The sequence below is a fragment of the Mycetomoellerius zeteki genome, unplaced genomic scaffold, assembly GCF_001594055.1.
Source record: "Mycetomoellerius zeteki isolate Tzet28-1 unplaced genomic scaffold, Tzet1.0 scaffold135, whole genome shotgun sequence".
Taxonomy (NCBI): Eukaryota; Metazoa; Arthropoda; class Insecta; order Hymenoptera; family Formicidae; genus Mycetomoellerius; species Mycetomoellerius zeteki.
Window position 1 is genome coordinate 3106164 of NW_017256287.1, and position 144179 is coordinate 3250342.

Sequence of the window (144179 nt, forward strand, 5' to 3'; positions counted from 1 at the left end):
GTTAAATAGTACTATGATTATTATGAACAGTTCAAGGTATTCGTATAAATATGAATATTATATTCAAGATTTAATAACTATTATTATTATACACGATATTTATATATTTTTTATTTTTATGTAACAACAAAATAGTAGAAATTATGACATTAAAAAATCGTTATACAAGAAGTATAAAGTTTAACTTTTGAACTGAAACTAATCGAACATATTTTTCAAAATACATTTTTTATAACAGATAAAATTAAATATTAAAAATACAAGGAAGAATTCTGGATATAAAAAGGTGCAAATATATGTATTAGGCACGTTTTAACGTATTCGAAACAGTTATATTGGTTTAGTACCTGTATTTTTTCAATATTAATAATAATAAAAATAATAATAAAGTACAATAAAACGCATAATTAATTATCTACAATACTTGTTCGCGCGTATAGAGAATCACAAAATATACATAAAACAGACACAATGAAACGTCGGAGCGTACATACGGCCCCGTTACTTCATTTTGACATAATCGCCGAGCAATTCCCTTGTTTTCGCCGTTAACAAACCGGAAGCAATCAAGAGCGGGGGGGCAGGATGCGCGTGTGCGTATGTATGCATTGAGTGAACTGATCATATTTATTTGTGTACTTGCGTACGACTATATGTGAAGCTACGTCTTTTTTTCCTGATCGAATATATAATATCTATATATATATCTATACATATATAATATATACATATACATTCAATACACGAGGAAGTTACACGATTCCCGGATTCTGCTCGGAAAAGAACGATGAACACACCAGGTTCTCGTGATCGAGAGGACTTCCTTCCAAGACATGTGGATCAAGGATCGGATCTTTCAGACAAATACTTCTCTGTACTGCTTTAACAATATTCATCGAAATTCTCGCTATCGCAAAATATTGCACGAAATAACAATAGTGGCAAGCCTACGACGCTATATCTTCTACAGTTACAACTTACCGCCTATGATTATCGCGGACACTATTTTTCGACCATTTAAATATACCGATGTGTATCAACACAGCACAGTTTACCGCAATACCCGGATATTTAAGGACTAAGCTCTTGTCCGTAATAGAAGCGAATCCTTTTCATCTTAATATCGATTCTGGCACTCTCATACTGGATAGCCTCGCTCTCGCTTCCCTGGCAATATTTACATAAATCTATTATAACTAGTCACATTCAGGCAATTCCTTAAACGCGGTACGCCGACTGGTCCATCGGAACAACCTGTTTTTCATCACAAACTGAAGTTACACGTAATCGGATTTCAGGATCCTTCGTATCTACAGACATCTCCTTTTGCTTAATCTCGATTACACGCGATTTAAATAAAACAATCTTAAGTCTGTAGAATGTTAAAGAGCCACAAGAGTTTTAAGATTTTAAAAACTCTTGTATTGCAAAAAAATTTCAATTTCGTAAATCTCGGCACATCTGATATATATTCATCCAATTTTATAAAGCCTTTTCGCTTTGGAAAATTAAAAATTAGACTTTGCACACAAATTTCAGATGCTACAAATATAGTATACGGTTCCTTGGAACCGAAGAAGCATAACTTTAGGAAAATCTCGATTTCATAAAATTGAATATATTTGAATATTCAAAATTATAAAATCTTAATTATATGCATATAAATCCTTTGCCGAATTTTATCCTGTATTATGTACATTTTGTGTTTTCATAATTTCTGTAACTCTTGTCTCGATGCCAATGTATTTCAGAATCTTGTCGAGATTTTTGCAATCTCGATTACGAGTAAACGTCAAGATTTTGTTCGACTCGCGCGAGTACGACGAAACTCTAGTAGCGATCAGTCTCGTGTTCTCTTAGCGTGATAGTAAGCCGTGTCCGTGTAACAGTCGGCCGCCTTTTACGACGTCGAGTCAAGTATACAAAAGAACGATAAAACTTCGGTGCGGCGACGATTACAACAGTTATGATTAATTTGCAAGTGACGAGTAGGCGGAGCGCAATTATTATTACTAAGATAGTTACTTCTTTTTTTCTCAACGAGGTCGTTAAATGTTTCTTTCGTGCACATCCACACGGAAAAAGCATACGTCTCGAAAAGTCACGTGAGTGCATTAAGGACCATTTCACTATCGACTCTTCACGAAAAGACGTCGCACTTTAATCCTTAAGCAGCTACATTAGTGTAATTCTGCAGCGAGCTTAAGAACTTATATATAAATTTTTATAGAGACAGAAAATTCGTCTGAAGATTTTTAATCAGAATATTGCACTATTTTCGTCAACCATTGTGTCAATAGCTGACTAAAATCTGGCATTTCCCAATTACGAGTTTAAATAATTATTTTTTCAACAATTATCCAATAAAATTTTTCTGTTTCGATTCTTGCTCCTGCTAAAAAATTAAAAGTGACAAATGCGTATAATCGAGTATGTATATGATCAGACCATAACGCCATCATACAGATGCCTAAATTCAAGTAATTCAACCCTTACTTCTGGATTCATGAGTTTCCTGCCGTAGATAGACTTAGGGGCCACAGTGACCCTTCGTATAAGACTAATTTAAAATAATAAAAAAGAGAATTATTTATTTACACAATAAAACAGTGTACAGTTTGCAAGGTACAGTATTTTTAAATAAAAACTTTGGAGATTAATAATGTAATAATTATTGTTATCAATAGTAATTTCGACGAGAATTAAACGCAAAAGGATGCAGGTCCCGATATGGTCTTCGGCATGTAGAATTTCTTCTCGCGGTAACAATAGAGCCGTGGTTAAAAATTTATCATTAATAATTATCAACAGCCATTAATATCAACTTATAATTTCAAAATATAATAATACGAGTAAGACTGTACGACCGCCGCGAGCCTTCATAAAAAAAAAATGGTATGACTTTTTAGATCACGAAAATAATTATTTAAATGTAAATGTAAATAATACATTCGCTATTAATAATACGCTATTAAAATCTGTTAAATACCTTTTTAACAGATAATTACAAGACTAATTATTACATAACAAAGTATTAAATAAATCCGAATAAGGGCAAAATATATCTCTTAGGGATCTATAATAAGCCCAAAAATGAGCTCAATCTTATTCCTATTACGCTTATATTACTGATTGATCACAAAGCTGGGGCATTTGTTCGTATTGTATCGTTCCTTTGTTTCTTCCTGATCGATCGATCGATCAATCGAACAGAAATCCTTGAGATGTGTTTGGAGGTGTGATCACGATTTCGTTGAATATGAGAGTATTAGCACGCGATAATTCGATTCCGCGGATGCTTCTACTTCTATAGATTATGATTGCGGATCATTAGATTGATGAAAGATTTTTTTTTTCCTGAATAAGGAGTCCTATCTATTCTATATGAATAAGGAATTCTATCTTTTATCTTTCATCAATCTTATAAATTTTAAGAGAAATTTTGTAATATACTTTATTTGTGAATATTCACAATCCTGTCCACGTCCACAAGTTCCTGATTGCATCTCCAAATTTAAGAATATTTCGACTTTCCATCGTTCGAGAGTATTGATTAGGCCTGCGATCCGCTCTTGTCATCCCGATATCCTGTGTCAATTCGTCCAACACATGACCCTCAAGTTTTCGACGGCACCAAATTTTCTTTGTTTATAATCTCCTTTGAATGATTTCGCATCACGAAGATTCTCTTTAACAACCTAGGAGAAGCGGCTAAGTGTTGTAGAGATGACACTCTATGTACGAGGTCGGCACAAAACCTTCGATCGGTTGCGAAATGCGTCTCACTCTAGTCCAACCGTCTCCCTGGTCCAGCTCGATCATATATAGCTCTTCGCCATCGTACATCGGTATGGAACCTTCGCTAGTTGCTGCAAATAAAATAATAACAAAATTAAACATTACAATAACAAAAATATAAAATAAATAATCATAGTTCTTTCTCTCTGTTAGACTTTAAACTTACATTCGTGTCTTCATCTCTAAAATTGAGAATATAGAAAAATAAATCACGTTGTCCGAGTATAAATTGGAAGGGACTTACCATCGAAAGGATAAAGCGCCCGGCATGTTCCCAGTGGCGGCTGAGCGTCCACTTCGTCATGATAATAATCCTCGCAGCCGCTGCCGGGTAGCGACGTTCTCGACTCACCAAGGCCAGATTCCGGGCTGTTCGTGGAACTGTGCATCAGTACCATAAAGCGAAAACCGTGGCTATTTGTCTAGTGTAAAGTGTCTAATCTACTCAACATCGTAAACCAAACGCTTTCGCGGACACATAACTAAATCGTAATCTAATCTGAACCTATAAGCGATTATGAACATAGCAAAATTTCATTCGCCTCAGACTAATTTGTTGAACCGAGTAAAATGACAATGACTCATGTAGTAGTGTACTTCAAATTATCTCTATTACTTATGTCTTTTAGTTCTGATAAGAACGGTTGCATAAAAGTCGAAAGCATTGCAATATTTCTAAGTATGAATTTATGGATGTTATCAAATAAAGAGAATCTATACAATAATTGCAATATAATAATAGAATACAAAAATACAATATTAATGATGGTAAACAACGGTAAAATATTCAATAATGATAAAACGCGGTACAAATAATAACAAATTTATGACAGCAAGATGTACGGATTTTAAAAGTTCCGAAATTTTCGGAGTATGATGTGATCTGTGCGTTACCCTATTATTTTGGTATTACCAAGAATAATTGGTATTACCAAGATGACTTACCCATGAATTGGCTGTGGTGTGCTCGGTGCGCTCTTCTTGTGAACCGGTTGATTCGCGTTCGCATTACAGACGCTCGAATCTGAAGCGGATCTCGAAAGGCTCTCCTCGCCACCCGAATGACTACCTCTTCGTGAACTTAGTGGCCTCGTTGCCGAACCGTTAGTAGTAGGTTTTCGCTGTGCTTGACTTGGGCTGAAACCACATCAAGTTACTTCTTCATTTCTTTGATGAATTAAATACATTATGCAGAAAAACTAATCTATTCAACTATGTAGACAATTCTATAGAAAATTATATTTTAACTTATTATTTTAAGCACAATAAAGTTGTATAAAAGCACGTATTATATTATTTATAACTGTGTTACTCTATATAAATATCGTTTATGTTTCACGTTTCACAGTTACATTATGAGCATTGCCTGCTTTTAGAGCGGTTGTTCTGTATAACTAACAAATATCAATAACTTCCTTGCACAATTCTAACAAAGCTGCACTTACCTAGACAAACTGGCACCAGCACGCATCGCTTCTTCGAGGAATCCTTGAAACTTTGCCAATTCAACTCCGAGCTTGTCCAGTTTGTTACTGGACTGGTTTAGTTGGCCCTCTATACTCATCGGATCTCCGAGAGCGGGATTCTGTTCGTACACGCCTTTCATCTTCATTAAACCATCTCTCGCTGCAGTCTCCTGTTGGATTTTCGCCTGGATCTCGTCCAGTCGCTGCTGCAATCGTTTCTTCCGCTGATTCGGTGGCAAATCGCTGCAGTCCTCCTTGGCACCGTCACCGTAGCCAGGCACATTGTTCTAGAATTTGTTACAATAAATATCGATCCTTGAGAAATTATCTGTGCATATTCCTGAGACCCAGAAACTTTATTTGCAATGGACTTAACGATATTATCAAAAATCAAATAATTAATACCAATGTATAAAAAATTATAAATTATGTAAACAAGAATGATTTAAGAAAATTTTATGATTGAAAAACACGAGTATCTTTCTCTCTCCCCTCCTTCCTTTTCACTTAGTATATTACAGTCTAGGTCTCAGGAAAATAACAGAAAGAAAGATGAGAAAGTTTGGGAACACATTTTGTTGCAGGAGGAATTCGTTCTGTTAATGATCTGCGAATGGTTAGTGAAAACTAGCATAAATTGATATTGATGGACAACTTCAATATTCAATATCGCTCATTGTTCTAAACGATAATGGATAATATCAATAAAATGTATTCTTTGCAGTATATAATAAAAAAAAATCATAACAAATTATTTTAGAAATACGAATAATTTAACCCGTTTGGTGCTAGAAGGTGGAAAATATGGTGTGTTAGAAGAATTAAAATTTAATTTCTTTAATTTCAGAAATTAGATTTTAAGAAATTCGCGAACTGATATTAAATATCAAGATTTTACAGTTTTTTTTTGCATTTTGTAGACCCGCAAAAGCTTTTGTTTTCGCAAAAATTAGATTTGTTTAATTGATTCATACGATTCATATATTTCGCAGATATAAGAACTCCCTTAATTTAATTTTAAATAATCGAAATGATCGAATTAATTATCAAGACAATTTTGTTTTCAAAGAAACGATTGTCTGTCCCATCTATTTACTACTGTATGTAAAGAAGACTAGCAAGTTTCGAGCACTTGTAAGCATTCAGCTAAGCACCAAAAGGGTCAATCGGATTACTTGGCGATTATATAAAGGACAGACCTTTAAAGCTATGCACACCTCGATCAACTTCTGTCGTTAGCATGAAACAAATTCGAAAAGCGTATCATTCAGCGAATGAACAGGCTAGACTTCCAGCAATAGCATAAGCGAGAACTCAGATTATTTCGGAAATTATTAATCCTAAATAATATAAGATATTTATAATGTATGTATGTCATAATACAACAAAAAGTTGATTCACTTTGTACATAATAATTTCACATTAATTAAGTTCAAGTTTTACAACGTTATTCAACAATGCAAAGATATTTTACAATACATTAATTTCAATACAATTTCATATATATAAAATTTAATTTTTTAACTTTACAAATACTATTCCATAAATCTCTTACAAGAGTTATAAATTTTTTAAAATATAATTATCTCAATTCTCAAAATGGTAAATTATTTTCACATTAAACTTCAGTTTAATTCTATAGTATTTCTTGTTGTATTTTACGAGAAGTTAATTAATAATAGTTTGGTTACAAAATATAAAATTTTAATTAAATTTCATTATATATTCATTATACATTCAGTAAATATAATTGATCAATCTTATTCTGATTAAGATTAATATATCCGTTGGGTTCACGCTCTTCTAATAAGATATTTTAATATGTATTTTATTTTTATGAAGCAGATAAATAGTTATTATATACATTATACATAATTGCGAGCGGAAAAGCGAGCTACGAAGTACTTACTAAGTGTGATAACATCCCAATTCATAGCCCGTGATGATTGGAAACAAGAGACCACAGAGGCAGATTGAACCATCCACCAAATTAATAGAAAGTACAGAAGAAAAATAAGTTATGTTTTTCGTTATGCGAGATCAAACGAAAGAGTGAATTAAAGTCCGAACGCATAAAAATAAGATACACTATTGAACTGTATTGTAATTTTTATCAGAGTTTATCAAACATAATTATTATTCTTTTTACACTTTAAGAGTGGAGTGTATAAAAGCATTCGAAAAATTAATCTCGAAAATTTATCTAACATAAAAATTTTTAATAAAAATTAAATATTTATAATACATATTATACCGTCATAATATAAAAATGTTAAATAAGTGTGCTACTATTTAAGTAAATTAACAAAATCTTACATTTTAGCAGGGAACGAACACAAAACATTTTTACTACTTTATAATTAACCTTAATTATGATTAAAATTTTGAATCTTCAAATTGAATTTATCAGTCCATATTATATAAGTTCATATTATCATATATAAATAGAGTTTGCTGTATCGCAAAAGCGATTATGAATTATAAAAGGTCGAAATCACTTCAAATAATAATAATTTGAAGATACAAAAAGCGCTTCGAATAATCATAAATAACAGTGTATAAAACATAATTGAGAAGTCGCTCATAAATAACGTTATTGTAGATCAGAAGAATAGGGAATCTATTAATGTACATGCGCAATAGATATTTGTGTGCACATAATAAGAGCAGGCCTATATGTTGGCGAATAAGGAGATGCAAAATATACATACATAAATGATAAAAGAATAAAATAATACTTCACAAAGAATTGTCATGCATGTTATAAAAATAATCTGCAATCTTTTGTAATTATCTTTTCCTTCTCACAACTTCGCAAAAGGTAATAAATAAATAATACAGTAAGTTACGTTAGCTCTTCTTTGGGTCATTCGAGTCTTCGGCTTATAACATTGCGAATTAAAAACAATCAGGAATCATTTTTTCAACGGACTAAAAAATTTTGCAACTATGTAATTGTGATATACGCAAAAGGATTGTTGCAAAATTTTATGAAATCGCCCAAACTCGACGACTTCACGAGAAATATAATGCATAATATAGGGTGTCTGAAAAGATACTATTGTAATAAAAATTTATAAAATTAAAATAATCAAAGAGTAATAATGAATAATCGTATAAAGCTTATCTTATATTAAATTAAAAATGTCAAACAAAGAATTAAAAAAAATCCGCGAAAAAAATACTAAATTCTCAATTATTTTTCAATACTTATCAGCAGGTTTCATTAAATTCAAGGACTTCCACTTATCTTTTCAATACATCCTATGCATTGAGAACGTGCACCAATGATCTCAAAAGAATCGCAATAATCTTTCAGAGCAATGGACGAGTATCTACCTTATTACTGCCGAAGATCCCGAAGAGGCCGACCCTCTTCTTGATCTTGCCACCGGAGACGGTACCCTTAACCGTGAGGTGATTATGGATTGGCTGCATGACGGGCTGAGCCAATTGACTGTTGCTCTCATAGTTCTTAGCAACCGATAAATCTTCAAAGGGAAAATCTCCGGGTGGCTGGAAACCGCTCTACAACATTGTGTCCTCCTTTTCGTTAATCTCGTTCGCCGCCTTCTCAATGCCGTCTAGGCATTGGGCAATTATCGGTGCCACTGCTCGCTCAATCTCTACAGATTTCATCATATAATTCCGCATGTTTTTTATCCTCTTCTCGTCCAACTCCTGCGGCAAAAGCATGACATATAAGAGAGAATTACCCATGAGAAAAGGATTAATAAGTAAAAGATTAATAAGATAATTGGAACATTAAATTGAGAGACAACATTGCAATAATTTCCAATTAGGAAGTTAATAATATTAATTTATTAAATTGATATTGGTAAATTTGTAATTAAGGGCACAGACAAATTAACGTTATTTTGAGTAAAATTAATTCAAATTTAATTAAAATTTAACTTTGTATTTGATTAGCGTATATATAATTTAATCCACGATTGTTTAAACATGTCAAATATGTCGACAAATATCATTATTTCATATTTTTTTATTACATTAAACATATACATCCATGCACAGTTCTTTGAACCCTTGTACAATGACAAAAGGCAGAATATTTTTCATAAGAATAATATTACAAACAAATATAATAAAACGTGGACGCAACCACGCACAGTTATGATAAAGTAGTACCTGAAGATGTTGAAACACTTCCGGCATCGCTGTGTGGTAGTGCAACGTCTGCATGTCATTCGTTTTTTGTAGCTGATTCGCGTACTCCGTTTTGGCTTCCTCGCTCTGCTGGGTCTTCATAGTCATATTCATCCTCTGTTTCTCGACCTGCTCGTTGCAGAAAAAAAATTGGTCATCATAGAGCGTCAATATATACAATTTTCATCAATCGTTCATAATTTAAAGGCATAATTTTTTCACGCGTTCTATCTATCCATGGAAAAACTTGAGATTCTGTCTATATACCGTCGAAATGATACTACTGATTCTTCTTTCCACTTATTGTATACATGTTAAGCCACTTTCAAAAAGACCAAGGTATCGATCATGTAACTTTTTCCTTAGGAAACGTGAAAAGTGAAAATTTTTTGTATGTATGTGTGTATATGTTCATATGTACATACATAAAAATTTTCACTTTTCACGTTTCCGTTCTAAAAAATTACATGATCGGTACCCAGCACACAAGAGCTGGCGGGATTTATTACAAAATGATAGGAAATTTTTTATCACGCACCTCTGCTCTCGAAAGATTAAGATCCGCGTCCGCTCGCTGGTAGTTCTCCACAGCGCGCTCCGCTTCGCGGAAAGCCTTCTCGTAGGCCTTCCTGGCACGCTCCAGATTGCCGATCTGACCGGCTAGGGTGGCCATTAATTGCGCGCCCTCCTGCAGATGCTTCTTGCGATCCTCCTTGAAGTCCTTAACCAGGATGTTAAGTTCCCGCAGGACGTTGGCCTGGAGGTTTTCCGCGATTACCTCCCGCTGACCGGCCTGATCGTTCACTTCGTTCAATTCCATTTTAAACGCCCGACAAGGACTATACCTGAAAGAACACAAGCGCGTTCTTCTCTCTTTGTTCTACATTTATTTTATCCCTTATCTATTTTCTTTTTTCGTAGATGTTTATTTTCGTTTGATTAAAATTCGCAATTCTTTCTTTTTATACTACTTTCTTAATATTTTTAAGACGTCTGCTTTCTCTCTTCTACTTTACTTTACTTTACTTTCTCTCCTCTTCGACTTTTTGTCTAATACTTTAGTTTGCTATTTTTTAATTAGTAAATTTTAATGTCTCTTGTCAAGAAACATTAATGATTTTAAACAATTTGCATTTCATATAAGTTAACTCTCTTGTCCCTTAATTATAAATATAAAATGCATGAATAACGTCAGCTAATTTAACTAGTTGTTTTTTAAATAGTTTAATATAAATTTAAAATAATAATTGTTGCATATACAACAAGAATAATTTCGGATCTACACAACGCTGACGCAAGCTGATTTCGTAGAACGAGAAGAGCCTAAATCTCGGCCCACGCCGATTAAGCATAACACCGAGCATGACATATTCTTTATACTGCTTAATAACGAAATAACTGTGAGTGCTATAGGATCTCTGTTGCGGAGTTATTGAACTTATAAGCATCTCGCCTATGCTGCAGAGTATAATTTCTGCATCAAATTAGAGTCTTATTAAAAAAATCGTTTTTAGTTTTTATATAATTTATTTTGATAACAGGCCTACAAAAAAAAAATCCTGTGCTGGGGTGGAGACCCAGCTATTCTTATGTATTTTGAGTCGCTGAATACGAATCTGACATAAAAATAGGACCATCAAGGGCAAATTTTCAATCTAGAGCAAAAAAATGGGTCAAAAACCTCGAAATCTCCTTTTATTAATAATATAAAAACAGATTTCGAGGTTTTTGACCCAGGTAGGCCTGTGTTATCAAAATACCCACCCCAGTACAAGATATTTTTTTTTGTGGGCCTGTGTAATTTATAAAATTCTGATTCTTTCCTAAGTTTTAGAGTCTCTGATAGAAAAGAGATCGCATTTAAGCGCAAAAAATAAAAATCTAAAACTATAAGATGTTAATATCACGTTTCTATTGAACAAAAATTGATGATAACTTTCTAATTTCGATCAGGATTGGATTCTAGGTCTCAAGATAAACAGGTTGCTCCTGTTTCTATTTCATTAGAGTTTACAAAACGTATTTACATTGACGTTTACTTGGTTTGCAAGTGACGAAATGAAAAAATTTTGCGCGAGAGTGAAAAGCAGGAGTGAAAAGTTGGAGAATATCTGTTGAGATAAAATTCGCTTTACTTTTACCTTGATTCTGCTTTAACTGCCATTTATTTTAACTCTGACCTAACCACGCTCTTATGCGCGCTTAATTACTCGCGCAGTACACATTCTGTGCGTCGAGTCAGAAAATTAATTATAGCTCCACAGAACTCGGTACCTATGAAATTAAAGATCAGTAGAGGTTCTCGAAGGAAATAATCTCGCCGTACATTTTTTTGCCTTAATAAATCTTGGTTATATTCAAGAATGCGATGAATTCCAACGCGTTGTATGTGTGTGCATATAATTGCAGAATATATTTTTATATCGTAAGAGATAAAATTGAAAAATAAGTATCCATGCTAATTTATACAACTTTTGTTTTGAAAATAATCACCTCAGAAAATTACTATTTCATTCGTCAAATGGTACAATTATCTACTTCCCTCGATTAACTAGTGATATAATTCATTTCGACCACAGACAATTTAAACATATGTTTGTTACTTTTTCCGATAGATTCAATAATCTGTATGAGATCGTCAGTAATTCGAGGAGAGAGAGAGAGAGAGAGAGAGAGAGAGAGAGAGAGAGAGAGAGAGAGTACGTGAACATATATACTATATATATATAACTTTTATACTTACTGATAATCCTCCTCCTTCTTCTTCGGTTGATAACTCTTCACGAGACGCCTGTAACAGAGAAGAGAGAAATAAGATTATTGATGCACGTTTCTCACGAAGGTGAAATGACATCGCCGGTAAATGTTAGGCGAATAGCAGGAACTATCAGATTACCCGGAAGTAAACTAATCGGAGAAATGATCTCTGTATTACCTCCGAGTTTATCGTTTGCGATTATTCATTCAAATAATTGAGAATAATTTTTAGTATAATTTTGAGTAATAATTTCAGTTATTAATTTTGGTAATAATTTTTAATAATTGACGAATTATGCCTAGTGCAGACTGAACGCACTAAGTGTTAAGCAGCGGAGCAGCGACCAACTAGCAAGGCGATATTGTTTATGCCACTGTAAATATCGTCTCACTGATTGGTTGCTGCTCCGCTGCTTGACGTTTGCTGCGTCCAGTCTGAATTAGGCATTAATCTATTTTACAAATTTTACTGAAAATTATGTTTTTATTGTACAGAGTAATTTAATAAATATAAAGAGATAGCACAATTAAATCAACATATTTTTAAAGTCATATATGCGAATATATAGTATTCTAAGGAATATATCGTAACTCCATTCATCAAACAACAATAATAACTTCTTTAATTCGTGATATTCGCGCTACGATTAGATTTGAAAAATTTTCGCTATTATGCTACATTTTTCATAATTTTATTCCATATAATGCATGTTATTCTATGAATGCATTAAGCCTATTAAATGACTTCATATCTGTATTAGAAATTCTATGTTTTTCTTAATCCTATATTCTAAATAATCTTTCTACAAATCGCATCAGTTTTTGAGAGTACATCACACATATGTGGAATAGTAAACAGTTACTATAATGCAATTATAATAATGTTTCAATAGCGATACAACAATATGCTCAAAGAATTGCCACATCTCGCAATTTCCACACGCTCGCTTCCTGTCACGGAAAAAGCCGTTGGTTGGGAATTCGGTCTTCAAGTTGTATTAAAAAAACACTTCCATTGTATAGAATACATATATTTGTTAACAAGTTTCTTTTCTTTTCACAAAATGCTTAATATTTATCAAATAATATTGATTCAAAAATGCAATCCACTAACTTGTGATTCAAACGTTCCGGAATCACCCGAGTTTACCCGAACTCGCGCGTGATGCCACGAGGTTGTTGCCGAAAGCTCATCGTATTCTTTCCTTATACTCACTTTATTTTTAACAATGTAATTAATAAAACAAATGAGTAAACCGAAAGGTTATCGGTAATGGTTTGTGCCTATGTGCAAAAACACAATAAAAAGTGCTCGCATAAAGCATTTGCGACAGTGCCACATAACAAAAGCCAGCGTAAGTTATAGTTCCGTCAAACTCGACGACCTGATGAACCGCAACACACTCAAATTATTTTTGTTAGGATCATTTTGACATAAGTAATAAAAACATTTAACTATATACAGGGTGGCCCACGTAAAGTGTTACAAACTAATAACTCTAAAAATACTTGTCCTATCAAAAAGTTGTTACATTGCAGCCTTTGTATTCCTGACCTGTATAGCAGCCTTAAAATTATGACTCTATAAACACATCAATTTTCGGTAGATTTGTTGAGTCAGCTTTCACAAAACCTGGTTCTAAAATATTTGTCATCTTTATACACTTTCTTCGAAAATTTCGTTAAAAGAAACTACGGAACTATCAATGCAGTGTAATAGCAGACAAATCGCGCGAAAACGAAACAATCCTGTGACGTCATACAAACGAATCGCCAATAGCGAGGAGGTATTCACCTACGAAATCAACGAGGAATTCAGTAAATGAGACAGTCAAGCATTCGTCATTGAAATCAAGAAATCATTTGAAATCGAACAAAAAAACATACGTCATACGCTCGGTCGCGCGTCTCGAACTTTCTGTCGGAAAACAAATCAAATCACTTTGCAATCACGTTGAAATAACCATGAATACAAGAAATCGGAAATCACTTTCGATTGAGGTGAGAGTATCTCCTCGACCAATAGTGTAGCGTTTTCTTCCGTTTGAATTTCCACGAAATTTTAAACTTGATTAATAAATAAATATAAATGAATTAAACAATTTTATTATTACGGATGCAGTTCATAACGCTTATATTTGGATAAATCAATCGAATTCAGCCATTTCGAAATTTACTTGAAGAACCGAATTTACTGCAATGTACGTGGTCATTTCGTCGAGGTGCATCAAGGGGTCAAATCGCGTATTTGTGCCGCCGCGGTGTAATCGAAGAAATATCAGATCGCGGAATTATTTTTGATCGCGGCGCAGATTAAAACGAATCTGGGCGTGTCGTTTTAATTTTTATGGCGCGCCACGTCCATCTATAAATACACTATCACATTAAATCTCACACGGTCTTGATATAGCAAAGTAACACGAAGAGGAAAAAGAAAATGAACGAAAAAGGAGAAGGAAATAGCGGAAGTTTATACCTAGATAATTCTCCTGCACAATAAAATATTTTAAGACTTTTCAAGTATCATCAGATACACGCTCGATCCCTTTTTGAGCAATTTGCCGAATTCCCAGATGCTGTTGTACTACGTTGGACATCCGGGTGAGCCTCCAGTTACTCGACGATCGCGTAATTTTTCGGATATTGTATGGAGTCGTGGCAATTTTCCCAGAATCGTCCCAGAATACGCGTACACTGACCGCCACGCTTTTATACGAAAGTGAATCGAGGGTCTAGCTAGACGCTGGAAATTGCAGCGCATTAAGACGAAGGACGCGTGAGTGCGATGATTTGTATGCAGCGGCAAGAGCGAACGTGCGCAGCGAAGCGCGTGAAATCACTGCTCGCAGTAGCACGTCTACCTCTAATTAATTCCTTCATTTCGTCAAAATCGATTTAGACGGTAAGAATAGTTTGTACATTTTTTCATTAATTTTCTCGTCAGACATGTCAATTTAATTGCGAATTCATATAATTTACGATTTGTATAACAATTCAATTGTATCACACAGTATAATGTATACATTAAGCTTTCATAAGGACATTAATCATGATAATTGTAATTATACAATTACCATGATTAATTTTCTTATGAAAGTTCACGCCTCAAGTTACGTGGCATAACAATTTCAAATATTTTTAATTACGACAGAGCGTATAATTGTGAGTTCGGTATAAGGTGTATTTAAAAATGAAGAACAATAAACATTTGCGCCCCATTGTATCTCTAAAATTTCACTCCGACTATATATTTTCATTGATTATGTCAAACGATAGACTGTACAATTAATTACTATTAATGTTGCATACAGCGCTCGACATTTCAGAATATGCGACGAAGTAATTAAGCGCAATGCAAAACGGAGTAATTAAGCGACCGGAGTGAATGGATTTCGAAACACCCGATAGAACAAAAGTACGCCACAGTGGACGGCATTCACGGAACGGACAAGGGATTCCTTTAACATAATATTAGTCGCTACAGATCTCGCCTCGTCTCTAAACCCGCGAGGTGCGTGAGACACGCTCGTTATACAAAATGTTGAAATTATTTCGCTTCGGATGCCTCACCCTTTGTCGAGGCACTCGGAAAAAAAAAGTAACATCGTGTACAAGCACATCGACTCGCACGACAGGGTACACAAGATATGCCAGGTATACGAAAACATTCCGAGAGAGTCTCTACGCACCTGCTATTGATCCTTTGTTTTTTCTCTGTCTCGCTCTAAATTATTTTCAAAACTAGGGGAGATATTTCATCGCTCTATTTTTCCTTTTAATTTTTTACGCACCTCTCTTTCATCGTCTTTAATATAATGTAAATTTTAATACAAAAAAGCAAACCTAAAATTAAAAAAATAAAAATAACTACATGTAATAAAACTATATGTAAACAGATCAAAAGTGTAACGTAAACAGAAATAAATTCAAAATTTTTCTAATTTTTTACGGTTTTTTTGTATGAAACTTCTGATACAGAATGCCCCGAATTAATCACGCAATAAATTGAAATGCAGATTATATATTTGAAGAAAACCTTGAGAAAGATAATAAATATATCTAATAATTTAAAATTAAGTAAAACGGCTCAATAAATTAAATAAATTCATTAACATAATAAATAATTATGAATTTTATTTATCTAATTGGATTTAGCTCAGATTGCATTTATGTTGAACATCTTATGATTGGATTTATTTATTATGTTAACGAATTTTATAATTTATAATTTTATATTACAATACTAATTTTCCGTCAACATTGATAATAACCTGATATTATATCGAAACGTTTATTTTATATGATTATTTTCATCTTTATTTTAGGTAAGTCAAATTTATATTAAACGATTTGTTTTAGGCTCGTAGCCCTTCTTTGTTACATTATTTATATTTAATAATCTAATTATAAAAGTTTATAACAATTATTAAAATATCTATAATAGCGCAAATCGAAGTAGCATTTAGCACATAGAGTATAAATGCTTCGAAAGTGTCAAGTATCTCCTCTAATCTTCCGTACTTCTTTATTTACATTCTTAGGAAGTTGTTATGTCTCTCACCTGAGTTTCGCTGCGTATTCGAATTCGATCGCGCAACGATCGCGTATGAAGTGGCCATACCTCTCGAGAAACTCTATCCCTTTTTGTGTGTGCAGGGACAGATTCTCGAATTGGTCCTAAAAGCACAAACAAAGAAAATGATTTTAAAAATTTGACTACTCGCAATACTTATTAAAATATACGCGACTTATTTAGAAAAGAATATTGAATAGTACATATGAATGCAACTTTATATTAATAAAGTATTTTTTAAGTTTTACAATGTTTTAAATACATTTTAATATTCCATGTATATTCATTAATTGACTTGTATAAATATGATAAACATTGAATATGATAAAAATTTGAAATACGATAGGTAAGTCAATAAGTAAGTTTAATTTTGTTCTCAAAAATGGATGTATAGTAACGTTACTTATTGACTTAGTCACTCTTTTAAGACATAAAGATGTATAAAAAAAGAGATCGCAGATTTAAAGACCGTTAACAAAATGAGATTTAGTAGGTATATTCTGTATCACGCTTTTATAGAGAACGATTAAAAAAAAAGACGTAGTCGTTTGAATAAATACGCATACAAAAAAATTCTAATAAGACTTATTCTTAAAAAAAAACTTATCCTTTTTTTTTCTTTTGAATTTCTTGAAACATATCTAAATTGTCGATTTCGCCGCCAAGAGAGTGAAGACTTTTCGCCGTCGAACGAACAATCCGACCGTATCTATCGCGGTCGACGACTGAGAAAAACCTCTTGGCACACATACGCCCCTCGTTTCCTCCTCCTCCTCCACCTCCACCTCTTCCACGGGACAATGAGGAATTTCGCAAGCAACATGCACCGAAAGATTTCTGAACGTCGTTTAGCGGCTCGGCACGAAAAGTGAAACTGGACGTATTAACATTCAGTTATCCGAAGAAAAGTATACAAACAAAAGTTAGTATCCGTAGTCGCAACTTTGACGACATATTAAAATTAGCATCGTACACACTGATCCTCTGTATATTCAAAGGGTAATGACCTTTCACCCTTATGCTTGTAAATCAGACCTGTGTTGCAATTTTCCCACCATCAACTCTTCATCTTTCCACGTCTTATTAATGATTAGATTATAAATTTCATAAATGAAATAAGAAATCACACTAATAACAAACATATTAACTTAAATAAATAGCTCTTTACGTAAAATAATTCTGCAATCGTTTTTTTGTCGTTTTCCTTGATCTCATTGTTGCAGTCTCCAATTACGGGACAGAATTGCATCATGACATTGTGGTTCAATAACACTACAGAATTTTTCTCTTCATTATAAAAAAAAAACACGTTTTGCTTCACGTCTATTAAGCTGGACCCCCCCACCCCCCCAACCCCCCCCCCATCATTGAAAATTAGGTTCAGAATAGGTAAAAAATTTGGTGCTTTTTAGGTGCTAATTTAATACTCTATTCCGAACTTGATTTTTGATGGTGGAGGTCCAGCTTAATAGACGTTTTTGCTTCCACATTCTATGAGAATTTAGAAAGTTGGATAATCGATGAAACATGATACTGGTCGAGATCTCTTCGGTCTCTCACCTACTACTTCGGGAGGAATGCGAGCTTTTATCGTTCAAGGACGATCCTATTTGTCGACATTTATGCCACGGCGCTGACTTAAGGATAAATCAGGTCGCCGTTGCAGTGACAGAGAGAGAGGGGGAGGGGAGAGGGAGAGGGAGAGAGAGAGAGAGAAATGAAAGATCCACGGTCCACACTGCTAGCTGGCATTCGATACGTGTTACTTTCATTTCCATCGAGTAACCATTCAAGGGCCACGCGACTTCTTAAGGCCATACGTGATGCCCGCGTCCTTCTTAGTCTTCTTTTGCGACGTCTCACCTTGCCACGCTACAGTGCAAACAAAAAAAAAGATACAAGATCTCGACTGGAACATTGGAGTCACGTGTGCACGATTTGCGGTCCGGTTAGCCGAACGACGCGGAATGAAAGAAGGAAGTCGCGCAAGATTTTTCTTCAGTCAATCATGAATAACTTAATAAATAAATAAAATTAACTCTCTATATATAAGTGAGACAATAATCTTCAATCTATCCTAACTGCGACCCATAAACACATTAAACATCAGCTCGAGCAATTAAAATCAATCGGAAGAAATTTTAAAGCCTTTTACCATTTTCTTTACTTCTTAAATTTAAAACTCATGAAGAAGCATCAAATTCCTGAGAGTATCTTTGATTCTGTACATTTCGTAGGCTTTAAATCGATGAAGACTTGTTAGATCATGTACGGTGTTAAGGAAGGTAGAGAATTTTGTTTAGACCGCGCAAAATCTGTAATTCCGGTAATATTGACGCTTCTGTGTTATACAAGTTATTATTCGTAGTTATACAAGTTCTGTTCTGTTCATGACGGATACATGTCATGTTTTTTTCTTTACGCAAAATCGTCGCTGTAATACTCGTGGGTGAATAAATCCCTTTGAACCTTTAAGTTCATGTTATCGTTAACATACAGCATTAGCTTATCAAATTTTTACACTCGTATATGGAAAGGAACGATTTTACTGAAATACCTACCTAAACATTTAATTAGATAAACTTAAAGACATAGATGAAAATTTTTGTTTGGATCATCAAAATGATTACACGGAAAGAATGGTTTTGCTGAAGTATTAGAAATTTATATTTTGTTGAAAATAATTTTGTTGAACCATCAAAATAATCATGTAGAACGCTGATTGCTAGAATATCAAAATTTTTTTTGCGACATTGTTCATCGTGCTTGAGATTCTTACATAATTACTTTAATGGTACTACAACAAAATTCGTATAGTGATTATTTAGTTCAAGTATTTACACATTTAGGTTAAATATATGTGAGTCATGTCAACAAAATCTAATTTCAAACATGTTATTTGAATTAATAAATATTTGCTTTACAGCCTGTGACCGCATTTAGTTAAATCAACTAAATATTTTTTTTTAATCAGTAACTTCTTTTTCTCAGTGTAGTCTGAAAATAAAACGAGCGCGCATTGAAGAATAAAAATGGAGCAAGCAAGATTTAGACGATTCCACGGTCGCTATCGCGGACCAAGTGTTAAACTGTAAATTTAATTTGCGATTTTCACAGCGATTTTCTTCCATTCGTTCAAGGTTTACGACTTGCGCGCGGTGAACTCCGAGTCGCAATCGCGCACGGACGAAGTCATTCGTGCGTCTCTACGTCTCGGATCGGAACAACTTTCTCATTGTGATAACTGTATAACGCAGCTCGTAGCTCGGCAAGTAATTTGCAATGAAATAACGGAGAACTGGTAGCGCAGGTGATAGTTGCGTATATATACCGCGGCTTTCGAACACACGTGGAACGGCGTGCGTGGAACGACAGCGGCGACGGGCAATCACCGATCCGGTCGTTCTTTTCTATTCTCGAGATACGCGTCAGGTATCTCAACGTTTGATTATTAGATTCCGTTTTTCCTTCATACCGGATATCGCGAATGCCGATAACGTTGATTGCGAGGCACGATCGCGTATCGCATATTTGAGGTAATGCAAACTTGGGTCTATTCAGCTTACTTGTACACAGCCTGAATCACACTAGAAACAGAACGTTTTCCTATAATGTTCACAGATATGGAAAAAAACCGAAAAACACAATTTTTCTCGATGGTTCTAAACGTTATTTAATAAAACGCTTTAACATTTATATAAATTAAATAAAAATAATTTTCATTTCTCAAAGATTTCTCTCTGTTTTAGATTATTGAATTCAAGATTCAAGTTTCGAAACGATATTATGATATATTGAATTTATCTTGATGTTTATGCAATATACAAAACACGAACGACGTATTCATATATTAAGTATGTATATAATATTTTATTTCAAAAAACATTAATGAACTCAATAATTCAGAGAAAATTAATTTCGAAAAAATTGTTGATTACGGTTGTCTTTAGAAGTTCTTAAGATAAAAATATCGATTAGGGGACCAAGCTCCAATGACCTTGACCTTGACATATATTATCAAGGTCATGACACTGAGTGATCTACAACAAGTTTTAGCCATCGCTCGTCCTTTGTTAAAAAGTTATTAACAAAAAAGTTTGAAAAAATAATGTCTTATTTCGGCTTTGTAAATTTGGCACCCGACTTGCAGCAATATTTTTTTGTTTTTTTTTTCTAAAATTAGTAATCTAGAATAGTTTCTGATATTATATATAGCCGAAATAAGATGTTATTTTTTTCAAAATTTTTTTATTAATAATTTTTGAACGAAAGACGAGCGACGGCTAAAACTTGTTGGAGGTCACTCAGGGTCATGAACTTGATAATATATGTTAAGATTGGTCATTGAAGCTTGGTCTCTTAATCGATATTTTCACCGATCCCTTAAATATTTGTACGATTAAAAAGTAAAAAGATTATTTTGAACCGCCTTCAGCATTGAAATTTGAGATCATCGGTATTATAACAATTTCAACCCTTGGTATAAAAAGAATCCATGTTTAGATAGTATCAACCAAGTGTATCAACAACGCTTGTAATTCATTGGATGACGTCACCGTTTCTGTACTGAATCGAACATGCGGTTTAATGGCGAAATTAAATTATATTCCATTATGCCGAATCGATTCCTCCCCCGCAGGGGTGAGTGCTAACCAATCCTGCGTTTCGTCCATGTAGCAGGTCGATACACGGGAAACGCATTGACAAGCTATGACTCATCGCGGTGTAAGCTTGTCCAAAAAAGTGCGCTGGCAGAAAACCAAATGATCGACTGGACAATGACAGAATCAAGTTATCGCAATGACGATAAAAAACTTTTTAACATTTTTTCGATTTTAGTACAAGGACCACTGCACTACCTCCTAATTTTGCATCTACTTTAATCCTATAAAAGGATTTTTTATTTCGTTCAGTCAATTCGAAGATTTTTATACGACTGTAATGTGATAATTTGGTACTCCAGCATCCTCTTAAGTCAAGATGGCTTGACTGAAATTGTAGGAATTGTAGAGGCAGGTATGATGGAACAGAGAACATTTTTTTATGAAAACGATCAATAAGAAAAGCGTGCTCTCCGGAGCAAATAAAAAAGTATATTACAAAAATAGTTTAAAAACTAAGAGTCACGGGGCAAACCTACCATAGCATGGGTTCGAGCAAGTGTGTATTATGAGTCACGGAATAACGCTGGGGGTAGCTCCCACACTCTCCACCCTATTGATCCCACATTTCTGTATACTCACGCGACTCAAGAGAGTCGAATGAGAAAATAAAACGAACAAGATAGACAAGAGTTAGAACAAGTGAAAAAGAAAAAAGATGAAGCAAGAAAGAAAGGAAAGAGGAAATACAGAAGCAAAGAAAGTGCAGTAAAGTATTGTAAAAAAAATGTTTAACGCTTATTTGCGGATATTGAAATAAATGTTTCTCTTTAACAAAAAAATTCTAGATTTTAATTTGTTCAATTATTTAATTCTTAAATATAAAAAAATCAGATACTTGAAGTGTAATTAATTGTTTTTTTTTCCAGAAATGTGATCAATAACTAAAACATTTTTCTCTAAATTGATATCTAGTTATAAAATTAAATTTTTATATGATTATTTTTATTTTTATTTTGTTTGTCTATCTCATGTTTGATCTTTATATGTCACAATATAAACCACCTCAAATTATTGGCTTTCGAAAGTTTTATTAAAAAATGCTTTTATACAAAGTTCTTTTTCAATAAAGTGTTATTAGATATTCGATGTGTTAAAAAAATTTAGTAAATATTGTGACCCAATTTTTGTTGCGATTTCATAGTATAAAAAAGTTGAGGCCATAAAATCGATTTCAAAGAATATTATAAAACACCTTTAAAGGCAAAATATAAAATATCAGAGTTTAATAAAAAGATTTTCTACATATAAAAATATACATTTTTTTAAATTATTTTTACACATCTCTCTCAGCATATTAATCAATATTTTACTTTTACAGAACATTATAGTTTCACAAAAGGATAAAAAATATATATATACAGGGTGTCTCACAACTAGCGCATTTCCTCTTAAAGACATATTCTTAAGGTAATTTTGAGACGAAAATCCTAATACGAAAATGTCGAGCTACAATAATTTTTTTTAATTATAAGCTAACTTTAAATGCTTATAAGTCAAAAACCATTTTACTTTCATAGCCTCTATTATTATTTCTAGATTCTTTTGAATATTCTAAGACGAAAATCCTAATATGAAAATATCGAGGCTATAATAGTTTTTAAATTACAAACTATCTTTAACCAATTATAATTCAAAAACTATTGTAGCTTCGATATTTTTGTATTAGAATTTTTGTCTCAAAATTACTTCAAGAATACGTTCTTAAGAGAAAATGCGGTAGTTGTGAGACACTCTGTATACTATGATTCATATGCAACTAGAGAGAACGAAAAATATGGCAATAAAGAAAATGTCCGAAAACGTGACGCTGAAGAGGGTCAAATGTCATTATTGCGCTTTGCTATACATTCTAAAACTCATGGAATGCATTCACGGACTTCACCTCGTAAACGGGCACAATGCATCCAATGTTCGCGATAAAATGCGCAATGCAATATAGGCACAATCGTAGATCATGCACTTCGAACTCCCGCGATGGTCGACACGTGACGGGATTACTATTGAGGACACATGAAATTGAAATAGGTAATCGGAGTTTTCTTCGATACGATCAGAAATGATAACTCGAACAATACTGAATATAAGACAAGTTGATGCTTTTCAAAATTTCTTTTACACTACGCTAATTTCTCTATTCATAATCTTTACAAATTTTTTAGTGATTCTCTGAGAAATCTACATTACGAGAAATCTATAATAAGAAATCTGTAGTATATTAGGATATATGATACGATCCTAAAAATTGAATTACAAAAAATTGAATACAAGAGAATTCGTTTTGTTTTAATAGATAATTAAGGAATAAACATACAATGTATACTCGACGACAACTTAATTCAGACTACTCATTCATTGCTTGCTTCGAAAACAAAATAAAGTTATCAGGAGGGTAAGAGAAACCATTATGTATATATATACACTCTTTACTGACTCTCATATTATAAAGTTATCTACCACAAATCTATGTATACATAGAAATCTATACACAGAAATCTATAGATTTCCCTTTTGTCACCTCTAGTCAGAGCCTTTGTCCCTTTAGCCCACAATACCGGCTCTATAATATTTCGCTTCACACCAGAGAAGAGATAAGTTTACCCATTATTCTGTTAGCACATAAGCTTAAATGGTACGACAGGTCGTCTTGACCTGCGACAACATTCCTGGAAATTTGCAGACATCCCCGAACTACTTCGTCTCTTTTTTTCGACAGCGAACGTCTTCGTGACACGTTAACGCACTGAATTTTATATATACATATATATATACATAAAACATAGTATATACATATATATAATTCACTGAAGGATATAATTATATCTTTCGGTAAGTAAAAGAGTGACGTTACTCTATACCACCAACGTTCTCTTTCGATCTTTTCTTTTATTTTAAAAAATAACATTCAAATAGATTTAGGAATAAAGTTTCAACCAAATTCTAATTAGAGTCGCATCAACATTAATAACTTTGATCATGTTGTGAATTATCAATATTTTTCTGGCCTTTCATCTCATAAAATCAAAAGAATATTACACTTGGTTACACGTTTACTCACGCACTTGTCTTTCTGAATTATTCCTACACTATTACTGTCATATTTTGCGACATCACGCATAATTGTACGGACACATAAGAACTCTTATCTAAAAAATATTCAAAGGTCGAAGAGGCAGCCGGCATGCGCCGTGTTTTTCGCACATTCATGAGCACGAACAGATCCTTGCTCTTGAGCTTTTAATAGACACCGTAAAGCCTGCAACATATGCGCACGGCGAGCTTGATCACAAACGTTAATCTCACTCTTGACGTTAATTAATTTGTTGTGGCTACTTGACTATCACGAGCGATATTACAAATTTAGAACTTACACGAACTGCTAATTAATCGGTGCGTCGTTACAATTATTTATCAAATGATATAACACAATGATTTGTACAATTTGCATAATCTAATTTTGCAGCCGGCTATATTTTTACGGACTGTATAAAATAAATACTTATAAATAGCGTAAAAAACAAAATAATTTTAAGTTAAGATGCAGCAAAATCACGTAATATATTATAAATAAATTACTCAATTATTAATAATAAAAGAAACAATTTGTTCATTTACTTTACTAAATTAATATCAATGTTGAAACGTCTTAACAAGCCTCAATTATGCATGGACGTCTTGAGATATAGGATAAGATTCTTTTAAGAGATATTCTTAAATTTTTAAAACCTATCGATACGCGAGAAGAATGAATCTCAGCGGGATCTCATCGATGCATTCATCTGCGCACAAGATGTAATATCGACATGCATAATGAATGACACGTAAAACGTAGTATATTTATAGGCATTGAATATGCTGAAGTAACAATACAACATAAATGATTGTGATAAGTTGTATTGTCATCATCGATTTCGCAATTGCCTCGCGTTATACTTATCTAATCTGCGATTTATCTCGAGATTCTTATCTCTCTCTTCTAATTGGCCATTGTTTTTTCTTAGAACAAATATAATTATTGGATTTCATTGAACATCGCATTGGAAAATATTTACAGAACGTCATGATGTAAAAAGCTATGATTATATTAATACAGTAAATGATTAAATTATTTGATAATTTATAATAATGTATAATTATTAAATTATTATTTTAATTATTCTATATTCATTTTCTTTCTTTCTCTTTTTCTCTCTCTATCTCTGCCGTAGCACACAGAAAAATGTAAGGCAATAAGACGTAAAGCAATTAGCAAATCAACATTTTGGATTTACTACTCCTTACTGTAATTTACCGATTCGTTTACTGCGCTTACCTGTTACTGTCTCACATTTTATATGCCGTGCCTTTTATTCTGAATGAAATAGTTGAAGAAACTGTGCACTGGAGAAAGAGTCTGATTGTACAAATTGGAATTTTGGTAAAATGGACAAATCATAATTTTCTGATTGAATCTATTATAGTTGAGATAACCCGAATTCTTGATGTGATCAAAATCTTCTGATTCGTTTATTTTCAAGAAATTGTTCTCAGTGTAATAGCTCATTTATTCATCGCTCATGTTAAGGCTGTAGCATACAAAAAAAGCTTAAACAATAAGACATAAGCAGCAAGCAAATCGACATCTTGGATTTGCTACTACTTAAGTTATTGCTTTACGTTCTCTATTGCGATTGGCCGATTCGTTTACTGTTTATACCTTATTGTCTTTCGTTTTTTTATGTGCCATAGTCTTTAAACGCAAAAGTCATGACATTTCGAAAAAAAAATGATAGACGTTTATGCGTTGGCATTTCAATTATTTGCTATGTGTCACGAGATACGACCGTTCTAGTTCGATAAAGACACTACGAATGCGAACAATCGCACCTCGTATCTCGGTTGCTGAAAAAAAAAAATAAAAATGATAAAGAGAAACAGCGAAGGCTCGCACAGTCGTTGACCACGACACGCCGGAATGATGAACGCCTCGCCGATTCTACCTTAATTAATTCGTACCGCATGTTTATGCGTGCGAGACGAGACGGAGGCGCGTACGTGCGTCTCGCTCGCGACGTGTACGACACGTGCACGTGTCGTCGACGATCTCATTACCGTACTTTCGTAAAACTTATGAAGAAACCTCGACAATTTTCATTCTAAACTGTCTCATGTCCGCTAAGCTCTAATGAGACTCGTTGACAGCAATGATAATTTCTTGGTGAGGTCGCAACTAAAGGCAAGTGACCTTTTGTGGAACTGAGCTTTGAAGAAACGAAATCTTATTTCGCGTTTAATAATTTCAGTACACTCTTAAGATTTTTTCATCGGAACTGTAATTCGGTTACAAAGAAAATATTTGTTCTACTGAATTTTTTAGAATTTCTCTCTCTCTCTCTTTCTTTCCGTTTTTAGCTGACGACAATCTCGTCGGGAAATAATAGTAAGTGATTCTTAATTTTTAATTGAACTTCAAGAAGTCGCTATCGCCGTCGCCGCCGGCTCGACGATATTACTTTCAGCTTATCACGACTCAATACGATCGCACGCGTGACTCATTCATATTTTTCGTGAATGCATTTTTAATCTCCAGCCAGTATGAATCACAATGTGAACATTCGGCTCGTTCATTGCCGCTCGGAAAATGATGAGATTGAATGAGACTGTCTGGAAAGGGGACACGTCGAGGAGAAACAATCTAGACCTCGATATCAGCGGAGGATGCAGTGGTGATAAGAAATGCGCGTGGGTCTCCCTCGGCGTCGCGCACAGCGCTTTATTCCTGCCGGAAAATAATGATTCAATATTCATCTTTGAACATAAATCAAACTCGTAAGCTTTTATGTATGGGATAATCCTAGATAATATTAGCTCTACTAGTGGTTGTTTTTAACGTAATTGTTCGCGTAGGGTGTTTCTGACACTTCGACATTATGTCTCAATTTTCATTGTTCTCTTTGATAATTTACAATTAAACAAAAATTGATAATATTTTATGTATCCTTTAGATAAAGATAAATGTAAAATTTCTTTTTAAATTGTGAAACAATTTGTGCTAAATATAACATGTATAAATAGCATTCATACATTTTATAAGGTTGAAATATTCTGGACACTCCTACGCGAGTAATGAAAGGTTAAAAACTCGCAAGAGCGTAAAATGTATAGAAAAATATCTTTATAAGGTAAAAAAATTGTTCTTATACGATACTGATGTAGTACAAGTAATTTACGTACTGAACAATGACAACATCGTTGCATACATGATTACTCGGTAGATCGTGCACACAAGGCAAGAAAATTAGCATACTCTACCCCTTACGTAAGATTGTCTAGGTATATAAACAGTGAAAAAAAAAAGACCGAATGGCCGCCGCGAAAGGAATTGAATCTTTCAAAGCCTCTCATATAATTACAGTACGAAGGCTACGCGAAGAACTTATTTCTCATATTTTTATACTAGTTCCATTCATATATTTCATATACAACTTTCTTTCTCGAGGGGCGCATTTTTATAAATACAAATGTACGCAGTCGTGAGTAAAGATTCACGTTTGTTAAATTAATTTTATTCGTGAGCACACAGTAAAAAAACATTTTGTTACGTTAAAACCAATCTTTGTGAAAATTTTTATGTTGAATTTTTAACGCACACGAGTCAAAGTATTAATTTAACATAATGTGTTATTTGAACATTTTGTGTTAAGCTGATATTCAATATTTCTTAGTGTTAAAATAACACAATTTATGAGTAAGTGAATAATTAACATACAAATAACCTTTTAAAATCTTGTAAATTCTCTAAAGTAAATAAGTAAAATGTATTAATTTAACATATAAATGTTAATTTTACTGTAGAAATATGCTTCACAACTTGCACATCGTCATAAATTGTTATATTTTTTATATTAATTCTTTACACATTAATAAAACAAATACGTCATACTTTTATTTTAACAAAATATGTATTATTTGTTTCATTAATACTGTTATTGAACTAATTAGCAAGATTATTTTCAATTAGACTACTACTGGCTAATGCTGTTGCGACATCATTCTTTTACGTGTAGTTTTGAGACAATCGAGCAATCCGTCTTGTTAAGCAAGAGAAGCAAAAATTTAAACTTATTAAGTTATAAAATCTCAAATTCATATCCGTATCTCTTGATTTTTACAGCACGCCGGCATCCATGCGTGTGCGTGCGCGAGTGTGTGGAACAATCTTTTCAATCCGCGAGATCTGCCGCGACCTTAATCAACGCGAACACGTTCTGTCTCGCTCTCATTGTACGTTTCACTCTCGTACGCGAGTAAGTACGCAGCCGTGAGTAAGTACGCGCTCTCGAGAGTTCGGGTATTTATAGAGATTCGTCGCGACGCGTGGGTGGGGCAGGTTCTTTCCCTTTGCAGTTCGCGGCCACGCGGCCACGCACGCTGCTGCCCGAAGAAAAGGCGAGACAGACGTCTACAGGGTGTCACGCACAAACGTGGAATTCGTTACATTCACAGCGAGGGGTAACCGACGTTACCCGCTGATCAAAATTGTGTACACCAATGCCCATTAATTCCCTGATAATGCACAATAATGCCCTAATAGTGCATAATCTCATACCACTTTTCATAACATATAATATGCAATTCTTTTAAATAATGTTCAGTAACGCCCCAAATCTGTACCCCGCAAATGCCCTCACCGGTTTACCCTCTCAGTGTGTTCAAAGTGTTCAGTAGCGTACATTGGGCAATCACTAGTTTCCTCTTTTAGCGTATGCTCATTATAATATCAAGATCGTTATACATTATCTGCTGACCGAAATTGTCACACCGTGTTGCGATTAAACTTGCTCGTACGATATATTTGCCAAGAAAAATAAATTCATGATAAATACATATTTGACTACACATACTTTATAAGTGCTACTAAAAAAGACAAATATCACGCGTTGCAAGGCGTTATGAGAGCCTTGTCACGAGAATAAATGATCGCTGCATGTCTCGTTTCAAGATCTGAAGACACGGTGGTGTCTCGGTGCTAAGCCAAGCGCAGCGACACTACCGTGCTTCCTTTATACGCGAGCCGGCGAGTTGCGGGGGATTGAGATTATCGGATCTCAATAACGACTGATCAAGTTCTATGTACGCTCAATCGATACCCTGGTAGAAATTTAATGCAGTTTACGATTAATTATTGGGCAGTTGTACTGACTTTTAGTCTAGTAATTGAACAGCAAAACTGTTCAGAATACCAATCACGATGTAACGCTTTTTTCGCAGTTACTACACAATAAAGAAGTGCAAAATCCGAATACAGTTACTAAATAGTAAGAGAACAATAAATAGATAAAAAACTATAATATAAATTATAAACCATCACATTTATCATCCCTTTTTTTTATTCCCATAACAAACTCATTTCTCTCAGTAATGGAATTGAACAATTTAACTCAAGAAAATGTATTAAATTTGACTCAAATTTAGTTTATTATTTACTAAATATGTTAATATGAATGAATTTTAAACCACAGAAATGGATTTATTTACATATTTTGATACAGATGGAAGTTAAAAATAACAAAACAATAATTAACTCAAACGATTGAATTGCCATTTCTTCTTTGATATCTAACAGTGTAGATACCTCAGCATTTACACAATCGTGGAAACCATTCTCACAATTTTCGTACTCTGTAAAATTCCGCGAACAACCGAGATGTGGAGCGTGTAATCATGCAAACATCTTCGGTCAACCGTACAAGATAATAGTCACCAGTTGTCCATGAAACGTGGGAACTGTGAACTGTTTTAATTTTGGACTGAAATAATCCGTGACGCGTATAGAAACTGGGAGCTACCAACAGATTTTTCATACATCAGTGGATTATTCTCTCAATTCAATAAATTTATAAAATAAAATTTACAAAATAAAATCTTCCCTTCGATCGTTTGAACATTCATAAAAAAAAGTAGAAGTTGTCCTACACGCTTTAATTAAATTTGATCTAAATTATTTATTTGAGTTAAATAAAATTTTCGTTTTTATTTGATATAAATATTTCAGTTAAATTGATTTAAAACTAAAGAGGAATTAAACTAAATTAATGTATATATTTTATTAAAATAAATAAATGGAATTTATTTTAGCAAATAAAGAGAAATTAAATATGTCAAAATTACAGTAATAAAATTAATAAAATGTCTTCATTCGACAAAAATCATAAAATATCGATATTGTGATGTACACGATGTTTCAGACTTAACGAACCATTTGCTAAGACAGATTTCTGAAGGCTTTTTGAGACGAAAGTTCTAATACCAAAATGTCGAGACTATAACAAGTTTTCGAATTATATAAGTTAGCGAATCATGTCGCTTAAAGTATAAATATAAATATCATATATAGAAAAATATAAGATATAAAAGTATATAAAAATATAAGATATAAACATCATATATATTAAAATATAAGATATAAAAGATAAAATTATTGCAAATCTCTCTCTCTCACATTATCAGGATGATTTCCTCGGATTTCGAGCGAAAGTAATGCAATGCCGGGAAAAGCAAATAATAACGGTGTTGACTGGAATTCGCCAAACCGGACGAACCCGTTTAGATGGTAGTGTCACGCTAGGACCTGATCACCCCGGTTAACCCTTTTGCCACGACGCGATTCAATCGAAAAACGCTTGAATCGTACATAATAAATTACTACAAATGCACATAGACGTTGCCCGTTAATTAAATGTCGAAATATACGCTGCTTTTCAAAAATCAAAAGTCTTGTTGTAATTTATTCTCCTAAACTCAACGTTATAATCGATAATTAAAAGGCGGAATATATTATATTTCAAAATTAATTGAAGAAACGTAATTGATTATTTTACAAGTCGGTATGTCGATAATTAATTCTTGATTGAGATAATTCAATTTCTCTATCAAATATTATCTAATGTATATTTCTCTTGAATGATCTATCTCATTTTGTCATATTAAAACATACATTAGACATTTTCTGTGTGTATAAGGGAAATTGATTTAAAAAATACGTCGGAAATACAGCACTTTTAATTAAGAGCTACTTAATAATACTTAATAATAAGAGCAATAACCGGTCAAATAAATCCTAGAGCTGAAAACAGTTTTCGCTGCGCGATCATAATTATGCTATAAATAAGTCGTTACTGTTCGCCACTTCCTCATGCCTTTTCTTTACGGTAAATTTAAATCACGTCACGCGTTTCTATAAGAGTTTCCACTTGGTGCACTTTGTCATTAAAAAGAATTTATGACGGTACAGTTAGGAGCAATCAGCGGTTTCCTCTACAAGCTATGAGGGAAGATATAAAACGTATCGAAACTTCTTCGACGATATTTCCTCAAGAACGTTGTAAGTGTTATCGAAATTCTTTTTATACGCGCGTGCGGATAGAAATTAGTACAAAATTTCTATATTTATTAAAATTCTATTAAAAACCGTTACTTTTTCTTTCATAGACTAAACAGCTAGATTAATAAAATCGCATTAACAAAATGAAATCCCTTTTGTGGTAACTCATGTCCGACGTACGGTTACAAAACGGACCGCTTACTTGATTAATCTCCATTAGGAAATTTCGCGGAGCGCGTTTCCTTAGTTAGTCGATCATATGTTTCAGCGAAAAATGATGAACAACCATCTTTAGCTCATAGAAGTCTCGCGTCGTAGTGTATCGCGGTAATTTCACGATTTGACACATTCCTGAAACGTTTCATTTCCGGATAGCCTTCTTTTTATCTCGGAAAACGGGAAAAACGTCGGAAAGGCCGAATAATTAGCGGCGAACATAAAACGTCGAAGAATACGTAGTGTGGTAAATCGAGAAGAACTTATTCACAATAACGAACAATTTATATTTGCAATTATTCTAAAAAAAATTTTTTATGTAAAAAACATAAATATATATAATTTATATAAAATGTATTTATATATTTTTTCTTTCTTTTATATAAACTCTATACGTATGTAAACAAAAAATAAACAATAAATGAAAAATATTTATAAAAATAACTTTTGCCTTTTGCATTATTTTTCCTTACAAAAAGTACGATTGTTATTACACATTATATAATGTTCCATTTATACTCATATACTATAATAACTTTCCTCTATACAATTATTACTTTTATAATATAACTTTTATATAATATATGGACATTTTCTCTCATTTCTTTAAACTTTACTTTTTATACACGAAACAAAGAAAAGTGGAAATTATCTTGTTAGTTTTTATTTCTTATTATTTTTCTATATATACGAACATGAATTATACAACAAAACAAAAATATATATGAAGATATTTTATATAGAATTATATATTTTTATATATATTCTTATATAAAAAATGTTTTAGACACTTAATTCAAGTCTAATATCTTGATCAAAAAGTTCCCGGAATTCATTCAGAAAATTCAAAATACAAGTTTATTCATCAAAAGTGATATTGTCCCCTTCAAATACTTCCCATCGACTGCAACGCACTTATGCCAGCACTTGATCCAACTCTCGAAACATTTCTGGAACTCTATTGTCGATATAGCCATCAGAGCCGTCTTCGATTTTTCCATTACCTCTTAGTAGTGGTTTTTTTGACTTGATCGAACAGAAAAAAATCGCAGGGAACCATATCGGGTGAATTCGGTGGCTGTTGGATGGTATTCGTTTCGTTCTTGGTCAAAAAATTTAATACAAACTCATTGTTGCAAATTCAACTCCATTTTTAAAACTATAAAAAATCGAAAACACGTGCAGAGGTAGATGTACTCATGACGGCGTAACTTTTACAAATGTCAAGCTATAGCGATAAAATTTGGTGGAAATGTCAATGATAGATGTGGCAACCTAATCAAAAAAACAGAACTCAAATCAGCTGACTCGGAGCATCACCTGGTGGTAATTCCGGTAGTATAGAGCATCAGCACTCTTGTAGAGAAAGTACATCTTTATAAGAATAACATATTGTAATAGTAACAACTTCCTTGGAAATAAATAGCGGAAAGATCAAGTTCAAATAATAATCAAGAAAAGCTTCTATCGAAGTTCATTTGCACACAAAAGAAAAACATGAATTAGCTCCCGCTTGTTATATTGTCGCGCTCTCTTCCGGTTCACCTACGCGGATCATTAAGTTTGTTCGTGTCGTAAAACGGTAAGCTCCAACATGCTCCAACGATAGCTCTTACTCACCCTATTAAGCGTGTTGGAGTGAGTAAGAGCTACGGTAGGAGCATGTTGGAACATGTTGGAGCATGCGACGCGAACAAACCTATTATTGCGGACGAAATGGAAGGAAAACGAAATGTGCAGTAAGAGGGAAAATCCGTGAAGGTTACGAGGAAACAGCGCTGCACGTTACTTTCTCCAGCGCGAAATCGGAAATCGCTGGTGTTATTTCCGAAATCGCGATACCATATGTATACGGCGGATGGATGACGTAAGTGCTCGTGATTGTATCTCCGTTTCTGTCCCACCTCTGTGCCACCTGCTTCCCTCCCCCCCACAACGACTGTCTTCGTACTGTATCGATTCCACGGTGCTGGGTGCGTTGGGGGATCAAATTAATTCGTCAGGGTCAGTACTGGCCGCCTGGTTAGGAGGTAAATCGGACAATTGATAGTTCGGAGGAGCATTTGTCTTCGTGATTCAGCTAAAAATCGTTCTCCCGACGGATTCTTTCAGGAAGAAAGTATTACGTGAAAAGTAAAAGAGAAAAACTTTATATTCGCCTGAATGCTGTAATTTTACATTGTATTTTACAGTTAGATATCTTTTTTCGATTATTTTGAAACGTCAAGCTTAGTATATTCTCGATATCAATTTGTTCGACATCTCGTCGATCGCGATTCAATAGAAACCTAGGATACCATTTAAATTTATCAGCAGATGAAAAGAATTTTATATTAAAATTTTATATCAAAAAAATGATGGAGGAAACTTAAACAATGCTGCAAAAAATTTTAACTAATCATATTTTAATCTAATCATTCATAGAAATGGGCATGAGAGAGTATTCATTTCTATCAATAATTAGATAGATTAATCTCAGTTTAATTTACTCCTTATCTTTTTCTAATTCTTACAAATAACAAAAAGATAAAAAATTAATTAAACCAAGATTAAAGTTAATCTACTTGGAACACTGATGCCCGTTTCTAGCAATGTAGATTAACTTTAATCTCAGTTTAATTTACTCTTCATTTTTTTCTAATTCTTAGAACTAGAAAAAGATGATTAGTAGAACCGAGATTAAAGTTAACTTACATTGGTAAAAACGGGCACGAAAAAAATTTCTTGACTGAAAATGAACAAACCAGAAGAGTCTATAATATCATATTAATTAGAATTCTGGTTCTCTCAACTAGAATTATAACATAGATTCAACCAGAAAATTCTAATTTGTTCATTTTGAACCAGAATTCCAATTAATTTTCCGCTAACCAGGTGGAAAAAATCAATGGCAAACCATACGAGATACCTCGTTCCATACTATATTTTACCATAAGTATACTAATTTAATATGACTGGCAACGTCGCAACTATTACAGCTACACGAAACGGCAACTTGTGCGCAGTATTTTTTAAAAAATTATAGAGGTTTACTTGCTGTAATTGTCACACTCCCACCTAGTTCACTGAAGGTTAAAGCAATCAGACTCTTTCCAATTATGTAGAAACGAACATTAGTACATAGAAAAATTTTACTGAAGTATTTAAGAATTTAGCTGAATGCAGATTTAAAAATAATTTGGTTAGACTATCAAAATAATTATATAGGACACTTAAGCTGTTTGCTAAATTGTCAAAACTTTTTGCAAGATTGCTTTTCATGCTTGAGTTTCCTACATAATTATTTTGATACGATTAAAATTATTTTCAGATCGGTATCAATCAAAAATTTTAGATACCTACTCGAGTAAAATCGTTCCGTGTAACACAATGTCCGCTAATAGATTTAAGTGATATCCCAAATATCTATCAAGTTACAATCGATAGAGTTCGATTAGCGGCGTAATTTCCGTTATCAATTGGTAAAATTGACACGCGGTTCAAGGTATGCACGTATCGCGTATCAATCATCAATGTGTCGTACACCTTCTCGTGAATCACGATACAAGACGCGTACGTGTTTAACCGCTAGTTAGTTGCTGCTACTCTTGAGCATTATGTACAAGACGGGCGGTGCCTCGTGGTATCTTTAAGGAGCAAAAGAGAAAGAGAGAATCTTCTTTAGAGAACAAAGAAAGAAGGAAAAATTTATACTAAACACCGAAAACATAATTACTGAATTTTATTAAATAATTAAATTTATTTGTTTAAATAATACTAACGACATATTTACTAAATGTAAACAAATATTTATTTAATTTAAGTATAATTTTTGTATTTTGAATAAATATTTACTTACTGTAAGTAAATATTTTTTTATTAGTATTATTCAAACAAATATTTAATAAAACTCGGTAATTTTTTTTCAGTGTACGCACATTATAACACATACTGAATAAATATAAATATACATTATTACAATTTTTGCATAAATTTATTGTTAAAAAATCATTAAACTTGATGTAAAGAAACGAAATAAGGCATAGCTAAAATTTTTATGTTAAACAAAAAAAATAATTCTGTGTGCTAAACTAAAAAAAAAAAAACAAGCATTTATCAAATAAAAATTGCAACGATTAATTAAAATTAATTGAAAAGATTCGTTCCAAATTCTCAATCGTTCACGGTTGTAGTCCAGAAATTTTCGGATACTTTTGTTAGAACGATCGTATCTACGATAATTGAAGAATCGAAAGAACGAAATGAAAGACCCAACTGAATATTATTCGAACCATACGAATTTCGGCAGAGAATCGAGCATATCAAGTCAGTAACGGGGATGAGTAGCGAAAATTATGGCGCGCGGAATGCGCGAATGAATTATTAATAGAGAGACCGAAGGCGCAGGAACGTCATTGGCAAGCAAAGAGCGAATCGATTTTATGCGCACAGAACGCGAACATGCGTAAGAATGTATTTTTCTGAGAAAATGAACGCGCGTGCGACTCTTAATCCATTTATAGGGCTTTTAAACGTTCGCAATTCCTCGATTCTTCACCCAGAGAAAGATTTCTTCGATTCAAAGAAATATTTTTTTGCTATACGGTTAAAGAAAAAATTTCTTTGATTTGAACATAATTTTTTAAAATATCAAATAAATTTTTTTATTGAAGAAATTTATTAAAGAAATAATTTATTAAAGAAATGACATTTTTCTTTAACCGTATAGCAAAGAAACATTTCTTTGAATGAAAGAAACCTTTCTCTGGGTGTTATTACCTGTGTTGTCGTTTACAGAAATCCATGACATCGAGAAGTCATCACAGTTTCGCTCTTTTTATAATTTCAAATGAAAATAAATATTCCATAATCACATCGCTTTTCTATAACGTTCTTGTAACTATTAAGTCCAATGCATAATAGAAAAGCACAGGCAATAGAAACGATGAATAAGACGATGAACAGATTTCAACGTATCAGAAAAACCATCATGTATACTAGAAAATGATTTTCTGTTTCTGATAGGTTAAAATCTATTATTCCCTGTTCCTATTACCTGTGGCTTTTCAATTATGTCTCGGACTTTAAGCTACTGGTTTTATATTGTCACGAGAGCAATGTTTTTTCTCAAAAAAAAAATTAAAAAAAATAAAAAAAGCAAGGCTAAAACTTTTTGTAGCGACATAAATCGCGGCAGTTTATATCCTATATCCAGCGTCGGTTATAGACTGCCTTTTTTGAAATACAGAATGTACGTATCTCTTTCTCTCTCTGTTTCTCTCGAGACATGAGTCTGCCGCAAAGCCGACGTTGTCGCCGTCGAGGATTTCACGGGAAAGGAAGCAAAAGAACGTACCCTCCTTCACAAGCAAGGTGCGAGGGGGCGGGGAAGGGAGCGCGACGTTGTGCGAGGGGGGGCAAAAAAGGTACGCGCAGAAAGAACATCGGAGCAGGTATAGGAAGGCGAGCAGGAAACCGCGGGGGGACAACGAGGAACGTCGCCCGCGGCTAGCAACCGAAAAGGCAAAACTCTTCGCGGCGAGCGCGAACTGGTTTTCGGGGATATCGCGGTTACATGTCGTTGTCGGCAAAAACAACAACAACGACGGAGACGAAGAAGACGACGTTGACGACGACGACGATGTGGCAGGTAATTCGGCGCGGGAGGAGAAAAGAAATATTTTTCCCACAAATGTATCCTCTGTAAAAGTGACGTGAAGAAGAACGGCATTTTGAGACAAAAATTTCAATTGTACGCTCACGAACGAAATCCACAATAAAGAGACGAGTTTCTTTAGTCCTCAGCAGGATACCAAGGGATCTTTCATGTGTCACAAACATAGACCACTGGAGTACATATTATTATTATTATAAAAAATATAGAAAGTTTGTGTGAAACCCTAAACAATGAGAATATAAAAATGTGCGTAAAGAAAAAAATTTTTCCTTGTATGTGCTTTAATCTTAACAAGCTCCTTTTTAGCTTAGGTTTCGTAGGATAAAATATCTATCTGCCGAGGTAAGATAAAATGAACAGCTCGACAAGAGCAACTGAAAGAAAAAAGTAGAAGAATTTGAGAAAATGTTAACTGTTAATCGAAGAAGGTACTCGATAAAAAAAATATTAATTATCTTTAAAAAAAAGAGATATTTAATTGTAGAATCATAAAAATATCCAATGTTATAAGAATGAGCTCGCCTAAGGCGAATTGGAAGGCTCGATAAATGGACAGATACGTAGCTGATGCATCTAATAAGCAGTTCTGTGCAGGAAGGTGGTAAGCACGATAAAGGGCTAAGGATTAATCGAAAAAAATTTATATTGTGAAGTCATGAAGTTACGAGCTCTCGCTCAAGGCGAAATGAAGATCTCTACGGATAGGGAGCCAGATAAATCGACAGGCAAGTGATACTAGAGGGTGAAAACTAGTACACTTCAATAAGTATTAGTTCATCGGTAGTACTATCAATTTAAATGTATATATGTATATATAATAAATATATTAAATATAATGTCACATTATTAAATTATTATATATTGATAATCAATATGTATTATATATCGCCCCTTTATTTAAAAAAATATAATCTTCGAATTATCATGAATGAGTTAAGTAAATATTACTCTATCAATCATCAAAACTTATAAAGTCTAACTTAGCTTCATAAAAAAATTGTTAAATAATAATAACATTTAAAATAATAATAGTCGAAATTATCACAATTAAAAAAGGTGGTTTTTTTAAGGGTTGTAAAACGACATTAATAAAAGAGACATTTAATTATGTTAAGAATATATATTCTTTTTGTCGATATTATTTGATTAGTCAATAATTTTCTGTTAAGTTGAAAAATAGTTTTTTTTCCTTTTCTGAAAAATTTAATTGTTTGAATTTCAATTGTGTTATTCATTACTTTTAAAGTAAGGGAGTAATATTCATTTGCTACAAAACGACACAACTCAAGTTTTTTAAAAAATGAGTTTGAATGTTTTGAATCATTGAAATATTGTAATATTAACTTTAAAATGCAATTTTGGTGTAATAAGTTGTTGATTGCAGAACAATAAAAGTATGTTTTTTCTTTTTTCTGTACACGTGTGTCTCCGAACTTATAGTCTATTTCTGTAAACAAAAATGATAATTTTTTAGTTATGTTATTGTTGCAGCACTTGCAGCAAATGATTATAAACTGATCATCAATTTAATCATATTTCCAACATAAATTGAATTTCAAAACTGAATAAATAATCGGATAATTCAGGAGCAAAAAAGGCAGGATGATAAAATTTACAAAAATTATTGTCAGATACAAGATTCCGCCTAATAACAGAAAATGTTAATATCCATTCCATTTAACTTCATTAGACATGATGAGGACACGCTTAATGAATCTGTTAGTCAAGTGAAACGTGTAAGAGATTTCCGTGATTCCAAATAATCTCGAGATAATCGCGCGACGTTCACGTGAACATATCGAAGATAACGATAAGGTGCCGTTTAACAAATACAAATAACAGATGATATAATACCGCGGCGTAGAACCGCGGATCTGCGACGGCCGAAGCTGTTAGACTGATTCTCGATTTTACGTCTAATGGCAAACTAATAGGAAGTCATTCCGATTGATGAGGGATAAGAGAAAAAGTCTGGAGATCCGATAAGTTTAATTTGGCGTACGGAGAAACGCACGCGTGCACCATATGCAACTTCAAGGATGAGCTACAGATGAATCACGTTTCTCCACTGAATGTTTAAAGAGTTGCATTTATTCTGTAGATGAGATAAGAGTGACGCATCCCCGACAATGCGAGAAAATATTGAAAGTCCCGTATGAAAGAAAAAATGACATTTGACATGTTAAGAATATATTCTATTTGCTGATATTATTATTCAATAATTTTCTGTCAAATTAAAAAACAGTTTTTTTTTCCTTTTTCTAAAGAGAAACTTCACAGTTTTTTTGAAGCATTTAAAAGTTTTGGTAGATAGAGATTTAAAAATTATTTTGTTGGATCATCAAAATATTTTAAAATTGGCTGCATTCAGCAGAAAAAATAGCTCTGCAATTGCTGTAAAATTTTTCATTATGATTGATTTATCCTTTACTCTTCATTGGATCTAAATATATATCGTTAACCTGATAGAAAAATGTTAGCAATTTGCGCGCAAATTGGCAGCAAACTCGATCAAATTTTGATTACAAAACCATAGCCATCTGTGTTCGCATTTGGCTATGGATTTGTCAACAAAGTCTGTTGACATGTTTTGTCAGCAGATTGCTGACAAAAACCGAGCAGTTTGCTGACATAATCTGACAGCAAATTGCGAGCAAAAACCGAACAGAACCTACTGACATAACCTGATGATAGATTGGCAGCAAAACCCAAGCAAGATCTGTCATTTTCATTTAAATCGACCTGGTTTCTCATAAGAAATTTTACGTACATATATATAAACAGTAATATATAATTATATATAATTATACATAATTATATATTTATATATATATACTGATGTGAAAACTGGAAACAATCAATATAGTTTTGTTGCTAAAATATTGATTAGCTTCACATTTCAAAAATACACATGAAAAAGTTATAAAATAATAAAAAAAATATTTGGAGATTCAGAAAATACTTCGAAAGAACTTTGGAATCTCTAGATTTGCCTATTCGATTTACATACGCCAATTCTTATAGGACTCCTGGGCGATTTCTTCTTACGAGAAGCAAATCCATCTCGTGGCGATGCCGTATATAAAAATGACAGATCTTGCTCGGTTTTTGCTGCCAATCTGCCGTCAAGTTATGTCAGCAGACTCTGTTCGGTTTTTGTCACCAATGTGTTGGCATAACATGTAGGCTCTGCTCAAAATCTGTCTCCACAGGCCTTGCTATCAGGATATAATTAAGAATTTTATATTAAAAAAAAATCCGGTTACATTAATTAGAATTCTGGTTAAAAATGGATAAATCAAAATTTTCTATCTGATTAATTCGTTCATTTTCTACAGAAATTTTTACAAAAGTTGTAAAGCTGCTTTGTAGGATGCTTAAAATGGTTGTTAAAAATGTCAAAATTTTTGTAATATTGCTTATCATGCTTGAACGTCCTACATAATTATCTTAATAGTTCAACAAAATCATTTTCAAGTCTGTGTTTGCAGGTACTCCAACAAAATTGTTTTTTCCGTGAATATCTTATCGACTAGGGAATATCTTAGCGTTCTAAATCACAAATATGTATACGCTATTCAGTTCATAGATAAAATGAGACACCTCCTAGATTATCGAAAGTAAATAAGAATCTAGTTTTTAAGCATATTATATAGCGGGCACATCTCGGGTCGATAAGACACGCGTCGACGTGGAAATCTGTCACGAACGTTGACGTGTAATTTTCTTTAAGAAAAAAAGAAACTTCACTATGAAATTATCGAAACGCACGTCGTCCGAATTCAATGTTCCGATTCGCACCATTCGTTCGTGGAGAAAAAGACAAATCAGAAAATTGTACGATGTATACATCTCGAACCCGAATTTTTCACTTTTTAATTAATTTGTGCATAGACTTAACTTAATAATATAAAAATTGTTTTTCTAACTACGATTAATCACTGGGCTAATGATTTTGTAATGTGTGACTTTAAAAGTTACTATAAAATTATCAGTTTAAAAGAGTGACGTCAGTTTAGTAATTAACCATGGCTGCGTTCAACAGAAAAGGCAGTTTTGCAACTGTTGTAAGATTCTTTTGTACGATTGATCCCTTAGTTCCTCACTAGATTTAAACGTATAAACCAATCATTCCAAAAAATCTTACGATAGTTGCAATTGTTTTTTCTGCTGAACGCAACTAATAGCTAGAAAAATACAATTTTTACATTATCGTCATATTAAGCCTAAGTTAAGCAGAAAATGAAGAATCGAGCCTTGGCTGAAAAGGAGCAGAAAGAGGAAAAAACACGCATGCGAGCAAACAACGGCATTGTTTACGCACGGACGAGCGCCAGGAGGGAATTTTGCGAGAGGATGAATAGAACGGGCGGCCATCGGTGTGAACAGGTCTGGCCTTTCGGGTCGTGTCGGGAAGTAGGTATGCGACTAACGTCGGAGAAAACGTCGACTACCTGAGACCAGATGCCCGAGTATTATAGTCCGCATACGGGAGTTTACGGGACACGCGCGACTGCCGTCCGGAAGATTGACCGTTGCTCGCTACGCGAATTTACGTTTCTCGCCGCGACGAAGATGTGCTCGCCGTAAACACGGGGAATGGCAGCTGGACGAATGGGACGGATGTGCTGACATTCCGCGTCAAATACGCGCCGCGGGCGCTGAAGATCGTCGGTCGAGAAGAATCACACGCGCGCGAGGAAAACGGCAGATTCATTTTCGAAACGATCTCGAAAATCTCGCAAGGTGGAAGCGAATCGCAGGCGAGACGAACGGAGCGCCCGCGGCGCGGTGCGGGAGAGGAGCGACAAGGACGAACGTACACGACGGTCGCGACAGCGAAAGAGAGAGAAAGAGAGACGAGAAAAAGAGAGAGAGAGAGAGAGAGAGAGAGAGGAGAATAGAAAGAATAAGAAAAAAGGGTGGGAGCGATACGATACTCACCCAGAGCTCCGTGCCCCAGCTCATGTTTGCTGGGCCGGGTAAACCAGCGGGCGCGATGGCGAGTAATTATCCTTCGCGACACTTCACATGTAGCGACGACGTGCGTGTCGTTCGTTTCGCTTCACTGTCGTGCACCTCGCGGACCACCGTATCACACTCGCGCGCACCGCGCTCGACGATCGAGGGCGCGGGAGAAAGAGAGAGGAAGAAACAAAAAAAAGAGGAGATCCGAGAAACGCACGGGGAACACGCGTCAGAGATCACCTACTACGCGCACGGCCACACGAAACATGTCCAACATGTCGTTCTCATAACCACTGACTGTCCTGTCCGTCCAGTGTCCATTTACCTCCGTCGCTACCGCGGCGCCGCCGGGACTGACCGTCGCGGAAAACCGTCCGGAATTCCGATGTGGCGTACTCTAGCGGCGACGCGTCGAACGACGCGCCGCTCGGGTGAACGCGCATGCGCCGAACGGCAGTGGCGCGAGATTTGAATCGCAAAGCGGAACATTTTCGATTCAACGGCGACGCGATATGTGCAGGCACGAATGACGCGTTATTGCGATTAATCAAAAACGTCATTAGCGACTACCGTTATCCGCGTGCGATAAGTCACGCTTTCTGCGTATTTGCACATCCTCCGATTGTTTTAAGCGCGCAAGTTGCTAATTAACTTGGACTGATTTGGACTAATTGAAGCACAATTACGTGCGAATATCGAATTCACGTATCTTAATTCTTGCAAAATCGATCCTACCAGTTCAGTTAAAGTAAAAAAAAGCAAACATCTTTTTTTTAAATAAGAAACGTGGAATTAAATAATAAATTTATAATAAAGTAATAATATACATATGTGAATAAGGACTCGTAATTGTTGGAAAATTTAATGAATAAAAGATTGAAATTGTAGGCTTATAGTTAGTTACGATCGTTTATGCAATCGATTTGCGTCAACTTATGACGTTCACTCGCGTTGTCGAGGTGTATTCGTTGTATCTGGTATGTATATAAATTATTTTAAATCATCGATCTCATAGCCGCGCGAACAAAATGGCGCTGGATGACTCGAGCGAAGTATCAAAGGTCGTTTACTCGCGAAATAAATAATTAATTTTTGTCTCCACTCGATTAGTTCGTTTACGTTTTCGCGTAGTTTCGTGCTCGCCAACGTATGCGATCCTGGTCGAGACACATCTTGTTTTTGAGCGGCTTTCTCTTCGGGGGAGACATGAGTACCCACTATGGAGGTTGTGCATGTTTACTGCCTTGAATTATTCTCCATTCTATCTTTTTCTTAATCGATACGATTTTCGAGATGGCATGCATGTGTAGTCGTGTATATTGAATATGTAATTAATCTCTGAGGTCATTGACATTCGCAACCGAATTTTTACAAATATACAGAGATATAATCTGAGTTAAGTGTCATTTTAGTTTTATAAACTTTGAGATTTAGAATTTTTTCTTTTGTATGAGAGAATAGTTATATTATTACGTCATTACATAAGTCATATATTACATAAATTTTTAAGTACTGATATATCGGTAATGGAATAGTAATTATTTTATGAATAAACAAAATTAATAAAAATGTCATCCTTCAAAAATGTTATCTTTCAGATCTATCTCGTGAACAAAATTTTTTTATTTTTAAAGATAAATTAAAATTTGCACAATTTAGTTTAATAAAAGTCAGAATTCTCCTTTTAGGAAAAATGTAACTAGTAAGATAAGAAGTTGACAATGATTTTAGATGACACTTTCTGTTTATTCAAGAAATGATTATAGCACGTGGAAAAAATGTCTTCATTCTTACTTAAAAAAATAATTATATATATTTGAGATATACTAATGTTAGAATGTGTTAAACGCAGGTGATAGAATTATTTAATAAATTCAACGAGAGCCTGGGATCATACATATTTTCAAGATGGATTGGGAGGTTCATAGAGGAATATCAAACGTCAAGAACGCTCTTTGTTATTGCCACGATTATACTCCTTATTTTCTTAATTGCGTCGATCTTTGTGGTACGCAAATGGAAGAACAAAGAATTTTTGCCAGAGGTGAAGGAGTTTGTTGGAGTGGGCACTGGAAAGCCAAGGTTCAGGAAGAGAGACAAGGTTCTCTTTTATGGCCGAAAGATGTTGCGCAAAGTAAAGTCCATTGGTGGCCAAGTGCATGCTACTGGACAAGGGAAGAAGAGAAGGGCAGTCATGAGATTTGCTCGTCGATTATTGCAACTCAAAAAGGATACTGTTCCACAACAACTCAAAGTATGTATCGTAATAATTAACTAATAATTATTGATTTCATCTGATATTTAAGCAAATTATTTAATTTCAAGGTGTTAGAACCACCGGCTGAATATTTGGAAGAAGATTTAGGTCCTGGTGAGAGAGTACCACCAGATGCCCTATATATGTTACAAAGTATTAGAGTCTTTGGCCACTTTGAAAAACCTGTTTTCTTGAAGTTATGCAAATACACAGAGATTATGAATTTACCTGCTGGCAACACATTATTCAAGATTGGAGACCCCGATGAGAACTTATTTATAGTACAGCAGGGTTTAGTTAATGTATATATCACTGGACCTGACGGCTCTCAAATATCATTGAAAGTGGTAAAAACGGGCGAATCAGTTACCAGTCTTCTTAGCTTTACAGATGTACTTACCGGTCATACAAGTACATACAAAACTGTATCAGCAAGAGCTGTAGAAGATTCTGTTGTAGTAAAGTTACCAATGAGCGCGTTCCAAGAAGTAAGTGATGCACTTACAGTTTATTTTATTCTTCTTTCAATATTTCTACTATATTATATAAAGTGAAATAGTGAAAGATATTTTATATACAATATGATATTTCATATACAGATATTTTATATACAATGATATTATTTCAGGTATTTCAAGATTATCCTGATGCTTTTGTTCGAGTTATCCAGGTCATTATGGTACGCCTGCAAAGAGTTACCTTTACGGCTTTACATCAATATCTCGGTCTTTCCGCAGAATTAGTCAATCAGGGATCACATAAGAAGAAGCAGAGTCCATTTTCTGGTTCACCGGTACGATCAAGAACCAGAGAGAACTTTGCTTCGCAAAACATGGAGAGTGTACCTGGTATGTTTCCAGTCGGTACAGAAATGCACGATACCAGTGATGTTTTTCATCGTGATTCAAGCACTTCTCAACCTGTGCCAATAATTATGAATCGACGGTAAGAAATTTTTTAATCAAAATGTTATAAATTAACAATATTAATATATTAATTTATACTGTTTATAATATGAAGTACATATCTCTTTAATTCAATATATTAAATAGATTAAACAAATTTCGTTAAAATAACTGACTAGATTAATTCTTTGGGTTCATTTCACAGAAAGAGCAATGTCGACTGGAAGAATCAGGGCTTTAACGTACAAACTAGTCAAAATTCACCAGAGATGGTACCAGAATGTGACTCTCATTGGGCAACATCACCTCTTATAGCGATGCCTCAGTCGACATATGGATCACATCCAGAATCCTCTCATTCTTATTCAAGTAAAAAGCGCCAGGTTAATGAAGCAACGCAGCAGCAACAACAACAGCTAGACGAGGCACAGCTTGTACACATAGCCACAGACGCATTTGTTCGTGAACTTGGTATAGAGGACGAGGATATGCTTAAAGACAAAGTGCAGATCAGGGAAGTGCCGGCTGGTACTCATCTGATGAAAGAAGAATCTCATAAGGTTTTTTGCCATTTTACATTTATCAAATACAAGCTATATATTGCATATATATAAAAGGAAACGATTTTTTAAATAAATATATTGTAAAAATATTATCAAAATTTAATTGTGTTACAGGATGTTGCACTTGTATATGTGCTTTCGGGCTCGCTAATAGTAAGCCAACGCGTATCGGAGGGCCGAGACGCGGGCCAGGAAGTGCACATGTTTAGTGCTCATCAGGGCGAAATTGTTGGTGGTTTAGCGGTGTTAACTGGCGAACCGTCTTTTTATACAATCAGAGCAAAGCACGCCAGCCGTATCGCGTTACTCAGCAAATCGACATTCTTCGCTATCATGCGAGATCAACCCACAGTCGTGTTGCACGTGGCACATACCGTTGTTCGCAGATTAAGTCCTTTTGTAAGACAGGTAAGAATCTTTAATAAAGAAACGCCTATTAAAGGAAAAAATTTTAAATGATTTATATTATTGTTTCTTGAATAGGTGGATTTTGCTCTCGACTGGTTGTTCCTTGAAAGTGGACGAGCCGTTTATAGACAAGGGGATGAATCAGACTCGACATTCATTGTGTTAAGCGGACGATTGCGATCAGTAATCACTTACAAAAACGGCAAAAAAGAACCGGTAGCAGAATATGGAAAGGGTGACTTGGTGGGAATCGTAGAAATGGTCACGCAAACTCCGAGGTCGACGACGGTCATGGCGGTCCGGGATTCTGAGTTGGCGAAGCTACCAGAAGGTTTATTCAATGTGATCAAACTTAGATATCCAATTGTTGTCACGAGATTAATAAATCTTCTCGGCCATCGCATACTCGGCACTTGGCAGCAAGCACACACAAAAAACAGCAGCAATGATACTCAGTAAGTATAATATATTATTGTATGTAATATAATAAACACACAATTGTATCATTATTACATATAATTCAATATTTTATGTTTATGTTAATAGTGTAAATCAATTTTAAATTAAAAAAAATATTTATAGACAAGCCGCAGCAACGGTTGATGCTAGACCCGCACAAGTAAATTTTTCAACCGTTGCCATAGTGCCGGTGTCGGATGATGTACCATTAACTGCTTTTACTTACGAATTATATCATTCTTTATGTGCCATTGGACCTTGTCTTCGTCTAACGTCGGATGTTGTAAGAAAGGTATTACATATATTGCAATCTCGCATTTTGATTATGTTAATATTATTTATCTTGTTACAATCTAATACCAGTTGTGTATTTAAGTATAGCATATAATTTAATTTTTTTTAAATATATATTATTTACATATTTTTTATTTGTATACTCGTTTCTCAATAAAAAGAAATAATTAAATATTAAATCAATTGATTTTTCGGAAACAATTAGTAACTTATTAATCGTCAGTTTCTTTTTTGTGTGTAGACTTTAGGAACGACCATCATGGAGCCTGCAAACGAATATCGATTAACTTCTTGGCTTGCACAGCAGGAAGATCAACACAGAATATCTTTATATCAATGTGATTCAAGTTATACTCTATGGACTCAGCGATGCGTGAGACAGGCTGATTGCATTCTTATCGTGGGTCTGGGTGATCGAGCGCCATCGATCGGTCGGACGGAACGTGAAATAGAACGGCTGGTAATGCGAACGCAGAAGGAACTAGTACTATTACACAAGGAACAGAACGGTCAACGACCCACGAACACTGTTCAGTGGTTGAACATGAGATCGTGGGTATCCAGCCACCATCACATCCAGTGTCCAAAACGGATGTTCACCAGAAGATCGCAGTATAGAATTGTAAGTAATGGTCATCGACTAGGAAATCTAGTCTGAATCGCCTACGATCTGTTTTATTTTATTTACGCTATCAGTAAAAAAATTAATTTATTGCGAGTATTAACGAAAGAAAAGAATAACTGTTCTAATCTGAAATATATTACATTCCAGAACGAATTATACTCCAAAGTGCTCATGTCTGAGCCGAACGTACACAGCGACTTCAGTAGATTAGCGCGATGGCTGACCGGCACCTCGGTCGGTCTCGTTCTAGGTGGAGGTGGTGCAAGAGGCGCTGCTCACGTGGGCATGTTGAAAGCCATCATCGAAGCGGGTATACCCATAGATATGGTTGGTGGCGTCAGCATAGGCGCCTTCATGGGCGCTCTGTGGTGTATGGAAAAGAACATCACTACTACCACACAAAAGGCTAGAGAGTGGTCTAAGGTGAGACAAAATAGATTTCGCGATTTCCATTGTTGTACTCTGGATTCTTTTATTATTAGATTTCTACAGTATAATATATAAATCTACCAATTTGTTTTTTTTTTTCAAATGCCTGTATGTTGAAATATATAGATTTATTTCTTTTTTATCTTAATAACTGCTTAGAGAACCTTACTATCAAATCGAAAAATGTTTGTATACAAAAATATTGTATTTATTTACCGATAGAAAATGACTCAATGGTGGCGGCAAATTATGGACTTGACTTATCCGATGACTTCGATGTTCTCTGGTAAAGATTTTAACAAGACGATACAGCAGACTTTCGGTGACACATATATAGAGGATTTGTGGCTCCCATATTTCACTATAACCACAGACATCACGGACTCCTGTATGCGCACGCATAGACACGGTCTGTACAAATATAGTGCCTTCAATTTTTTTCTAAATATTGACAAAGTTTCTAGTTTGATAATTTTCGTACATTCGTCCATTAGTGTTTTATTCATTTATGATTTTTAAATATAAAATTGTATAATAAATAAAATTTGTTATTTATCGGTGGTAAATTTTTTTGATGTTTCAAAGATTCTGTAAGTGGATAATGCAGCCAAATATAACTAGAAGCTTTGATGTCATTAAAAAATAATAGCAATATGTCTAGAGTGAATCAAAAAACAAATACGTAAGAGATGTGTTTTATTCTATAGATAATATTTAAAATTATTTGTCTCGGTAATCGACTTTGGATGTCTGTATGAAAAATAGAAACATGCGAGGCATCATTCTTTCTTGATTCACACCAATAGCTTTGTCATGGCATGTAGACTTGTTTTTGTTTTAGATGTGCACATTAGCATGATAGTAGAAGCTTTAACGAGCGGGAGTGAGCTTTCCGGATAACTATTGTTGACGTACTCTCCGTTTAATGTAATTTTTAAAGAAAAAATTTTTAAAGAAAAACCCGAATAAGACTTATTTTTATTTTCACTCGAATATATAAAAATCGTAAATTAATGTGCATATACTTCCTATATGCTTTTACTACTAAATATGGGAGAAATATTGCTCTCAGTTATACTTCAAAAATTACTATTTAAAAATTCGTATACAAAGCACAATATGCCATTAATTTTTCTTAAATACAAAAGGATTAAATATTTGATATGAATAGACTGAACGCGAGGACATCTAAAAATCTAAAGATTCACCGTAATATTATTAAAAATTTTTTATATCAATATTGTTGCAGTTTCAATCAATTTTGATTAATGATGTTTCTTATTACATACACATAAATTCACACATACAGAAAGAAAATTTAATTAATTACAGTTAGTATTAAGAATACAGGAAGTACTTAAGAACACAGAAAGTATTTTGGCTAATGTATACCGGTAAATGCAGGATATTAAAGAGAATGATTCTTTAGGATCGCTGTGGCGGTACATTCGGGCCTCGATGTCATTGTCTGGTTATATGCCACCCATGTGTGACCCTGTTGATGGCCATCTCCTGCTCGACGGCGGGTACGTCAATAACCTTCCAGGTAATTCAAATCGCACTGATGAACGGCTGTAATCTTTGCATGGTCAGTGTAGAACAAAAGGAAAACACCATTAATATTGATGTCAAGATAATATGAAATTTATTTAGGAGACCACTAGAAATTTACACTTTTTATCTTAATTTTATGTAACAAAATCTGTGTTAATAATTTTAAATGCATATAAATTATATAATTTGGCAATTTATCTCGTGAAAATGATATTGATCGTATATTTATTTTATGACAAAATATTAACTCTTCTTTGAAATTTAATCAATTGATTATCTAATTTTAGTTGGATTCTGTATTATTTCATATTTACCTTGGCACGATGTTGAAGATTTATTTATGAGTATTACTGAAATACAATAAAAATATGAAATCACGAGAAACATCAAGCTCACTCCCGTTGATAAAAGATGCAGTTATCAAATTCTGAATAGTTTAAGTCCGCTCAGGTTTACTATGGAGATATATTCGCGGCAGTATGACTATCGCGGGAGTCTTTCCTCCAATTTGCGATCCCCTTGATGGGCATCTTTTGGTCGACGGGTGTTATGTTAATAACGTGCCAGGTACTCGTCTTTTCTATCATTTTTATGTTTAATCCTGATTATAAGCTCTCAATGTGCTCCTTGATACTTTCAATCATGTACAGTCAGTATATTTCTTTTCTTAGAAAAATATAGCATAAATCTATAGGAAAAAAAATATAAAAATTTTATATATCTAAAAAAATACATGTAGATACAATTCTGCGCGTGAACAAATATATCATATTATATATAAAATTTCATAATTTCGTTTCATAAGTTAGACCTTTTATAAAATAGAAATAAATTGATATTAACGTTCTCGATTCATACATTCTCCACATTTTCGTTTAAGCCGACGAAATGTTGCGGCAAGGAGCACATCATATTCTGGCCATTGACGTCGGGTCACAAGACGACACAGACTTGACGAATTATGGGGACTCGTTGTCTGGTTGGTGGTTACTGTGGAAGCGATGGAATCCATTTGCCACACCTGTGAAGGTGCCAAATTTACCGGATATCCAGTCTAGATTGGCGTACGTGAGCTGTGTTCGCCAGCTAGAGGAGGTGAAAAGTTCGGATTATTGCGAGTACATTAGACCGCCGATTGATAAATACAAGACCCTCCAATTTGCCAATTTTGACGAGATCAAGGATGTAGGATACCAGCACGGTAAGGAATTGTATCACTATTTATGTTAAATCTAAATCCATTGTAAAGAACTGTAAATCAACTTTAATAGACGTTATAAAGAATATATTATAATGTAAATTTCATATTAATAAGAAATGAAACGTTTGTACGCACTTAAATACATCTATAAGATTGAAATGAATCACGTTCTTCAGGGAAAACGTATTTCGTGGGTCAATCAAAAGCCGGAGTTCTGCCTCAATTCAACGCGGATCGAGAGAATGCAAGAGCTATGCGAGCTAAATACCAAGCGGCTAATCAACAGTCACCCTCTTCGTACACTTTCACCGATCTTGCGCAGATGGTGTGTAAAGTTTCGCGTGGTAGCCGATACATCGATCTCGATATAGATTCAGATTCGGACGAACTAGAGGAATATGAGGCGGACTTGGAAGAAGATGCGCAGGAAGTAGGATACGCGTCTGAACCCACTGCCGGTATTTTAGATCAGGCAAGTATTATTTTTTATTATTCATGTTAAATACAAATCTCTGTATTTGTTACAAGAATATTAAAAATCAATTAGGAAGACACATACCTCATTTTTTTCCCATTTTCAGTTAGAAAAGATTATGTAATGCTATCAATTTCAATTTCTAAAATATCTTATATATATGAATATCAATTCTGTGAAAGATCTCTGAAATTCTGATTGAGCATGTATATTATAAATATTATATAAAATAAGAGATTAAAATATTTACATTTCATATTATGTATTACAAAATAGTAAATATTTTATTAAATTTCTTCATATGATGATACAATTATAATTTTAACTTATTTTAGAGTCCTGAGGATAATCGTCTGAGACGAAGAACTGGCGTTTCACTTAGTCTATCCGACACCGAGGCAGAGTCGGAATTAGAGTATCATCCAAAGATTTTTTGAATACTTGTTTACGATTATCCACGATATCGTATTTGTATAATTCGCTCAACGAGATAAATTCAACAGAATTTTCTCAAACATATAACTTTACTACTCCGATGCACTATAAGTGATTGACCTATATCGAAGTACAAAAACAATTATTGCAATTGTATAATCACGAAAACGCTCTGAAATTACATTACAATGCAATATGTATCGTTTTAACATAATAAGTAATTGATTATTGTTACTATTAAACATTATGTTAAATATAATTTTACGATTTCTAAAAAAAAGTTATTTATTATTCCAACATTATATCATACACCTTTTTATATATACGTATTGATATTTTATGTCAGATCTTATATTTCTCACAAAAATTACTTTGTTATGGTTGTAAACATCTTAACATCTCAAATTTCAATATTATTTCACATTACATTAAAAATCACTAGTCATTGACAAATTAGGATCCAAAATAGTTAATACCGCGCCATTCAAATGTAAGGATCCCGTTACAAGTACCTCTACTTTATCGTGACTATTCACTTGCGACGACACATGTTTCTTAATGTCGTAGAGCACTTCGGCAACGGTATTCTTCGACACAGAATTATCGCCCCACAATTCGCAATGTTTCTTACATTTCTTTCTCTGTTCGTCGAGTAGTATATAATTTGATAAATCCTCCACGCTAATCACTCCAGCGTAATTTGGGGCAAAATAAACTCTATCAAAATCCAAAGATTTCAGCAGTTTTAATAATTCCAGAGAATTTCTATCACCGCTGATATTAAATATTAGGAACTTACTAGAGGTTCCCCGACTGACTCTCTTGAACCATGATACACAGTTAACGATACTCTCGATCGTGTGAGCACCATCCAGAAAGAAATCTGCTACACTAGTCCTTAGGATCTGCATGCGAGCTGGCCACTTGCAGTTCATCAATGCAGTCGCAACTTTATTTGGAGAAATAATTTGTGATAAATCATTCTTTTCACTTTGGAGATTGTAATAACCATTGGTGTATTTATCGTTTATAATAGATTGATCGTAACGTGATTTCATCCACTCATGCGCTATGCTGATCGACAGTAAGGCATTCTGTTGCTGCACGCTTTTAATGTCAATGCCTGCCAACAAAAAAACATCGTTCCACTTACAACCTTCGGTCGTGGAAACTATTTGCAAATCATGGCATCTTCTCTCTACAGCTCGTTTCTGTAGAACGCGCATCACTGATTCTGATTGTGGCACCGTGAAAGCTGTGGTGTGCGGTTTGAAGATTCCCGACTTCTGATGAGCGATCTCTTCCAGAGTGTTGCCCAACAGTGAGACGTGTTCTAGACCGAGGCTCGTTATACCCACGCAAACCGGATTCCGCAGGATGTTGGTACAATCCAATTCACCACCGATTCCAACTTCAACGATCGCTACGTCAATATTTGCCTCCAGGAACACGTGGAATGAGAGAATCGTTAGGAACTTGAAGTACGTTGGCATATCATACTCGTATTCTCGTTTTTGTTCTAAGCGTTGATAAACATTCCAAAAGAAACGAGTGAAATGTGCTTGACTAATAGGTTCACCATTTAACCGAATGCGTTCCCGCACAGATACCAAGTGCGGCGAGCTGAAAAAGCCTGTACTGTAGCCATGTTGTCGCAGAATCGCCTCTGTAAACGCACATGTCGAACCTTTACCCTTAGTGCCAGCCACATGGATGATAGACAGACTATCCAGTTGCTCTAAAGTAATACCAGATCTGTAATAATGGATTTGAAATTAATAGATATGAAATTATATCAAAACTCAAAATTTAATTCAAAATTTACATTTAATATTATATATATTTTTTAAGCAGTTCTTAATGGAGAAGAACAGGGATTGAAGATTTAACTTCATTATCGGAGTAAATATTCATTGAATTATAAACAAAATAATCTACTTAAATTTTAATTCTAATTATTAATGTTAAAGTACCAGTAACTTCATTACCTGAGTAAATATTTTTCTACTTCCTTCAATTTCGAAGAATCATTTGCATTCTTAACAGATTGCAAATAAGCAGCGTTACTTTGTAAAGTAAGGCTTAATACTTTTATGGCTTCCTAAAAAAATAACAAATATATACTTATTCTATTTATAAACTTTTCATTTATATATATGTATTAACTTGTTCTTTCTTTGAAGAAAAACAGTCATTAAACAACAGTCATTAAATAATCATAATACTTCTCTACAACTATATAGAATACAAATAAGCTTGAGTTATATTAATCTAAAAAAAAATGACGTAAATCAAACAGTAGATAAAAAATAAAAAATAACAATAAAATTAAATTAAATGTTGGAAAAGTAATTGTAATGAAATTATATAACATAACTATATATATATAATACATATATATATTAAGTGATATAACTAGATGTAGAATATTTTCTAAATCAAACTTCCAGATTTTATGCACGTCTCACTACTAAAATAAATTCTCTCTTAATTATAACAAAAATTCTCAATTTTTTAATAAATGCAATAAATTAAAGACAATAGAAAATTATGTGACAAGAAAAAAGGCAATTGCCAAATGTATCTACCTCGTAGGACCCATTATTATGGGCGGAACAGCCCAGAAATGTATTATGCATCATTCTTCTCAGCAAAGTAAACATAGAGATCCACTCTTGTGCAATCGTACAAGAAACGATAAGATGTGGTTTTTTTTATCGTTTTATCAAAGTTCAAGTTACGCACAATCGCGTGAAATAATTAAAGGCGTATTGCTGAGAAAGAAGTAGAACTACAAATATTTCTGTGTCCAATAGAACGTTTTAAGTTTTTTCTCAAGTTATTGATGCGAAAATCAAGCGTCTATCGATTGAAAAAGTCAGAATTCAGTAAAGAGATTCTTTACGTAATTCCCTGCGCAAATTTCTCGCAGATAATTCTGCGAAAGGTTCCCATTATTATGTAAAAATTTGTGGATAACCTTGCGTTACCATACGTTACTCGTTCAGTTACTTCTTCGAGAAGTTTAGCCCTTCGTATTTTGATTCAAACATAATATTGCGAGGTTCATCGAAAGTTAAAATGCAGAATTTTGGATTATACTAAAATGCGATTTAAAACAATACAATTTTTTTCAAATAAATCGTCAATTTTAATCATTCGATCACGTTCGACAGAAATGCGTGATATGCGCAGTAACGTGCATTTTCCCGCCACAAGCAGTGCCATGACCAATGACGACACATGAGGCTAGGGACGGATTTCATAGACGTTACTCAAGATTCAAGTGGTCATAAACTGGTGCATGAGCCAATCAGAGAACCGTATTAAGGTACCTTTTCATGCTGACGCTCGACGCTCATTTTCGGCGTCAATATAAGTCACGATAGAAATTGACGAATATCAAGCGTCAATTTTGATCATGTGACCTATTTTGACGCTGAAAATGAGCTTCGAGCGTCGGCATGAAAAGGCACCTTTATCATCTTAAGACCTTGCTTGAGATTAAGGCCGGAATTCTAATGCTGGATTCACACTGCATCCGATTTTCGTCGTACAACGCTATGCATCCAATCAGAAAACAGGATTCCGATAATTCGAAGCAAAATTCATCGGAATCCTGTTTTCTGATTGGTTGCAGAGCGTCAAGGAGCTAAAATTCCTTTGCCCTCATTGGTCAAATTTCTATCTTCAATCTTCGATCTCAATCTTCAATGGCCACGTTTACACCGTGTATTTAGGCCGCGGCCTATACAATAGATGTCCTTGTTTATCCTGTATATTAAACAAAGACACCTATCGTATAGGTCGCGGACTAAGGGTGAAATCACACGGTGCGGAAAAAGACTGCGGAATAGAGAATGCGTCATTGAAGCAACCAATCAGCACTATTCCGAATAGCGCTGAATAGCGCTGATTGGTTGCTTCAATAACGCATTCTCCATTCCGTAGTTTTTTTCCGCATCGTGTGATTTCACTGTAAGCGCACGGTGTAACGTAGCCATTGGCTGCGTTCAGCAGAACGTTTGTTTTGCAACTGTTGGAAGTTTCCTTCGCGCTAATTGGATCATACTTTTAGATCTAGAAGAATGGTCCTATCTCAGCAGATAATCATAAAACGGTTGCAAAACTGTTAAGTCTGCTGAACGCAGCCATTGATCGCAGCGTCGCAAACGTGTCGCAAGCGTTGCAGTCCAATTAGAGTCGAGTTAGCTCGACGTTGATTGGACCGCAACGCTTGCGACGCGACTAATGTAGAACCAGCTACACATGCGCACGAGTTTTTCTACTGTGCAAACGATTCTTGCTGAAAAAGGATTCGATTTCCACGCTATCTCATTCGCACTGTCTCAGATCAACAATCATCAGTGTATCTCAGAAAATTCTGGGAAATTCAGAATGCTAGTACTGGATTTTCGCTGAGTGATCACGCTTCTTTCTTCGGTGAGTTTGAATTAACATTTGTTCCTGTCCACTTCTGTTAATGTAGATTAACTTTAATCTTGATTTAATTTACTCTTTATCTTTTTCCAGTTCTTAGAATTACCTATGTTCATTTCTACCAACGTAGATTAGCTTTAATTTCAGTTTAACTTACTTTTTATTTTTTTTTTAGTTCGAAAATTTAGAAAAAGATGAAGAATAATTTAAATCAAGATTAAAGTTAATTTATATAAAAATCGATACTAATGATGTATTGTGTAAATATACAAGTGAACATTGCCATCGGCATGATGCTCGAAAAGTGGAGTATACAAAAGTAAGGTAAACGTTCCAGTAATCAAACATGTACTTATGTCCGGAAATTTACGCAAAACTTTATTTGTTTATATATTATTAATTTCAAATAATTTTTTAAAAATATACCTAATATAATCAAATATTTAAATATAATATTTAATTGTAATCTTTAAATATAATTAAATTATAATGTTGTAATAAAAGAAGCATTAATAATAATAGATTAATCGAGATTAATAATAATAAATTTTGTGTATATGCGTTCGAACGTAGATATACTTATGTCCGGTCACTGGGACTTTTAGAATAGCTGCTTTCCTTTTAAGAGACACAGTCGACACAAGTATCGTTCTATCTTTGTCACTCTCTGAATGTCCAAGAAGGATAGAACGACGCTTGTGTCGATTTGTGTCATTAAATGGAAAGCAGTGCTTATTGTTTTACCTTAGTGCATTCCGTTTCACACATGATGCGTGCGCATCCGAAAGAACACGCTACACAGAAAAAAATGATTTTGTTATGAACGTAAAGGGATTGCAAAATTTAATTGTCAAATTTGTTTGTTATTTACAGCAAACAAATTTGCATATTTGACAAATATTTCGCATTTGTTGAAAATAATTTTTGTAATGAATACATATTACAAACAAAAAAGAATACATATTTGTTACACCTGCAAGTAATTTGCGATCCCTGTATTTGCAAATGGAATTTACCGTTACATGGCTATGAACGCTAATAAGATTAGCGTTCATAGCAAATTTTTTCTCTCAAGTCAAGAGAAAGTCATGGGATGATGCAACATTTGATTCTTTTTTAATGTTTGACAAACAAGGCACTAAAGGTACATCACGCGCGTCATACGTGAAACGGAACACATTTTAGTTAACTGCGCATTATCTTCTTTAGCACGTGATCGGTTTGATTTACAAAATAAAAAGATTGCGCGATATTACTATACATATATATAATTAATTGTAACAAACGTTGAGTTAAATATATTAACGTTAAATATAAAGAAGATTGTAATTAATGTTAAATTAACGTTATTATTATAAATGTATTTGTATTAAGGTCTAATTTCATGCTGATGCTCGACGCTCATTTTTAGCATCAAAATAGACCACGTAATCAAAACTGACAAATATCATTTGTGACTTGTGGTGCTGAAAATAATAAGCATCAACCGTCAGCTTGAAAAGATACCTTTACATGTTGTTAAAATGATTCTCCACAGATTTTCTAAAAATTTCCTTCATATTTAACCTTTCGTTTGATCCACGATTTCCATACAGTTTTTGTTGTCAAATTTTAAAGAGAAAAAATAACAGGCCTAACTATGAGTTATGCCTTGTTGTTTCTTCTCATTTCAATGTTTATATATTGCGCTATAAAAGTTTAACTGTATTCCCTCTCTTGCTTAAAAATAGCTTCTTTATATATGTTTCTTTAAATAATATTTACGTCAATGCGTTGTTGTTTAAATAGTGTTCTTGAACAAATTACATTTCCTCCAAATTATTTCATATATATTTCTTTATATTAAAGTCCCCATGTTGAAGATATACGATATGACCGGATTTGAATCTATTAATTGCGTTCTTGAGTATATTCCGCTTCACGCATGATACGCATGATGTATTAATTATTTTATTCTTTAATATTTGGTGAACAAAAATAAAATGTGCATCATGGTGAAACAGGACGCACCCCTTGTTTCGTCTGACAAAACGATAAAGACACTTAGAACGATGTTGATAGCGCATTGGTCGAACGCAGTTCGTATTACACTATGCATTGGAGATTGCAAATTAGGGATTAGAATTCGACCACTCAGATCATTTTAATTTTAATCGATTTCACTCTAATTAGCTGAATTTTAATCTTCAATTCACAATCTTCAATCTCCAAATGCACAGTGTGACACAGACGTATACAAAGCCTTATAAGGCTTTGTATTCACGAGGCTAGAAATCGCTCCAAAATCTCGAACAAAAAAAAAATTCACCAAATCGTATTGGTCAATTAGTCGAATTGTATAAATATGATTTGGTATTTTTTTCTCCGTTCTGATTTTGAACACGAGGTTCGATACAAGTGATGCTGACAATGCTATTTTCAACACTATCTTATCTTTCGGGAACGTTGGTTATAAAATTGCTCCGATTAATTTAAAGGGTAGACTCCGGTTAATTTTATCGGCCGATTAAATTTAAGAATTGCCAACTGCGAAATTTAAGACTGATCGTACTATTTTATTTTTGTCGTGTATTTTCTGCAAATTATCTTTTATTTATAAAAATATGCTTTTAAAATATATTTTTAATTAATAACTAAGTATACGTTTAATTATAAAAAACAACAATGAATACTCTAGACAATTAGATTTGCAAAATAGAAAAAACGTATAAAAATCAAGCGCGAAAATTAGTGTGCAGAAATAAAATGTTAAATATAGAGATAATTTAATAAAACGAAGAATATACTATATGTGTCGGCTCAATTTTGAATCAGAACATTGTAAATGCATCGCTCACAGACAGTTGAGAAACCATCTGAAGAACTTGGAGAACACATGATGAATACTTGGATATGCATTAAGATCGCAAATTGTGTCGCAGAAATAAATAAAAGTACAATAGAAGTTACAAACGGAATTATTCATTTCATTCCTTTTATATGTTGTGACGTTTTAATTATTCCTATTTATTCTGCGATACAACTTGTGGTCTCCGTGCGTATCTATAAGAATCTTCCCTATGCGATTTCTTATAATTAGAGATTTTAAAGGAAAAGAGGCATTAACATACACACACACACACACATTTTATGTATATATATACAGGGTGTTAGTTAAGTATGTTGCCATACTCAACAGAGCGATTCTTTAGTTTATTTAAAGTAAAAAAGTCCATATAAACATGTGTCCTAAACGGCTTAGTTTCCGAAATAAAAAAATTTAAACGTGTAATAATAATCCGTTTATTTGAAAGAAATACAGCTTGAACTAGTAAAAAACTAGTCAAAAACAGAAAAACAAAAACAGGCTTCAGTTCTTCTGATGAAACAATTAGATGAATTGTTGAAAATGTTCATCTTGCGCCATGATACATCCATCGAGCTTTCTTCTCAAAGATTGACGTACACGCTCAAAGATCAGAACTAAAGTCTATTTTTAATTTTGTGACTTTGACTTTGACTTTGTCAACTGCTCACTTTAGGATAACCCAAACGTTAAAATTATTATAGTTTTATTTTAGTATTTTCATTTATAATAATAATTTCAGGAGTCCTCTATTGTTATGCAAAATTAGTGATATTACGCCATTTGTAAATGTATATACTTATACATGTATTATATTTTTTATTAGAACATAATTTTTATTATATAGTTTTTTATTTAGTTAATTTCTCATTTATAAATTTTACACTTGTATTTGTAATTATAGATATATTTGGCCCACATTATTTTACATCTATCTTTTTATATTGTAGATTTAGTGGAAACAAAATATACCCACAATTTCTATAATCAGTCTTTAAACAGGTTTGTTATACTTTTTTGTGTATACATAAATGTTTTTTGAAAATAAATTAATCATTATTAATAATATAATTAGTTATAATAATAATTCGAATTTTAGTAATCCGACATTTATCAAGATGTCTTGTACTATCGATCTTCAACGACAAGAGGATGAAGTGGCTGTAATTTCTAGTATTTATGACGAAACAGAATTCTTTCACGTGAAAATCAAACAGGGTACAAGATGCTCAGTCACCATACATCCAATGTTCCTTAGAAAACTAGAAGTAAAGTTTAGTAGTGGTTGTCCTTCCGATGTGGTTCCCAACGATAGTATCTCTGTAGAACATCTACCGCCAATCAAAATGTATATTTATCTCCCTAACACATATCCATCTAAAACATCTCCAGAATTTTGCCTTTCTATTATTTGGTTGTCACCTTGGGAAATATCTTTAATTTGTCAGAAATTAGATGAAATATGGGAAGAAAACCAGGGCAACGAGATCATCTTCCTGTGGCTAAATTTCCTACAAAACGATCTTTTCAATTTTCTAAATATATCGGAATCCTTAGATGTTTCCTTCTTACATTTAATTCACACGTCAAGAGATAATGTCACACTACGCCTAGTCCAGTTATCCGATCCCAGGGCTCAGAATGGTGCATTGTTATTAGATATCAAAAGGTTATTAATATCTTATAACGAGAAGCAACATAAAGCACAATTCGTCAAAAACTTTTATACTTGCTACATATGCTTCGAGGAATATGCAGGACTAAATTGTATAGAATTGGAAAACTGTGGGCATATCTATTGCAAAAATTGCACGGAGAAGCACGTACGTACAAGAATTGTCGAGTATATTAATAAGATATTGTGTCCGACGATAGACTGCAAGCGGCAAATAAGCGATAACGACGTTAAGACTCTCTGTCCGGACTTGTTTTTCCAATACGAAGAAATCATGTTACGAGTAACGTTAGACACCATGGACGATGTAGTGTATTGTCCACAAATTTCTTGTCAATATCCGGTTATCAGAAACCTGGACGATATCGCACCGATCTGTCCTATCTGCAAATACTGTTTTTGCATCTATTGCCGTAAGGTAAGATATGTCTCAACATTTAAGCGGATGTATACGTATCTATGACTTAGTTTACACCGTGCACTTGATATGGGTACTAACTAGCAACTTTCTATTCTATTAAATTAATTTAATTTCGGCCATGTATGTAAACATATATGTATATGATATGTGTACTTAATTAATCATCTTGATGCGTATTGTATCATTTTAGTACACTATTTTTTAAATGCATCGCTGAAATTAAGACGATTTAATAGAAAGTTACTAGTTGGTACGAGTATTAAACAATCGATGTAAACTAGGGCTACATATCGACATATTCTATATTAGTTATTCAAACAGATGTACCATGGACAAGCACCCTGTGAAATGACATCGACCGATACTATAAAGCTCATTGACGAGTACAGAAATAGTAGTAATAAGAAGAAACAGATGTTAGAGAAGAAATATGGCAAACGTCAAATGCAATCAATAGAAAAATATCTTACGGCTGAATATCTACAAGTATGTATAACAAAGTATAAAAGATTCAATTATATGGAAATTAATGAATAGACGTAGTAAGACTACAATAGAATATTACTCCTAATAATAATTATGCGCGTTTATACTTTGTTTAGGATAATGCGAAAAGTTGCCCGAAATGCCATTCTTTCATTAGCAAAACCGAGGGTTGCAATAAAATGACGTGTAGACATTGTCAATCTTTATTTTGCTGGCTATGCAACGAACAGATATATGGATATGAGCATTTCAACAGCATCGACAGTCAGTGTTACGGACTTTTATTTGAAGGCATAGATACGGACGTCTTGAATTATGTTATTGATGATGTAATGGATGATATAAATCCATTCTTTGGAGATTTTCACATTTAAATGTATATATTATAACAGAATAACTAACACACAAAAAGACTCTTGACGAAATTAAAATCTTGAACTAAAATTATCGTTGATTGTTGCTATTTATATTTTTTAAAATAACATGAAGAAGGAATCACTATTGACAAATATCAGTTATATAATTTTTGATAAACGTAATTATTTTTTCATATTTTGTATTAGCAAGTATTTTCATAATTATGTACATCATTTAAAACATTTTTTATAAGAAAATATTAATTTTTTAATTATAAAAAATGTTAATAACTAATATTAATAACATATACTTGTATATCTGTAATAAATGTGTATAACTTATGTAACAAACATGTTCTGGTGTACAGAAATCTAACAAGGATGTTAATTTAGTTGTAAATAGTATTATATTAAATTTGTTCATATCATATATTTTTTACTTTGATTTGTAATAAAACATCTGTATAAAAATATGCTATGTATACATATATGACAATAATCACAATATCCTAAATAATATTAGACTTTTCTAGATAATATCATTGCAATGTTCGATGTCAACACTCACGTACTTCTCTGTACGTGAATTTCGATATTTGCTTCTGTAACTAATTGTTCTGCAACGATAGAGACAGCAGATTCGCGTCTCTGTAGATTCGCGACAATATCTAAGAGCGATTATAAAAATAAGGTAAAATAATCACTTTCTTGCAGTCTTACGTTAACATGAAGTTGCATTACCTTCGCAATTTTTATCACATTCCATAACTGCTTGTTTACGATGAAAATATTGCATGTTTAATTGTATAAGTGTAGGACCGAATATGCCGTATCCAATGCACGCTCCGATTACGAGGGCGATGGTGATATATGCGTTGTATGTCATAACAGCCAACATTAGGATATAACCGAGCATAGTGTGAAGAGACCAATGCAACATTTGCAGTATCCATCTTGAGCAGCTTCCACTAAGAAAACATATTTAACACGGCTTAAAATAAAAATGCTTAGTTATTAAGGAAAACAAATTTAGGACAATAACTGCTGTGGACAATAATAAAGTTGTGCGTTCGCGCGTCCGTCCGTGCAATTCATATTGAATTATTTAAGCATTAAAGATCCAGCTTCAACCGTTATAGGCTTTAATATTCTTACATATTGTGTGTTCACATATACGGTCTTAATAAATCATTTATTATGATTAATTTTGTAATAAAAAATGTTGTATTATAGATGTATTATCTTTTGCTTGTAGAAGATATAATGTGTTCTAAAGCAATAATGAAATCAAGTTTTATTTGCTACATTAGATTATACTTTCAAAATGAAATAGTTGAGTAGATATATTGATATATTGAAGAAAAGAATAAATATAGTGAGTGTCCCGAATTAAAATGGCCAAACTTCTTGGGAGCGTGCAGGAAATCGATTAACTAAGAAAAAAAAGTTCTTTTTAGATGTGTTCATTTTTGACAAAATTTGTTTAGGAAAAAATAATAAAGAAAGACGAAATAATTTTCGAAATATTAGATATTGTCAGAGTTGGGCAAAACTTAATTCAGTTAACAATTACAATTTACAATGTAATTCTTAATTCAATTAGTAATTAATAATTACGAAATATAATTACTAATTGAATTAAGAATTAGAATTAGTTTTGCCCAATTTTGGATATTGTTTTCAAAGCAGAATATTATTGTTTTCGTTGTTTTCTGCGATAATGCTTCAGATGCAAAAGGATGCGCGCCGATTTCCAGACAAAAGAGTGCTGGATCAGCGTGTCATTACATTGACCATATCAGTGTTTGCAACACGAGCTATCTGTACATACAAGATGCATTGCTGCAAGAGGCCAACATTTTGAACAATATCTGCATTAAGCGAGTGACATGAATAAATAAATGTGAATAAATAAGTAATAAATAATACAAAAACGAAAACTACGTTTTGTCCTTTTTTTGCAATTTTCTCCAAAACGAAGCAAAAACGAGCATATCTCTAAAGGATCTTTCTTTTTAGTTTATTGATCCCTTACACACTCTCGAAGTTTGATCATTTTAAATTCGAGACACCATGTATAGATATATTAAAGAAAAAAGGCAAAAAAGAAAAAATACATAAAGTACAGCTATTCAAAGCAATTCTGATCAAACTCTGATTAATCAATAGTTAATTCAATCAGGTTAAAGCAACATCTGTAATTATAAATTTGTCCCTAATCTTTTTTTACATGACTTTTTTCACTAAATAACAAAAAAAATTGTAATTTTATTCATATTAATAAAATTGTACAAACATCATTTGATGTGTTAAATACCAATTAAGTTAATTGATTAAAGTGATCGTCAGAATGCTTGGATAATATACATTTGTCTTATTGCTCCGAGCAGATAAGAAAATGACAATGTACCATCTTGTGTATGATCTAAAGTTCTTTGGCGTCACTCTGGATAGGAGGGACGAGTTCTCCGAGGAGGCTGAGGTCGTTCGAGATATGGGTCTAATCACAGTCTGTTGCAGGTGGATCTGGGAAACCTTCATGGCTTCGTACAATACGGCAAGGGCAGCCAAGCCAAAACATGTTGCTACTAAACCCCATGTCGTATTAACATCGTATCCCGGAAACAAAAAGCTGTTCAGATCCACGCCAAACCAGTACCACATATGCATCTGCAACGTTTTACAAGTAGAGATACAAGTGTTTTTATGCAGCATGTAAGGTATATAAAAGAAATATAAAAAGAAATGAAGTATCAAAGCTGTACTGACCTTAATTACCTCAATTCCTTCTCGTACACCCTCGACTGGTAAGAGTCACTCATGACGACTGATAAGCCATATGTACGTCGCATATCGTCGCGTATACAAACGTCTACGCGTTCTCTATCGATCACCTAGCCTAACCCAAAGCTTTCTTAGCTTGTTTACAAACTGTGTCCGTTTACTCCGCGCTTAGGCGTAACATTTCAACCACCGCGGTGTGCAAACCCTTGCCACAATTGCTAGTTCAACGTTAAACTTTAACTCACAGATATCGAAAGAGTTCGAAAAAATTATTCTTCCGACCTTTATTCATCCTTTTTCAATTTGCGCCAAGAAACTGCAAGAAACGCAAGATTGAGAAAACATGTGTTTAGCGGGCGAATCTGATTGGCGCCCATCCGCGAGTTCGACGAATCCCGGGGCGACGACGCGATCTGTTTTTTCTTCACGTGGGTCTCATTTGTGCAACAATCGAGGTCGATGTCGGCGAAGCCGGTTCTTTTTACGCACAGCGCACAGTTAAACAGCGAACAGCTGAATAGGGATCAGATACGACTGACAATGGATGGAACGAATTGTTGAGTAACAATTGAATAGGCGTGTGGTCGTTAATTCAAATTGAAAAACGTCAAAGCTTTGCCCTTCACTTGAAGATCTCTATCCCTGCAAAGCAATAGAAAAGAGGCTGACAAAAACGCATTTAAACTTTTTGTTTTTTATTGGACTTCGAACGCCGTTCGATAAAAATGGAACTATTAACGTATCTCGCACTTCTCACTTGCGTTTCGTTCATCGCGGGTATAGATGCAAGTACATTAGGTATTTACTCCAGAAACTTCTTCATTTACCTGAGAGATTAGGCCTGTTCTTTGTTACTTTATTGAACTGTACTAAAATTTCAAATATATCTTTATTTTTTAATTAATTAATTTCAAATATATTTTTATTTTAAGTACGAGCCCCACACAATGCTATTCTCCCAAGGATGTTTCAGGATGTTCTAAGGATATCCTCTGGACAATCTTAGGACTCTTGGAGAATTGTGTTGTATGGAGTATAAGTATACTATAAACCACAAAAAAACAGACCTATTTTCTACTATCTAATATTATAAAGAGAATATTAGATGTTATAAAAATAATATAAAAATGATATTTGCTTTCTTTTTTATTTAAGCTAAATATATAGCTGAAAAAAATCTTAATCAGAATACTTTCAGAGCCCGACAAGGTAACGATAGTAATACTGAGTCAAAAGGAAGGCTACAATGCGGCCCATGCTGATTATTTGAGAGAAAACATCTATGAACAAGCTGATGCTCTTGAAAGAGTATGTTTGATCACAAGAGAATTTTTTCTTTATATGTAGTTTTCATTAAATTTTTACTAGTGGATGTGATAACTATGTCTATGTTGTACTTATTGTTAAATATATATATAAGTTATCTTTATACTTTTATAGGAATTGCCGCATGTCGTACTATCTCATAAAATTAATATCAAAGGTTCCTGGACAATAGTTCCACTATTAACTTATTTGTCAGGTGAATTTCCAGATGTGGAATGGTTCTTCTTTTGTTTAGAAAATACTGTGATTCGATTAGAAAAGCTATTGGATGTTCTTGGAAAATTTAACTCTTCTCAGGTGAATTGCGCTCTTGTTTTAAGAATATATTTCTATTCTAGATTTATATTCTAGATAATTTGTTTGTATGCAGGATGTGTGGATGGGATACGCGCTTTATGACCGTGAACCTACTATTATTCATCACTTTGCGCAGCACACTAAAAAATTTAAGTATCCACACGTTGCGTCTGGATTTGCCATAAGTGTTACGCTATTAAAGAGGTATATTCTATTTTTATATTAAACAATTATTATATACATTATTTAAAGAGGTATATTCCGTTTTTATGTTAAACAGTTATTATAAGAGTCATAACATAAATAGCTTCTGAGGAGTAATTAACTGAAGACATAAAATAAGCTGTAGATCAATAAATAAAAGCTACTCTTTTCTAAATATTTCCTTCATTTTATAAAACTGGCTCTATTGGAGTATAATTTTACAAAAATATGATTACACTCTGTTTCCATAATATATTTTTATATTTTTTATCCAAAAGTTAAGAATATAATTTAATATTTTAGTTTGTCTAAACAAATATCTAAGGGCAAGGAACCAAAGGCAGATTTTTCTATCGACGTATCATATGAATTCGCAACCTTTGTCTTAAATAGTACTGGTGTGAAGTTGACTCATGTGTCTAAACTATGCATTGTGTCTGCCTCCGATTGTGCCACATATCCCCGATTTTTCCATTCTTGTGTATGTTACACAATCTAAATTCTTAATTAATAATAATAAGAATAAGTTTAGTAAATTAGATAAAAAAAAGAACAATATTCTCGCTCTATTGTTGACATAAATATTTCCAATTTTTGTAGAGTTCTTCTGTAACTCCAGAAAATATTTATTTTGCTGTTAAGACTTGCGCCAAATTTCATTTAGACAGAATCCCAGTGATTAAAAAGTCGTGGGCCAAATACGATTTGAACATTGGATATTTCAGTGATGCAGCTGGTATGCCTGATCAATGTACGCATATTTTTTGATATATTTGTAGCCCTTGTAAGTTGCTGAATTGTTTTGCTACAGACAAAAATTTACGGGAAGCGTACATCGTCCCGAACACTACTAAAGGACATTGCGCTAAAACTTATGCTATCTTGCAAGAAGCCAGCAAAATACTAAAAAAACGCAATTTCGATTGGCTTGCTATTGTCGATGATGACACTATATTCAGGTGAGATAACTACATATATTTTAAAAATAAAAATAAAAAATTTTTTTTAAATAGCCAAAATTATGCAAAATGTCACAAACACGCGCTGTAAAGCTTATAATTTTTATTTTTTTTAAAAATATTGAAAAATTAAAGTATACTTCAAGATTGTCCAAAATTTAACTCAAGAGCTAAACGTTTTCCACTCTACATTGTCTCGTTAAGCAAAACAGAAAGAAAATAAAAAGAATAGACATTAGAACTTTGTCCAGTGACTGGCTACTTTAGCGTGTATCTTTTTTGTTGTCTATTTGTCTCGTTCAATCGTCTCATTGTCGTGAGACAATGAGACGATGGAGAAGGGAAAGCATTGAGCTCGCGAGCTAAAGTTTTAGACAAGTTTTAATATATTACAGTGTGGTACGTTTATTAAACTTGCTCACGTGCTACAATCCTAAGCACTCAGTCGCAATCGGCGAACGTTACGGCTTTCGTATGTGGGACAGACATCACGGCTATCAGTACTTAACTGGCGGTGCGGGGGTTGTGTTATCGGCTCCCTTAGTTCATCTGATAGTAGAACCAGGCGTATGTACTTGCCCATCTGCAACTACTCCCGATGACATGCATCTCTTTGGACTTTGTTTATTGCGACTTAGAATAGAAGGCGTACATTCTCCAATGTTCCATCAGGTTTGTGCAATAACAAATATAAACTTAAGTAAAGGTTCCAGTTCACAAGAAATAAATTATATATAATATGCTAATGAGAATCGACAGTAATTATATAACTTATATAACTTATATAATTAGTGTCGGCTCTCATTGGCATTATGTATCATTTAGTTTAGTCGTAATTTATATTAAATATTAAACGAATAGTTTAAGTTTACCCAGAACACATTAGATTTTACTTGATCGTTTTATATCTTTCGAAGGCAATGGCAAATCACGAAGAGTATTTTTTTAAATACACACGCGCATATGAGATATATAATGGCATAATTGTAGTAGTGTTTATTTTAATATACTCTAGTGACTATTACTTTTTAATAGTACAATATTAAACCGTTTTATATTTGATAACTGTTGTAGGCACAACCTGTAGACTATCCTAATGCTTATTTGGCATCTCAAGAACCTATATCATTTCATAGATTCTGGTCAGTTGATCCTAAAGCTGTGTACAATGACTGGTTTGCAGAAGTAGATAAAGTCTTACCGCTTGCAGACACATCAAAACATACGGAATTATAAATATAAATTTAAAAAAAACTTTATACAAATTTGCAATAAAAATTTTTATTTTTGTATTTGTAATCAGATTTTTTTCAAAACATTTATTTTTCATATTTAATATTTCTTTTAAAATATTCTAGAAATGTTTAATATATATATATTTATCAAAAATATTTTATATTTAATATTGTACAATAACAATATATTAATATAAATGACATTATGTACATTCATAAAATATAAAATTGTAAAAATTTATAACAGTGTATACATATATAAAAACTGTACTTAAATTATTTATTGAAAATTTAACGTGAAATATTAATTATTACATTAGAAATCTAATAACATCGAAGCACTAATTATTATAGCATATAACAAATTATTTCATAATTTAAATATCAATAGATCAATATCAAAAAACAAACACAATTTTTAACGAACGGCATGAATTTGTGCGTTTGTTTCCAATTGTGGATTTTAAAAATATAAAATAATAGGAATAATTCTAAGATATCTCATACTCGTAATATTACAATTTAGATCGGATGTCATTCCACCACGATGGTCGTTCCAAGTTCTCTTTGTCTTTAAATATCCACTCTTTTATGTGCTCATATACCTAGATAAAATATTTTTAATTTACATATATTGAAAATGGATAATTATTATACATGTAAATAATTCACTATAAAATATTTAGTAATAACACAGAGAGAAAGTATCATACCTCGCCATCGGACATTCCTAGAGCAGAATTAAGAATAAAGTCGGGCGGTGCCAATACGTCGACTAGTGCAACAGCATTATCGACTAAGTCTCTGCACAACATTATAATTCCTTCCCGCAAAAAATTATCTATATTACTATTAGGAGATGCATAACCACTACCGTATAAGTCTCCTAATCTTTTCTCCAGTGTTACAGCTCCGAATAAGGAACACAATTTTATTAGTATCTCTCTTTCGTTTATTTTCCATTTCGGATCTTGTAAACATTTGATAAAGTATAGCATTACAGCATGCTGTAACGAAGGAAGAATGTAATTAAATTTCTATGCAAATTAATGTAAAGCATACTTATTGGATAAAAGATGCATATTTTTTATTAATAATCTAGAATTTTTATACATCATAGTTCGATATATTCGAATTGTTTAAAATATAATGTATGTCGTTTTTTTCTGTTCCATTTGAAATATTATATGATTATATACATGTGTCTTACCTCTGCATATACGAGAGATAAGGTTCGTGCTAGAAACGATTGGATATTGTTTTTTACATCAAAATCAGACATTCCGTTTGATTGAAGCTCCTTCATACGTTGATACGTCTTTTTCAAATAATAACAAACCAGCCATTTAAAAATTAGGAGCAAATCTAAAATTAAGAAAGAAATATTATAATTACAGGAAACCTAAGTCTTTCATTCAGTTAATAACTTGTAGCAATATATTTTAATATATATACAAGAAAAAATTATTTTTATCATACTTTCAGGTTTCAGTACACCTTCCACTGTAGTTTGATTAAATTTGGTGTTAAGTATTTGTTCTGCATTCACGAGAAAATCCGCGGTATTAAGTGGAGACGGCACGGCCTGTCCTTTAATCACATTAGCCCACTGAGTTAATAACCAATTACTTGTTTGCTGAATAAGTACATTGTTTTCGCCCTCATATGTACAGTTTGCATCGTTGTCATCTCTTATATCACCCAAACGAGACACTAATAATAAAGTAGTATAATTCATTATAAGCGATAAACAATAAGATAACAATTCATTATAAAGATTTAGATGTAATACATATATTGAGAGTTTGCACTTACTTTTTAAGTATCCATGTCCACCGCAAGATTCTCTGCAATCCTGAATCATGTCACGAGAAATCCAAGAACATAACGGTTTCGCTGAACAAGATAATGCATGTATCTCCATTCCTAGATCGGCGGTCGAGTCTTCATTCTCACTCATACGGTTAATTTGAAGTTTAAACAAATCTTTTGCGAACATTAATGAAAATATTTTTACTGCGTACGTTGCAGCTAAATGAGGAATGATTCGCCATTGCTAGAACATACATATGTGACAACTTTTTGTTTCAACTCAAAATAAAAACTCTGCTATTATACGTACTTGCGTTTGATATTCTATAACTGGCAATTCATTATCCTCAGTAGGACCAAATTGTTTCCTAACTGCACAATAACGTATAGCAATAGTTAGTGCAATGACCATATATTGGCTACATATTCCAGTAATCATGACACGGCCACCTGATAGTGCACCCAACGAAGAACCTGTGTCAGCACAAATAAAACGTCAATGAATGCAATTACAAGATATAACATATAACAGTATGTGGTTTTATCATAATGCTAATTCTCACCATATCTTTTTCGTTCATCCTTCAGAGCAAGGACATACTTTCCATCTTCGCTGACATCTGCGTTGCGATTTAACAGACAATTACGCGGTATAGAATAATTGTTAAACATTACGAATCCATTGTCTATTCCATTAAGACCTATCTTTTCACCCATATCACCAACGGTAACGCCAGGAAAAGGTAAATGAGTTTGCAGATCGCGAATTGGCACAATAAAAACGTGCAAACCACGGTTTACTTCGTCCGGTGTAATTAGCTGCGCAAATATAAGAGCATGCGTTGCGCTTTTTCCTAAAAATTAAAGTGTATTAGAAAATATAGAAAGCATTTAATGCATTAAGTATGGCATATATATTAAAGCATTAAGTCTCCAAGCAGACAATTTACATTCAGCTAAAATGTTTTAATGTTTTTTAAGTGCTATATAATAACGTTAAATGGACGTTATCATTAAATATACGTTTTTAGGCTATTGAATAGATAAAATATATGTTATTTATGCTGTATAAAAACGGTATTTCTAATTTAAAAAATGTTTAATAAATATTACAAATATTTTATAAACGTTTTTATAACGTTTATTAAATAATTAGAAAACTTCAAACTATCAAATTTTGAACGTTTATTTTTCAATTTGTACACTGTTACATGATTTCTAACGTTTATTAAACGTATTTTGAATGTAACTATGTATGTTGCTTGGAGTCATTACCTTAAAGTCATCAATTCTATGTCAACTAAAATTAACTTACCTAAATTACCTGCCCAACATTTTGCAGCTTCAAAGTCGGGAGTATGAAGAATAAAATTTTTCGTTGCTACATCATATGTTGCTTTGGTTCGCATACCTTTTGCATTGGTTCCATGAGCAATCTCAGTCAATGCAAAACAGCCAATATACTACAAGCAATAAGAATATTAATAAGCATTATATATTTTATAATAAGATTCATAACTATTATATTCATACATACATTTCCAGTGCTAAATTCTGGTATAAGATGATGATGTTGGTTGGTACCCAGTGCAAATATAGCTCCTGGTACCATACCTCGTGAGATACTTAGTCTTATTGGTATTGACCCATCGTATTGAAAAAGATAAATCATACTGTTAATGTTCTCTATTGGCTAAAAATACGAAAATTATTAAGTACAAAAGTTCCAATATACTGTTTCAAGCTTCTTCATTTTTATACCAAAATTGAAAATTTGTTTATTATCAATACTGTACACACGACTGTTGATTATTATAATTATAATTTGTTTAGTAATAATGTGATTAATCATATATATATATAATTGTTATATAAATAAATTATTATAATTACATCTACGTCATTCTTCCAAAGAACGTGCATCTGACTGTTGACGCGTTTTCGAATTTCATCCAAATTCTTCGGCTGCGTCGACTTTTGAAACACTGGATGAGTTTTGATAACTTGCCATAATTTTGTCTAGACATTTAATTGGTAATTTAATACACATTTATGTCAATGGCTGTGTTCGGCAGAGAAAGCAGCTTTGCAACTGTTGCAAAATTCTTCAATATGATTGATTATATGTTTAGATCTATAAGGAACCAGAAAGAACCAGTCGTATTGAAGAATTTTACAATAATTGCAATGCTGCTTTCTTTGCTAAACGCAGCCAATATGTATATTAATATATAAGTTTAGATATAATGCAGTCCACTGATTTCGATAAATACCTGCATTCGTACAAAATTTTCTCCTTCTAAAGATAATTTGAATGACTTCCAGTTGAATGTCGCTCGTTTCCTATAAGCATCCAATGGTCCATTTGGCAAATCCTTTATCAAGTTATCAGTAGTGGACATCGTGCGTTTTCCTCTCACGAAACTAGAATTTTCGCAATGTGTGGTAGATAAGTAACGATTATGACTCTTACCACTTGACACGAAGAATGATAGCACACGGTTATTCAGCAGTTTTTTCATGATTAAAAAATCATCGGTTTAATCGTCACCAATACACAATTATCAGTCACGTTAATCGCAATGTGAACTATCATCCGTGACTAACCATCGCTGAATTAGAATTTTTGAAATATCATCTAATATAAAAGTTTCAGTGGTATAAACAACTAGATAACGATGTAAAGTAAACAATGGATTATCAACACACTTACTTACGAAAATACAATCTTATTCAATCATATTACGATATTTTTATTGTTACGTACGTTTACAACAATAAAAATTTTATTACGTTGATACGACAAAACATATAAAACTTGGTAGACAATATGTTAAATGACAATCAATGGCTGCATTCAACAGTTTGCAACCGTTTTATGATTGTCTGCTGAGATAGGACCATTCTTCTAGATCTAAAAGTATGATCCAATTAGCGCGAAGGAAACTTCCAACAGTTGCAAAACAAACGCAAACAAACGTTCTGCTGAACGCAGCCAATGTGTTACGTAGTATTAGCAGCATATGAACTTTAATTATTCGACTCCGCTTCCACTCTCTACCGAATAATTGCCTTCTTATAAATCATACTCTCATGTGGACTATGGACTGTAAAGAGACCATCACGTAAACAAATTATAATCGTAATTCGTAAGGCCGTAAATATCACGTAGCACTACAGCATCTTGCAAAGCGCTTAGAAAACACTTGTGTCATTTAATTATATAAGTGTTTTCTGAATGCTTTATTAATGACAGTCCAGTGTTCTAAACAAATCTAATAGCGAATTTAATTGGACGCACTCAGTGCGCAGTAGTGTAATTAAAGCCGTTGTACACAAAATAACGTAAAGAAATGTTTATAAATAAACATAGAAATCGTGAAATTCTTAAATCATGAAATTCTCAATACATTTTATTGTACTATTAAGTAAAATATGTATTTCATAATTCTAAATATTTGTATTTCATTTTTATACTCAAATTAAATCAACGGCTTTAATATGCACTGGTGCTTCCAATCGAACTCGCCATAAGATTATATAATTTTGATTATGCTTGGTCGATTAATTTACGACTAAAATTTTATTCCGTGTGATGGCTCTTAATTACCTAGAGCGTGCTCAGATACGTAAAAGAGAAAAGCAGATACGGGACTAGAGTGTGGCGAATGAGGTTAAGTTAAGAATGAGCTCAAGTAAAAAATTTGAAAGTGCGCAAAAATGGCAATATAAATTTCGACATATTTTAATTTTACTCGCGGTGACTATATTTATCTACCATTGAGCGCTCATTATATATAATATGTAAGGATATAAATTCTAATAAATAATTTGCGGCTATCAACATACAGAAAATATTACTTTAAATAAAAAATAAATTTTTTATAAATTTTTAGAGAATTAATATTAATTATTTATATAAATATATACTATACAGTATGCATATACACTCTGATTTTACTGTAACTTTAGTAATTATATTTCGTTCGTAATATACACGTAATTCGTATACCTGTACATGTGATTATGATCTCTCTTATTAAATTAATATTTATATTAAATTAATATTAAACACCACTAATTGTTCTTTATTGTATTTTACATACCAAAAAGAGGTATTTTGTTATTGAAAAAACGCTCTTTTCTTTTTTTGCCTCGGGCGCCGAAATGTCTAATCCCGGCTCTGGAGAAAAGTGAGAACGCACGTGTAGAAAGTGTAGCTAAAGAGCCTGCGCACAATAAAACAGATATTAGGAACAGGAATAAATATTAAGATTTCAACCTGTAATAAGATACCCAATTACCCTGGATCTACAATAGGGTTTTGAGTCTTAAGCCATAAGAAATGGGCGAATCACAGTCGATTATTCTCCTCGGATTCGACTGTAATTCTTATTATAATAATTTCTTATGGCTTACGGCTTAAAACCCTATTGTAGATCCGGGGTAAAGCAAGATTGTGAACCCAACCTTAAGGTCTCTAGTGTGATTGGCCAATTCGCTTACTCCTTACGTTTTTTTATATGCCATGGGCTTAAGAAAAATAAAAATTCACAAAGATGATCAGCAGTTTATCTCAAATGTATTCTCCCTCCCTCTCCCCCTTTCTCTCTCACATTTTTTCTATTTGATACACTGAAAAAAAAGATTGGCTGCTACAGTAAATTAGATGGTAAAATATGGCATAGCATTTTTAATTGGTTGCAGCAGTCAATTTTTGGTTGTATTATGCGAGGTCTATAATGGCAGTATCAGTAATGGATGAGTAGAAATGTAAGAGTAAGAAATTGATTAATCACAGTCGATTATTCTTCTTACATTCAACTGTAATTGGTCAATTTGTTACTCTTACAGTCTCATCCACTACTGCTACTGCCATTGTAGACCATGCATTAGTCTATCGAAATCCTATGTTGACATTGCAGATAGGCTAACGCAACCAAAAATTGGCTGCTGCAGTCAATTAAAAATGCTATGCCATATTTTACCATCTAATTTGCTGCAGCAGCCAATCTTTTTTTCAGTGTATGCTACGCACTAATGTAAATTAAATAAATAATCCAATGAAATAAGTATAACGTAATTTGATGCTGAAGAGAAAAAAATAAAAGAAACGAACGATATAAAAAGTTTTCAGCTAAAAAGTAAGGAACATTATCTGCAGATCCATTTGAATTTTGGAGGAAAAAAAAAGAAAAATAGCGCGAGTAAAACATAAAATAAGGGTGAGTTTTTTAATTCATCGATTGATCAATCGCATTGTGCGCAAATTTTGTTCCGTAAAAGCTGCATTTGCGCATAACGCGATTAATCAATCGATGAATTAAAAGACTCGCCCTAAATGCAGAAATAAAAACAAATTATTATAAATATTCGAACACAGAGAGTCGTACTTTGCACTCGTTCCCGATGAAGCGTTATCGTATATTGAGATCCTTAATTCGAAAAAACGGACAACTTCTTCGCACGTCCGCGAATACATGCACCACGTTCGTAGTACTTCTTGCAACTAGTTGTACAAGACGCGAATGGATAGAAATTAGAACTATCGGCAATGAAGTGGGAGAGTACGAAGAACTCACATAGCGATTGCAACAGACTATGCGCCCGAAATCAACGCTCCCGCGATATGATATGAATATTAATTAAATCACACGTGATGTCGCTCCACATTTTGGTTGCGTTCGGAAAACACGCTATCAGTGCTATATAATGTGTTATTCTATTTATTTTTATCGTTTTAGACGTAAAACAAAAATAGAATGGTTACAATAATAGCAAGTTTTTGCAATACCGTTTGTCCAGATACGGTGAACGCTAAAGTCAGGTTATTTCCTTCTTAACAATTAATTAAGAAAAGAATAAGGTGACTTTAACGTTCACCACATCTGGAGTCACGTTATTGCAAAAACTCTCTAATGTCAATAGCGCACTTCCCAAGCAGCCTTTAATTGCAATCCATTATATTCGCTGCACCTATACTTTGTAGCTGAACTTCTTGAACTTCTTAAATTTTTTCATTTTTCTTCCTTTTTTTCTCTAGCATGAATAGTAATGGAAGAACCATGCAAGAAGTTTAGATAAAAAGAACAAGACCTGCTAGTGTACTGAAAATCTATACAGTATGTGTAACGCGAACCAGAGATTTTCAATACTCGCAGTTAATAACGGAATGCAGCCTTCGTACTAATTGCAAAACGCAGCGACCTATATAATTACACTAAGGATAGGAAGTAGCGCGTTACTTGCAGTCGTGTTAACGTTAAAATTATTTTCTTTTATTTTGTAATTGTAACGATAACATAGTTACATTTTTCCAGCAATGGTAACAAATTTAAGTTATTTTCATCGTCATTTTTTACATTTTGAATCTATTTATGATATAATTTCTATGTATTCAATCTATAATAGTCTTCGAAAGCTTAAATATTTATAGTTTGTTATTATATTTAAAATCATCTTTTAATTCCAGAAGATTTCTATGTACGTTTCTATTTTAAATCTTTGCAATTCTTTGCAATAAATGACTAACAAACACAACGATATTGGATGTTTTGTATGTAATCAATATACGACAGAGACAAAATTTATATTTGAATCATTTATCAAATTTATCACAAGACAATCTCTCTGTAACGTTCAATCAGATAATAGGGAGTTTTTGCAATAACGTGAATCCAAATACGGTGAACGCTAAAGTCACATTACCTTTTTCTTAATTAGTTTAAGAAGAAGATAACCTGATCTTAGCGTTCATCGTATCTGGATAAACGGTATTGCAAAAACTCTAATAAAATATGGAAGTGACTGTAATTCATATTTTGCAGTAATATTTGATTATAAGATTTAAATTTTCTTGCATATATTATTATATGCAAAAATATTGTGTTACAAATTCTAATTTTGTAATAATATATAATTTTTTACCAGATACAAAAAACAATGATGATTCTACTACTGAAACAGAAAAATGTTTTTTTTTCTTACATAAGCAAAGAATGTAAAACATGATAACCTTTGTTCTTTTTTTATAGACGATATTATTAGAATTGCAGAAAAAATGAGTAATAAATATTAATGTTGAAGGAACTTTGAATTAAGAATCACATGTTATCAAACTTCGACATATACACTTATTGATAAAATGACGATATCATTGTTTTCCCTTCCCTTTTCCCGAGATTAGATCATGCGCAATGCCTCAGATAAGAGAAAAAAACAGTGATTCAAATTTCTTTCCGCTTGTGGAGTAAAATATAAACAAAATTTGATTTGTGTGATGTCGAGCGAAATTTTTCATTCAATCCGGATGTTGGAATTAGCGAGACTTTTTTTGACATTTGAGACTTCAAAATCTCTGTTTACTTAAAAGATGGAGTACCGTTCTAACGAAAGATTTTCGATTATATAAAAAAATAAAGACGATATAGCCAACTTCGCACACATTCGCTAAATATTGATCCACGTTCAATATGTATAATTAGGTATGCCGTATGTCATGTATTTCACAGTGTATCTGAAACTTATAAAATGCGTTTATAAAGTTTTATTAAGGAATAAAAATGACAAATATGTATATGAAGTAATAAATAATAATTACAATCTTTTCCTACATATATTAGAAGTGTTATTAAATGAAATGACAAATGCGATTGATTAATTTCAGTGGACTAATTGGCCAATTAATTTAATCGGAGTTTAGTTAAGTGATCCTAAGAGTCGTTTAACAAAAGTCGCTTTCATCAAAAATCTTGCGAAACACAATAATTTTTTTGTTACAATCTTTTTTACGATGTCGCAATTTCGAGTGATTTTTGTGAGTGAAATAAAATTTTTGTATAAATTTCATTATAAAATAATAGTCAAGACGTAATCACATAATGATTTGCTATTCCTTATGCAATAGAATTTTAATGAATTGATAAGCGTGTATAATGTATTTATTTTAACAAAATAGCTAAATTATGAAAAATAATACAGCCCTTATTGATATGCTCGCTTCATTTTATCTGCGTTTTTTAAATTCTTCACTCTTTCTTTCTCCAATAGCGGCATTCATATATATATTTATACTTGGAATTACGTTAATTTAATCGATGATTATATGTAATATTTTATTAATAGAACTATTAATTCTTTGTCATTTGTCCGCGTATAAAATTTCTTTATATCATATAGATTCTGTACAAACGTTTCAACCTTCGCTTTGGGTCTTCTTCAGTGTATCACTGAGATAATATAATAATTTAATGATCTCGCATGCCAATAATTTAAAGTTGTGTCGCAAAATAATAATTAGAATATGAAGTCCAAAGTTAAAATTAGTGAAGCATCTTAGTATTTGTAGAATACTTAAACAATTAGTCAAATTAAAAAAAGAAAATTGCCATGATAAGATGTCCTGGTATAACGATGTGCATATTATGAGTTATTGCAAGCTTGTGACACTCTTTTTAAGTTGTAACGATATTTTGACGATTTAAAAGAAAACAATCCTTTTCGAGCTGTGATAATTTTGACGCTTTTATGTGAAGTTGATTTTTAATGATTGATATGGTAATGTTTATTTAATTCATTCATGGTAATAACTCGAAAATCATATTTTTTTTAGTTGTCACTGTTGAAGAAAGGAAGCGATATGAACGTACATGTTTGCAAAAATTAATAGGAAGAATATTAAGAGCAGAATTATTATATGAATTCTCGTTTCTATTATATTTAAAATAAAATTATCTAATTTTTTTGTATAAAAAGAATACAAATAATGGCAATGTTAAAGCTTGCTTAACAAATCGTAAAATTCAATAGTTACACAATCAAATGCGTCATGTATAGGAAAAAAAACTTTATTATTTATGTGCAACAGTTACTGTTTTAAAAAGAAGAGCTAGTAATGTTATTTCAGAATTGTGTCTCTGTTAATTAGGCGAGTGCTCATTTAAATATATTTAAGATCTTTAAATAATAAAATACGTCAACAATAAAAAGCTTTACATACATAAATTCGCTTTGATCAAAATCACATAAATCCGACATTGCCAATGTAGCGTGAAAACTTTTGTAAAATTAAAATATTAACGTGACAATTATACGAGAATATTATATACTTCGGTAATTAACGGACACGTACGTAAGTTGAATTTACGTACGGCGATGCCATTATTTTCGCATAACCATCAAGAAAACATCCGTACATCTTGAAGGTACAATAGAAAATGCATTCGAATGCAGTAATTGTATACTCGCAGTTGAATTCTTAACAATGCTGTAATGGGTGAAATAACTTATTTAAAACAAGTTCGTTTGCTTCAACGCTAACTGCACCAGTGTCTACCCAACACTCGTGACTTTTGCAGGAATTATGCAGAATCATCGACGATTCGGGTTGCAAACACAATTGCCTGCAAACGAGATCATTAAGAATTGATGTCGCAAAAGAGTAAAAGGGGCCGAAGGCTCCAAGAGATCGATAGTTTTATACGAACGAAAGATCTTCAACAACCCGCGGACAATATTTGCGGACATATTCCTCGAAATATGCGTATCGCGATAATAACGGTGACTGTTGTCATCTTTTCACGATTCTGCATCAATGTCGGAAGGTATATAGAACTGTGGATTTCAATTAAGATCGTAATTTTTCAGAATAAAAAGTTAAAAAGAAGAATATTAGAGAAACCATAAGAGATGTGCTTTTATTTCAAAATTATAAACGTCCTGCGTATCATTACATTAAGAGAAACATATACTAAATCTTAATAAATATTTATTTGAATAGTGCCAGTTGAACATTTACTAAATGTAAACATATATTTATTTGGTACAAGAACTATTAATTTTATTTAAAAAGCGGAGTATCGATCCCATTATTAGTATACAGTCGCTCACCGATTGCAACGTAATCATTTTCTTTAAGTACACTCAGTTCATATGCTGGATAGATCTTAATGATTACACATAGAATGAGTAGTTAGTTTAATTGTTACATTGTTTTTATTTTCACTTCTATCTTTGTAGGCATCCGAAACACTCGCATATTTTTGTGTCGCATTAATTCTTTCTCTCTCTCTCTCTCTCTCTCTCTCTCTCTCTCTCTCATTGTGTTAGATAATCAAGATAAATAGGAGTTAAATTTGAATATTGTTTCTTTTTCTATTACCTACTATTTAATTATAGTCATCTCGATTCATGTTGCATGTACTTAAAGGGATTCTAAAGCAGTCTGTATTACCGACTAAATCATATAATTTTTGTATAACAAATACTTTTTTCTCTTTCACAGATTCGAAAATTCTTTTCCAGAATTAAAGTGTACATAGATTATTAGAACACAGATTAAAAAAATATTACTATTTATTAAAATAACTTAAAATCCAGATAGTAAACCGTCACCAAATTTGTAGTATTATTTTTAAACGTGATTTAGAATGATCCGTAATTTTTTCATAATTTTGTCATCATTTTGAAAATATGTATAAAACATCCTTAAGATTTGCGAATAAATCAACCGCTCCTGTAATATTGCAGAAGTTTCGATCGTTGGTGCGAAGGAAAAACGAAGGAAGATCTAAAATTAGTAATCGAACGAATAGTAGAGGAAATCGCCACACACAGCAGCTGTATAGTTTTAATTACTGATCCTACTTATCGTGGACTAATCGATATGCATGCTATTAAAATAGCTTCTTTTTTATCGCGATATGATGTAAGTATATGTATTACGTTCACGCGCGATTAAAATATTCCGAATGGAAGTTTTTGTCCTCAGAAAATTGTATAATTTTAATAAAGTTAAAGTATAATAATAAATAAAATTAAATTATAAATGGCTAAATATTTATTAATTGAAATTATATGTTTAAAGCTCTTTTGAATTAATTCTGCATACGTCAACTTTTAATTATACATCCTTTTTGTTTTTATTTGTCTAATTAAATTGGAAATGATAATAAGTATTTTATCACACAGAAATATTTATCGCATGTTTATTTTTCAGATCGGTATACGTGATAACGACGATTTTTCACGGCCGAGAAAAAAAATAGTAAATACACTCCAATATGTTAAAGCAACAGGTTGCGATGCGTATATTATACTAATTAACAATGGATTACTAACATCACGATTCCTGCAATATGTCGAAGGGTAAACGATCAAGCATTGCAAAATGATACAGATTTACAATCGATTATAAATTCTACAGTTGTCTAAGAAGTTGTGTTAATTCAATATTTTTATATCGGAAAGAGTTTAATTACAACCAATAATTCAATGTACGTTATTTAAAAAATATACAAATTAAAAATTAATAAGCAACATTATAAATTGAAGACAAAGATTCAGTTGACTTTTTGATTCATCAAATTATTATTTTAGAATTGTAGAATATTTTCCAAGTTATTAAATTTGCTTTTTCCACATTCGTTCTATAATTTGGAGGTAAATATGGAGTTGGGGGAGCCAGGGTTATGACACTGACAACATATGTTAAGGTTAAAGTCACGGGGGGATTCCCTAATTTATATTTTTACTAAAATTATATGAGAAAATAACGTTTTCAAAGAAAATTTTTATTTTTAAAGCAGGAAATCTATTTGAGAGCAGAGAATTTTTGTTCTATATAGTAGATACAGTAGATAGTAAAAAAGAGACGTTATTTTTTTAAAGTTTTCTTCTTAATAACTTTTTGACGAATAACGAGCAACGGCTAAAACCTGTTGGAGGTCACTCAGGATCATGACCTCGACAACATACGTCAAGATCAAGGTCACACATCAAGGCTGGCTCCCCCATCTTCATATCCATATCATATATGTATATTACCATTTCTTCCATACTCGGAATCAGTTTTTAAATTTATATCTTTTATAGAGAACGTCTACTCAATATGCGTGGCTACTTCTTACTTTTGCACGATAATCGACTGTTCAGGCCCGAATTGCATTACATTTGGAATCGAATTGTCAACGTGGTATTCATACGGCAATACAGTACGTACAAGTACCGTTCGGGTGAACGGATTCCTGTGGAACGAATCGATCTCAATACCGTCTATTATCCGTCGCGTTCAAGAGATTTCACGGCGATGAAGTACATTGATACGTGGCAAGACGGCAAACTGCGTTACGGCAACAATCATTATGTGCCGAAAACAACGAATCTTCATGGAAACAGTTTGCGGTTAGTACGTCACATGTTCGTTAATTCGAACACGTAAGAATGAATCTCATAATTCTTGATTTTCATTCGTAAGGTTTTACGGATTACGCTTTCGCATTTAAAAAAAGTTACAAATTAAGAAAACGATATAAATTATAATTTATTTCAATCAAAATATCTTTTTTTATATTTTTATGAAGAAAAAATAGAATAGCAAAAACCCCAAGAATAAAACAAAATAAAATGAAGGAAAATATTAGTCAATAAAAATGGACACGGATGTCGGTGCATAATAATAATAATATATTTAATTTATTACTTGCAGTGAATTGCATACATGGCACGTAAACATTTTGATCACAATTTTGGGTCTTCTTCATACATATATATAAAATTAGCATATTTAAATGGCAGAAAACAAGATTAAGATAAAATTAAAATACATAACATAAAATAAATCAAAGTGTAAAATAATAAATAGAAACAGATCAAATAAAGCCTACATTACATGCTAAATTAAAAATTCATTAAAAAATAAAGCAGCTGTCCTAGCTATACGAAATAATGAATCAATCAACGTCGAAACTGATTCAATGTCGGTTAAGCAAATAATTTTTGATTGAAGTGTAACCGAAGTCCAAAGTAAGAAAAGATCAAATGTTAATGTTATGTAAAATTTAAGGTGCATTGACAGAAAAATGTTTGGTAGTTACGACGATATAATGGCAAAATAATTAGTGCTATAGTTTAGGTTATTAACAATAACCATATTTGATAATTGTCTCAAATGAAAACGTTATACTATAGATAGAATTTATACAGGTTTAGAGTGAGACCGGATTATAAAAGAAAAATGTCAAAAATGAAATCGTAAAAGGTCACATGTTTCTCGATACGTATTTTTATTGTTTTCTTTCAACTCTAAACTTTTGTCTTCTACAATTGAATCTAAATTCTGAATGTGCCTGCATGCATATGTCACAGTCAAAATGTTAAGTTTATTAGTAAATGTATACACTTACTAGTTAAAAATATATATATATTATTTACATAAATGTATACATTGGCTGCATTCAGCAGAGAAAATTAATCAGTTAGCGCTTAGTGATTATTTAATATAATTGGTTCTTGCCTTTAATTCTTTGCAAAATCTAAGTGTAGGAACCAATCGTATTAAAGAATCATTAAGCGCTGATTAGTTTTCTCTGCTGAACGCAGCCATTGATTACAGCAGATTATGAATATACTACAGCGTAGTAGATTCATATTCATATATATATTCATACTTTATTGCAATGCAAAATTTACACATAACAAATGGCAAGATCTCAGCAGAACTGCTATTACAAGTCAGCCAATAAGACGATTAAAACAAGATATTACATTAGATATAAAAGAAACATGAGCTCATAAGAATATACAAAATAAACAAAAAATAAACATATTCAAGAATTATTAACCATAACAAGAATATTTGTATTACATTGCATTTACATTTTCAATGTAAAGTCGTGAGAGATGCAATGAAATCCGCGGTGGAAGAACGAAAAGATGTTTAAGAAGGAGAGTCTTTAACGAAAGGTGGGAGCATATTTAACAGAAATATAGGAAAAAAGGCTGCATGGAATTTAGCAGAGCGATGAGAGAGAAGATTGTGGAAGTCAGGTTAAAGGAGGAATGAATATATATATTTACTAACACTTTAATTGTAATATAATAATACATGTGCGTGCGTGCGTGTGTATATATATGTGTGATATATATATTATATATATAGGATGGGGCATTTCACGGTTATATTAATTTGTCTTTCTATTATCTTTGAAAGTATATATACATCGAATCAAAAATATGTTCAGACAAAAGTATTATAATTTTAAAGAGAACAAATCATGATAATATCAATTGCTTTAAAAATCATTTTTCAAGGTCGCATGGAAATCGTCTCCACGTTTTTACATGGAAAATGATATGATTTTTTTATAATATTGTTACCTCAATTATTATTCTGCATACAAATTAAGGTAGAAATGTTGAAAAATTAATAGTTTATGAAAGAGAGCGAAAAAGATTCTATATTATAACACATTTTGACGTAAAATATAAAATATCTCGTAAACTATAAAATTTTTAATAAACATAGGGTAAAAGCAGGAAATATCGATTTTTAAATTAACTTCGATATAATGCACATAAAAACGTTAAATTTATGTAAAACTCTTAAGGAATATGTTAACTAAAATATTTAATAAATAAAAATTGCCAAAATTTAAGTCCAACGTCAGTATTAACAAAAAAACGTAAAAAGTATGAAAATGAGAGGATTTAAAAATGAGATGTAATATGGAATACAAGTCAAATGAAAAATAGTAATGAATAACATAATAAATGATGTGAAAATTTATTTATATTTATGTAAATTAATCACAAAATAAGAGTCAAAAATAGCTCATATTTTTTATTATACAACAGCATGTAAAAAATAAAATATCATCATTGGACATCAACAATAAAGAATAAAATTAAATTTAGAATTATTAAATTATTATGTAAAATAAATATTAACAAATAACCATAACGAATAACATTATTCTAAGATAAACAGTATTGTTTTTTTTTTACAACAAGAACCAATTTTCTATTTTTGACGTATTCCATATTACCTGCATATCTTTATATGATAAATCTTCCCGTAGCAATAAACAAATTAGAAATTTCAATTAATCAAAATAATATTCTTTATGCAACATTATTAACACTTTACGAGCTGAATACGAGTTATTTGTGTTTTGATGTAAGAACATTACGGACCGCTCACGAATTAATTCGTGTTTATTTATATCTCAATGATGTTGGCTGAAATAGTTTTGGTTTAAAACAACCGGACCGTAAAGGTGTTAAAACCGTCTATGAAATATAAGCATTAAAAACTTACCTTAAGTTTTCGAGAACACTTTAAATAAAAATCTCAAATCTCCATACACAACAAAAAAGAATAAATGCCTATGCTAACAATACGCCTTGTCGCATCGAGTTCATTACTTGTTATAATACATTTGCCAGCAATTGCACCAACTTCCAATGATTGCCGCTAGATTGCAATGCTTTATTTTAAAAAAATCCTTATTTCTCGCGCGATAGACATGTACTACCTGGGGCTTTTCTTTTATTTTCAATTTAAAAAATTCCTTTTTCATTTTAGTAGCATATTCCATATTCCCTGCTTTTATTCTACCTTAATATTTTCTTTATATATAGGATAATGAGATGAATCAATTTGTGTAAAGAAAAACACATAGCTGATATTTATTATTGTCTCATTAAAAATGATATTTATATATAATAGTTACGTAGCTTGTGATATTTTAAATGTCCCATTGTATATATACATAATACATATGTATATATAGGGCGTGTATTAATTAAGTACACTAAATATTTTAAAAGATAATTCCTCACACAAATTCTTAATATGACCATATGTCCGAAACGGCTTAATTTGAAAGATACATCCATCATGTATCTTTGAAACCAAGCCGTTTCGGTTAAAAGTTTTCATCTCGAATTTATGTGAGGAATCATTTAAAATCTTTAGTGTACTTAATTGGGACACACTATGCATACGTATAAATTAGCTTAATTATATAAATATAATTAGCATAAATTAGCTTTTTCAACTTATATCCAAGATAGAAAAATCGCTCTAACAGAATTTTATATCTTTAAGTTCCCAAATTTTATCATAGAATGAAAAACGTCATTAATATATTTTATTAACTGTTGCAATGTTTAATGTTCTAATGAAAATTGTGTAGAATTGCGGTTTTCGAGCATATACCGGCTGTAACGGAAGCATCGCGAGATTACTATCGGCAAAGTACAAATGCTGCAAGTCCTAAAGCACTGGGTATTGAATTCGAAGTATGTATTAAAGTGTGTAGTAAAAGAATAATAAAATAATACATAAAAATATAAAAGTTAAAATTAAAAACAATAACTATAAAAAAATTAAAGCATGGTATTCGTAAAATGAGGTTTATAAAATAAATTAAAAATTACTTATATTATAACGCAACCTAAATTAATCAAGTACTTTATAAAATATTAATTTCTTATAAACGTTATCGCAAACTGATCTGAAGAGCCAATTGTTTAAATTTCTAAAAATATTTAAAAATAACGTGCCTCCTAATTTTTTAATTGTATAGGAATAAATATATAAACTGTTCTCCTTTTTTATATCCCCTACTTTTATATTAATTTAGTAGAAAATTTTTGAGATCTTGATTAATGGAAGATTTGTTGTTTCAGTTAATCCGAGTTATAGCAAAGGCAATGAATTTCAAAGCAGATTATTATATGCCTTCTAATATCGCCAATGAAAGATGGGGTAAAGCGGGAGATAACAATAGTTATACAGGCCTTCTTGGTGAAGCAATTGCCGAAAATGCCGATTTCTTTCTCGGAGATTTGTATTACACGTTGTATTACTTGAATTATTTTGATCTATCGACGCCGTACAACACAGAATGCCTTACATTCTTAACACCAGAAGCATTAACCGATAATTCATGGAAATTACTGATACTACCTTTCAGGTATACATTATTAATGTAACAAATATATACTTATCGTATGAATAATTTATGAATTATTCGTTGAAAATTATTTTAAAAGGCTTAGCACTTCGGAGACTGTAATTATTACAATTAATAAAAATAAATAATTCTATAATGAATTGTTTATTTACATTTTTGCTGAATAAGAAAAAAGTAACCGATTCCCTTCCGTCTACCTATATGGTCTACTTAAGCTTTATGATTTTAAGAAAATAATAAATATTCTGTGCTGTCTGGAGTTTCGTAACATTTAAAACTATATCTTTCTGCATTTTCAGACTAAACACGTGGATAGTAGTCCTTTGCACCCTATTAATGGGCGGCGGAGCTTTCCATGTGTTTGCGTTGCTTTACCAGAAATACATAGGCTCGCGTGCGTTTCTGAAACACGACAAAGCGAACGAGTACGATAGCATGAAGGGTTTGTATTTGTTCACTGAGTTCCAGAACAGCATGTTGTACACATACAGCATGTTGCTTCAAGTCTCTTTGCCGCGTTTGCCGAATGCCTGGACTGTGAGAATCTTCATCGGCTGGTGGTGGATCTACAGTATCCTAGCAGCCGTCACTTATCGTGCCAGCATGACAGCGACCTTATCACATCCTGTTGCTAAGTACAGTATACGATGATATCAAAGACATAGAGCATGTATTGCATTATCCGCATCTAAATGGATATCAATCATAGATCTCGTAACATAGATCTTTAAGGGACGTTCTGAAGAACATCCCGTGAACGTCTTAACGTCCTGAGATCTCCTCTCTGGGCTAAAGTGCGCTGTATGGGAAATATATTTCTACAAAAAATATTTTTGAGAATAGAAATATATTTCTGTTCTTTCTCTCAATTAACGTTATTTTATTCATTTATTACCGCAGAGTAACTATTGACACATTAGCACAGCTGACTAAATCATCGCTAGCGGTAGGAGGATGGAATGAGGAGAGCAAAGAGTTCTTCCTCGCCTCTTCGGATCCACACAGTCAGGAGATTGGTAATAAGTTCGAGTTGACGGAAAACGAGGAGGATGCAATCGATCGAGTAGCCAATGGGACATTCTGTTACTACGAAAACTCATATTTATTACAACACGCTCGCGGAAGACGGATATTTGAAAAGCAAAATGGCCGACAGAATACGATTAAAAAAAGCACTGAATCATCAGTCAAGTACAATCTACATATTATGGAGGAATGCGTCGTCTATATGCCAATCGCGTTAGGGTTGGAAAAGAATTCTCCGCTTAAACCCCACGTGGATTTATTGGTACTTTGTGTGACGCATCCCAAACAGCAAGTCATTATGATGTCAAAATAACTCTAAAATGATCATTAAAAGTCATTTTTCAATCATTTCCGATTCATTTTAATGTCACTTTGACGTTATCGTAACTTGTTGTTCTGCTTAGGATTATCCATGATTCATAAAGGACCCCAGAGTAGCAAGCTGATATCATTTATTGTCATTTGTTGTTATGATTTTAATATCAAAATAACGTTAGCTTGTTATACTTTGGCTAATTATATAGCTGATTGTAAGATGATTAGCGTAATTTAATCATTACGGACATAGCGTGAAACACGAGAAGAAAAAGTATCTTCATATCTCATATAAAAATAATTTTATTTATTAGAATGCATGTATATAAACTTTCTGGTTTCTGGCATAAAATCTGACGAAATGAAATTAATTTTTTATTACTTGAATTAAGTTAAATATCAAATAAATTATATTTATAGAACGTTCCTTACATTTTGGGAAATACTGTATAATATATTTGAGGGATAGATTAACTCATTAAAGTAAAATTAATATATATCTATTAATGATTCGCACACAATTATTAAAAGAATGAAAGAAAAATTTTATTTTCATAATTCTTTTATCTTCTTGATACTGTACAACTTTTAGGAAATCAGATTTATTTAGATTCTCTTATATAAATCGCGTTTTAGGTGAGACGAATGACGGAAATTGGTTTGGTGTACAAGTGGCTGAGCGACGTAATGGAATGGTCGAAGATCAATGAATCACGGCAAAAATCTCAATCCGAAACAGCATTAGTAAATCTACAAAAATTATATGGCGCCCTTATTGCTCTCGGTATTGGTTATCTTCTTAGTTTTATAGCTTTACTCGGAGAAATTCTACACTGGAGATACATTATCTTAAGAGATCCGAGATATGACAAGTATCATCTCGATATATTTTATAGAAACAATGATAAAGCAAAAACTTAAAACAACATTTTTATGTTTACTCTACAGTGCAGCAAGTAAATAAAAAAATATGAATTACTATAATGCATGTAGGCTTTTTATATCAGACCAAAATAATATCAAAATAAAATATTAAAAACAAAATTAAACGTTAAGAAGATAAGTATATATCCCCGCACAGCATTTTAGATTTCAAATACGTAGCAGATACATGAAATTTGAAATGTTGCTATATAACAGATTCATAGTAATATTTATGAATCATATATCAGATACATGTTTAATACTGATAAATGTTCGCCTATAGATACATAATAATTTACTTACATATCAGATACATAAAATTTGCAATGTTATAGATATTCGTAGCAATACATATAAATCATCAGATACATATTTAATACCAATGAATTTCCGTAGATACGTAATTTACATTACATACCAAATACATATGACAATATATATTTTTTCGTATTAAATACGTAAATTATGTATTTAATACATATTCCTAATATTGCAAATACAGGTTCAAAATGTATTATGTACATGTATTATATAAGCCATTTACAGGCCAAAGTGGATAATTCTATTTTTGAATTAAAAAAAATTTTAATGCCAACTTGATTGATACTTTGGCTCTAAAATTTGAAGATTCAAAAAGTGAAATTAATTACGACATTGTACGTCTTACTACGAATATCTACGAAAAACTAAGAATTTCTAAGACAAACAAACCTCACTCACTCTACATCCTATTACAAATATCTAGGAAAAATTAAGAATTTCTAAAATCTTGTCTCAATCTATGTAGTTATTCTGTACTTTTTTGTTAATACCATACAGTAACCGAATTTATTGATTTTCACCTGACTTATATAAGCGCAATTTGATGGTGCTTGCGTTTGGAAGGAAAGGATTGGTTTTCCACGAATCAATGGGCTCATTCAGCGGACTCAACTGTTGAGTCCGCTGAATGCAGCCATTGGCTGCGTTCAGCAGACTCAACAGGTTTGCAACCGTTTTATGATTGTCTGCTGAGATAAGACCATTCTTCTAGATCTAAAAGTATGATCCAATCAGCACGAAGGAAACTTCCAACAGTTGCAAAACGAACGTTCTGCTGAACGCAGCCAATGGCTGCATTCAGCGGACTCAACAGTTGAGTGAGCGTTCGCTGTTATTGACGTATTCTTCTAGATCTAAAAGTATGATCCAATCAGCACGAAGGAAACTTCCAACAGTTGCAAAACGAACGTTCTGCTGAACGCAGCTATTGGCTAAAATTTTTTTACGTGTGATGCGGAGTCTACAATAGAAGTAGTAGCGGTCGTAGGGTCTTAAGTCGTAATTAGTTGTAATCATAAGGCCGTAAGCAAATCAGCCAATCACAGTCGAGCGTTTTGAAACGCGAGATCGTAATTTTGATTGTGATTGGTTGATTTGCTTGAGATCTTACTTCTATTGTAGACCCCGCATTATAAGTGGCATAAAAAATATTTTTTATTCCACTGCCCGTATCGCCCAGCTGATTGGTTGCTGCTTTCGCTACTTGACGCTTGATGCTTGTATGTGAATGCACCTTTACTTGAGGATCTCTACTGCAACCTTATTTTGAAGCGCCTCTATGTCCACAAAACGTGGACATTGAACTACTACGTAGCCAATGTTCACGATCCCATCGATAATGTCCACGATCTTTTGATTGTATTCTTCGCTATATCCACGATTTTCGGTCTGTTAGATAGACAAAGACGGATAATCGTTTGTTCAACAAGCGCCGACAGATTGATTGTTCGTCTTTATCTATCTAATGGACCGAAAATCGTGGACTAGCGAAGAACAATAAAAAAATCGTGGACATTACCGACGGGATCGTGGACGATCCCGTCCACGAAGAATGCGCTACCTACACTTATTACGTCTATGATTTGTAAACATTGAAAAAAGTAATATGGCTGCTTACAGTAACCGTAGGGACTTTGCAGGTTACTTTTATAGGTTAGAATTAAATTGTATATAAATATAAATTAGTATAATTGAATTTACGCGTGTCGGTGTGTATACATTCAGAATTATTTTTTTTCGAAACCTACTATTCGATTAAAAAATTTTCTGTATTTTGTATTAATTTCTTATAAAGAGAGAGAATCGGCAATTTACCGGTTATATCATAATTTGACAGATTGATATATTTGTCGCATGGATATATATTTTATCAATAGTTACTTAGGTATTAACAATTTAACTCACATTAATTTCTTATGTTATTAATTTATTATTTGTATTGGATCTCTTTAAGATAGTCAGAAATATTATTATGGGTGATACAGACAGAAAACAAGATTTACAAGAACAAGCATTGGCAAAGAGTGCTGTCCTGATTTCCAGCAGCTCTTTATCACCTTATACAAGTACTCTGGTAAAAGGTATCTATTTTTTATTTTTCATTAATAATTGTCATTATTGTCACTATTGGTATATAAATAATAACAAATTGGGTGTTTAGGTTATGATTTTAATAAAGGTATCAATTATCATGAATTGTTTACAACCATGTCAAGTTGCGGTTTTCAAGCTACAAATTTTGGACTAGCGATTGAAGAAGTAAATCGTATGCTGCATCAAAGGAGCATACTTCTTATGGAAGATCAGCTAGATGAAACAGAAGAAGATGAATTTATAAAACGAAAAAATCACTGTACAATATTTTTGGGTTATACGTCAAATATGGTATCCAGTGGCATCAGGGATATTATAAGATTTCTTGTACAACATAGATTGGTAGATCCATATATTTAACAATTTTATTTAATGGGTATCTTATTGTATCTTGTGACTTTAGACAGATATTTTGTAGGTAGATTGTCTTGTAACCACAGCTGGTGGAGTAGAAGAAGATTTCATAAAGTGTTTGGCACCTACATATGTTGGCAGCTTTTACCTGGACGATAGAAAACTTAGAGAAAACGGACTTAACAGAACTGGAAATTTATTAGTACCAAATGATAATTATTGCTTATTCGAAGATTGGCTAATGCCAAAGTTAGACGCAATGCTGTCTGAACAAAAGACGAAAGTATTGAGAGTTATTGTACTGTTCAATTAGATTGTTTAGCGCGTGTTTTTATTTTTACAATTGAATTGCTTTTTAGGGTACTTCATGGACACCATCTAAAATGATAGCAAGACTCGGTGAGGAAATCGATCATGAAGATTCAATCTATTATTGGGCTGCAAAAAATAAGATTCCAGTATTTTGCCCGGCATTGACTGACGGTAGTCTCGGCGATATGATATTCTTTCATTCATACAAAAATCCAGGATTCATACTTGACATTGTCGCAGGTTGGTTTTAAGCCTAATTTACAACATGCTCTTTGCTTCCTATTTCTTCCTTTTTCCCTCTTTACGACTATTTTGTCGGTAATCATGTTTCTTATCATGTATTTCTTGTCTCTTCTAAAGTTTGTCAACTTTTATCTCGGGCAAAAGAAAACAAAGAAACGGGATAAAAGGCAAAAAGAAGTAAAAAGTAAAAAACAGGAAGCTGAAAGTATATTACAGATTAGGCTTTAATGTCCACTGTAACATTTATTTGTCTGCATAACGCACATGAATCTTTCATCTTCCACAGATGTCAAGAGATTAAACAGAATAGCTATGAAAGCAGTGAACAGCGGCATGATAATTATTGGAGGCGGTGTGGTGAAGCATCACATCTGCAATGCTAATCTTATGGTAAAACGTTGACTCTATTTGACATGTTATTTTGGTGTATTCACAGCTACGATGATAACGGTATTTCATTTCAGAGAAATGGCGCGGATTATGCCGTTTTCATCAATACCTCTTCGGAATTTGACGGCAGCGACAGCGGTGCTCGACCCGAGGAAGCGATTTCTTGGGGAAAAATTCGGAAAGACGCTGATCCTGTCAAAGTAATCGCATTACTTCCGTTGATAAATTTAAATTACCATATTTAAATTTGAATGAGCGACAGTCGATCAAATTGTCAAATGGCATCGCTATTTCTGTCTTAGGTGTGCGCTGATGCCACTTTGATATTTCCATTATTAGTTGGAGAAACTTTTGCCAGATATCATCATTCGGGGAAGATAGGAAAATAAGAAAATGAAGACAAACTTTAATTATAATGCGGGTAAGACGTTATGAAAAAAAATATCAAGAGTTAACATAATAATTATAATTATCTAAACATTGATGTACACAATTACAAATATTAAATTTGTATTAAAAAAAGAAAGAGCTATTAGTTTTGGGACATTCAAGCGTTCGAATGTAACGCATGTATCCATGAAATTTTGTCTCGAATGGTATTACATGGAATATGCATATAAATACTATACGTATAGTATAAAATATTTATACGTATACATTTAATATCATATATTAAGAGAAAAGTTTCTGGTATTTGTAACAATAATTAGATATTATCATAATTATCGTTGTTACTGTTATAAAAATAACTATATGTATGATTCTATCAACAAATATATGTAGTTGAAATGAAGAAAAAATTACAAATATTTTTGTGATAAAAATAACAATTTATAATCATTTTTGTATCAACTATATATATGTTGATAGAACTATACATATATAATAATGTTATAATATTACTAATATTATAACAGTAATAACTATAATAACTATACTATTAAACATGTAATTATAGTCACAAATACCAAAAACTTTTCTCTCAGTGTATAATTATTATTTTATTTATTCAACACACACTATTAGATATCAAAGAAGTAATGATAACCCAATCCTTTCAGTTAAATAACATATTGTTATTTTTAACTTCCATCTGTACGAAAATGTAAATCAGTTCGTTTCTGTGATTAGTTTCAAAAGAAACATCATTCATGTTAACGTATGCATTTAGTAATAAATTAAATTTGAGCCTAATTTCATACATTTTCTTGAGTTAAATTGTTTAGCTCCATTGTTTTAGTCAAATTAATGACATATTGAATTGGAGCAGTGACGACTTATAGATATGATTAAAAATAACTCAATTATATAATTTAACATTATGAATTTAACAATGAAATAGAATCTTTTATTTTTACGTATCTCTTATAAAATACACTTCCCTTAAAAACATCGATACGTTTTTAGCGTTAAACATTAAAAACCGAGTTTCAATTTAAATGCTAAAGCTTATCGGAATAAACTAGGGTAGTTACGCTTTCCGAAGATCTTGGTCGGGAGATTCGCGTTCCTCAGCTAGATCTCTCGGGCGTCGCGACGCCTGCGCGACCGCGGCAGGTGCTCGGCGGCGCAGGTTCACCAGGCATCGCAGCGCCCCGCGGTGGCGTCGCGAGGGGGCGGTAGGGGTGGCGGCGCCGTTCGTCAGTTGTTACCCGTAAGCCCGCGCTTGCGGACGACGGGCGTGAAACCAGCCCCGATCATCCCCCGTCGCACGACTTGAGCTCCCTCGATACTGTGGTTTCTGCCCCCTCCCCCATCCCCATCCCCTTTCCCGCGCGGGGAACCGATTGCTCGAGGTAACTGCACGGCCCCTCGCATCGTCGTCGGCCGACCTCCTCGCGGCTCGTCGCCATCGTCGTGATCGTCGCGGTCGCGCTGCTGTACTCGTCGTTCGTTATCAACCCTTTCTCCCACCCTCCCCGCGGTATATCGCATATCGCATAGCGGTGGTGGTGCTGGTGTTGGTGGTGGTAGCCGTCATCGGTATGAACGATGATGGACGTGGAGGAGACCAACACGGCGTCCACCGCGAGCTCCTCGCCGAGACCTTCCAGTCCCGCCGCGGACTCCACTTTTATCAGGTGAGAAAATCTCAAGTACATACATATGTATACATGTACACATGCATATCGGAACGGAGAATGAAGGAGAGAGAGAGAGAGAGAGAGAGATGATCTCCGTATAATTTCGGTGAGTTCGGATTTCGACGATCGGCACGCGAAAACGAGAATCTTATCACGTCCCCTCGCGGCGTAAGATTCAATTTCCGTACAATACTGAAAATTGAACTCGTACCGAATTTATACGATACGCACATGCGCACACGCCGCTTCCAGTCCGCGTCCGTTTCTCGGCGAATTTAACCATGTTGCTTCCCTTTCCGTTTATCCGGACGATCGCTAAACAACTTCGCAAACCTTACGTCTTCGGATTATATTACGGTAACGTAGCCCTGATCACGAATATGCGTTTGTCGAACGTACGTCGTCAATCGCGAACCTGACGACGTAATGTCCCGCCGAATAAAAACTTGCTCGAAATATCTTTTCCGCCAAGTCGCCGAGCTGTGCGCTTCGATTTGCATATCTCGCGATTTTTTTTAAATCTCTCATCGCGGACAGAATTACGTTCGCTCGGTCTTATTCGCGGGTTTTGTTTTCGAATATGTATCTCAACTTTTATTTGTTTGATGAATATTTTAACCGAAAAACGTTAGACTTGACAGTTCTAATTTTTTTATGTTGAGCTTAAATCCATGTTGAGCTTGGATTATTTGGTTCTCGTAGCGACGATGTGCCGTGTACACCGGCCTTCGGCGGTCGTTCCGTGTGTGACGCGCGCGATATCACGGTTGGACGACGAAAATATACGATATTTGCAGGATCGTGCGGGGTATATGCGCGAGCGACGATTAATAATGCACGCATTAAGTGCACCGCCTCCCCCATTTCCCCTCCCCCCCTCGGACGTTCCCAGTTCCGCGCGCGCTCCTTCTCTATTCTGTTGATTTAAAAATGCAGGTGGCCGAAGCACACAACGCAGCTATCGAGGCGCGCCGCCGTGAATATCTGATCTCTCTCTCTCTCTCTCTCGAGGTATCCCGTCTCCATTTCTTACGATTTAGACGATCGGACGTCGGGTCCGATCTCCGGAACTCGGCGGCTGAGAAAAACGAATTTCAAGACTGACGAAAATTCAATTCAGAGTCCTGCGAATTGGATCACTAAGTCTTACGATAAATTCCGTAATCGAAGCAGTACTGCGACCTTCGTCGAGCTCCGAACTTAGCGACCACGTGAAAATCATTCTTGCGTTTCATTTGTAATAACGCGAGAAAGTGCAGTCGAAGATTACAGCAGTTTCTGCTCTCGTTTTCAGTCCACGATAATTTCTCAATCGAAAAGAAACTGCGAATCGTCTCGATAAAATCGAATAATCTCGATAAAATCGGAAATTTTTTACTCGAATTAATTACTACGTTAATAAATAGATATATAGCTGCCAAGTCACTCTGTGATCCTAACAATTCTTTTTATCTCGTGTCTACTTGATAAATAAATATAGCGACCAATTATATATCTATACAGGATGTAACTGAAATAACGCTCACTAATCATAGCGCTGTTCCTAATAAAAAACTGAGACGAAAAGTTCTCTACCATTTTACAATATTTACAATATTTTTTTTAGTTACCCAATAAGCAAAATGTCCAAAATCGACGTATAAGACAACTTTAAGAAATCTTCAAAATATTTCACAAAGAACACGGAAAGATATCTCAAAATTGTCTTATACATCGATTTTATCCGTTTATTTGGCAATATTTAGAAATTAATATCTCGTTAACTATTGCGAAAATTGCAAAATGGTAGAGGACTTTTCGACTTACAATCAGTTTTTTATCAGGAATAGCACTGTACACAGAGAGAAAAATGTTTGGTATTTGTAACTATAATTATATATTACTATAATTATGATTATTACTACTATAATAATAATAACAGTAACTATATATATAGTTCCAGCAACAAATGTTATAATTGTATTGTAAATACCATAAAATAGTTGAAATTACCATAAAAATGGTTCAAGTGACTATAACTATAAAATTATAGTCACTCGAACCATTTTTATAGTAATTTCAACTATTTTATGGTTATAACAACTATAATTATAGTCATTTTAGGTTGCCAATTATAACATTTGTTACTGGAACTATATATATAGTTACTGTTATTATTATTATAGTAGTAATAATCATAATTATAGTAATATATAATTATAGTTACAAATATCAAACATTTTTCTCTCTGTGTATGATTAGTGGGCGTTATTTCAGTTACACCTTGTATATTATACATGCAAGCTCAATGATACAGAATAATCAATACTAATTAATTCAGCGCGCATGGTAGCGCGGAATTGGGCGGATTCTGTAATCACTGTAAGTATCACATATACACCTTATTTTGTTAGCTTGGAAATCGGAAGAACGTGAATAGTTTACTCCGTCTTGTCTATTTTTAACATGATGTATCTTCGTGGCTATAAAAATTTCAAATTAAAATTCTATCGAAGTCCGCTTTAAATTAACCGAAGACAGTTTCGTATGTTTATTATTAATTTAGTTCAAATATAATAATTTCAGTAATAAAATAATTTAGATCTGGTAATAATTTCATAATATCATTACTGAATTTTTCAAGCGCAATTCACATAAAATTATTTAAAAGTTATTGATATGCCGACATTTTTATCTCGAAAGAAAGTGAATTCGACAAAAACTTCTATACCCAAGAAAAACACTCGTACGATTTTGGAACGCTTTGTATAATTTACAATATTTACGTAGGAAGAAAACGCTCGTTTTTGTGTATCTTCTTCCTTTTCCTATCCTGTTTAGACATCAAAGTAAAAATGGTAATCCAATCTCTTAAATAATATTTTATTATTTTTAACTTCCTTGCATGTCAAAATGTAAATCAATCCATCTCCGTGATTAATTTCAAAGTAAACAACGTCCACCTTAACGTACACTCTTAGTAAATAATAAGCTAAATTCATTTGAATTAAATTTAATATAGTTTTTTTAGTCAAATTGTTTAACTGAATTTAGCTTATTATTTACTAAGAGTGTACGTTAAGGTGGACGTTGTTTACTTTGAAACTAATCACGGAGATGGATTGATTTACATTTTGACATGCAAGGAAGTTAAAAATAATAAAATATTATTTAAGAGATTGGATTACCATTTTTACTTTGATGTCTAAACAGGATAGGAAAAGGAAGAAGATACACAAAAACGAGCGTTTAATTTCATTGTTTTAATTAAATTAACGGCATATTAACAGGAGCAATAACGACTTATAAAAATGATTCAAATTAGATATAATTTGACATTACGAAGTTAACAGTGTAATATCTAACTTCGAAGCAGTCGTAATGTCAGAATGCTTTCTTTGATAGATCGCATATAACTTGCGATTGATTCTTCCTTGCAATTATATTAATGTTATATACTGGATGTACTATGTTCCCTACAAATTTTATATCTCGATGCTTCCTCGTGTGTCGCGGCTATAAAACACGCGCTCGGTCGATCGAGGACGCGAAATTACGCTGCCAGGACGAATAAAATCCGGCGCGTGTGATCGAACACCTTTAGACGCGGATATTTTCGGATGACCCACTTCGTTCTATCTATCCATAAAGACGATAATTATCGACGATACTAGGAATAGCGGCGACGAGAATGACGTGACAGACATGGGATCCGTTATTCTTTTGTATATGAGATCGCTTATGGTGTCGAATAATCTATATAAGATACAGGAAGGATATCGCGGTGCTGTCGAGACAAAATGCCGTCTTTGGATTATGTAAAACGATTAAATTGAATAATAATTTATATGAGATTTTTCGTTTTCTTCTCAACAAGTGTTTCTGTTAAATTCATTATTAATTTAAAAAATTTTCTGTTGAATTAGTTAAATTAAGTTCTCTCCGTGATATAATTATTGAATATGAATTTATTACGAAATAGATATCTTTTTCATTGTTATTTAATAGAGAGATGATTAAATTAAGTACTGATTCATATTTTATATATCTTGAATATTTTTAAGTTCTATAATAAGGATTATAAATTTTGATTTTTTTCTAATAAATATTTTATGATATCGAATTTAGATATTCTCATACAGACAATCATTTTAAAAAATCCAAATGCGGAGACAAGAGTGATATAATTTTATATTAATATCCATCGTAATCAATTGCTTTGTTAATATATACGCATAAAATAGATCTATATTCAACGTTATCAATTTTTCCAATCCTCCACCGCACATTTTTGCCTTGATTAATTTTTCCTAAAGCCGGATTCGCCGTGAGAATCGAAGTCAAAACTGGGTCAATCTTTTATTGCATCCCAGGGCCGTACTGACAAACGGAACAGCGAATAATGCTGATTCTTTTTTGAGCCAAGGATTTCGTTCAAAATTGAAGCACTTTCATACTAATACCGTTCTATATCTTTCGTCTAAATACATATAGATTCTTTCATTTCAGTGTGAAGAAAGAACCTACGGACGAGCCCAGCAGCCCTTTGGAGGCCACCAGTCCCGGTTCTATCCTACGCAACAACAACGGTGAGTTCCTAAGAGTAATTATGAATGATCTATGTGAAACGTTCGATGCTATGATGGTCTAATTTATAGAAAAATAACTACAAAGTAAAATTAGCCGCGTAGCAATGTTTCTTACGTAAAAAATTATGAGTGATATAGTACTCCATACATGTTATTTTTTTAATAAATGGCAAATTTTAATAAGCGCAATAAATTCGTTTTCGAATCTAGTCTATTCGAGGTTTCTAAAATTGCAAGAATAACCATAATTGTTCGCGTAGTTTAAAAATAAAATACTAAAGAGCTCAAATGTTAAAATTTTCAGTGATTTAATACTTATTATTATAGAAACTAAAAAATTATTTAACCTAATTTAAAAGACTCTAATTTCATATTTCTAAAAACAGGCTGTTTATAAAGTTGGCCCATTATTGTGTTGAACGTTTCATACGCTCTAATTTGGTAGTGTGATAATTTCGTTAAAATTGCGAGAGGGAATATTAAAGAGCGCCGTTAACTTTTTCTCGTGTCCGCTATTATATACAACGTGATAAATAATTCACAAAACGTTGAATAAAAAGAAAGAGAGATTATCGAAGATAAGAGAAACAAAAGTGATAATTATCAACCGCGTTAGTCTGCATAATGCTAATATATCTTAAAACATTATGTGAAGTATGTACATACTTTTATAGGTTTATTACGCAAATCGGATTTATTTTTCTAACTTTTTATTTTTTAAAGCTCTTGTCCCGTTTTTTTTTCTTAAGTCTCGTCTGTTTTTTAGCCGATGCTAAAAAAATATAGACACGTTACTTGTTACTTGAATGAGCTTTCGGTAGTACACGTTTCTATGACGCGTCATTTATTTCGCAATAAACTTTTTCAATAGTGGTGCTTATCAGAGAAACCACTGCAGATTACTGAAAGATGCAAAAAATTTCTTTTGACCGTGCATCCACGTCAAACCGGTTTTCTTCAATGCAACCGTGGATTAAGAGACGCATGGTAATTCATTGTTAGTCGAATTCCACACGTTGCATGTATATAGAGAGGTATAGAGTTTATTCTAGAAGATCTACGAAACCTGATTTAAAGTAATCTCTATCATTTCTATGGACCAGACCTACCCTACTTATATTCATTTCGGTTGCACTTACCTATACCGGTTATCGTCTGTAGAATCATGAATGCACAAGAAACGTAAAAGAAGCATTACGAATATTGATTGTCGAGAAATCGATGAAACTATAAAGAAACTCTAATTTTTATAGAGATATTTTTATGTCGAAGCTAAGTAAAAGAGTTTAGAAATAAAATAAAAACATTTTATTTTTCGAGTAATTACCAGTTCAATCGGGAAATCTCAGTTGAAGTTTGCCTACCAAGCGAACGTAATGTTGAAAATTGCAACATCTCCATCAATGAAAAAATTTACCGCGCCGAGTTGTCTCGAGAATCCATCATTGGGAGGTTCTCGCATGATCCTGGGACATTCGTACACAACGTACGAGTCCTCGCGTGACGATAATAAGGCGGCGGGGGAGAAAGGAAGAGAGAATGAGCACCGCTGCCTCTTTACGGTGGGATGAGGTTCCAGCTGTAGCTGGCGTTGGATCGATTCAAAAGCGGCAGCAAAGCGCCCCACCCTATTATGTGTTTTCTTCAGACCCCTACCCTTCGTTCCAGCCCCCTGCTTCTCATCGCGCGAATCCAGCCCGCCACCCCCTGCCTGCTACAGCCCCCTTACCACGCTGCGCACCCCCTGCCTCCCCCTCCCTTCCCGCGGTTCTATCGCGCCGGAACGGTTTACTGATGTGAGCCGGAAGATCTCGACGACCGGAAGTTACCTTCGCGCGCTCCGCTTTAATTGAAGATGGCTTTTTTCTCGCCTCTCCTCCCCGTTGCTTTTTACCCTGCACCCTCTCGTTCCATACGAGCGTTGAGAATCCGAGACGCAAGACCAAGATTGGCCTTTTGGTCACCGGTGGACGGTACCTTAATGGGCAATTGGCTGCTGGGAGAGAATTTCTGGAGTCCCCGTGAAATTCAACGGCTGATAGCCAATTAACTACCGGGCTTCATTCGTCGCTGGCTATCATTCATGGGAAGGTCAATGTGTCTTTCGGCATTTACGGGTAAATCAGAAACGGCTGATAGTTCCTCGTGGCGTATTTACTCGTTTTGTATTTATCTATACTACGCGTGATGGTATAAAGAGTGTCTTAAGAGTATATTATATAACAATTTAAGATGATAATTCGTTAAAACGCGCATTATAAATAACGAACGAAAATAGAGAAACAGCAATGTGATCGATTAACCTTAGCAAAACTCTGGAAAAATGCGAAAAGGTGTAATCCCGCTTTCCGAATTCAGATTAGCCTGTGTGGCTTTCATTACCGTTACAAGTAGTTGGATACATTTCGTCGCGTTTCTCAATAATGAAAGGGTTAAGGACGCATTTACGTTACAAGAATATTTCTTTATATAGGTCGCGAAGAGATAGCACTATATTATTATCACATTGCATAAGACCCGACGCTCTATAATTATGAGTATAAACTTATAACAGTGTATTCGCTGAATGAAGAGGCGTTAAGCCGTCGCCGAACCGTGATCGAACTCTATTCTACGTTATGTTCCTTGTTCCTTTATTAAGAAATCGATGGATTGGAAATCACTGTATCGCAATTTATTAATTCTGTATTTGATTTTAAATAATACAACATTTTCCTGGAGAGAATTCTCTCATGGTCACGCAATTAAGTAAATTCATCTTGATGACTATTAATGAGTTTTCGCGTCTCGATCACATTAAAATTCAATTTAGATTATGTCATTACAACTTTCACCTTCAATCATACCTGTAAAAATGCCTGTGAAAAAGCGAGAAAGAAATTATTAACCAAAAATTAATTATTAATATTACTTGACTATAATTAAATTCATATTTCATGAAATAAAAATGTAATATTAATATATTGTTTAATTAACGGGAAACTATCGAATCACATCTTCAGATTAAAAGTATAGATATAATTACGTATAATGCGTATTATCGCTCATTCTTCAGCTTGTATTTAATTTTTAATATACTTCTCTGAATTATTAACAAACTGAAATACAATTTCACCTAATATAGTTTCTTAATACTAAACAATTCATCAATTTTATGAGCGCTTTAATAGAATCAGAAATCTGCCAATAAATCTTTACAAGTATTTATAGTTTTCCAATCGGACGGAATTCACACTTGAAAGAGAGAGAAAGAAATAGGAAAAAGGAAGCGGGGAAAGAACGAGAGAGACAAAGGGAGTGCGCGAGAGTTTATATTTACGAATAAACCGCAGCCGCGGCAGAACGCGAAAGCTCGATGAGGGGAAATGCAGCGTGCGGCTCGCATAATGTAACACACAAGTACAGAGAGAGCGAATCGATCTGTACGTACGCTCGCGCTCGCGCGAATGCAACCGGTTTCCCAGGTTCATTATACCGCGGAGCCGCGCATCTCCTTTCCCGACAAGTGTGCGCCGTGTTGCGCGACCACACCGACGACGGTAGTCCCGCCGCGAAGTTACTTACGCCCGGACTTCATCCCTTTCTCGTAAACGTTCGCCGCGTCTCCCTTCGTCCCGCCGCCGTGGTCCACCTCGATCAGGAAACGCGCAGTCGTTGCGCCGATCGTGGAAATAAGTCATCGAACCGCCACGGTTCACGATCGGCCGCGCCGATACCAGCGCGCTGCTTACCATCCTGGGAACGCGGGATAACATGTGTCTAAGATGGCAATAGTTGTCTTCTTTTCTTTTTATTCTTTTACGTCGATACGTCGTAGTCGTTTCGTCGAAAATAGAGTCGAAAGTGCATATAGAAGCCCACACTGTTAAATTTATAATGTCAATTTATACCCAATTTTAGTTATTTTTATTTCATTTTGAGTTATTTTTAATCATTTCTATCCATGAAAAGAATGGAAGTATCTAAAAATTTAGCTAGATACAGAACTGAAAATAATTTTGTTGAATTGTCAAAATGATTGTATAGGACAGTTAAAAGTTTTTATAGTTATTGCTTGAGTTTTCTACATATAATTATCTTGATGGTCCAACAAAATAATTTTCAAATCTGTATCTACATAAATTTTTAGACACTTCAAAATCTTTTCGTGAATATGACGCTGCTGCGTCTACTTAATATGTCGTTAATTTAACTACACTTAAAGAACAATTCTGTTGGATCGTTAAAATAATTATGTAAGACGTTCAACTAGTTGCTAGAATGTCAGAACTTACTACAATATTACTCATTATGCTTGAAAGTCTTACATAATTATTTTTTAATCCAACAGAATTACTTTCAGATCTGTATCTAGCTAATTATTTTTATTATACGTCAATTACATCGTTTTTTTCCGTGTGAAACAACGGAGTTAAAAATTTAATTCAAGAAAATGTATCAAATTTTATTCAAATTAAATAAATTTACTATTTATTAAGTGCATACATATCAATAGGGTTGTTGTTTAAAACCGACTATAAAAATAGATTGATTTTACATTTTAACTCACATGAAGATATAACAAAATGTTATTTAACTCAAGGGATTGGATTATCATTACTTTTTTAATATCTAAGTATTTCTACCAATATATGTAGATTAACTTTAATCGCGGTTTAATTTACTCTTTATCATTACATATTGTTCTCACATCTCGAAGTGCTAACATGACGTATGTTCACGAGGAAATCGGATACTTAGACATACTTTTAATATTTAATATTCATACGCAATAGACATCTTGGCTCTGTGATCTATTCCGTATTTCAACATTCGATCCATGTTTACATAACAACGAATTATGGATTCGTATGTCTCAGGCCGTTGTAACAAATATAAGGAGAAAATTATTGTTTGTAAAATTACGATGTGCCTCGCGTGATTTGTATTTAGTATGATTTAATGTTATTTAAAATTTGCGTTTATATGGATTAATTTGTTATGATGACTGAAGATGGCTAAGTAAGCTGAAACGTCCCATCTCTTATATTGTCATATTAAAAGTTACTATTAAATATACATTTTATTTGTTTCTTTATAGGTCTTTTTTATCTTTTTATTATTATTTATCTTTTTATAATTTTCTAGAAATTTGTAGAAGCACTCGAAGAAAAGATATTTGGTTAAATTAACTAGAATTCTGGTTAAATCTGTATACTAGAATTCTAGTAGATTTAACCAGACATCTAGTAGATTTAATCAGAATTCTGAATCGTTTATTTTCCATCAGCATTCCAGTCAATTCAATCGAATATTTTTCCCCGTGTAAATAAAAAGTTAAATCGAGATTAATTTACATTAATAAAACTTAATCTATTATACATTAGTAGAAATGGACAAGAATCGAATTATGAGCCGAAGATTATTGTTATTTAAAATTTTAACGTATTTTTGTCATCTACGTTTAGAGATTTCAAATATTATTTTGCGCATCCGAAAATTTTTGTTAAACAATTGAATATGAGAATTTTGAGACAAAATAAAAATTGGAGCATCTGAAAAAAAAATTTACGAATAAATATTTGTTTAAATAGTACCAATGGGATCATTTGCTTATAGAAAATTAATATTTATTTGATTAAAAAAAATGATATTTAAATTAAGTGTATAATTTTTTTGAATTGAACAAATATTTATTTACTGTAAGCAAATGGTCCCATTGGTTTTAATTAAACAAATATTTATTCAAATTTCGTGAATTTCTTTTCAGTGCACAGCCATTTTTTACAGCTACCTCTCAATCCTTAAAGAATGTCGAGCAGAACGTTCGGTTGGCAAACAAGATTAACGAGATTGTTTTCATTACTGCTGTCGCAAAACAGCAGAGTGTTCGAGCTGGCCTTATCAAAATCTCTCTTTCAGAGACGATCTTTGTCGCAAATATCTTTTCCAAATTGAAGTTACTTAAGCGATTGAGCGTTACCTAGGGTAATTTAATGTTTCTCGCCGTCTTCGTGGCTCGTAAACTTTCCTCGTGAATCCACTAATGCGTCTTTTGTCGTCGTTGACACCCTCGACGGATATCTGTCGCGCTTCCCTTGGGACGTGCTTGTCTAAGAGAGCCAGCGAACAAAGTGCCGGTGCGAATTCTGTTTTAGTAGCGGGCCTAAGAAAAGAAAGAGAGAGCCCATTGGTTCGTACGTTCGTTCGGCTCTCTCGGCACTTTTCGGTCAATGAACCGCGTGTTGCTGGCGAACCCAGTTGGTCCACTCGCGCGGCGCGCGATCCCCACTGCCAACTTGCCGCGTCCCGCGATTTAACCCCCCACTGCAGTCGCGGCGGCGATCACGTCAGATCGGTCGGTCCACGTTTTATCCCTACCGGACAGACGCGATCCTCCACGACACGGCTCACCTCCGGCTTCCCTCGATCTCGCTCCCCCCCTCGTTCCCGCCCGCAGCTGCAACCCCTTCCATCCTCGAGACTCACCTCCGACCCGTTCGCTTAATTCTTTTCGTCTCCCCTCCTCTCCCGTCCACCCTCCTGGTATTCCCCTTTGCTTCCCTTCTCCCTCATCGCCACCTCCAACCACCTCTTTACCTCTTCTGAGGTACACCTCCCCCTCACTCTTTCTCTTTCTCTCCTTTCTTGGCTCTCCTCTTTCCTCACCCTTTCCTCCATCCCTTCTCCGTCGCGCAATGTCGTAACATGTACGACGGAACGCCGGCTTTACTTACCTCACAGGTGAGCGCTCTCGGCTGTATCAGGGAGAGGACGAAGGAGTCGTCCTAAGAGAGGGGGAGGAGGGAGGGGAAAAAAGAGAGAGAGAGAGAGAGTATGATCGAGAGAGCGGTGCGCGGAGCTCGTGAGCGAGCGCGAGGGAGAGAAAGACGGCGCGAACGTGGGTAGGGGGATCAAATGAGAAAGAGAGAAGCACGGCCGTGCGATCGAGGAAGACGGAGCACGGGAAACATGCGGCGGAGGGCCCACTCCCGGCACTCGCGCGAGAACGAGCGGGCTCGACGCGCCGCACGCTCGCGGATCCGCGCGCACGCACGTGATCGCGCACGCTCTCGCGAAAAACGTTCCGTCCGATCGGTACTTAACAATTAGCCAAACTCCCTGGACACCTTTCAGAATGCCCGCTTGCGCTTGATTGCGCCATCACGTGGACGATTCCTTCCGATATCTTTGGACGAGAGCAGAGTGCTCTCGACTATCCGGCTCCGAACCGATACGTGCCGATCGCGACGATCTCGTCGGGGCAGTGAGTGGTATCCGATGGCGAATCATTTATCGAAAGGCGACGTCTAGAATCGAGTAGATCCACGAGAGATAATATATATCATATATCTTTTCTAGAATGAAATGATATTTTAAAGGATAACTCTATTGGTTTCTACTATCGACATCTTATATACTTTATCTCAACGCGATAACCAGGAATGTGACTGTGCACTCCGATCAGTGTGGTCGTGCCTCAGGATTCCGAAGTGGCGTATCGAGAATTTGTCGTGAGAATTTACGAGAAACTCGTGAATGTGAATAAACTTGTCCATTGGTGCCGAGAAGGGTTCTAGAAGAAATCAGTTGAGAACCTTTCTTTTCCTCGTGGATTATATACTGGACCAAATCACTTCGATACAGTGGCGAATCGTATCGAAAGAGAATCTAAATATCGGTGAGTGTTCAGGAACCGCTCGTCCAGGTAAATTCACGGGCGTGCAGCGTTAATTTGCGTGTCACGTTTATTCAATGCGAGTCGTAACACGGCGGGAGATAATTGCCGAGGAAATTGCAAAAGTTCATTGCGCTTTCATTCACACCTCATTGTCTCGTGGAAGCGCGCGCAAGTAAGCGGAGCGAGTCCGCGTTGTTTCGAGGTGTCGATTGCGGGAAATTATGAAATTACTATTATTTCACGCTGTTCAATATGTTAAATATATATATATTATATACATATGTGTATCTTAATGGAGATTTCGTAAACACAAACCTTTACGCAATTGCTTTAGATTAAACGAGTGGGAAGATGAGAGAAAGTGTTGCGTCAAATAAATCATGGGGTAAATTCAAGGCAGTGTAATTATAACTTTTAGGACGAGAATAGCCATAGGATAAGAAACTAAGCGTTAAGATATTTATTAAAGCAATAAGTGAGACGAGCTTGTAGATGCAGCGAAAATCGACCGTCACGATCTTTCATAACGTCTATCTTTCACTGTATTTTAGCGATTGCTGTAGAAACAGCAACGGGTGATTAACGGGTTAACGGGTTACTCATATCACTTCTGAATTGCTTTAGCTTTCGAAATGTTCCAAGCTTGTTAGAATACACGCGAAAGACGAGTCGCGAGACGCGAGAAGCCTAATGTTGCCCAGTTTTCTTGACGAGGAGCATGTCTTCGTGCGATGTCGATCGCCGCGGATCGATTCGATGGTGGCGTTCGATGATCGCGCGAGCACGTGGCGTTCGATAATCGCGCGTTCCCAGAGAAATCCTCTCGCGTGTGCGCGCGCGCGCACGCGCGAGATCTCCGCTCGCGAGCGTAAGGTGAACGCACTGACTTGCGACGCGGATGGAACGCGGAACCGAGCGGGCGATGTGCGAGACAAATGATCGTCTGCGAGGCCGCGAAATTCGTCGCCGCGCCGGCAAAATTCGCCCAATTTAAAGAGGACGAAATTACCTCTTCCTATTCGACTTGAATGAATCAATTTTTTTCTCGCGATACGTAAAGTCTTTACAAAAAAATGTTTTGTACTATCAACGAAAGAACAGTGTCTTTTGTACGGGACGTTCGATCGGGAATGCATTTTTGGTCAACAAATATTTTTTAATAAAAACTTTGAATAATTTTTCTTTTCTTGAAACGAAATTGAATGCCTACATTCCTTAATTTCTCCAATTTATCTCAATTTCTTCTATTTAGATATTTCAAGAACTTTTTTTGAAATTTTCTTATATATCTGATATATTATAAGAAAAAAACAATAAATAAGAATTATGAGTTTCGTATATTATACTATCGATTTCTGATATTTTTAGATTTAAAAATTATTTAACAAGGAAACAAGCATGGAGAAGAAATTATTTAGCAGTTTTATATTTTATGTTCAATTTTAATCTGAAAGTCAATCTAAATATTTCATGACCTGTAAAACATGACTTCGTAAAAAATTGGCTCAAATTGATCGCCGCGATACTGGAAAAGTTATGTTACCGTTTCGAAAGCTTTTTGATAAAAACACTTTTTTCAGTTGTTGTGCCATGGATATTCATAATTTTTTCAACAATCGGAAAATTCTTGACATATTACGAAAATACGAAAAGTCGATTTTCCAATTGAAATAATCTTCACGCCATTTATGATTGAAAGAGATTAATTATATAGCAACAATGAACTAATTCCGAAAGAAATTCACAATTACCTGAAAACATACACGATATAGCTATTAGAAACACGCTAATTCGCGTGTTACAAGTATATAATAGGTTTACTAGGAAGCTATCAAGGAAAGGTTTTCATCGAAATTATTTTGGTTCTCATTAATTCTCTTATTACAAACAGTCAGCATTTGAAACAACAAATAAATAATTATAAATAACTTTACGACAAGCCTCTTGATTTTGCGAATCGAAAACGCTTATATATTTACATCGCATTGATTGGTGTTTCGATCGTTGCAGTCTGTGTATCGGTTGATGAATATCTAGCGGCGCGTGAATTGTCATCACAAAACACTTGAAATTCGCGAGGCGGAAAAACAAAGCTGACCAAGGGGATGGAAGGGAGGAATGAATGTTGCGGGAGGGAAGAAAAGATGAGTTAGCGAGAGGTGGAGGAGAGGATTCGAAGCGAAACGTGCAGGTGAGAGAGTGAGAGCGAGCGAGAGAGAGAGAGAGAGAGAACGACGAAGAAGAAGAGGGGTGGATGTTAACGGAGGAAGGGGAGAGGAAGGTTGTGACCAAGAAGAGGAAGGAGGGACGAGCCAGGAAGAAGTCAACGTCCGAAGATTACGGCAATGACATTCACTTTTTCTCACTCTCTGCCTCGTGTTTCTCTCGTGCTCTCCAAGTTTTTTTTCCTCTCCTCTCCGCCCTCTTCTTGTTTCTCCCGCGATTCACCGGCGATTCCTTGTCTTCATCTCTCTCGATCGTGCGAAAATACTGGAATATACAGGGTGGAGTAACTTGGGAAGTTAGCTAAAGTTTTTCGGTACAATTGGGCATAGTGAAAAGTTTTGAAACTCGTTATTTTTCTTACGCAAAAATTCGAACAAAATTTTACGTAAAAGACGCATAATTTTATTGGTTAATCACCGCATGATACAATAATGAATATTTTTTACATAATTTTTTTTTTAATTCGAATATCAACTAAATTTCTTTTTTAAATATCATATTGGAAATCGAAAAATATAAGAAAAATTAATTACTGTTAATATTACATTATTATTATAAATTATTTTCCTGGAAACTATTAGGGATGATTAGGGACAAAATTTTTGCTACTATTTGTTGAGATTTCTTGGAACAAAAGGAGCTTATTACTGTAACTGAAAGCCGCGAATGGCAACTCCTAATTTTTTTCTAAATAAACTTTACGTACTTTCTCAAAAATCAATTTTCTCATCATCGTCTTACATATAAAAATGTTAAGCTGAGATGGTCGAAAAATGAATATTTTATAAAATACTTCATATTTTATCCTGACACATTTTAACATGAAGATATTATGCTTTTCTGTAATATTTGTCTCATAAAATCTCGTAAAATATTCACTTTCTTTTTATTAATTCCTCTTAATATTTTTATGCATAGACTAAAATTAAGAAACTGTTAGATGACTGTTTATATGATAAGAAATAAAATATTTAACTTTTTCATGTGAAATTTGAGAAATTTTTATCCGCAAATTGAAAAATTATCTCAACTTATTCATTTTTATTTTTATCATTTCAAGTATATTAACTTGAAAGGACTGCTTCCCTAGAGGAACATACAATTTTAGAAATGAAATTTCCGCATTCTTAAGTTAGTTTAAATTTAAATTATTCTATTGAACTTTCCATTCTTAACTTCTTGAATTTTCGCATATTTAAATACGAAAATTCGATTGTATATCTTCCGCGATAAATAATTAAGTGGAATGATTAACTAAATATTTATTCAGAGATAAAACAGTTTATCCTAACAAATTGAAATAAAAAATGGACTTTTATATTTCAATATTTTTCAATAATTTCTAACGCCCGCGTGACTGCATTTATGTTACCTTTATTATTTTACGATTATATTTTTTTATTTCCGCGTCGTAGTCGTTGTTTTGCCTTTGGTTTCTGATTTTCTTTTTGTTTTGATTTATCTTTCAGCGAGATGGCTCACGTGAAAAGCCAATGGATGTGTAAACTATTAAAAATTGGCGAGCAAATCCGCGCTCGCGCTACTAGAAAAAAGTTCGCCCTATAAGAAAAGGGAGAGAAAGAACGAAGGAACAAGAAAAGAAAGAAAGAAAGAGAAAAAAATAGCCACAAGAGTGATAAGGACGACGTATCACGAGTAAAGGCGCTCGGTCGATCGCGTACCCCAAAAATAATGGGTTGAACTTTCGAGTGACGTTCTCCACTCGTAAGAAGAAGCTAAGATGGAAACACGCGGCGAGACGATGAGTTCCTTCAACTTTTACGTTAACTACGTTCTTAACGAACGGTAGTCGAAAATCACGCGTTGCGTTAATTACACAAAAAAAAAAAACGAAGAAATCGGTATTAAGTGACAAAGTTCGAAATCCAACAACAACAGCGATAACGTATTGAACTTCCGTAAACGCGGCAGTGTTGTCCTTTTAAAAATTATCCCTCATCAAAACCGACCGCGCCCGCATTCTCTGTTCGTTTGATTCGTATCGAGTGTGTCGTCGATCTTCATCATCCGCACATCCCGTCCGTTATTTATACATTCACGAGGAAATCTCGGGAGCGTAATCTTCCACTCGCAACTTTTATCGCGCTCGTCACATCGCATTCGTCGCGCGGCCATTACGGCCGTGGTCGAATTAAATCTTATTAAGCAGCGGTGTAAATGCAAATACAAGAAACGCGAAGCCGGGGAAGAGTGGCTGCGAGATAGACGGAGAGAGGCGTAATACCTGCGAGGAAACGAGGAAACGTTACTCATGGTTCAAGGACCCCGCGAAGTTACGAGAAAGACGATCAGCGACGACGACAACTGCAAACTCGAGGGGGAAGACACGTTCGTTATGCTCGCCAAAATCGATCATCGACAATAAAACGGTCTGTTAAAAAAAAGAAGATATCGTTTCTCAGAAGACGTCTGATGAAATGCTGGATAAATTATCGAGATACAGGATATCCTTTCGCAATAAAATCGTTTTACTAATGACGCTCGACGTGTCTTGCGAGTTATGCCGGTTTAACTTACGCGACGCGTCGACGGAGGCATCGCTCTTCAATAGAAACGCCTTATATATGATATATAAAAGATGTTATCTACCGACTGAAATAGCGTTGCACCGGTTTGTGTACAAGTAACGAAGGGGAAAGTTTAACCGAACGAAGTTAGAACAAGTTTCGTAGTATACCGAGCGAAGTATCAAGCCTCGAATAATTAAACGAGTTTATTAAACGACAGGCACTTTATTATCATCAAGAAAGTTCGACCGATACGTAACTCTGTTATCGAGATAGAGAAGCTGGATACGTGATGGATATTTGAAGATTCAAGGAAAGTAACGACGTTTTCTTCACCTTTTCTGTCGCTGCGGGGATCGAAGAGAGACAAAGATCGGTGGATCCGTAGGATAATCGTGACGAAAAATCAACGTCATTCAGTCCTCGGGAAGTCACGATTTTCAAAAGATTCGCAAGAAGAGAGTGACGGAGAGTTTCTCTCGTTCTTTTCGCGAAAGCTGCGAAAGTGCCTGTCCGTGGATCGAGTCCAGACTTACCGCCGGCTCGCAGGACCGTCGTCGAGACAAGGATCGAGAAGGCGCTCGCGAATGCTGAATGCCGCAGACGGTAGCATCGGCAGCAAGCGCGACGTGCACCACGCTGTTCGTCGACGCCGTGATCGCTCGTACGTACGCTCGATGCTCGTACAATGGACGTTTTCAAACTCGATCAGTCGCTGAGCGCGGGTTTGGGCAGCGCGCCGGCGCCGGACACCCTCACGCCGGAAGTGTCATTCGACGCCGGCAGTGAGTTCAACCTGAGCTTCTTCGACGGCCCGGAGGAGAACAGCACCCAGGGCTTCAGCGACCCCGGTTCCGTGGGTAGCGCCAGCGCCTCGCCGCCCCCCGGTACACCCGGTGGCGCCGTACCCCCCGTTGCCGCCGCGACTGTTGTCGCTACCGCCGCAACCGTCGCAGCCTCCGCCTCCACCGGTGTTAATAATCCGAACCCGCCTCCGCTGCCGATTGTCCAAGTGCCCGCCGCCGGCATCGTCATTAAGCAAGGTTTGTTTCATTTTTCTTTCTTATATATCGCGCTTCCGATCTTTCATTTCCGCGCCGTTTGGTTTCGACACGCCTTCGTTTCGATTCCGTTTTCGATGAACGCAGCACGAATTTGATTTATGTCGACGTTAGTACGACGATCATGACATTGCAGCTGCAATATACATTTATATGTAATGCTATACGAAACGGTACAATTATGAAATCTCTAATAGGCTTCTTAATACAATTGAAATGTTACGTTACGTTTACAAAATAATTTGCCTACTATCTGAAAACTGTCTGTTAAAAAAAGGATGTTTAACATGAACTATATGATTTTATTTGATTTTAAAAAAGTAATTAACGAGGAGAATGAAAATAGACTTTTTCAACAAAAAATACAAAAGTTATATCATACGAATATTTTTTGTATTATTTTATATAAATATTATTGCATCGTGTGTGTGTGTGTGTGTGTGTGTGTGTGTCGAATAAATCGGAAACAAAAAGGTAAAATAAAATTAAATGAAATAATTGCAACCATCATTAATAACTTTCCTACATGTATATATTAATAATTGCATACAAATTTTATAAATGCTAATTATTTTTTAATGCTGTGATTGACTACTAAATAAATTTTATATGTTCAAAATATTCATTATATTTTAATGATTGTGTATTAACGATTCATTTTAATAGTTTATTAACATTTTAACATTTTATTGAAGAATCGTTAATCGCCTTTCGAAATAAATATATACCATACATATATGTATGTATCTTTCATTAAAAGGTTTATATTTAAACTTTTAAAAATAATATTTAGCGAACCAGTGAAATTGATTGAAAGAATATTCGAAATTATCGAGTTTAATTATTGTTAATGTTATAGACGAATTTATATTTTAATTCTCACTAAAGACGATAAGACAAAACGTATCAGACGATAAGTCACGACAAACAAAATACAATTGAGTTAGGATTGGAGCTTCGATAAAAATAATAGAAATTAGAATAACCGATAATTATAATTTTGCGCAATTAATTTTCCATAGGAACATTGTAAAGAAACTCATTGTCTCTTAACGTAACTTTGATAGTCCGCCGTTTTATATGGGAACGTCTATTTATAGCTCGACCGTGCGTTATACGCTCGGTGTGTCTATGTTTTAACATTGTTTTACATCCTGAGCACACAGACGACGTGTATAGCGCTTCTCGTAAAGGTTAGAATACAAATTGAAAAGGTCGCACCCATGATGCGATACTCGCAGATCGCTCATGATCGCAAGAGTCGCGTACTGCCGTTGTTGATAAAGCTACTCTCAGCAACGCGGATTTTGTTCTCGATCCACAAGTGTTCTTGATGGAGATTGAAAGGGGATTAATTTTGATGAATCGAGAAATTGTTTTCCCGTGTTTCTGAGTCGATCCAAAGAATTCACCACTCGCGACGTTCCCGCTCGTGAGAAAAGTCAAGCGCTGACATTTTGCTCAAACTGGGAGCATTCGAGTGAAATCGATCTTGTCCTAGGATTTTTTCGTCTTTTTTTTCTCGTTCGTTTATCGCCAGTTTTGCATTGAAGCGATTTTGTGGAATATACAGGGTGTCCCGCAATTTGTGAATCAAAATACCATAACAAGAAAATTCTTGGAAAATTAAGTAAAAAAATTATTTATAAAATTCTTATTTTAAGCAGTAGTTTTTGAGATATGAGAGTTTAAATATGGCCAATTACAGTTTAAATGGTCATTTGTGAGTATTAAGTCCGGTTTTTCATTTTCTGATTAACTTATAATTTAAATTTATAACCTTACTTAATCTGATGATAATATAAAAATTGTGTTTCTCTGGCTATGATTAATCACTAAACTGATGATTTTGAAAGTAACTTTAAAAATTACTCATTACAAAATCATTAGAGATTAATCATAGTTATAAAAATATTTTTACATAATTATCAAGTTAAGTTTAACTGTAAATTAACTGGAGAATAAAAAACTTGAACGTGCTGAAGTATACTCACTCAGCGCTCACTAATACTACCACACGACTTATGAACAAGTGGCCATCTAAACGTAGTCTGCAATTGGTTATATTAAATACGACCATTATAATATTATCTTAAGAACTACTATTTAAAATAAAAATGTACAAATAACTTTTTTTACTTAACTTTCCTTGAGAATTTTCTTGTTATAGTATTTTGATTCGCAAATTTAGGGACACCTTGTATAACACCGTTCTATTGTTCAACATCTTTGACAGTAGAATTTTTTAGAAACATATAAATTTCTGCAAACAAGGCATTATATCAAAGGGTCGGTTAAAAAATAGTTGAGGCGAAAGCCTGAATAGCTTTTTTACGATAATTTGATTTATTCGAACGTTTCATGCGTTGTAAATTCTCCCGTGACGACAGGAGACAGCGGAATTACTTGAATTTTCAGGGAGTTTATATGATCCCGGAGTTTACGCGATCCCAAAAAGGGACTACGTGAATTCCAGAGAGGCCGTTGATTATTTTATACATTCGCTAGCAGGGATCATCCGACGGCGATCTGATGGTAGCTACCGAAAATCCAACTTTGAATTTCAATCTCGAGGCGGTCAAGGTCCATCGAGAGTAATTCAATTCAGAAGCGCGAATCTCGCGGGGATAAGAAGTAACGCGTTGACTATTGTCGCCTGAGGCTCGAAACGGTGGTTAGAGAGCATACCAGTATCTCGATTCCGTAACTTCTAACGACAGTTCATACATATCTATATTAATAAAAGCAACGCATTTCTTTTATTTAAGCTGACAATACGCGTCTTTCTATTGGCTGCTATTCTATTACGTTTCTCTATTGTCTAATTTGATCGCTATCTTGGACCTATCAAGTTGGGACTATCAAAAATATTACGTCTAATAAACACTTAGTAATTCTTTAATATGATATACTGATTGTGAGAGAAAAATGTACTAAATTTTAATAAATAATTGTTTGAATAGTAGTAATATAACATTTATTTTTGAAAAATAAATATTTGCTAAATAAGAAACAACAGTTAAATTAAATTAATGGTTCTTGTACCATAAAAATATATGTTTACATTTAGTAAATATTCAACCGACGCTATTCAAACAAGTATTTATTAAAATTTAGTACACTTTTCTCTCACAATTAGTGTTTATAGTATTAGATTCTACATGGTAGACTTTTGCACTGCTCTTTTATAAATATAGACCTCTACACAGTTCGGCATTGTTACATTGTCGTTATATACGACGGCATTGTTACATTGTCGTTATATACGACGGCATTGTTACATTGTCGTTATGTACAATTATACTGTCGGTATACAGTTTTTATGTATATCTGCGCAACAACAGTATAATATATCGGCACTGTCGTTAAGCATTACAGAATCGGGGTACAGGAAGAGAGTATACGATCGGCATATTTCGAAACGATTTTAATGTAATCGCGCGAGATGAATTAATTTCATTCGCGTGTTGCCAAAATTTTTTCGTATTCAGACTATAGTATATAATTCAAGAGCTACTTATGAATTAACCTTGCAGATGCATCTAGTAAAGCCTAGGTCTGTGTTGAACTTCAAGTTAACTTTATATTTTAACGAGCGACTATTTCATTTAATTTTTCTTTAACACCGATAATTAACAAGTTACGAAAATAAATGACATCTAATCCAATTTTCGCCAAAGAGGATTCCCAATAGTGTCATAACACTGAACGATAAGTTTATAAAAAAAAAACGGTTTAATGTACCTTATGTGTTAAGACTGTCTTGTAGATAAAACTTAAGAAGATTTTGCTGGAAGGAAACTTGTTAGTAAGGCGCATAGAATATGCCTGGAAAGTTCCGAATTAACTGGCAAATTACGGAAGTTGTGTGTTTCGCCGACACAGTATAGTCGAGTTTTGACTTAACTTGGACGGTCGAAAAGTCTTCTATAAGCATCGCGATTTCTATTAAAGTAGCATGAATATAATTCCGTTGAACAGCGTCCGATTTTATCCACTCAATTCTGCGTGTTTGAATCTGCGACTTAATGATTTAATATACTTCGATGAGCATTATTCTTCAAAAGAATTCTCCGTATACTTGAAATCGTAAATACTAAAAAGAAAATGATTTATTCATAAGTCGTACACAAAAAGGACAATTTTACTGAAATATTATCTGAAAATTTAACTAGATGTCTGAAACTAATTTTGTTAATTGGACTATCAAAAAAATTACGTATAGGAACCTCAAGCATGATAAGCAATGCTGTAAAAAGTTGTAATATTTTTATAGCAATCAGTTTGAATGTCCTATATAATTATTTTGATCCAACATTATTTTCAGATTTGTATCTAGCTAATGAGTCAATTCTAAACAGAATCGTAAAACTCGTAACGTGTTCTCGTAAAACTTGTAAGAACTTATGAGTAGTATTCTAATTTTACGCGTATATGTCGTAAGACCCACGATCATTTGTAAATATCTACGATTTCTTATAAATTTTATGGCTAATAAGAAGCTGTCTGTAAAAATATTATGTAAAGATATAAGCGCTTAAAAATTCTTATAAGTCTTACAGGAATATGTTACGAGCCTTATGATTCTGCTTAGAATTTAGGCATAAATTTTTAAATACTTCACTGTCCTTTTCTTCCATAGCAATTGATAAATAATAGTCACACGGGCGGTCATATTATAACTTTTCAGTAATTAACGTTCGAAATTGCTTTCCCCGGCCTAGACACGGCCGGATATTAATCGCGAGAATAGAGGCTCCCTTGATCGACAGCGAAAAAAAATCGAAGCTCATTGACACTCCTTTCTTTTCCTTCGTCGCGACGTCGACGCCGGCCGATGGGCCGAAGTCGGGCTGCAAGTCACGATTTTATCGACCATACGAATAGTAAAAGCCAAGAATGCCATATCCCCGCGTACGACTTTCTTACACGGAATGCAGCTTACATGGTTCGAGTGCTTTCCTCCACGAGAAGGAATGAGCCAAGAATATGCAGAATATATAGGAAGAAAAACAACCAGATTATGAGTTGCGCATCTACTAATTAATTACGATGGAATTAAGACCCTACGAACGCGAGTTTATTCGCGACTATAAACGAAGCAAGTATTCCGTGTTGCAGCACGCTCCGATTGCCAATCATAATACGCTCTGTTTCATTTCGGCCGCGTACATTGTTGATTGAAATAAGCGTAGTAATTATGCATTTCATGCATTTGAAAGTAACAGTGCTACGTTACGTGTGCGTAACAAAATTCGAATTGGAAACAACTCAAAAATACTACTGCTTACATAACAGAGGAACGAAGTTATTCTTATAAATTTGATACGCTTTACAGCAAGAAAGTCGACATTATCTACCAATTATTATACACTTATACAATCACGAACCATTTAGACTCCCTTCATTTATCTTATCTGTAACTTTTTCTCGAAGTAGTTAAACTAGCACATTTCAAGTATTGTAATACATATTAATCTATGAAAGATAACATAGTTGTATAAAAATAAATCTTTTTTTAGAACCTGAATTAAAGTGTTTTTTTAAAATGTTTCGATGGACTCGTTCGCTAGAAATGAATCGAGCGGCAAAATTGATTTATCACGTCAAGTTTAATCATTAAATTTAATAGATAATTATCTATACAATTTAATGATTCATAATTTGCTAATTATACATATGAAAAAATCGTACCTTAAATACACATTCACATTATACAGGGTGTCTCATTTTAATGTCCCACCCCAAATAACTTTTTTATTTTTGATCTTAGAAAAAAATGTTACAAAAGTTGTATGGCTTTGAGGGGGACATAAAATGGTGTTATTAATTTGACCTTGAATAGTTGCTTGAAGGTCACGTGAAGGTTACCTTCAATTTGTTAAACGGAACTCCCTACTTTTTATTGCATATTCTTGTAGATCATCTCGAGAAGGATCATCTCACCTTTCCAAAACATTATAATTAAGTATTTACTTTTCGTTAAGTACTTGTTAAGTTAATCCGGCCAGTCAAGGCAAGATAAAGGCACCCAGCCGGATCGTGCCTTTATCTTGCCTTGATCGGCCGAATTATGTCCCGATCTTGCCTTATAACTTAACAAATATTTAACCCATTAAGGACCGCTAGTCGATTTTTCGACCGAAAAAAGTAGGTCAACTTTGGGATGCGAAATTTTTGGCAAGTAGGCTCCTTAAGGGCATAGTAGCTTGCCATTAAAAGGATTTTTAATTTTGAGGAAAAAGTTTGTCTTGATCCTTAATGGGTTAACGAAAAGGTGCTTAATTATAGTGTTTTAGAAAGCCCTCGAGATGATCCACAAGAATGTGCAATAAAAAGTAGGGGGTTCCGTTTAAGAAATTGAAGGTAACCTTCACGTGACATTCAAGCAACTATTCAAGGTCATACTAATGACACCATCTTATGTTTTCCTCAAAGCCATACAACTTTTGTCAGAAACATTTTGTTCTAAGACCAAAAATAAAAAAGTTATTTGGGGTGAGACATTAAAATGGGACACCCTATAGAGGTAAAAGATAACACTTTAAAATGACCTAAATGAAATTGAAAAAAAATTATTTTGGCCGCAAAGAAAACAGTAAATACGACCAAAAACGCCAATTTAGCACATTTAACTTCAATTTTCTCGGAAATCTAATGTAATAGGCAATTTGGCTACCAGATTTGTTTTCAGCGATCAAAAGTCCATCTGAAAACACTTTGTTTATTCAGGTCCCAAAAAAATATTGAACTGTAATTGAATTGTAATTTGTCAATTATAAATTAATTTTGATTTTATGCGAAAAAGATAGTAGATTCTCAATAAACACGAACTATAATAGTAACATCAATGTTATAATTTCACACTCAACAATATAACAGATATTATACGTAATAGATTGTTGAGTATAAAATTATAACGTTATGTTATATACATTGGTGTTTACACTATCATTATTTACAGATAAGAGTATCAGAAAGGACAGTAGAGGGCCCAACTTTTTCGAGAAGAGTGATTCAATTCCTTGTTTTGAGAATTATATGCCCGTATTCATAGTCAGACCTTATACTTAAGGCTTCCTTAAATTTATCTTTAGATGCTCAGTAGCCAATGAAATAATTCGTAGAGCACCTGAAGATAAATTTAAAGAAGCCTTAAATATAAGGCCTGACTATGAATACGGGCCATAGATTAGCATGAGCGCGAAAACATCGATGACAATGATCACGGTCGGGAGTCATTGACGTTCTCGCGTGTCACGTAAATCGCCTTCCTGGAACGAAGGCCACGAGAAAGTTCGTGCCGCTGCTGGTTCAGTGCCACGGTCACGCTACGTGCGTGGCATCGATAGCGACGAAAGTAAACTAAATCCGAAAGATTACGCAATGCCGTTTTAACAGTCATCCGACGTGCCGCCGCCTCCTTTCTCATTCTTTTCCTCTTTCTCTTGCTCTCCTATTCATCATTGATCTCGACTATTCTCTCAGACGAGCGCACTAACGTCGGTTGAAACTTAAGTTGTGACTTGAAATACCACGATATTTTTGACGGAACGTATAAAGAGACGAAGAACTTTTGCTTTTCAAGATTATAGCATACAAAAATAACACAACATGAGCAGTTAGTAAATCAATATTTTGTACTCTATACTGTGAGATTGGCCAGTTCGTTTATTACTTACGTTTTACTGCTCAAGTTTTTTGTGTGTCATGGGCCTTAAGGTTATAACACAAAAAATTTAAACAATAGGACGTAAACAGTAAGCAAATTAACATTTTGAATTTATTACTGCTTTCGTTACTATCTTACGTTTTCTGCTGTGATTAATACAATACACTTACTGCTTATGTCTTAAGTACTGCCTTACATTTTTTCGTGCTATGACTTTTAAGAAGCGTAATATTGTCTCCTTTCTCTTTCATTTATGTTATGTCATTTCTTTTCTATTTCTTCAATTTATCATTGTATATTTTTTCAGATCAATACGAAACTGTTACTTAATGATTTGAATTTGACATTAAAATAATAAGAAAAATTGAATAATTTACTCTCTAAAAATTTTAAAATGAATCTCACTCTGAAGAGTGATTCAAATTTCGTTCTTAAGAATTGAAAACTGAATCACTGTTTTTCAAGACTGGTTCAATTTTTATTCTTTAGATTCCACTCCAAAGCATTTCGAGATTACTCAAGCTTGCATATATTTTAGCACTAATTAATGGATATTGTGAGATTTATGGCTAGTAAAATTTATAACAAACAATTGTTGGTCTTAACGTGTAAAGCTACGTATACACCTAGCGAACGAACAGCGAACGCAAAAGTTTATGTTGTTATTTGTTATATAAAAGTCGTATAAGTTTAATTGCTATGTGCAACGAACATCGAATCTAATCGAATGCTAGTATTCGGTACAATCAAGAAAAAGTATAAACTGTTCACAAACACAAACGTCCGAACATTCGCATTCGGTGTTCGCTCGCTAGATATATACGCGGCTTAAGAATGCTTTTTATTATATATGCTCGAAACAGTTTTCGTGTCGAAGAAAGGAATTCTTCGAAAATTCATAATATTCAGTTCGTACCGTGCTTTATAAGTTCAAAGCGCATGCAAAGAGAGGAGACTAAATAGAGAGAGAGAAAGAAAACGCGCGGGTATTAACGCGAAGAAATATTCCGTGCATCGACAAAAAATAACGCGGTATTCCATTATCCTCGTCGGCATGATGCAAAACCGGTCGAAATGATTGGATTTTTATCTCCGGTCTCTTTTTCTCCCTTCTTCCTTCCTCTTCTCTCTTACACCCTACTCGCTCGTTCTCCATCTCGATTTTTCCCTCTCGCGTTCCATTCGTCTCTTCTCCTGCCTCTCTTCCTCTAACTTCACATACGTGTGTATTTGTTCTCCTCTCGTTATCTCTCTCCCCGTCTCGCTTTATTCCGCGGGACGTGCGGAAAGATTGCGCCGGTGTCAGACAAGGAGCGAGAATATGTATACACACTCGCACACAGTCGCACATATAAATACAAGCGTGTGACTTCGCGCAGGGAGACTGGGAGACGCATGTGCGTGCATGTAAATATTCGTGTACGCGCATGCATATACGTGTGTATGCGAGTACGCGCGCGCACTGTGTTACCGTGTGACTCATCCAGGTACATTGCACCCGGTACGTGTCCGGTACGAGCTCGATCGCATACACCCGTCGGCCATCCGACTCCGATATTTTCCGATTTTTCGATTCGGCACGCACGAAGGAAATTCGATTCCGTGCCGCGCGTCAAAACGATTCCAGACGGTCGTCATTCGCGATATTGCCGTCCTCATCCCAAATTCGCCCGTCCTTATTGCTTTTCGATCTCCATTTTTACGGTCTTATCAGGAAAATCGGACAAGAAGACTTCTCCCAGGAGTCCCAGAAGTCCCAAGAGTTTCGTAAACCGCGATTCTGAGACCAAATGCAATTGCATGGTTATATATATTGATCAGAGGAAAACGTCCATCTACTTGCAATCAGGCAACAAACTTCACAAAATCTGTATGAATAAATTACTTAACATTACGATAAATATTCTTAATTATATTAGTTTAATCAATCTGTTAGTATATTATTGTCTGATAGCAGAGTTGTTACGTAATCATGCTCATTAAATCATTCCACCGAAACATTAATTAACGTTTAACATTAATTTATTGTTAAAATTTCCTCCTCACGATAAAATAATCGATTAAAAGAGGATCGATTTTTGCTTCCTATATAAAAAAAATGTACAGAAAAGCGACTTATCCTAATATATAATTCTAATACGTAATATTAAATGTAATATTATTTTTATTTGAGTTAGAAACGATCGCCACGTTCGGTCCGATGATATTCATGTAGGTACGTCGAGTATTTTCCTACGCCAGGACGAGGCGACGGTAAACGTAGCGACTATCGATCGGACGTGTAGTTCTCCGTTTCTCGCCGCATCTCTTCTTTTCTCCATCTTCGCGTCGAGGTGAAAATCCAGCGATGCGACGAATGCTTGTCTTCGATTCATGTTAGCGCGACGCCTCGGGAATCGCGCGCGTGAATTATTAAGAGTGGCCGTGCGCGGTAAATACTCCACGATCCATCTTCGTCGCTCTCCTTCTTCTTCTTCTTTATCTTCCTCCGCTTCTTCTTCATCCTCTTCATCCACCACTCTTCTTCTCTTCTCGTTCCCACTACATTTTCCACTCACACCACGGCGTCTTCTTCGTCGCTTCTTCCCCTTCGCTCTCTTTCGCGATTTCTCTCTTCCTTACGTGCTCTTTTCTCTTCTCCTCGTCCTTCCTTTCTTCCCCCTCTTCGTACTAATGCCAGTGCCTTTCTCTCCGTCTCTTTTTTCCGAAGTCTCTGTTCCCCTCCTACTCGCAACTGTGTCTTTCTTTCTCTCTTCTATCAGTATTCTCTTTTTCTCTTTCTCTCTCTCTCTCTCTCTCTGTCTGTCTCTCGCTCTTGCTCTCTTGCTTTTCTCTTCCTCGCACCTCAAGAGCAATGAACTCTCGGTAGGGTATATCATCGGTGAAGTGATGCTACCACCAGCGCGCGCGTCCGTGCGCGAGCGCGACCACCAACACGCACGTAGCTTCTATACCGTATCTCTCATGTTTCTCTCTCTCTCTCTCTCTCTTTCTCAGCATTTGATGCTTCGTATAGCTCGCTTTCTTACTTTCTTCCCATCTATCTAGTTTTCCTTCTTTATCTCATCCTCCGTATTCTTACTTTCCGAATCTCCTTTGCTGATCCTCTCCCCCCCCTCTCTCTCTCTCTTTCTTCTCTCTTCTCTCTCTCTATCTTCTCTTTCTCTTCTCGATCTTGGTAGTATAATATTAAGCATTCATAGCATAGGTAATATTGTATAAATGATAAAGTGAAATGTATAATCTGTATGACAATATTAATGTCCGAAAAGTATACTAATCTCTCAATCGATATTTAGATATTTTTCTTGAATTTCTCTCCAGCGCGCTAAGTTATCGCGAAAAGTTATCTGATTTGTCGGATAAATTTTAACGAGTCGCTCGACCTGTTCCTTAGACATCCTGCTCGCTCTTCGCTGGATCTTGCATGCATTTGAGTGCATCGCACTTACTTCCTGTAGCACCCCCTATATCGAAGAAGGAGAACATGTTTATATATATAGCTATCGCGGTTCTTCGCGGCATACCGCGTTGTCTTCCTCATCGTCGAAGACCGTTTTTATAACAGAAAGAAGAAATTTGAAAAGAGATGAAGCTTTAAATACCATTGAATGGTATCGAAATTATTATATGATAAATTATATGATTCTTCACTCAAACAAATGTTCATCTCAACTTTTAATTATTATTTGACAAACTGCTGACCAATTAACAAAGAGTTTTTTGTTCTTTTTATCAGAAAGAGAAAAAAGTTTTGTCTCGATAAGAACTTTCTAACATATAAAATGATAATAAATTTCAAATAATATTAATATCAAAATTATAAATGAGACTATAATTCGATCTAGACTGATCAAGATATTTAATTAAGTCTTCAATGGATTTGACGTTTATAAAAACGTATTGAAAGCTTTTATATTCTATCTATTTTACGCTATTTACCCGAGAAAAATTATCAATATTTTGATTGACATTTACCTACTTCAGTCCTTATTAATTATTAGCGGTTTTTATATTAGCTTTTATAAATACTGCTTCTACTATTAATACTACTGATAGATATTATATATAACAAACAATTTTATTCGTTTTATTTATTAGATACTAATAATTATACTTTTATAAAATTAATAAATACTTTTTTATATAATACATTTCGATGATTATCGATAACAATATCAAAACTTGATGTCCGAATTGCGGTACGAAATTCTTCTACCTAAAAGAAACAAATAACCGCTGTAACGTGACTGCTTGGCATCCATGAAATCGCGTGTTGGTGCGAAATGGTCACGCCGCGGTGAAATTAAACGAGATTGATTCAGAGTAGTCATTTTGCGTGTGCCATGAGATGTAGCGTACACCCTCGCGTGTGTCCGGAAATGCAGGCGGGTGCAATAATGGTGGCTGGTGGGACCGCCCTCAACATGAGTCTAGATTTCCCTTTAATTTTTGAGGTCTCGACGGTCAATGGCCGTTACAAGTCAATGAAAAGACGATGGGAAATAGAATGGAATAATTAACTTATTCTATGTACATAGTCCAAGGACGGAACGGTTCTTTATTCTAAAATACTTTCGCGGTAGAGGAGAGAGAGAGAGAGAGAGAGAGAGAGAGAGAGAGAGAGGGGGGGGGGATATTTCGGATACTTTTATTTGATTCACTTCTTAACTTCCTGTGTTAGTTCTACATTGCTTTTATTTCTCTATTCTGTATACTGAGTAAATAATACTGTTGACAGAAATCATGATTCCGCGACGTTGACGCTTGAACGACTCAGAATTGCAGTTTTCAGCAAAGCGTCGATAAATCGTTTCTGCGTATTGCCGCTAACGAAATTACCGTTCTATTGAAAGTATTGTTCGCCAGACGAAGTTTAATTCGTCGATGTTCTAAAATTTTGTAGGACCGATATAATTTATTCAGCAACTAATTTATCATTTTAATAATTGATCGAATAAATCATTTTTCTAGAAAAAATTTAATATTGAAAATCTATCTGAAAGAAGTAATTTTCATTTTAATTTTATATTTAAAAAAAAAATAAACGAAGATATTATACATTTGATGTTCTTTTAAATTTAAATGAATATTTTCTTGTGTGCTTCATTATAAAACAAGCTTTAAAAAGCTATTGAATTATTAAATTTTCACGGCTCACAGCTTCCAATAATGGAGAGATTCTCTATTTGCGGTGAGCCATTACTTTCGAAGAGCAACAAGATTACTTTCATAAAAGACAAAGAATCTGATTTATGATGCAGTTGTATTAATTAATTAGTTCTATAATTAAACGTTGAATTCTCGTTTCGGAAAAACGCACTACTCTAAATTTAATGAAGATATTCTCGACAGTACCTTTTGTGCGATCGTTCCGGGACACCTGGTACAATTCGCGAACGCCGTACGTGTTATTTCCTTTCTCGCCCGCCCGTAGGTTGCACATATATGTATACGCGCTTTTTTCGCGCGTGTTATACCTGCATACGCACATTGGTGCGGCGTGCTTTACGCGACGGGCGCTTACTGGTGGCCTCGACAGACAAATACACGCAGAGGAGACGCGAGCGAGACAGAAAGACGTATGCGCGCGCGTGGGGCATGGCACTGTAAGCGAATGCTAATAATATTCACTTCCTGCAACTCGGTTACATTAAATCTCCGCCAGGCAACTTCTCTGCCTCGCCCGCTTTTCCGCGTTATTATCGTTTTCCTTTTCTCGCGCGCGCGATACTTGGCGATATCGCGATCACCACCGACGCCACGTGCGACTACTCCGAGAGAGAATGTGAGAAACTGCGTGCCGGCGTAATCTCAGCGCGAGCTTAATTTTCGATGTTGCAGCAGATTATAAGATACGGACGCGCGCTAATGTGTCATACGTCGATCGCCACAAATGGATACAGGAATCGTTAATAGTACCGAAATTTGAGCTCGCTGAAAATACATTGATTTCAATCTCGGTGATGTATATTCTCTTCCGGTACGTCCTCCTGTCATTCATTTTGTAATTCGAGCTATCGGATATTATCTTCTTCCATCCTGTCATCCCGAACTGCAGTGACGTGAATTATTGCAAGCTATACTTCAAGTATAATAATTCTAGTATATGCTTTTTATACATCTTAATAAAAATTTGTATACTATTTATTTTAGATCAAGTTTAATTTTGTTATTTTTCAAGCAGTAATCAAAATTTGTATAATAGGACGTTTTCAAAGCTCAGAAATAATTCCGTATCGACAGACATCAAAGTAATAATTCCTGAGGCTGTATCTTGATATCCATTAGTCAATTAAATTTCACTCATAATCAAATGTACAAATCAAAGTAGACATTTCTTAATTAATGTGAAATATCTCACTGTACGAACGAAGTTGAAAGAAAGTCTAGAGATCTGTTTTCTGTAGCTGAACTAGTATACACTTTTAAAATTTAAAGTGAGATAGATATCGATATTTGACGAAAGCGAGAAAGAGCATTCTAGTGCAGTCTAATAAAGAAATAAAAAAAAATCTAATTTGTTTTACACTGAGAGAAATGTTTGATACGTATAACCATTTATTTTATTGATATCTGACTAACAAAAACTTTCTTACTTTTTTATACAATATATAAATTGTTTTAATCAAAAATCTAATTTTTGTGTTACTCTAAATTAGAATAACACAAGTTTTGTTATTCTAACGAAATTTATTGTTCTAATCAAAATTTGATTGGAATAACCAAATTTTGATTACAACAACGTAATTTTTTAATGAAAAAGTAAAAAAGATTTTGTTAAACTTATCTCAACAAAATAAATGGTTATACTGAAACATTTCTCTCGATGTAATACATATGTAACTCGTATTTAATCTCAGCATCATGGATCCATGCAAATTCGGCAGTCATCTGATCCTTATGTATCATCACACTCGTGGGATCATTGACCACGCGTGTGTGTGTATGTCCAAGAATTCACGCACACATATACACAAATACACAACACACATGCACACTACTGGTAGCAGTAAGGACGCAGGCCTTGACCATGAATACGGGTTGGTGGATTGCATAACTATAGTCAAGTGCTTGTGACACAACGATGCCTCTTCTTGTATGTGATCGGCACACACGCGCATGTACGATCGTACAGCTCGAGCTCGCGTGGGTCGATGGGCGATGCTCTCCAACGATCCGCGCGCGCGTTGTATCAAGAATATTGCTCGACGCGAGGCTTCATCAAAAATTCACAATCCAAAATCGAAACAAGATAAATTTTTCTGTTTCGCGAAATCATTGTTCGTATTCTCTTCACAAGTTCCTAAAGATATTTCCGAAGTTTGACCGAGAAATTAAATGTTTGGAGAGCAATCACTTTGAGTTAGACTCGCGTGACATGCGTCACATTACTTTGAAATAAAAATTCCATATAAAGATTAAATTAATAAGCTCAATTGAATAAAACAATAATAAAAATAAAAAGGACTAAAAGAGCCAATGTTAGTTTTTAATTACTAATATTTACTGTCTTTCAAATTTTTAACAACAAACGTTTCATCCTTATACTAGGATCTTTTCAATGTTGATCGCATAATTAAATACAAATTTTAATTTACATAATACAAGTCAAAATAAAACAGAATAAAAATTATTAGACTTGTAATTTTTATTTTGTTTTAATGTTTTTGACTTGTATTATATAAATTAGAATTTGTATTTAATTATGCAATCATTATTAAAAAGGTCCTAGTATAAGGATGAAACGTTTGTTAAAAGTTTGAAAGACAGTAAATATTAGCAATTAAAAATTAGCGTTGGTTCTTAGCTCTTTTTACTTTTATTAAAAATTCCTAACTAATTGATTAAAAAGATACTAAAATTGAGTGCTATCAATTTTAGTATCTTCCAAATATCGTTTCTCTCTAATATTTCTTATCAATATTTGTTACGATGTCCTGTTATTTTATATAACAATTTGCATTGCTGCAGATTCGCTGTAGATATTTTCCAAGTATTTTTAATCGTTGCGTTCCTAGCTTTTAACCTTTACAGAGCGTAAAAGCTAGTATAGTAACGTTGAAACAGAGTCATATTTTGAGACAAGAAACACAATAAAATAATGAATTGTAACAAATCTTACTCTAGGAGAGAAAGGAAAGCTGTAAGATTTTTAAAATAGACCACCGCCCTCTGAAGGTTAACAATATTGACATTGACTGATATTACACTGATACTCTTTTCCGTGGTGATATTATATTTCTTAAAGATATTTATACATCTTGACGTCTCGAAACCCGGCACCTTTAAACAGAGGGATCGCGAACGCGATTCGAAAGAACGTGAATGCGAGCGCAGTCGAGCTGAAATACGCTCGATGCGGAGGCACGCGCCGGCCATTATGTATCCGCGATGTAAGGCTACGACCTTGCTTTAAGTTTCAAACAGCTGTCCAAGTCTACTTTTTAAACCTGCATGAAGTAGCTGGCGGCGCCGGTAAATTAAAAGAGATGCCGCGAGCAGGCGGGAACACAAAGTCAGGTGATCAAATTAATGATTACTGGGTGAGCGATTGATTTTTATGATTACTGAATAATCAATAAATGTGACCGATCTGACGGCGGGAACAAAGTTCCCAGGTGAAGTATAATCGTATCAATTATTAGTGAATATTCATATCAACGATAAATTATTTTGATTATTGGATAATCGATATGACACGAATAATCTGGCGGCGGGAATAAGGGATTGGACGAAACGTAATTAAATTAATGAGTATTGAATAATGAAATTAACGATCGATGGTATTGACTGAATAAACGCTAAATATGACTAATCGGAGATAAAATTGATCAAAACGTAAAATCAAATTACTAAATATAATTACTGATTATGTGAGTAATCAAATTAATGATTAAGTATCTCGTGCATAAATGATTAATTATTTGAGATACGTATATAATAAGTATTCTACATTAACATCATATCTTTTCAGCTACAGTTTCTTCGAGTAATTTGATTTTTCTTTCGTGAAAAATTGCAAACCGCTTTTTATCGTCATTTTCTTATTTTTGACATTTTTTTTCTTTTCTTTTAATAAAAAGATTAAAGTTCTTGGCTTGCTACAGCCAATTTATGATGTCAAAAGCGAGGAAAATACATAAAGAAAATTCTTGCGAACTACATTAAAGTATAAATATTTTTTAATAACATATTCTTTATAATCGATAGAATAGATTTCTAAAATATATTGAAAACTCCCATTGTATTTCGGCAATCAATAAACAACCTATATTTGAAATTGAATTATACCTAAACAAAAAACGAAACAAGCTATATAGACATTTCGAATTGAAATAAATATAATTTTATTCTATTTCAAAATAAAAGGAGAATTTTCGGTACATTTGCAAGTTTATAAAATGCAAATATTGAAAAATATTTCTATTTTAATCTGTATTTTTGCAAGAATTTTCACTGTGTTTCTCTCTGTCATCAATTTAAATATCCATGATGACTGGTCATGAGCCTTAAACATTTCAGTTATTCCGCTAAAACAACTTTTATTGTGTGTACCTCATTGTAAAACAGCTTATATTTTTCATTTATCCGAAATGTATGCGTTGGTTTCTTCTTCTCGCAAACGAAAATTAGGACCTTCTTACAAATTGGCTGTAAATCGCGCAGCGCGCGATGCAACTTTTATTTCCTAATTCTCACGCTTTCAGTCCCTGGAACGAAAAACGAATGGCTCACTCGTCGCTTTTCAACAAAGATCGAATGGTTGTTCAGAACATTAAGAAGCTCAAGGAAATATAATCCGCGAGTCTCGGTATACGCTGTACATAAAGTGTGTTATCAGTTATTATAAATTGTTTATAAAAAAAATTTAGACTTCGATAACATTCAGAAAAAAATGTACTAAAAATAAAATAGATGTTTAACTCGAAATGGAATGTCTTAACACTTCGACTTCTCAACTGATTTTGATGTTAAACTTAATAAAAATCTAGTGTATTATTTTAATACTTTATTATTCTTTTTTTAATGTTTTAATATAATTTGTTCCTTTAACGTCTCTCTCTAAATCATTTTTGATCGGGTAAATAAAACTGCCACTTACAAATGAGTAACGGAAGTCAAATATGGGCGACATAACAGTCAAAGTATTGTGCGAATCAGTAAATAATCCGTCATTGATCCGATACACGAGAGAGTTCTCGGCCGTGCGATTCGTCTCTTTCTCTGATTTTCTTTCTACTCACATACGCGCACCTCCAGACACCTGCATAAATTTGTTCCCCGTGCGATCGTTATCCAACGGAAGTTACTCCCGAAAGTTTTGTCCGTCGAGTGTACTTAAGAGTGCGTCGGTCGGTCGAAGGAGAAAGTTCGGCAGCAAATTGAAATACCCCGCGCCGCGCCGACTGAAGTACTTAACTTCGAATCTCTCTTTGCGAGACAGAAAAAAATTTACATTGACGAAGTATATTCCGAGTGATATCGCATTTCACAAGAATATATGCCATATACATCAAGTCATGCGAATGTATACATGTATAAGAATAAATTCGCGAAGCGATTGCTTGAATTAAATAATAATTTCTGAAAGGGAGATTTTTTTGTGTAATTGATTCATTGAGAGAAAGTTTCTCCTTTTATTATAACAAAATACAATTTAAATTTTTAAACGAAATGACAAGTTAAAAATCATTTATTTATCGTAATGCTATATAGTTACGATTTTATTATACGATCTTTAAATATAGACTTTTGCAGAGTGCAGTCACTATCTAAACGGCATAATTATATTTAAGGATAATTACTTAATTTTAGATTGTATTAAGATAATACTTCACGCGTAGCATTTGAACGTCATGATATTAGTCGCTCTAATGAATTCGTCGCATCAATATTATCTCGTCTCTCTTCCCTGCTGAAAAATCTTCAAACCTTTTTAGTGTATAATATCGTCTTGAGAAAAGTAATCAGTACGCGACGAAATGATTCGGCGGATCGGAATTGGACAGGAGAGGTGAAGTAAGAAGTTGGCAGAAGAGGAGAGGAGAGAATGTGAGGAGAAGACAGGAGAAACGATAGTGGTGGTTACGCGGCGAAGTAGAAGGGAAAGATTCATCAAGGAGACATTGAACCCAGGATTCCGTGCGAGGACCACCGTGGAATAAGAAGCCCTGTGTATACTTGACGATTCATCGATTCACGTACATGCGTGTGCGTGTTAATTTTTCACGCGAACGTACATGAATACTTTCATGATGATATAAAAAAAGGAGAGAAAAGAGCAAAGTAAATGGTTAAGTAAAATAAGAAAAGTGGAAGAAAAAAGTAAAAGAAAAACACACAGAAGGAATTGTTGAAGTATTTAAAAAATTTAGGTAAATACATGTCTGAAAATAATTTCGTTGAATGATGAAAACAATTTTGTAGGAACGATGTACGATGAGCAATGCTGTAAAAAGTTTTAACATTTTAGCAACCAGTTTGAGCATACTACATAATTATTTTGATAATCCAATAAAATTATTTTTAAATTTGTAATTATAACTAAATTTTTAAATATTTTAGCAAAACCATTTTTTCCATGTTAGAATGCATGTTAGAATAAATTTAACAAAGGATTATTTTTTTATGATGTAATGTTTAAAATTATTAATTTTTCTACAAAGTGACAAAGAATTTTTTACATTTTTGTCAAATAAATGTCTGCTTCAAAAATGAGAACAAATATTTTACAATTTCTAAATCGAGTACCGCGAAAAATAATCGTGATTCTAGCAGAATTACATAATGTTGTGTAATGAGAAAAACGTAAAACATGCGCACAGTCATTTTATTTTCTGCTTCTTATATAACGCGTTAGAAGTCTATACGATTTTCGATTCGTACGGTGTGTCGACTCGCTGATTGACCATTTTCTACAACGAGTTATCTAGCCACCACTACAGACAACTAACCAATCATCTTAAATCAATCTCACGTGAGCAGGCGCGTTCAGAGAAAGTATCCTTTTTCATAGTATCTTATTTAGAATTTTATTTCGTATAAAATTAATACTCATATATTGCGCATTGAGAATTTATAGAAATTTCATTAAATATTTTGAAATGCAGATAGCGATTAAATGTCCGAAAAATATTTGCAAAAATATTCACACAAAAGATAATAAATGGATATTAAAGATAATATAAATGTGAAAATATAAAATTGTAATATATAAAATATTATAAGTAAGCTATAAATATAATATTTTACTAATAATATTAAAAAATATCATTATATTTATTACAAAAAATATAATCCATAACTACGATCGATTACACATGTATTATTTTATTATTAGTATGTAATTGTATATTCGTGTATTATTATATTTAAAAATGTTTAATTACATTTTTACATTTAATAATATAGTCCTTTGTTTGATAATCTTCATGCGAGTTTGTAGTGTTACTTCTACACATCTATCACGCAGCTGATACGATGCCAATGCATTGAATGCAGCATTAAAGCAGTAATTGATGGTAGGCTATGTATATTAATGACAGGTGCCAGGAAATTTACTAGAAAGGTTCACACGTTGTACGGCTCATTTTCTTAAGTTACAGTTTCATTAATGAATTTCGATATAAAATTCCTTCTACTTTTTGACGTCATCATGTAGAAAATACTATCGATCTATCGAGTCTTTTTTCGTCTACACCTTTTTTGATCAATAATATGAAATTGAGTCTTTGATAAAGAAGAACAAAAAATGTTTAAAAGTAAAGTATTCGTACTTTATAAATTATAAAAAATATCGAGCTTTTTTAAAAAACTGACTGCTTTCCAGAAACATACAGACAGTCAAGAAACGCTGCAAAGACTTTGTAAAAATTTCGATTGCTCGTAGCTACGTCACGAAAAAAGTGTGCACGTGATTGTGTGTGACGCAAGTTTCGTGCGGGAGGATAACGAACGAGAGCGAAGTGTGAGAGAGGGTGTTGCCCTCGTCGTCACGTTGATGCCAGGCGCGAATCTGAAAAAGGTGCGCGAGAAAGGTGCGAGAAAGGCAGCGTGCGCGCGAAAGAAGGAAAAAGGCGCTTCACACGCACTCCACCTCTGCTGGACCAGTTCGTCGGGAGCGCGATAACAGATCTAAGCATGGCCGGCGATTCTTTTTCGAGTCTCTGGTGTTACGTGTTCTCGTGTTTCAGTCTGGCTTTCCCTATCCGAAGAGTCCTAACGAGCGAAGATCGTGAACAGAGATCGTAGACTTCTAACGTTTCCGAGCGAAGAGAAATTACGATAAATTCTGATAATTCGTTATTGAAATTTGAGCGGTTTAATCTAATAAAAAAATGCACTTAATAAAAATATACACGGAAAGAACGGTTTTGATAAAGTATCTAAAAATTTAGCTAGGTACAGACCTGAAAATAATTTTGTTAGATCCATCAAAAATAATCATGTTACGCGCTCAAGCTAGAATGTCAAAACTTTTCGCAGCATTATCCATTATGCTCGAGCGTCCTACATAACTATTTTGATAATCCAACAAAATTATTTTCAGATCTATATATCTAGCTAAATTTTTGGATACTTTAACAAAATCATCTTTTTCGTGTACTAATATTATATACGGAAACGACAGTTTTACTGAAGTATCTCTAAAAATATAGACAACTACAAATCGGAAAATAATTTTGTGGAATCGTCAAACTAATTATATAAGATGGCCAAAACTTTCTGCAGCATTGTTCGTGATGTTTGAGATTTCTACAAATTATTTGATAAGCTAACAAAATTATTTTCGATTTGGATTTAGTTAAATTTTTAGATACTTCAGTAATATATCGTTTTTTTTATATATTAATTTTATGTACGTATTTTTATTATATGTTTATTATATACGTTTCCATTATATATGTATCCACACTGATAATATAGAATAATTAAGAAAATTAAAGAGAGAAAAAAGAAATAAGAACATCGTTCTTTTTTTTTCTGCTAACGAAATCTGCTAGTGTGTTTCATTCACACGGTCATGAACAAGCGGAATTAAGATCAATTTTCATTATTAGCTAATTTATTAATTAGAAACACGCTTGATCTGTATCTGTATATATCAATCGCCGGGCACATTTTTAGCTTCTCACCACAGCATCATATTTAACTGTCACGTTCCAACTCGGAAGCGCAATTATATCTCGAATAAAGTGAAATTTTACAATTGAATTTAATTACTCTCGGGACGGTATTCATAGTCCGTTCTTATTTTAAGACCGTCTTAGGTAATGTCTTAAGAACTTGAGACGCTAATACGGCTCTCTGATTGGTTCGGGACTGTACTTAAGACGGTCTTAGATATAAGATCCAACTATGAATACCGTCCTTGGACTGATCGCGATCATACGAACCGACACACCGAACACAAACTTCTAGGACGACCCGTATACGGTCGGAAATTTACGGTGAAGGTATACGTCTCGACGATTTAAGAGCCGAAAAGAAACCGCGACGCGTCGCTCAATCGCTCGAAGGTATCACTCTCGCGCCACAAAGTGCCTTAATAAGGTTACGTAAGAGCTGAGAGTGTTACCGGTGGGCTTTCAGCGAGCCGTATGTATATACTCGACCGACTCGTATAAACCCGTAAGCGGTTGCGCGAACGCGGAAGACATTATCTCTCTTTTCTCTCTTACTTTCCCGCCCGTCCCTGCCGGCAATCATCCTCCTCGTCTCTTTTCGTTCGACTCGTATCATTCACCGTCCTCCTCTCCTCTCCCTCGCTCTCTCTTCTTCTCGCTCGCCAAGATCGAGAAAATGGCCATGCGATATGTAACTCGCGCGTGTAACACACGAACGGTACGAAAGATCGCCGATGAGAAACGTTAGGGATGTCGGGGAAACGGAGAAAATCGATACTCGCGTATGCAGCGAGTCACGACTTTTTCATGACTTTCGAGAAATAGAAATAGTCCGCAGCGACTCGTAACTAACGAATGCATCTTTTAAACTAATTATTGAATTGACCGTTCTAAAAAGGACATTATATTACATTATTCTGAAACACGCAAAAGACAGTAATACTGATTGGAATATATATTTTATTATTTTAAGTAAATAAAAAGTGCTAATATAATTCTAATAGAATCTTTTTTGTATATTAGACATATGAAAACATGACGTCTATTTTTATATTTTTAGAATGAAGCTTCTTTTGAAATGAAAGATTCAATCGTTTTTTCAAATGGTGCTTTTGTTATAAGTAAAGTAAAAATTGAAGATTGTATTTAATGTACAAAGTAGTCTTATTATATTAGACAATTAATTTTTAACCCCAAAAAATTTTATTTTTACAATTATATGTATTTTTAAATAGTATACGTATAGAGTTACATTACACCCTTATAAAAAAGAGAAATGTAAAAAAATGGACTTCAAAATTTCTAAGCAATATTTTTTGTTTTCCTTTTTCGGAATGAATTTCAGGTTTTTAAGAGGATCCTGGATCAAATTATCGACATTACAGTCGTATAAAAATCTCCAAATTGATTGAATAGAATCAAAAATCCTTTTAAAGTAGACGCAAAATTAGGAGGTGGTGCAGTGGACTTTAAACTAAAATCGAAAAAAATAAGGGTTTTTAACTTCTTTCTATTTTAATATAAAGTCCACTGCACCATCTCCTAATTTTTCATCCACTTTAATCCTGTCATAGGATTTTTAATTCCGTTCAGTCAATTCGAAGATTTTTATACAACTGTAATGTCGATAATTTAATCACTTTAACATCCCCTTAAGATGCATGAGATCCTTTCTATAGCCACCTACCCACTTAAAGATTACTAAAAGAGACATTAATAATGTCTCTGATAATGTCACATTATCATTTCTAAGTTTTTGTTAAATAGAATTATTTTTATATTATCAATTATTAACACATAAATGTCTATTAAATATATGTCTATACTATATTTCAATTTTTGTAAATCCTAATGTTGCAGTTTATTTCTGTCCTTTTAATTAAATTCGCGAAACGGTAATATAAATTTCAACGGAGCATCGGTTCGATTCGCAAGGATATCATTCATTTAGAGAAAAGAAGGAAACCTTAATTGTGCTTGGCGAGTCTTCGTATGGTGAGCCAGACGCATCGTACATTCTACACACACATCCATGCACACACACACACACACACATACACACACACACACACACAAATGATACGTGTGTGCAACACATCAGAGTCTCTTTCTCTCTCTCTCTCTTTTACTCTACGACTGTGTCGCCTGCGAACTTACGTCGTGTGATCCATGGCCTGTCCCAATCTATACTGCTAAGGCAAAAGGAAGCAAAGCAAAAGGCGGGCAAACACTTAGCTTAACCCAGTGAGGGGCCTCGGCTACCAGAATAACTTGTTCCGCATTGCATTATTAGACGGTTATTTCAGGGCACGTCTCACGACGCCTTCCCCCGAAGAGGAGGTATTCTGCCTACTTTCACCGCGTCCTTCGTGTATCCGATTCGATCTGAGAAATTAACAGCGCAATTTCACTCGGCGCGCACAGGTACACGGTGAATCTCGCTTTAATCCTCTGTCCGCGTCGCAACGTCCGGCAATGTGCTAAGATTAATCTCTGTCAAGCTTAATTTGCCATTCCTAAACGCGAGATATGAAATTCCATAGGAAATATGAATGAGGCAAAAAAGACAGGTGATAGTTTCTCCTTTCAGTCCCATCGGTTTTTAAAGTTTCACGTTCGATTTTAATTTATAATATATAAAAACAAATATCGTAGCAGTCTTAATTTATGTTTAAAAATATTTCATGTGTTTTCCATAAAGAAAGTTATGAATCCATAAAAAGATATGAATGATGGACTTTAGCTTATATAAAAGTATTATATAAAAGTAATATGTTATCGCAGCCTTAATTTATGCGTAAAAATATTTTCTATAAAAAAAATATAAAAGATGTGAATAATAAATATTTAGTAGCAATAATTCCGTTGTATTCAAATTAAAAGTTTTTGTTGAAGATACATTTCGTTTTCTAACTCAACTTGTTAGAAATTATAGATGTATTGCAATTCACACATACACACAAAGTACAATCATCTTCATAATTAATGATTGACATTTTAATTATTTAATTTGTGATTATTTTATTATATACGTCAATCATTTCAATCATCAATTAGGGATGTGCGGAGAAGCACAGACTATCGATATTTCATATCACTATGAATCGAAACGCATAATCGATACGACAATATATTGATTGGAAATGATTCGATATTGGAAATATCGTTACTTTTTTTGCATATTTTATTATATAGAGACGTGTGAAGAATACGAACTTTCGATTTTAAAGAAAATTTGAAAAAAAATCATTAGATAAATTCACTAATTTATCAATAAAATTATAAATATTTAAGTAAATTTATACATATACAAATAGGAATGGGAGAAAGATTGATGAAAATAAAAAATTATGCATTTATACATTTTATATAATACATATATTCGTCATTTTATACATATAAGTCTATCAACTAACAAAGATAATGTGAAACATAAAATTTCTTTTAATATTATTCATGATGACGTTGATCGCAATGTCGTAAACTGTCCCCGAATTGACATCCTTGTTACGTTTATACGGTTGAATTTTGGAAATACAATCTTTGTATCGAACTTGTAGATATCAATTGATATCTATAATACGTTCCAGATCCGATATGCTATGATACGGAAATTAAAAATTTCGATGCAAATATCGAATATCAAAAGGGGTATGATACGATATTTCAAAATATCGATTATATCGGAACATCCCTACCGTCAATTAATTACAACTATCGATTATTAAATAGTTATAAATATTAACTCTTTGATCCGAATTAATTTCAATAAATAAAACAATATTAGGTCGTATTTTCAATTTGATATTATCTGCATGAAGTCTATCATAACATTCGGCTTTCGTTATTTGGAGAATTTAATGAAAAGTGTTAACGGTGTAGATTGCTAATTATCATCGCGCGCAGCTTGCAACATTTGGGGAACTGTTACAAAAGCTGATTCAATTAGTACTTCAGTACGTAATCCTCTACGCGGTAATTATTAATTTAATTAAATTTTGCCCAATTTTACGCACTCGCGTATGCGCACGCACTGTCGAGGGTAAAGCCAATCATTACAACCGGGAGAGACATACGCGTCGAGATGCATGTGCAGCGTAAGCATCTGCTCTTTGTTCGGATTGCCCCCTCCGCGCATATAACACCGTTAATGTTAATCACCGGCCGACGAGCGAGAGCGCCTGGGTGTGGCATGACTATGGGAAATGGCAGAGGTTAGACGGGATCTGTGTAAACCGCGGTTGCACGACGCGCGGACGTTCGCGTTGCACGTGTGCGGTAACGTGCGGGCGTCGCGGTTACTCGGCGCACGACATTTTGCGCGCCATCGCGATTCCGATCCTCTTTGCTATCACGACGTTCGCGACTTCGGGCAAAGACCAGGTCGGACACGACCACGTATAAGCACGAATCGGCTTACGACGCGCCGATCGAACGACCGTCTCTTTCCCATAGATACGATTACGATTTCGCTGATCCGCTTACTCGAAATTCGCGATTATACGCGTCACGCAAAATATCACGACAATTGCGTTATAAATGTCACTGTACATGTAATAGGCACGTACTATGATAATTGTCGTAATATGATAATAACTATCGCACTCATATTATGTGATAGTTAATTAGCGTGTACTTTAATTAGAGAAATTATTTCACTTTTATACTGTTAAATTCATGATGTCAAATTCTATCCGAATTATTTTCAATCATTTCGCATAGGTCGCCACTACTCTTACTTATATGTTATTAATTTAATTAAAACAATAGAGTTCGACAATTCAACTTAAAAATTATTAACTTGACTTAAATTTAATTTATTATTTACTACCATATATTAATATGAATGTTGTTTACTTTGAAATTAAACAATTCAATTATAGAAATGGGTTGTTTTTTTAACCATATGTTTTGAATTAAAAAAATATTTAAAATAATATATTTTCACACACACACATATTTTTTTTTTGAAAGTTAAAAATAACAAAATGTTATTTAACTTAAGAAATCGGTTTAAATTTGATCTTTTAATATTTAACAGTGTAAGCTTCGATTATAATAACAACACCATTCATAAAATAACTTCTTATTCCTTCTTTGAAATTTATCTTAGGCCGATATTCATAATCGCTTCTTATTTATAAGATCGTCTTAAGATGCTAATTCTGCTCTGTGACATTTTAAGATTGTACTTAAGACGGTCTTTGATATAAGATCTAACTATAAATATCAGTCTTAGATATATGGAACTTATTTCGGAACTGTTCATTTGGCTCGAAAGTTCTTTTTCTCTCGCACTGCGGTAAATTAATTAATTATGTGTCTACAGCGACGGGTAAAGTGACACGAGGGCCCTTTCGTGAAAATCAAAAGGCGGAGACGCAACGACGAGATAACGCGTGATAATCCCCTTACTTTCCAAGTTTTTCTCCTTTCCTCTCCTTGTCGAGATTCTCTCTTAATGGCGCACGGACTCTTGTAAACACGCGGCACTTTGCGTCACGGTATTTCCTCCGGCAAAAGGGCTCTTTGAATACCGGCTCGACGAACGTGTAGTAGGGACTCTCGTCAACGGTCATATCCTCCTCTCGCCTCTTGTCTCACGTGTACACGACAAAAGCCTTTTACTCCTCGGGCGTGAGACGTTTAGCTTGTCGTTTAGCCTAATTTCTCCGGCGAGCACAATGCCTAATCTTAAAGCGATTATGCGCGAGACTAAACGCAGTCTTTTCTATTTTTGTCAGCGAATTAATAAAAATTATTTCATCAATATTTATGAACTCTGGAACTAGAATTATTTTTTTATACATTCAAGTTTTATTAAGGATGTATCACATCTCAAAATATTATCAAAAATATACAAATTTCATAGATTGTTTTATTGTTATTGTTTGAGTATCTGTGTAAAATTTGAGCACAATTTTCTTATTCGTTTAAAAGTTATTTAATTTTTTGTTTGCCTTGATCTTATATAAAATTGCGTATTGTAATACTTATTTGTAAATTTTATGTGGAAATAACATTAAATCAAACTTTTTATATATTCTAATAAAAGTCTAATAAATATTCGTACAAAACTTTATTTGGATTTTCTCGTTTAAAAGTTATTTAATTAAAACTGCAATATAGTTATTGCGATGCATAAATCATTATAAATTAATTATTTGTAGCGTAGTTTTTTGCAGTTAGTCTCAAAGTGTATTCATAACCAAAATTTTTTGACTGATATTATTTATAGAAGTCTGCTTTGGCTGATTTTGACTGTATTTTTAACTAATATAAAACGTCCTTCAATATTGAAATTACATATAAAGTAAACATTTCACTTCAAAAGTTTCTTCAATTTCTTGAAAACCCTTCGATATTCATGATTGTGCTTTTAAAACAAAGCATTCGCTACATTTTTATAGAAGAGTTGTCGTTTTCTTTGTTATCGATTTCTCGCTCCGCTTTACTGTTTTGATGTTTAGCAATCTAAGATATCCTTTTGACGGGAATGAAGTCGTGGCATTTTAAAATAAGAATTCGATAGCGAATGCCGTGGTGCGGGAATCCAACCCGGAAATCGAGGCGATCTTGCGCTTGTTCGTTTGCAGTAGGAGCAACCCGGTGTCGTCACGGATTGATTCTACATCCCTTTCGGAACGTACTTTCTTGCCGCACGAATGTGTAATCGTTTGGAAAACGTACAAAGACACGCGATCGAACAAGTAGCAAGTGTTTTCACAATCACTGGATAAGATTACTTTCTAAGTTTTAATTGTATGAGAGAGATATCCACTGTTAGATATCAAAGAATGGTAATCCAATCTCTTGAGTTAAATAACATTTTGTTATTTTTAACTTTCATGTGTGTCAAAATGTAAATCAATTTTTGTGATTAGTTTCAAAGTAAACAACCATATTAACATGTGCATTCAGTAAATAATAAACTAAATTCGAATACAATGTAATACATTTTTTTAAATTAAATTGTTTAACTCCATGGTTTTAAAGTTAAATTAACAACATAATATTGAGTAGCAGCAGTAGCGACCTATATGATATACCTAAATGCTTAAAAACAACTTAAGTTGAGTATAATTTGACATTATTAATTTAACAGTATGTATAATGTGTGCATATGAGAGAGAAAGAGAAAATTAATAAGTATGTATATCTTATCGTCAATATACGCGATACATGAAAAATTTCATCTATTCTTAAATCTTCTACATTCGTTATTTGTGTATAATTTATGCTAAGCGTCAGGTGTCATTGACTGCCCTTTCTTATCTTTAGCGTATGTCATTTATAATCATATTCTCCGATAAATTCCAAGTCGATATTAAGATAAACAAGGAAACTCTATTTTATGATCGGTTCACAACCTTGCTTTAAAAGGCCATAAGCCGTAAGCTATAAGAAATTGACCAACCACAGTCGATTATTTTTCTCATATTCAACTGTGATTAGTCAAATTCTTAAGGCTTACGGCTTATGGCCTCTTAAAGCAAAGTTGTGGACCGAGCATTAGACACAATATTTTTTCTTTAAAAAAAATCCCTAATCGCGTGCGATAAAACGTTTCTAATACAGTCGAAAGACCGAGAAAGTTCGCTGTCGATTCAAAGCGTCTGGCGAATCCGACGAGTGCGTCGGACGAGGAAAAACAGAAACAACAGAAAAGAAGGAAACTGAGAAAAGGAAAAAAAAGGAAGAAGAGGCAGGAGCAAGAGACGAAGCGTTACGTAATGCCGGGTCGCGGGAGATAGATATAACGAGTTAATTACACGACTACAATCTCTCGCGGGATCAATGTACCGTGCAGAAAGAGAGAAGATAATCAGCTGTGAACGACGAAGACAGCAAACGTCTAAGAGCGTAACATCGATCCGCGTGTACAAAGGACTAAAGAATTGTCTAACTTTCTCATAGGAATGAAAGAAAATGAATATGTTTATTTACCGGAAACGCGATCACGCAACATTTTTAACGCTACACATAATGGAAATATTTAAATAAAATGTTCTTATGAAATAAATGAAATATTCTTAATCTCTCAGTAAGATGTTATCTTTCTATTTATCTACATATCTACATGAAAAGTACGGTTTTGCTGAAGTATCTAAAAATTTATCTAGATACGGATAATAATTTTAATAATCTGATAACATAATTTTGTTTGATCATCAAAATACTTATGTAAGATGAAATTCAAACTAGTTGCTTATTAAAATTTTAAAATTTAAAATAGCATTGCTCATCATGTTTGGGATTTGTACGTAATTATTTTGATGCTTTAACTAAATTATTTTCTGTATCTAGCTAAATTTTTTTTCTACTTGCAAAATTGTAAAATTTTTCTTTTCGTATATCACGATGACAAATAACGTTTCAATAATCAAGTTTTCGCATTAAGAAAAGACTAAAATTAAACAAATGAATTCGTACCTTTTTCAGACT

The 144179-nt window shown here is 33.9% G+C and overlaps 10 protein-coding genes across 19 annotated transcripts in view; 6 read left to right on the forward strand and 4 right to left on the reverse strand.

Moving 5' to 3' along the window:
• Positions 1 to 1654: 1654 nt before the first annotated feature.
• On the reverse strand, positions 1655 to 42702 carry Cip4 (formin-binding protein 1-like Cip4). The gene is given in 11 exon segments (XM_018462108.1): positions 1655 to 3869; positions 4043 to 4179; positions 4744 to 4935; positions 5244 to 5551; positions 6464 to 6493; positions 8604 to 8945; positions 9414 to 9560; positions 9970 to 10276; positions 12175 to 12222; positions 16750 to 16865; positions 42602 to 42702. Coding segments are annotated over 11 exon segments (1809 nt in total). The 5' UTR covers positions 42626 to 42702; the 3' UTR covers positions 1655 to 3711.
• A 947-nt stretch (positions 42703 to 43649) lies between these two features.
• sws (patatin like phospholipase domain containing sws) lies at positions 43650 to 52467 on the forward strand. Of its 2 annotated transcripts, none has more exons than XM_018462106.1 (15): positions 43650 to 43850; positions 44478 to 44879; positions 44951 to 45370; positions 45511 to 45827; positions 45993 to 46347; positions 46465 to 46758; positions 46834 to 47213; positions 47341 to 47509; positions 47753 to 48133; positions 48284 to 48559; positions 48788 to 48974; positions 49995 to 50111; positions 51000 to 51320; positions 51497 to 51792; positions 52131 to 52467. In XM_018462106.1, exons 1-15 carry the CDS (start codon positions 43845 to 43847, stop codon positions 52230 to 52232), a joined length of 4023 nt encoding a protein of 1340 aa, XP_018317608.1. In that variant the 5' UTR covers positions 43650 to 43844; the 3' UTR covers positions 52233 to 52467. The 2 variants fall into 2 exon arrangements, with proteins under 2 accessions (XP_018317608.1, XP_018317609.1); XM_018462107.1 differs by lacking the exon at positions 49995 to 50111 and adding an exon at positions 50570 to 50686.
• A 139-nt stretch (positions 52468 to 52606) lies between these two features.
• Positions 52607 to 54893, reverse strand: Fpgs1 (Folylpolyglutamate synthase 1). Its single transcript, XM_018462019.1, has 3 exons — positions 54819 to 54893; positions 54219 to 54331; positions 52607 to 53985 (listed from the first exon to the last, which is right to left on the reverse strand). The coding sequence occupies exons 1-3, from the start codon at positions 54891 to 54893 to the stop codon at positions 52659 to 52661; spliced, it is 1515 nt and encodes a 504-aa protein (XP_018317521.1). The 3' UTR covers positions 52607 to 52658.
• Positions 54894 to 56636: 1743 nt separating this feature from the next.
• On the forward strand, positions 56637 to 62505 carry LOC108731616 (E3 ubiquitin-protein ligase RNF14). The gene is made up of 5 exons (XM_018462018.1): positions 56637 to 56673; positions 60466 to 60517; positions 60615 to 61608; positions 61933 to 62097; positions 62214 to 62505. Exons 3-5 carry the CDS (start codon positions 60634 to 60636, stop codon positions 62469 to 62471), a joined length of 1398 nt encoding a protein of 465 aa, XP_018317520.1. The 5' UTR covers positions 56637 to 56673; positions 60466 to 60517; positions 60615 to 60633; the 3' UTR covers positions 62472 to 62505.
• Positions 62506 to 62943: 438 nt separating this feature from the next.
• On the reverse strand, positions 62944 to 65346 carry LOC108731718 (probable low affinity copper uptake protein 2). The gene is made up of 4 exons (XM_018462198.1): positions 65223 to 65346; positions 64864 to 65123; positions 63195 to 63421; positions 62944 to 63121 (listed from the first exon to the last, which is right to left on the reverse strand). Exons 2-4 carry the CDS (start codon positions 65121 to 65123, stop codon positions 63018 to 63020), a joined length of 591 nt encoding a protein of 196 aa, XP_018317700.1. The 5' UTR covers positions 65223 to 65346; the 3' UTR covers positions 62944 to 63017.
• Positions 65347 to 65581: 235 nt separating this feature from the next.
• Positions 65582 to 69259, forward strand: LOC108731717 (beta-1,3-glucosyltransferase). Its single transcript, XM_018462197.1, has 9 exons — positions 65582 to 66035; positions 66436 to 66545; positions 66678 to 66860; positions 66934 to 67064; positions 67368 to 67545; positions 67665 to 67800; positions 67876 to 68023; positions 68419 to 68695; positions 69098 to 69259. Exons 1-9 carry the CDS (start codon positions 65963 to 65965, stop codon positions 69257 to 69259), a joined length of 1398 nt encoding a protein of 465 aa, XP_018317699.1. The 5' UTR covers positions 65582 to 65962.
• A 434-nt stretch (positions 69260 to 69693) lies between these two features.
• Positions 69694 to 76558, reverse strand: LOC108731715 (Acyl-CoA oxidase 3). 5 transcript variants are annotated; one of them, XM_018462193.1, is made up of 13 exons: positions 76464 to 76480; positions 75177 to 75299; positions 73344 to 73494; positions 72964 to 73089; positions 72608 to 72763; positions 72386 to 72533; positions 71634 to 71924; positions 71381 to 71544; positions 71074 to 71314; positions 70738 to 70971; positions 70469 to 70623; positions 69972 to 70265; positions 69694 to 69863 (listed from the first exon to the last, which is right to left on the reverse strand). In XM_018462193.1, the coding sequence occupies exons 3-13, from the start codon at positions 73470 to 73472 to the stop codon at positions 69774 to 69776; spliced, it is 2028 nt and encodes a 675-aa protein (XP_018317695.1). In that variant the 5' UTR covers positions 73473 to 73494; positions 75177 to 75299; positions 76464 to 76480; the 3' UTR covers positions 69694 to 69773. The 5 variants fall into 5 exon arrangements, with proteins under 5 accessions (XP_018317695.1, XP_018317694.1, XP_018317696.1 ...); XM_018462192.1 differs by lacking the exon at positions 75177 to 75299 and having other exon boundaries at positions 76464 to 76558; XM_018462194.1 differs by lacking the exons at positions 75177 to 75299; positions 76464 to 76480 and adding an exon at positions 73784 to 73877.
• Positions 76559 to 80556: 3998 nt separating this feature from the next.
• On the forward strand, positions 80557 to 90171 carry Ir68a (Ionotropic receptor 68a). Its single transcript, XM_018462196.1, has 9 exons — positions 80557 to 80672; positions 81598 to 81775; positions 82067 to 82215; positions 82942 to 83250; positions 87045 to 87150; positions 87541 to 87827; positions 88127 to 88462; positions 88728 to 89115; positions 89805 to 90171. Exons 1-9 carry the CDS (start codon positions 80608 to 80610, stop codon positions 90087 to 90089), a joined length of 2103 nt encoding a protein of 700 aa, XP_018317698.1. The 5' UTR covers positions 80557 to 80607; the 3' UTR covers positions 90090 to 90171.
• Positions 90172 to 92016: 1845 nt separating this feature from the next.
• Dhps (Deoxyhypusine synthase) lies at positions 92017 to 94231 on the forward strand. 2 transcript variants are annotated; one of them, XM_018462204.1, is made up of 8 exons: positions 92017 to 92066; positions 92368 to 92494; positions 92575 to 92849; positions 92926 to 93144; positions 93221 to 93413; positions 93703 to 93806; positions 93881 to 94006; positions 94109 to 94231. In XM_018462204.1, exons 2-8 carry the CDS (start codon positions 92386 to 92388, stop codon positions 94193 to 94195), a joined length of 1113 nt encoding a protein of 370 aa, XP_018317706.1. In that variant the 5' UTR covers positions 92017 to 92066; positions 92368 to 92385; the 3' UTR covers positions 94196 to 94231. The 2 variants fall into 2 exon arrangements, with proteins under 2 accessions (XP_018317706.1, XP_018317705.1); XM_018462203.1 differs by having other exon boundaries at positions 92056 to 92066; positions 92372 to 92494; positions 94109 to 94195.
• A 13378-nt stretch (positions 94232 to 107609) lies between these two features.
• Positions 107610 to 144179, forward strand: part of Eip78C (Ecdysone-induced protein 78C) — a 74073-nt gene continuing 37503 nt past the window's right edge. For all 4 annotated transcript variants that reach the window (XR_001937037.1, XM_018462199.1, XM_018462201.1 and 1 more), the window contains exons 1-2: positions 107610 to 108118; positions 111814 to 113915. Coding sequence is in view for 3 of the 4 variants with exons in the window: in XM_018462199.1 (XP_018317701.1) it covers positions 113561 to 113915 (355 nt within the window). In the remaining variant the exon portion in view is untranslated. The remainder of the gene's footprint in view (positions 108119 to 111813; positions 113916 to 144179) is intronic.

Excerpts from the sequence above, each read along its gene's own strand:
- LOC108731718 (XM_018462198.1), bottom strand. The coding sequence starts at position 65,123 with ATGCATATGTGGTACTGGTTTGGCGTGGATCTGAACAGCTTTTTGTTT. Across the intron at positions 63,422-64,863 it reads TTTAGATCATACACAAGATG|TGGAAGCTGCTCAAGATGGA; the intron begins GTACATTGTCAT and ends ATGTTTTCTTAG. Across the intron at positions 63,122-63,194 it reads ATGTGATAAAAATTGCGAAG|ATATTGTCGCGAATCTACAG; the intron begins GTAATGCAACTT and ends AATCGCTCTTAG.
- Ir68a (XM_018462196.1), top strand. The coding sequence starts at position 80,608 with ATGCGTATCGCGATAATAACGGTGACTGTTGTCATCTTTTCACGATTC. Across the intron at positions 81,776-82,066 it reads CTTTTTTATCGCGATATGAT|ATCGGTATACGTGATAACGA; the intron begins GTAAGTATATGT and ends TTTATTTTTCAG. Across the intron at positions 88,463-88,727 it reads TTATCACATCCTGTTGCTAA|AGTAACTATTGACACATTAG; the intron begins GTACAGTATACG and ends TTATTACCGCAG.
- LOC108731616 (XM_018462018.1), top strand. The coding sequence starts at position 60,634 with ATGTCTTGTACTATCGATCTTCAACGACAAGAGGATGAAGTGGCTGTA. Across the intron at positions 61,609-61,932 it reads TTTGCATCTATTGCCGTAAG|ATGTACCATGGACAAGCACC; the intron begins GTAAGATATGTC and ends TTATTCAAACAG. Across the intron at positions 62,098-62,213 it reads TTACGGCTGAATATCTACAA|GATAATGCGAAAAGTTGCCC; the intron begins GTATGTATAACA and ends TACTTTGTTTAG.
- sws (XM_018462106.1), top strand. Across the intron at positions 47,214-47,340 it reads AACAGCAGCAATGATACTCA|ACAAGCCGCAGCAACGGTTG; the intron begins GTAAGTATAATA and ends AAATATTTATAG. Across the intron at positions 47,510-47,752 it reads CGTCGGATGTTGTAAGAAAG|ACTTTAGGAACGACCATCAT; the intron begins GTATTACATATA and ends TTTTGTGTGTAG.
- Fpgs1 (XM_018462019.1), bottom strand. The coding sequence starts at position 54,893 with ATGTTTACTTTGCTGAGAAGAATGATGCATAATACATTTCTGGGCTGT. Across the intron at positions 54,332-54,818 it reads ATAATAATGGGTCCTACGAG|GAAGCCATAAAAGTATTAAG; the intron begins GTAGATACATTT and ends TTATTTTTTTAG. Across the intron at positions 53,986-54,218 it reads GTAGAAAAATATTTACTCAG|ATCTGGTATTACTTTAGAGC; the intron begins GTAATGAAGTTA and ends CCATTATTACAG.
- LOC108731717 (XM_018462197.1), top strand. The coding sequence starts at position 65,963 with ATGGAACTATTAACGTATCTCGCACTTCTCACTTGCGTTTCGTTCATC. Across the intron at positions 67,801-67,875 it reads ATATTTCAGTGATGCAGCTG|ACAAAAATTTACGGGAAGCG; the intron begins GTATGCCTGATC and ends GTTTTGCTACAG. Across the intron at positions 68,024-68,418 it reads GATGATGACACTATATTCAG|TGTGGTACGTTTATTAAACT; the intron begins GTGAGATAACTA and ends AATATATTACAG.
- LOC108731715 (XM_018462190.1), bottom strand. The coding sequence starts at position 73,592 with ATGAAAAAACTGCTGAATAACCGTGTGCTATCATTCTTCGTGTCAAGT. Across the intron at positions 71,925-72,385 it reads ATGTTGGGCAGGTAATTTAG|GAAAAAGCGCAACGCATGCT; the intron begins GTAAGTTAATTT and ends TTTAATTTTTAG. Across the intron at positions 70,972-71,073 it reads TGGACATGGATACTTAAAAA|TGTCTCGTTTGGGTGATATA; the intron begins GTAAGTGCAAAC and ends CTTTATTATTAG.
- Dhps (XM_018462204.1), top strand. The coding sequence starts at position 92,386 with ATGGGTGATACAGACAGAAAACAAGATTTACAAGAACAAGCATTGGCA. Across the intron at positions 93,145-93,220 it reads TGTCTGAACAAAAGACGAAA|GGTACTTCATGGACACCATC; the intron begins GTATTGAGAGTT and ends ATTGCTTTTTAG. Across the intron at positions 93,414-93,702 it reads CATACTTGACATTGTCGCAG|ATGTCAAGAGATTAAACAGA; the intron begins GTTGGTTTTAAG and ends CATCTTCCACAG.